Source organism: Monodon monoceros, unplaced genomic scaffold (genome assembly GCF_005190385.1).
Source record: "Monodon monoceros isolate NGI ecotype Baffin Bay Population unplaced genomic scaffold, NGI_Narwhal_1 Super_Scaffold_6, whole genome shotgun sequence".
Lineage (NCBI taxonomy): Eukaryota > Metazoa > Chordata > Mammalia > Artiodactyla > Monodontidae > Monodon > Monodon monoceros.
The window spans coordinates 96,581,493-96,724,163 of record NW_021703783.1 but is presented as its reverse complement, the minus strand read 5'-3'; the positions used below and the strand labels follow the sequence as shown (position 1 = coordinate 96,724,163).

At 51.5% G+C, this 142,671-nt stretch overlaps 1 protein-coding gene and 1 pseudogene across 3 annotated transcripts; one reads left to right on the top strand and one right to left on the bottom strand.

Moving 5' to 3' along the window:
* Nucleotides 1–30,018: 30,018 nt before the first annotated feature.
* FBLN1 (fibulin 1) lies at nt 30,019–107,143 on the bottom strand. 3 transcript variants are annotated; one of them, XM_029205324.1, is made up of 17 exons: nt 107,024–107,143; nt 93,684–93,786; nt 86,884–87,019; nt 84,588–84,759; nt 79,853–79,912; nt 78,199–78,300; nt 77,441–77,578; nt 76,184–76,321; nt 72,578–72,721; nt 71,606–71,734; nt 70,681–70,806; nt 68,121–68,240; nt 67,138–67,269; nt 65,295–65,418; nt 51,048–51,190; nt 48,901–49,032; nt 30,019–30,380 (listed from the first exon to the last, which is right to left on the bottom strand). In XM_029205324.1, exons 1-17 carry the CDS (start codon nt 107,100–107,102, stop codon nt 30,241–30,243), a joined length of 2,118 nt encoding a protein of 705 aa, XP_029061157.1. In that variant the 5' UTR covers nt 107,103–107,143; the 3' UTR covers nt 30,019–30,240. The 3 variants fall into 3 exon arrangements, 2 of the variants coding, with proteins under 2 accessions (XP_029061157.1, XP_029061158.1); XR_003791097.1 differs by lacking the exon at nt 30,019–30,380 and adding an exon at nt 58,631–58,835 and having other exon boundaries at nt 48,898–49,032; XM_029205325.1 differs by lacking the exons at nt 30,019–30,380; nt 48,901–49,032; nt 51,048–51,190 and adding an exon at nt 58,385–58,835.
* A 1,494-nt stretch (nt 107,144–108,637) lies between these two features.
* LOC114885950 lies at nt 108,638–109,413 on the top strand (annotated as a pseudogene).
* Nucleotides 109,414–142,671: the final 33,258 nt, after the last annotated feature.

Sequence of the window (142,671 nt, the reverse complement as noted above, 5' to 3'; positions counted from 1 at the left end):
TGAAGACAAAGCCCCCTTCCTCTGGGACGCAGGGAATCTTCCCAAAGTCCCCCCTGCCCCGCTGCAGCCCCCAGGACCCACCTCCCCACCGAGATGCACCGCTGGCATGGGACAGACCCCTCCGTAGCCCAAATGCGGCCTCCTGACCAGGGGCTGCCAGGCCTGCGAGTCTGCATCACCCACTGACCCTGGTGGGCGGGCACTGCTGCCCCCAGCTCCTGGGGTTTAAGGAGAGTTAGGGTGGCTTTGCCTTCAGAGACCTTAGGATCTGACAGGAAGCTTACTTCTCGCCTGCCAAATGCCCCCCACCCCCACCCCGACCAAGGACAGCCAGCTCCCTGCACACCGCACCTCCAAGTGGTTGCTCCCTGGCTTCTTGAGCCTCTGCAAGATTTTATTCATTCTTCCAGACCCAGCTCAAAAGTCACCTCCTCCAGGAAGCTTTCCCTGGTCCCACCCTCCCTCTTGTGCCCCATCAGCATGAACTGCCTGCTATTCTGCTCCCCCCGGGGGCTCCAGCTACCTCTGGCTCACACGTGCCGGGGGCTGCGGCTTTCCCGTCTGCCTTCACAACAGCACCTTCCTGCGAGGAGCGTGTTTATTCGATTGATAAACACTCGTGCCGCTCTCCTCCTGGCTGGCGTTTCACTGTCCTCAGCTTGGCTGTGCAGGCTCGGCCCCCAGAGCCCAGGAACTGCACCGTGAGGCTTCCCTCCATCCTGCTGGGCCACATGAGACAGTTTCTCCTCCTTGGCCTAAAGTGAAGGCGTGGACGGGAGGCCCGAGGCACCTCCTCATTTAACGTTCTGCGGAGGCTCTGCAGGCACCCAGGACCTAGAGCAGGGCCAGGAGGTGGATGATTGCCAACCGAGCTAAAATTCTGCGGGCTCCTTCTGCCCTGGCTGTGGTAACGCTAGCAATGCACACAACCCCCCCAGGTGATGCTTTCAACCGCCCTTTGAGGTAAGTGCTATGACCAAGCCTGGTTTACAGAGGAGGAAACCAAGGCACAGAGACGTTAAGCAACTTTCTCAGGTCACACAGCTCCGAAGGCGCAGGAGCCCCCCACACACATGTGTTCTTGGCCGGCACCCCAGGCTTGGCCCTGCCGTAAAGGGCCCGGCCTCAACCTCACACTCCCTGGTGGCAATGATCATGACATTTCAGGCTGGGCATCTGTGCTCCTGAGAGAACGAGGATGCAGTAGTGAAGGAAGGGTTTCTATGAAGGTGGTCTGGATGGATGAGGGGTGAGGAGGGCCGGAGGCAAAGCCCAGCTGGAACGGTTTACCTCTCGCTCACCTCCGCCGTGACCACCAGGCCTGCTGGGCGCCAGGGGAGAAAATGCTGACTCACTCGACCGCAGGAAATAATAGGAAGCCAGGACACTCCTTCGTGTTGTAACCTCAGCCTCACAGGGGTTCTGGCCTTGCCCGGCCGCCAGGCCCCGCATCCCTCCTGGGTTTGCATCAACGCACAGAGACCGTTCCACCCCTGCAGCTGGGGTCCCTCACGGCCTCCTGCTAGCACCCCTCCTCGTGCCACAAAATCTGGCCACGAAAAAGTCACCATGAAAACGGACCTAATCGTGGGTGAAATAGTGTGACTTTGCCGCTACTCACATCTGTTTGTCAAACCAAAAGGTGCTTTGTGTTTAAGTCAAACTATCCTTAATGCATTTTTCCATTCTCTACAAAACCCAGAGCCGCCAATTAAAAAAAGAAAAAAACTACGAAGCACACTTTTCTTGACTGGGTTACCATTCTCTTTGATCCATTAAAACCCGAGAGTGGGTCCTCCTTCGACTCAAGAGTGAGGCCTAGAGGGAATAATGAGCCATAAAGTGGCCATCCGAGTGTTTGTCTTGTGATGAAAGAAAACTTTTGAGAACTTGGAATAAAGAAGGAATATGTCAGTCTCTCCAGATCCCATCAATAATAATATTAATGAATTAATGATTTACTCAAGTGTTACATGTCTATTTGCTTTGCTGTCCATAAGCCTACATCGTTTCCTTAGTAACCTTGACATCAGCCCAAACTTCATCTCTCTGAGAACTAAAGGGCACCTCTCAAGGAAAGGCATACAGCTTCTCTTGCCTTTTTCAATGTTTGCAAAGGGGGAAATGATGAATTGATATATTCTAAAGGAGCCATTTTTCTTCTTTCCTTTCCTTCCCATTACCATTGAAATCTGACATTTGAAACACCTACTGTATCAACATCTAATTCCACCACTTTCCTTCCCAACAAAGCCTTCAGTCTTAACCAAATAACGTTGCTTTCACCAATGTGTGTCATTTATTTAGATACGCGTATGTGCACGCACACATGCACACACATATACATACATATACGCCATCAACTTCTTACTGACAAACAAAAATGTTGAGTTATTTTCTTTGTTGACTTTAAAAGCTTTACTAATCTCATTGCTTGTGTTCAGGACCATCAGGCCTTAATAAGTGTTCACAAAGACTTGGTGGATGAGGGTGGAAGGTTCTGGATTTGCTGAGTAAAAAGCCCAGTTAGCCACAATAGCTCAAAAGGAAGTCAAGATTTCCTTGGTGCAAATACTTGTAAAGGAATTTGGTCAGATGGACGGATACAGACAGCTATAGATACAGAATCTGAATGAATATAGATTCAGATTCACACCCAACACAATAACATTGTTTTTTGATCTGCCACTGCTGCTGAGAATAATCTTATAAGAGGATTTTGTAATTTTCCTTTTGAGGGACAAGTTATACAAGAAACGGAAGAGGGGCTTCCCTGGCGGCGCAGTGGTTGAGAGTCCGCCTGCCGATGCAGGGGACGCGGGTTCATGCCCCGGTCTGGGAAGATCCCACATGCCGTGGAGCGGCTGGGCCCGTGAGCCATGGCCACTGAGCCTGTGCATGCGGAGCCTGTGCTCCGCAACGGGAGAGGCCACAGCAGTGAGGGGCCCGCGTACCGCCAAAAAAAAAAAAAAAGAAAGAAAAAGAAAATAAATGGAAGAGATGGGAAGGGAAATCTCCTTTCTAGGGAAAAACGAAAGGGGGAAGTCAATGTTTTCCAGTGAGCAGAAACCTAGGAGCTCAGGACAGTCTCCCCTCATATCAATGAACGGCTTTGCACTCTTATAGGTGTTCCCTTTTCTGCAGTAGCTGCCTTATCTTGGGCCTGAGAAGCACAGGTCGCAGTCAAGGTGAGCCTTAGCGGTGAGGGTGGCTCAAGCAGGGGGCCGCTTGTCTAGCCTACACCCAAATGAGGGTGTCCTAGGGGATGACCTTGGGAAGTCCTCGGTCTAGTTGGCTGGAACGGGTGCTGTAATAGACAAGGGAGCTCCAAGGGGCAGGGTTGGTTTGGCCTTAAGGGGTTGGAAAAACATTACCTGGACACAGGTTGAGTGAGGCCTTGGCAGGTGCACAGGTCGGGGGAGAAGACATTATTTAATGGCAAATTTCAGATTCCAAAACTATCACTTCCCCTCCCACGTGAGCAAAATCCACCGGGAGCAAACAAGCGGCCAGTGTTAACTCCTTGGCCCCATCAGCCCGTCTGCACCTGATGTTGTAACAGCCAATGAGGTTTCACTTCTTCAATACGCATCCGTCAGCTGGTCCTAACTATCTGGAATGTAAACTTAGGGTGAGTGGCCCCAGTCTTCACGACTCACAGGTTTAATATCGTTGCAGTCACACGGCGGGAGGAAGGAAAGCTAACTTTGAAATGCCCCATTTCGCTGACAACCAAGTGTCCTGTTTTCTCTGAAACAAACGGGACCTCTGAAGTTTTAGGCTGGGAATGTTCGAACCTTCGGAGTGGAATCCGGTTGACCCGCGGCCCAAGACATGAGAAACCACTAAAAATTTCCACTGTTTCTCCCAAACTTGGCCCTTGCTTCTCTACCACCTGACCCTGGTTTCGAGCGAGTGAGGCCAGCTTGCTTGAATGTTAGTAGGGGAACCTGCGACCAACTTGTTCTGTCTCCTGCCAGTTCAGGTTTTCCAGTAAAAGTGAGACCAACACTTTTTATAAACTCTTCCCATGCCAGGGCCGCCTTCCTGCAGTGAGGTGCCTGGCAAGGGAGCAGTGGGTGAGCACTGGCTATCATTCTGCAGAAGCAGGGACAGCTGGAATACCACCATCCACTCTTACCAAACCTTACCCAGACTTCCCCATCGGACCTGCAGCCACGACGCAAAGAAGCGAGGCCTTGGGGGGCTCTGGAAGCTCCTGCAGGCAGCTACTGTCTTGGCTTCTCACTGGACGTTGTGACTCTGCAGAATTTTCCTCCCACCTCTGTGTCACCTCTGAAGTGGCTGGGTTAACTCGATCATACTCCTAAGGGCTTATAAAGGAGAGTCAAGGGCTTCCCTAGTGGCGCAGAGGTTAAGAATCTGCCTGCCAATGCAGAGGACACGGGTTCGAGCCCTGGTCTGGGAAGATCCCACGTGCAGCGGAGCAACTAAGCCCGCACGCCACAACTACTGAGCTCACGTGCTACAACTACTGAAGCCCATGTGCCTAGAGCCTGTGCTCCGCAGCAAGAGAAGCCACCGCAATGAGAAGCCTGTGCACCTCAACGAAGATTAGCTCCCACTCACCGCAACTAGAGAAAGCCCGCACGCAGCAACAAAGGCCCAATGCAGCCAAAAATAAATAAATAAATAATTTTTTTAAAAAAAGGGAGAGTCAAAATCCGCTGCTTAAAATCCCTCAGTAAATGGAATATTCCTTGCCCTGCTGCTGTTCATCTGATTGGGTTAAATTCACGCAGAGAAGGGATCTTCAACATTTCCACCTAACTATAGTGACACTTGCGCGAGCGGGGTCCCTGGTCTTCTTTGCAGCTTACAATTGTCTCTTGCACTGGCCTCAGTGCCACTTGGGACCTAGCTCTAGAGTTTTCTTGAAAGCACAGTGGAAGTCTGGCTTGGAGATCTCCGCCCAGTCCCCTGCCAACCTTTGTGAGTTCCATCGTCTTTTACCGGTGGTTTTCCTTGGGGAGTCTGTCGTTTTTTTTCTTAAAGACCTAATTATGCAAACTTCAACCAGACATTAAAAGAAAGAAAGAGCCAATGCAAACAAAGCAGGTGGGTTGAGAATATACTGTCTTGATTAAACCCCATCTGCAAACATATATTTTTAAAAGTTTTGAGAGGCCCTAGAGCATAGGGCAGGGTCTGGCCCTGGTCCACCCCAGACACATGCTGGTGCTGCTGCTGTGTGACCTCAGGTCCACTACACAACCTCTCTGTGCTTCAGTTTCCCCATCAGCTATCCGTGTTGTAGGATTTCCGCTCTCCACCCGGCTCTCCCCACCTTCACACCAGTGACCTGGGCCAGGTTGGGCCAGGCTGGTCCTACTGTGAGCACTTCTGCAGGATAGCCTGTCGCATTGCAGGTCAGGGGCCTCACTCCTGGGAAGCAGTGACTAGCTGGCTGCTCCTCGGGTCCAAGGCTTTTTTTTTTTTTTTGCGGTACCTGGGCCTCTCACTGTTGTGGCCTCTCCCGTTGCAGAGCACAGGCTCCGGACGCGCAGGCTCAGCGGCCGTGGCTCACGGGCCCAGCCGCTCCGTGGCATGTGGGATCTTCCCGGACTGGGGCACGAACCTGCGTCCCCTGCATCGGCAGGCGGACTCTCAACCACTGCGCCACCAGGGAAGCCCTGGTCCAAGGCTTTTAATCATCCCAGTCCCTCATCGAGTCTTAGTTTCCATGACTAATATTTCCCAGGGTCGACCCTGAGCTACACACGCTAAGGTGGCTTCTTGAGACAGAACAATGGAAGCGCGTTCTTGCTTGGGTGGTTTGAAGTTAGGTCATAATCCCAGGCTATCAGGTAGGAAAATAAACACTGGCGCCCTGGTCCACCCCACCCCTTGCCCCGCTGGAAGGGAAGGCAGGCTACGAACTTGAATACAATGTCCTCCTTTTTCCATCACCTGTTCTGGGGGATAAAGAATCACTTTCCAGGTGGGGGTTAGCCGGAGGAAAATGAGACAACTTGTCCCTTGACCCGTGTGGAAGGGGACAGGTTGGGCACTTTTCGGAGGGTCGGGGAGGTGATGCTGCAGGACTGGGTCAGGTCTGGTCTGAGGCGCCCTTGGCCAGTAGGTGGCTAAGGACCTAGTGGCAGCATGCAGAAACCCTGGCTCACAGTGCCTTCCTCTGCTGGGAACAAACTTCTCCCCGCGCTCCCTTCTCCTCTCCCTCTTCTGCCTCCTTTTTGCTTCATTTCTTGCTCTCTTAATTTCCGGAGACATTCTCCAGTGCTTGGACAGTCCTTTCTCAATGTTTTCTCTTCTAGTTTTACGAACGCAGCATCTTCTCCAATCTCTCTAAGGATCCTAATTAGAGGTTTTTGTGGTGCTTTCTGTTGTTGTGTTTGCTCTTGCCCATCCCCTTAATTCTCTGTTGACTTTGGTCTCCAGTGTCAGAGGCTTTCCTTAAAGTCTGTGTTCCTCATCTGAGGCAGAAAATGAGTGGATCAGAGCCCTGGACAGGGAGGCAGGCCGTGCTGGTGGGTTTCAGTTTGGAGTGACCAGGTGGGTAGTAGCTCCCTAAATGTCCGAATATAGGAGGTTGGTCTTTAGAGAAGGATTTTGGTGGGGGAGGATATGGCCTAACCCCCAGGGTTTTCAGGAATAGGTGGCTGACTGTTCTAGAAACCCACTTTTGAATTTATCTCGGGGAGACCTAGCGTCCCAATCTGCTACCACCTCGGATAGCTAGGGTAAGGCGCTCTGTCTTTCTGAGCCTCTTTTTTTGTCATCTGGGAGAAGGAGAGAATTCTAGTTGCTGAGTTGCTGACCCCGCCCCTCTGGTCTATGGAGCATCACAGGGTCCCACAACGTGATGTGCACTGTTCATCCGACTGCCGCAAAGTTAAGGGGAGTTACAGCAGGGCACCCCAGGCCTGGTGTGTGGCTCTTACACAAGGCCGAGTTCTTACTTTCTCTGTCTTGTTCTTTGTCTGCAGCACAAATCCCTCCCAGACATCCCCGCCCTCGCCCCAGTACTTCCTCAAGGACAGACCTTACATGGTTCCTCCTCGCGGCAATTTACCTCATTTGCATGCGACGTTTTCATAATAATTCCCTGAGCCTAAACCCCTGTGTTGCCAGGACAACTGAGAGCCAGCTGGTTTCACGCTCTCACTCATGGGCTGTCAGGGAGACCCTGGCATTTCTTGGTCCAACTCCAGCTGGGCTCTCGGCCCCCTGAGAAGGCATCTGCAGATTCCTCCTGTTTCCCCCCCAGGGTCTTGGCGACCTTTACCCCTGCCCCAGTCTCCCTCGATCCCTCCTGTTGACCTTGGAGATGTGCATCCCTCCCCCCACCAGCGGTGCTGGCCTCTGGGTCCTGGTGATGCCAAATGAGATGATGAATAGCAAGCCCCGAGCAAGCGTAACCCCCAGGACCAGGTACACCAGTCACCTGTCTTTATGCTCTGGGGGCCCTGTTCCACACCAGACCCTCAGCACACATCTGCTGAATCACGAGCCCTGTGGTCTCCACCTCCTGTGTGGGTCTCAGGCAGGTGCTTCTCAGATTGGCTCTCCATCCCGCTCTCACCAGCCTCCTGTGCGTCTCACGCCATCCCTCTCCTTCCTCTCTTTAAAACATCTTTTAAAGGGGAAACTCCGGTGAATCTCATTGAGCCGTGGCTCAGTCACAGCCCTTGGCTTGTGACATGACATGCACGGTTGAATGAATCCACCATGCTCAGCCCCCTGCCATCTATGCCGGAGATGTGAATTTTTCAGCTATTTCACATCTTAATTGGGAAAACCAGTGATGAAGGGCAGGCAAGGACAAAACGCGGTTAACAAGCCCACAAATGAACCTCTGTCCCCTTTGAGCCAAGAGTGTCACACTTTTCCCTGTAGTTATTAAGTAGCCCAAATGGCTTAACTTTCCCCGGAGACCCTCGGAGAAAGGGTGAGAATGTTATGAAACTAACGGAGTGTGGACAGAGGAGATCACTCTATGGGGTAGTAATGTGGGATTAAGGGTATAAACTCAAACGCACCCTCACCCGGCCAGACGCCTTTGACGTGACCTGCCTGGCCACAGAGTGTGGACACGTGGACATCTCCAGAATTTCTGCATCATCCTGACCCCTGACAGAGGAGAAGTGAGGGGAGGGGAGAATGGGGAGACAAGCCCTTACAATAATTTTTCATTTGACAATTTGAGTAGAAAAGGTCGCATTTCAAAAAGCTGAACTCGGGACTTCCCTGGTGGTCCAGTGGTTATAGGACTCTGGCACTTTCATTGCTGGGGGCCCAAGTTCAATCCCTGGTTGGGAAAATAAGATCCTGTAAGCCACGTGGCTAAAAAAACCCAAGAGGCTGAACTCATTGACACTTTGGGGAGGGGGTGGGATGGGATTTACACAACAAAAAAAGAAGGAAAAAAGAATGTCTACCTTTAATTCCAGCTCAGCTTCTTACTAGCTTTGTGACCTCAGTCAAGTCATTTGACTTCCCTATAATGTCATGTTCTCGCACCTTGCCCAGAATCTATAGGTTCTCTGTAAAAATTACAATCAGACCCACATCCATAGTTCAAACAGGGAGAGTATATACTAAAGTGTAACAACAGCTGTGTTTGCACATAAAGACAGCCAGCTCACATTTAAGAAGCCCCGACTCGGTGCCAGGCTAGGTACTGTCCACAATGTAAGGCGCGCTCCTACCCCGTTATTATTCCCACTTCCTCGACCAGGAAATGGACTCAGGGAGTTGAAATGACTTATCCAGACCCACAGGGCCATCAAGTCAGTGGCCACTTCCCTCTGGTAGGTTACGTGCTTGGACTCATTTTAAATGACAGATGCTCTATCTCCCTAAAGAGAGGTTGTGAATTTTTTCTCACGTGCCTCTAATAGCTATACTAGCATCTCTAAAAAAAAAAAAAAAGAAAGGAATCTTTTAAGGATGCACAAAGAAGTCCCCATCAGGGTGCACTGATGAATGATGCTGTTACTTCAGCAGTTAACGCCGCCACAAATTCTGTTTTTCTCGTTCTTTTTTCGCTTAGGCTATTACTCCTGCCGTAAAGGATGATTACCAAATTGAAGCGGCCACAACATAATTGCCACAAATCTGTTTTTTTTTTTTTTTGCGGTACGCGGGCCTCTCACTGTTGTGGCGTCTCCCGCTGCGGAGCACAGGCTCCAGACGCGCAGGCTCAGCGGCCATGGCTCACGGGCCCAGCCGCTCCGCGGCACGTGGTATCTTCCCGGACCGGGGCACGAACCCGTGTCCCCTGCATCGGCAGGCGGACTCTCAACCACTGCGCCACCAGGGAAGCCCACACAAATCTGTTTTGCTGACGTGAGTTCATTCACCTTTGCATCTTTCTCGCGTGTCTTCCGAGTGACCGTGAGGCTGGTTCTAGCGAGGAGACAGATCCTTAGCGCCCCCGCCACGCAGCACACCAGTCATTCGGATCAGGCACTGCCTGGGTTTCTGGAAATATTTTACAGACGCAAACATCCCTGACTGCAGTATCTTCATTGATTTGTTATATCCCATTTCATTTGAGGTTTGGGGGTTTGTTTTGTTTTACCCAGTCCCTGGAAAGGAATTCAAGGGTGAGACCCACCTGGGTAAGCAAAGCCTGGATGCCCCTCCCTCCCCACGAAACCAGGGCCGGTGACGCACCTGCAGATAAGCAAGGGTGGCCTGACTGCTGGGCTGGGCAGCCCGCACAGTGGTAAAACACAGCGCCAACTCGGCTGCGCTCATTCGACCAGCAAGCCTGGGGTTTTGCAAGGAAGAGTACAGAGTTTAAAAATTTTACATTTCAATATCTTCAGTAATTGTTTTCAATGCCATTAGAGGTTTCTGGGGTTTCTTTATTTTACTTTGTTTTTTCCCTATTTATACCTCTACCCGAAGTCAAGAGGCCAGGTCAGCATCTGGAATCCTTTTCTTACTAAACGTGTGAAGGCAGCAAGGCCTGGGCCTCAGTTTTCTCATTTATCAAAGAGAAATAAAGAAATCAGGACTTTGCCGTGGGGATGAGAGATCATGTACGTGATATTGGCAACGCCTGGCTCAAAGCAGCTGCCATTGCTCCTACGGTCGCCCTCACTGGAAGCGCTCAGGGTGTGCTAAAGGCCTGTCTGCTGGGCGCTTGCTGGCCCGGCACTGGGCTGGGGGTTTGTGGGGGACAAAAGAAAAAGGTAACAGAATCCTTGCTCTGAGGGAGCCGAATCCAGTTGTGACGACATGGCTTCATACAAATAAAACAGGGCCAAAGGTGGCTAAGGTATTCTAACCTGAACGGGGTTTTTGCCCCAGCTTCTTGAAAATGAAACCTATTCCTTATTTGGCGCATAAATTCCTCATCCCTAGTAACCTCACGACTTCTTTGCCTGGCGACCACGCCCGCCCTTGTCTAAAGAGGGGTGGGCGTCCCACAGAAAAGGCGTTCCTCACACACATGTTCCATCCTGGAGCCGGCAACCTTTGCCAACGATGACTCAGGTAAACATGCCAACAAGCCGCCCGCCGCCCTGCTGTGCTCCAGCCAGTACAGTCACGCCAGGGATCACCTCCGCTCACCTGTGCGGCTCCCAGAAAACTCACTGGCTTGTCTCCACTAGAAACAGGACCAAGAGAAGGAGGGAAACAAGTGGCAGCAGAAAGAGGAAAGTTGTGAAGAGGACAGAGGAGGAGAAGGATGGAGACAAATACCCGTGCCTAGTGCTGGGCTGCAGTCTGGGAGGATGGCCAGCAATCTAGGAGATGGGCCCCTGCCTTCGAGGAGCTTCCAGTCTAAAGGAGGCAACATCTGTCAATGGCAAAATTATGTATATGACAAGACTCATACGATTACAAACTGTGGCAAGTTCTAGAAAGAAAAAACTGAAAGGAAGTGATAAAAGGTTAAAAGGGGACCTGATTTAAATCGGGGGAGGGGTTAAAATTGACAACTTTTTTTTTGTTTCTTTTTCTTTTTTTGGCCACCTGCACGGCATGCGGGATCCTAGTTCCCCGACCAGGGATGGAACCTGGGCCCTAGCAGTGAAAGCACTGAGTCCTAACCACTGGAAAGCCAGGGAATTCCCCAAACAGACAACTTTAAAAGGAACATTTAAATGAAGACCCGTAGGAGTGGGACTTAGCCAGGTGAAGGGGGCCGGGACAAGCATATTAACCAAGGGAACAGCATGCAGGACTCCAAGGTGTGAAAGAGTTTGGAGTGTTTGGGGAACTGAAAAGGCCAATGTAGCCAGAGTATTGTGAACAAGGGAGAGGGTGGCTTGATGCCATTATTTCATACACAGAAGTGTATAACATATTCCACTCTGTTTAATAAATCTGCCATGTGAGGCACTATGCTGGAAACTGAGACCCCATCCCACTTTTAAAGCCTTATTCAGTTGTGACTAGCAAGGATTTGAATCCTGCTTACAAGACTGGTGGGAAGTTTGCTTAATTCTTAGAACTTTGGTCTCCTGTCTATTTGGTGGAATTATTAGCACTTGCTTCAGAGGATGGGCCTCTGAGTGGGCTGAGAAAATGTGTGGGGTGTGTCCATTGTGGTTTTGGGCATATGGTAGCCCTCATACAATGGGAGCTACTGTCCCTGTTCTAAATACCTCCGCCCTCGACTTGGGATCCTGTGTCCAAAATAAAAGGGATATTTAGCTCTGCAACGGCCACTCCTTGTTTTTCTTCTTAGCTTCCTCAGAACCTGAGTGAAGGAAGAGGGTATTATTTATAAGGGTGCTTTTGGACACCCCCCCCCACAAGAAAAGAACACACCCAGAGGGTGTGGGAGACTGCCTGCTTCCTCAGTGAGAGGAGAGAACCAGCAGAGAAGCTGGAAGGAAAGTTTTTTTTTTTAAGGAGAAGTATAAATGTTTGAAAAACTATGTTATGTGCTTATATTGGCAGCGCCTACACTAATTTTAGACTGACTCGTGGAAGATGGCACGGCCCCCAAGGGTGATATGCAGGTTCGTGAAGCATTTCACATTTTTGGAATCCAGGAGACGATGGATTAACATCTTTAAATTGCTGAAAGAAAAAGAACCCCAAAACCTGCCAACCTCTTTGAAGAAAGATACTCCTCAGAGGTGCAGGCCAAACAAAAATACCTTCAAACAACAGCTAAGAGAAGTATTTAGCAGCAAATCGGCACTACAAGAACCTCCACAGGAAGTTCTTCAGGCTGAAGGAAAGGGACCCCAGAATGGAGCACCGAACTTCAGGAAGGAATAAGGAACACTAGAAACGGTAAAGATACAAAAACATTAACTATTTAAAGTAATAATCGATTATTAAATGTTAAAAGACATAATATTAATGGCACTGGGGTGGGGAAGGAATAAATGCAGCCATGGAACATTTACCAAAATAGACCATATGCTGGGCCCTAGAGCAAGTCTTAACAGATTTCAAAGAGCTGAAATCACACACAGAGTGTGTTCTGTGACCACAGTGCAATTAAACAAGAAATTAATAACAGAAAGATAATTGGAGAATTCCCAAGTGTTTGGAAGTTAAACAACACATTTCTGAATAACTCATGGGTCAGGAAAGAAATCACAATGGAAATTAGAAAATACTTTTAACTTTTAACCGAATGATAATGAAAACAAACACATTGAAACTTGTGGGAAGCAGCTAAAGAAACACCCGAGTGGAAATTTTTAGTTTTAAATGCATCAATTAGAAAATAAGAAGGTTGAAAAAGAATGATCTAAGCTTCTGTCTCATGAAACTAGAAAAAAAAATTAGTAAGTTAAATACAAGGAAAGTGGAAGGAAGACAGTAAACAAGATAAGAGTAGGAATCAATTAACTAGAGAACAAAAATGCAATAGAAAAAATTAACAAAGCCAAGTTAGGTGTTTGAAAAGATGTATACAATTTGACAATTCCATCAAGGCAGATCAGGAAAAAATAGGAAAAAAATAACACCCCCTTTTTTTTAATCCCAGTAATAGAAATTAGAAGGGGCTATCACTGCAGATCCCAATGACATGTTAAATGTAATAACAAGATATTATGCCAATAAAAGTGACAACCTGGATGAAAAGGACACATTCTTTAAAAATCACGATTTAGCAAAACTAATACAAGAAAAAATAGAAAATCCAAGGAATCCTATACTGTTAAAAACAATAAAGTCTATAATTTAAAACCTCTCCCAAAGAAAACTTTAGACTCAGGTGGTTTCACTATTAATTTTCCAAACATTTAAGGAAGAAATAATACTAATCTTACACAAAATCTTATAGTGAACAGAAAAAGGGAACACCTCCCAACTCATTTTATGAGGCCAGCAAAACCCTGATATTAAAACTTGACAAGGATATTACAATAAAAGAAATGTACAGGCTTATATCTCTCATGAACACAGATGAAAAATCCTAAACAACACATTAGTAAAGCAAATTCAGAGATCTATTAAAAGGTTAATACTTCATGACAAGTAGAGTTTATTCCGGAGATGTAAGGTTGGTTTAACATTTGAAAATCAATCAATGTCATTTGCCATAGTAACAGAATAAGGAGAGAAAACATACAATCATGCCCATTGACACAGAAAAATATTTGATAAAATTCAACACTTATTCATGATAAAAACTGTCCATCAATTAAGAATTTTTAAAAACTTTCTTAATCTAATAAAGGCTGTATATTTAAGACCCTACTGTTAAGGTAAATAAAACTCTTAAGCACTTTCCTCTTGTCCACTATCACCACTTCTGTTGAGTATGGTACTGGAAATCCAAGCCAGTGCAATAAAGCAAGATAAAGAAATAAAGATTGGAAAGGACGAAAGTATAACTGTTTTTATTTCCAGATGACATAATTATGTACATAGAAAATCCAAAAGAATGTACAACTATTAGAATTAATAAATGAATTTAGCAAGATCACTGGATAAAATGTCAGTATATGAAATTAAGTTTATTTCTATATACTAGCAACAAACAACTAGAAAATGAAATTTAAAACAATTTATACTAGCATAAAAACATAAAATAATTAGGAATAAATCTTTTGAAAGATGTGTAAGACCTACACTGAAAACTATGGAACATTTTAAAGAGAGATTAAAGAAGATCTAAATAAATAGAGCAATATTCCATGTTCATGAATTGGAAAGTTCACTATTGTTATAGTGTTAAGTCTTCCAAATAGATTTATAGATTCAATGTAACCTCAATCAAAATTCCAGCAGTGGTTTTGTAATGGATCATGACAATCTGATTTAAATGAAATTTCAAAGAATGTAGAAAGCCAGGAAAATTTTGAAGAGGAAAAACAAAGTTGGGAGACTTACTCTAGTAAATATTGAGACCCGTTATAAAGCAAACATAAGTAAGCAGTGGCAATTAAACAGTGTGATATTGCTATCAGAATAGACATACCAATGGAATAGAAATAGACCCACACATATATGGCCACTTAACTTACAATAAAGCACTTAGCAAGACAATGGAGGAAAAGATGCTCTCATCAATCAATGACGCTGAACTGGATATTCATTTGGAAAAAAGCGAATCTTGACCCCTACCTCACAGCATGCACAAATATCAATTCAAGATGAACTATATTCCTAATGAGAAAGGTAAAACAATAAAGCTTCCAGAAGAAATCAGAAGAATATCTTCACGATTTTCAGATAAGCAAAGATTTCTTAAACAGGACATAAAAGCCATTAACTGTAAAAGAACAGGTTGATAAATTGGACTTTACCAACATTAAGAACTTCTGTTTACCAACAGAAACTAATAAGTGAGTAAAAATATAAGCTCCGGACTGGGAGAAGATGTTTACATTATCTATATCCAATAAAGGACTCACTCGTATCCAGAATATATAAGGAAACGTTACAAATCAATTAAAAAAGACAAGTAACTGCATTAAAAATGAACAAAAGACTTGAAGAGGCAGCTCACAAAAGAGAATATCCAAATTACCAGGAAGTATTAAAGAAAAAAATTCAAGTTAAAACCACAATGAGATGCAACTCACTGAAGTTAAGAAACTACTCAAAATGATATAGCCAACTAGAGTGACTAAAACGAAAATGACCACAATAGCAGTGTTTGTAAGGATGTAGAATAAATGAACTCTTGCCCAGAACTGAGAACTGGTACAACCATTTTGGCCCACACCATGAACCAACAATCCCCCTCCTAAATTTATTCCCAACAGAAATGAGTGCATGTGTCCACCCAAAGACATGGACAGGGAAGCACATAGCTGCTAGATGATCAAGAAATTGTAGTTTATTCATACAATGGAATACTACACAGCAACAAAAAAGATGAATCCATGATATACCGGTAATATGGATGAATCTCACAGAAATAATATTGAATAAAAGAAGCCAGACACAGGACAGGAATAAAAATGCAGACGCAGAGAATGGACTTGAGGACGGGGGAGGGGGAAGGGTAAGCTGGGACGAAGTGAGAGAGTGGCATGGACATATATACACTACTGAATGTAAAACAGATAGCTAGCGGGAAGCAGTCGCATAGCACAGGGAGATCAGCTCGGTGCTTTGTGACCATCTAGAAGGGTGGGATAGGGAGGGTGGGAGGGAGACGCAAGAGGGAGGAGATATGTGGATGTATGTATATGTATAGCTGATTCACTTTGTTGTAAAGCAGAAACTAACACACCATTGTAAAGCAATTATACTCCGATAAAGATGTTAAAAAATACTTTGTAATAACCTATATGGGAAATAGAATATCCAAAAAGAATAGATATATGTGCATGTATAACTAAGTCACTTTGCTGTACACCTGAAACTAACACAACATTGTAAATCAACTATACTCCAATATAAAATTTTTCTGAATTTTTTATGGCAAAATAAAATAAAAATGTTATTCTATAGTAAAAAAAAATTAAAAAGCACATGTCCTATATTCATTTTTTAAAATAAACAAAACCTTTTCTGCTTTCCATTTTCATAGTGCTAATGTTTTTTATTGTAGTGTAGTTGCTTTACAGTGTTGTGTTAGCTTCTGCTGTACGATGCCGTGGATCAGCTATATGTATACATATATCCTCTCCCTCTTGGACTTCCCTTCCCCCCATCCCACCCACCTAGGTCATCGCGGAGCACCGAGCTGAGCTCCCTGTGCTATACAGCAGGTGCCCACTAGCTATCTATTTTACACATGGTAGTGTATTTACGTCTAATTTTAAAATCCTTTGTCCTGCTTGACTCTCACCAATAAGACTCCAGAGCTTGGATTCCACAATTCTATTCCCTCTGTTACAACAGGTAGTAAAAATAAACCCAGAAGAATTAAAAAGTAGAAAGTGATCTGTATTACACCACTGCTACTGTTGCAAAAAGGCAGGCGATGTTTATCATAATTACACTTATTTTGAGGAAATGACAGATGGTGACTTTCATAAAAATATCAGTCTTATTCTCCATTTTAATGTGAACATATGTAATCTGCTGTTTTCTATTTTTTATAATTGTTGTTATAGTGTTCTCCAGGACTTGGATTTTCATCTTATTAATGATCCCTTTCAATGACCAAAAGTCTAATGTGTTAATTATTCCTTTTCTATTGTTGTTCATCTTTTTTGTATTCCATCAAAGGAACTTATGCCCACCCCAAGTTTACCAAGATTTTCTCCTAGGTATTTTAGAGTTTCAGCCATTACATGTAGACATTTTATCAAGATTTAGTTAATTTCTGTGCATAGCTTCTGTTAAGGATGAAGGTATTTCTCTCTATTAAAAACTATAGTTGGGCTTCCCTGGTGGCGCAGCGGTTGAGAGTCCGCCTGCCGATGCAGGGGACACGGGTTCGTGCCCCGGTCCGGGAAGATCCCACATGCTGTGGAGCGGCTGGGCCCATGAGACATGGCCACTGAGCCTGCGGGTCCGGAGCCTGTGCTCCGCAACGGGAGAGGCCACAACAGTAAGAGGCCCGCGTACCGAAAAAAAAAAACAAAAAACAAAAACAAAAACTATAGCTGTTTCAGAGCCATTTGTTGAAAAGACTTTTATTCCCCACTGCATTACATCAGTAACTTTGTCAAAGTCAATCTATCATATATGCATGATTTGATTTTGAACTCTTATTATTTCATTGATTTTTATATGTTCTTGAAGTAAGCCGTGAAATCTTACATCTTTTTCTTCTTTATCAATGTTGTTTCAGCTATTATAGGTTACTTACATTTTCATAAATATTTTTTGAGTCAGTTATCTATTTCTACATGTCCCTGGTGGAATTTGATTGGGAATATGTTGAGTCAACAGATCAAGTGTAAAAAATTGGTATCTTAGTCATATTGAGTTTTCTGTTCTTTGAAAATTACGTATCTCTATTTATTTGGATCCTCTGTAATTTCAACCTGAATGTTGTCGTTTTAGTGTTCAGCTCTTAAACATATCTTGTTCAATTTATTCTTAAATTTAAACATTATTATTTTTAGAACTTCATATTCCAAGCATCTATGGCTTATTTATAGATTTAATTAATTTTGGTAAATTGGCCTTGTATCCTGTGATGATGCCAATTTAAAATATTAGTTGATGGAGTTTTCTTGAAGTCTTTCTGGATCTTTCCTTTACCCATAATTATATGACCTGTGAATTAAAACATATTCTTCTTTCCAATCTATATACACTTTATTTGTGTTTTTGTCTTATTGCAATGGCAAGGAATTCCACAAAATGTTGAATAGAAGTGAAGGGAGTGGAAATGCATAGCTTAATCACTATCTTAGAGGGAACGTCTTAGTAACTTTTTTAAGCATGATAGAAAGAATAGGCATATTCAATAATTTTATTTATTGGGATGAGGAAGATTTTTTTTTCTAATTGTAGTATGCTTTTGGCATCATATCTAAGAACTTTTTGCATAATTCAAGTTTAAGAAGATTTTCTTCTACGTTTTCTTCCAAAAGTTCCATAGTTATACCTTTTCCACTTAGGTCTATAATAAATCTTAAATGAATTTTTATGTATGTATGTTTTTGTATGTATGTATACAATCATTAAATGTATTTGTTTAAAATATTAAAAAAAAAACAAAAGCCAGACACAGAAGAGTATGTAAAACATAGTTCCATTTATATGAAGCTCAAGGGTAAGCAAAATTATGACAGGGGGTCAAAATAGTGGTTATCTCTGGTGGGCTGAGCACTGACAGGGAAGGGTCATGCGGGAGTTTTCTGGGTACTGGAAATATTCTATATCTGGGTGGTGATTACGTGGGTGTATACAAATATAAATGTTCTTTAAGCTGTAAACTTAAGATCTATGCACTTCATTGTATATATGGTAAACCTCACTTTAAAAAAAACAACAAACTGAGGTCCAACAAACTGTAGACCCACCTTTTTAAGAAATTATTGTGGTTGAAAAAAGGTCTTCTATGAGCCCAATCAAGTACTTTATTAGCGATATTTTGCTTATATTCTTGTAGGGAAACAGCTATGTTCTGGCCCCTGTGTGTACCCAACAGAGGTCTCACGGGCAAGGCTTGAAACACAGCTGGTCTGAGTCTGTCTTATGGTCCGCCTGGGTCATGGGATCGTGGGAGGCTTGTGAGGAGCTGCTACAAGACCACTTCTCATTCTCTTCCGTGACCGCCAAGGAGGCTGTCGTGAGACAGCTTGTGAAACAATTGGATATTCAGTTTCCCACCACCTCCTGGGTTCTGACGAGCTCTGAGACTTTCTGTCTCTCCCCCTCAGGATATAGCTGCAAACTATCCAAGTCAAGTCCTTACAATTAGCAGTTCTGACTCTGCAGGACACCAGCCAGAGCAGTTCTGAGAAGGGGGCGGTGATCACCGTGCCTTAGAGGCTGCCCTCTCCACGGACAGCAGGAAGTGCGGGGACAGCCTGAGCACAGAGGATGCGGGTGGTGTCTGGGGTCTTGTTACCAAAACCAACAGGACCGTATTTCTCACCGTGTGTGTGATGGGGCGGAGGGTGGGGGAAGGGGACCGGGTGTCAGGGACCGCTCTAGGAGCTTTCACGGGTAGCATCATGGTCCCCATATCAGCCTCAGAGAGGTTTAGCAACTTGCCCACATCACACTGCTTGTCAGTGGCAGAGCCGGGACTCACAGCCAGGCCATCCAGCTCCACAGCCTGAGCTCTTCTCCACTGCAGTTTGGCTATTGTTAGAGTCGGTTGCCAAGGAAACCGTGTCCCTGCCGCGCCTCCTCCTGGCCTAGGTCACCTTTGGCTCAGAAGGCAGCAAGACCTGGGACTTCCCTGGCCGTCCAGTGGTTAAGACTCTGAGCTCCCACAGCAGGGGTCGCAGGTTTGTTCCCTGGTCGGGGAACTAAGATCCCACATGCCACGCAGTGTGGCCAAAAATAAAAAATAAAATAAGTAAATAAAATGAAAAAAAAAAAAAAAAAAGATGGCAGAAAGACCCAAGTCAGGCACGAGCACCGCCAGGCCTCCAACGGCACCAGCCAACAAGGTGGCCTAGCCTCTGTCCACCTCTGGTAGAACTGGCCTCGAGGGCTCCCGAAGACGACAGCCTTTCCCTGGGCCCCCATCTGTCACCAGCCACCGTTGAAGCACCAGGCATACGGTCACCCCCGCCTGGCTTCCTCTTTTCCCAGAGAGAGACAGCTTCTTTCTCTTTGCTCAGTGCTCCCGTGTTATAATGGTATACCTCCCTCCCCCAGCTGGTTGACAAGCAAAATTCTGGATGATGATATAATAGGACTAATAACCGGGAAGCAGTGTGAATCCCCGGAGGCCAGAGATAAAATAAAACGGTTTTGACAGTCGCGGCTGCTGCTGAAAGGCCACATTTACCGTGTTCCTTCCTGACGAGGCCTGTGGGCTGGCCGGCGGGGGACCGGGATTGGGGGGAGGGGGAGGCAGCGTCGCTCTGTTGCTCTAGGCATGGCCTGTGTCCCGCTGCCTAACAGACCGCCACCTGCTCTGGGGACAGGGGGTTGCATCAAATTACAGCCGGACTGTATTAGCTGCGCTGGTGGCAAGTCAGCATTTGTACCACGGATACCTCCTTGGAGAGGCCTAGAACAAATCAGCTTTGGTAGGAGGATAGATATACATCTATGTGGAAGCTACTGTATTATCCTTCTCCCAAGAAAAAACTAGCAGAAATTGGTCTAGGACATTTTCTATAGGACAAAATTTTATAGTGTTCATTTTCAGGTGGTTTCTTATTTTTAAGCTGTTTTTTTTTTTTTTGGTGGTAAAATACACATAATATAAAATTTACCATTTTAATCCTTCTTAAGTGTACCATTCAGTGGCATTAAGTACATTCACATTGTTGTACAATCTTCACCACTGTCCATCTCCAGAACTTGTTCACCTTGCGAAACTGAAACTCTGTCCTCATCAAACACCAACTCTGCATCTCCCCTCCCCCGGCCCCCGGCACCCACCATCCTACCTTCTGTCTCTATGAATTTGACTCTTCCATGTCCTTCAGAAAAGTGGAATCACACAGTATTTGTCTTTTTGTGACTGACGTATTTCACTCAACAGAATGTCCTCAAAGTTCATTTGTGGAGTAGCACAAGTCAGAATTTCCTTCCTTTTTTAAGGCTGAATAATATTCCATTGTATGCATAGACCACATTTTGTTTACCCATTTATCTACCGATGGACACTTGGGTTGTTTCCACATTTTGGTTATTGTGTCAGGTGAGTTCTGTTATAACACTCTCTTCATTTTTTATAAAATTATTTATAATTTATGCCTCATTAAAAAAAAAGAATATGAGATGACTTCCTGTAAAAACCATGCTTTATCACAGAATGGAGTAAGAAAATGGAGATCAGAAACAAAGTGGAAGGTAAAATTAAATTTTAAATGTCAGATAGGGTATTATTCAATTGGATATCACATTTAGATTTGAGCTTCCCAGTAGCCAAAGTAAAAAGGGATATGTTGGTTCTTAGGATTCTAAAAGCATATGGTACTTTTATTAGCAAAGTTAGTTAAGTTAAATTATGACTAATTCATTGCCTCTTTCTTTGAGACTTTATTTCTCTAAATATTTTTGAAAATGAAATGAGTTTGTCTTAAACATCTTGCTGCATAGAGAGAAAACTAATAAAATAAAAGTGCTGAGATATGGGGATATATGTATATGTATAGCTGATTCACTTTGTTATAAAGCAGAAACTAACACACCACTGTAAAGCAATTATACTCCAATACAGATGTTAAAAAAAAAAAGTGCTGCAAACAAAACTTAGTCCAGCACGTTTGCAAGAGACAATTAAAGACACCGACTTCTTCCGGACCTAAAAGACCACGCCCCTGCGCACCATTCTCCACATTCTCCGCGGGCCACTGTGTCTTGTTCACTATATCTCTGGGCCTTGCTTCATACCTGTGATACAGAAGATGTGCAGTAAAAATTTGCTTAAAAAAAAAAAAAAAAAAAAGGATGAAGAGTGAAGTGATGTTTACCAAGAGCCCATGAAAGCAAGTCCCCAGGAACAGGTATTTTCTGAGCTTCTCCTCCAGGCCAGGCTCTGCGCCCTGTGTTTTACATCCACAATCTTGCTTTCTTCTACCAAAAGCCCTGCCAGGTAGTAATTAGTAGGCCCATTTTTCAGATGAGAAAACTGATACAGTTGAAGAAAACCCTTAGAGGGATCTTGAAATGAGTTGGAGAAAAGCACTGGACATTGGGTTTAGTCCTACAGAGAGAAGTGAGGAAAGGACTCCTTTTCCAGTGATTTAATGCCAGACCTGCCCCCTTTGGATTCCCTGGAGCAGCCTCACCAGCTAAGCTGATTCAGGGTACATGTGCCACGGAGGAGCTTGTCCTGGACCCTGTGTCCATGCCTGCTGGCTTGGTTATGACTGTGCTGTTGTTTTAATTTCAGGCGTATTTGGATACAAGGATTTGCACATAATAAACAATCGATATTCATCAAATTGAAAGGAATGTTGTTTACAGGGAGGACAGATTGGCTCCAAAGTTTATCAAGATGGAAGGTAGCCTCTCCTTTCTATGGGAAGAGCGTCGGAGGGCCCCAGGGGAAGAAGCAGCTTGATCGAGTGCTAGTCTGGGTGAGTCCCTCAATTTCTGAGGCTCAGTTTTGTCCTCCGCAAAATGGTAATCATGATAAAGACCTCCCGGTGTTGTGTGGAGGTGACATATGCCGAGCTAGTGATATTTCTCTACAGAAAGTCATCCTGGTCTGGCCGGGGATGTCTTTGACTTTGCTTTTCCAACCTCTATTAGAAACAGACTGAACACTAGATGGCTTCCATCTCTGAGCTCCGCCTGCCTGTCTCCCGTCACACCCAACCCGCCTCTCCCTAGACACTCTGGTAGCACTGAGGACCCAGGGTGCTCACCCACCAAGCCGGCCTTACCTCCAGCTGCATCCGCCTCCTGTCGTATAATAAACAGAAAGGTTGGCAGAAAAGCCACAGACCGACCAAATAAGCTTTCTCATGTTACCCTAGGTTAGTATGTTCTGCCAAATTTTTGTGGCACAGAAAGAAAAAAATATAGCCCTTTTTTCCCCCATGGAGCCTAAGAAGTCTGGAATGTGGAAAATGCTCCTAAATCCCGATTGGATTAATTTTGCTGGAATGGATTTCAAAAACACGAATGTTACCAGCAGTAAGTCACCAGCAGCGCAGGACAGAGGGCGTTCTCCTGTGACCTCAGTGCCACTAGCCGGCAGTCCAGGGATAACAAAAGCTTTCTCTGCTGCGACCTGGGTTTGGGGGGCAGATGTGCTCACGTTTCCAGGGCAATGCTGCTGGAAGGGTTCTGTTAGTTCCTAACAGTAAAGGCTCGGGAGAAGTGATTTTAACCAGGAAATGTGCTCATCTAGGGAGACAATGTGGAAATAGCTCTTTTGTGCAAACCCACACTCTTCATGCTGGAGCAGGCAGGCTCTGCGGTCTAGAGCAAGCAGTGAGCATCTGTTGTGTGCCCAGCAGCATCCGGGTCAGAGAGGAAAGGATGCCGGGGAGAGTGCTTTCTTGGCAATCTGAAGATGATTCCTGGGATCTACCTCATGTTGACCGCAAGAAATGCAGAATAAAAATCGATTCTGCTTTCTGTTTCTACGAATTTGCCTGTTACAGGTATCTCGTACGGAATCATACAGTATTTGGTCTTTTTTGTCTGCCTTATTTCACTTAGCCTAATGTTTAAGTTTCATCCATGTGGTAGCATGGATTAGCAGGAATAATGTTCCATTGTACGGATACACCGCATTTTGTTTGTCTATTCGCTCATCAATGGACATTTGGGTTGTTTCTACCTTTTGGCTACTGTGAACAGTGCTATGAACATTTGGTGTACAAATATTGGAGTCTCTGCTTTTAACTTTTTCTGGCTGCATTTTGTTTTTATACTAGAGCTTAGCACAATGCTTAGTTCAATAATTACTAAGTAAATGAACGAATGATTGATTGAAAAAAAAAAAGAAATGTGGAATAGGCTTTCGCCTCTTAGGAATGATCCCGTATCACTGGCCACTCCACAGACCGACTGGAATAATTTACCCTAAAATGCGCAGAAAGTAGGGCAAGGTGCTGCAAGTGAGGGTCTCATGCAGTAATACGATGTCAAGGTCAAAGCTGTTGCTTGATGTTGCCAAGCATGGCAACTGGTTGGCTCCAGTAACTACTTAGGTTTCCCACTGAGGATGTTGGAACTTGGCCACTTCCCCAAGAGGTCTGCAAGCAGGGGTGTTAGATGGCCACCTCTGCTCTGTGACATTTCAACAGCTTTTGGGTCCTACCCTCCAGGTGACCCCCCTGCCCCTTTCTCAGTTCCACAAGGGGCACCCACCTCTCTCCCTACCTCCCACCCCTGACTGTCCCTCTCCTTAATAGTCTTGCCCAAAGCTAGGGTTCCAGGTCCATGGAGGGGCCTGTGTGGAGGGAGAGGTGCTGGAAGGGGTCTTCAGGCTTCCCTACATCTTGGGCTTCTGCACTGCACGCTATGGTTACCCCAGACTCATGGGCAAATGGTCACAGCTGACCATATACAGAGACCATGTGCTTTGTCCCCAGGTATTCTGCAGAGGGAGAGAGAAAGTAAGAGGGAGGGAGAATGGAGGTCTGCAGGGCAATGACGTGATGTAGTTATTCCGCCGGCCCCTTGACAACGACTCCAGGCCGACCCCCTTTAGCCCTGCACCACCCCTGCCTCTCCAGCACTGGCAGCTGTGTCTGCCCAGGCCATGGAACAGCAGAGTGGGGAGAGGCCTTTGGAAACGTGTGAGTGGCAGGTGAGGCAGCAGAAGCCAAGACTGGTGGGGATGGGGGCTAATTTAAAGAATCGAGTCTGTCTGGGGACCATTTCCCTGACCCCAGCACCCAAAGCACTTGGTCCAGCGGTGCCAGAGCACACTCGCCAGGTGACAGCCCTCTGAGCGATGGTCGGGCTCCCCGAAGGCTGAGAGCCCGCAGGGTGGGGCTGCAGTGGTTCCCCAGCATCATGACTTGGCTGGGACTCAGGGAGCCAGTCTGGGCGTGGAGGCATGAGACCCCCGGGTGAATGCATGGCTATGTGGATCATGGTGTGGGCGTGGTGTAGGGGGAAGAAAGTGGAGGTTGGCTTTCCAGAGCCTCTCAGAAAACTCCCAGGGGCAATGGACAAAGCCCCTAGGGAAACCCCTGACTCTTCCCAACCTCAAGGAGGGGAGGCTGCTTCACCTCAACCACCCTGGCCGGGCCTCGGTTCCAGAAACGGCCTCTAACTTGACCCGACCGAGCCAACACACAGCGGCTGTTCTGGGGGCCAAGCTGCTCCTTGGATCAGACGGAGCACAGCAGCCCCGCACACGGGCAGGCGCTCCCCCACCCAGGACCTGGTGCGGAGGCGAGCCTGGCCACTTTCCATGGGAGTGGGCGTCGGGCTCCTGGCTCCTAATAACCACCTTCTCTGGGTGAGTTACCTGCCTGCAATTAATTATGCAATTATCTAGGCTGGGCTGAGAAGAGCAACCATCAAGTTGTCAAGCTAGGCCGTGGGGTAAGAGTGTTTCCCTCTGCAGAGCGGAGAACATTCCTTTCTGATTTCTGAGTCCCACAAGGCCAGCTGCACTTAAAGCAATGCCCAGCACTTTGGGGTTAGCCCAGCTTACACATGTACTTATCATTTTTAAAACCTAAGCTGTAGCTACGGAGGTTATCGGTCATGCAAGCACTGCTATGCTACCAGCCCCCAGAGCTGGCAGTATTAACACGATATGGCCGCGTGGAATTTGAAGGGGACGTGGTGGTCCTTGGGTCAGGTTGGAGTTCGGAGATCAGGAAGCGGGGCAGGTGGAGGAAGCTGACATGGTTCCTGGTCTTTTCCAACCCTGCCTGCTGAACAGACTTGACCTGGAGAGGACAACGGTTAAGGGCACAAGGATCCTGGGGAGGGGAGACCAGTGCTTCAGGCCTGGTTCGGGGCAGATTTGAGGTTGAGTCTTGGGCCTTTTCAATGGACTCTTTTCTGGAAAGGCTAAAGTTCTATTTGGGGAGAGAAGAGGAGGGTGAGGAGGGGTGGCTTTAGATTAGATCTCAGAAAGAACTTCTCACGCCATGACACCCTATTATACCTGAATTCTGGAGAAATGGAGAAGCCCCCTAGAACACTTTGCCCTTCTTCAGCTCCCTTCACTGCCACCTGCTCACACAGGCTCCACACTGATATTACCGGTCATCAAGTGGCTTGATGGTCCTGTGTCAGTGAGCATTACGTCCGTTCCTGTCCGTTTGCCACACTCGTCAGCTTGGGCCACTGTCACAAAATACCAAAGACTCGGGGGCTTAAATAACAGACATCTATTTCTCACAGTTCTGGAGTCTGGGCAGCCCAAGATCAAGGTGCAGGAAAATTCAGGTCGTGGCGGGGGGGCCCTCTTCCTGGCTTGTGAACAGCTACCTTCTTGCTGTGTCCTCACATGTTGGAGAGAGACAAAGCTCTGGGGTCTCTTCCTATTCCTTCAAGGACGCTGACCCTATTGGATCAGGGCCCCACCCTTATGACCTCCTTTAACCTTAATTACTTCCGTAAAGGACCCGTCTCCAAATACAGTCACATTGGAGGTTAAGGCTTCAACATATGAATCTGGGGGGGATACAATTCAGTCCAGAACACAGTGTTTTTATATTTTCCACCTAATAAACATTTCCTGAGAGCCTATTCTGTGACCTGCCCTCCAGGTGCTCCACATCTGGCAGGGGACAGACACATAAATGGACACCCCTTCCCATTTAAAGTACAGTTCAGGGACTTCCCTGGAGGTCCAGTGGTTAGGACTCTGCACTTCCACTGCAGGGGGGCACGAGTTTCATCCCTGGTCAGGGAACTAAGATCCCGCAAGCTGCGTGGTGCAGCCAAAAAATTAAAAATAAAAAAATAAATAAAGTACAGTTCAGCCAGCAAGTACCATAGAAAGATTCTGAAAGTACAGCAGAGAAGGGAAGAACTGATCATAGCTGGGAAATTAAAGGAGATGTCTCAGAGCAATTGGCATTTCTTTTTTAGAGTTAAAAAAATTATGGTAAAATATTCATAGCATAATATTTATCGTTTTAACCATTGGTAAGTGTACCATTCAGTGACACTAAACATACTCACAGAGTGTTGTATCTATACTATCTTTACCCCAAATTTTTCATCCTCTCCAGCAAAAACCCTGGGCCCATTAAACACTGACTCGCCTCCCCCAGTCCCTGGAAACCTCTATTTTACTTTCTGTCTCTGTGAATTTGCCTATTCTAGGTACATCTTATAAGTAGAATCATATCATATGTGTCCCATGTCTGGCTTATTTCATTAAGCATACTGTTTATGAGGTCCATCCATGTTGTAGCATATATCAAAATTTCATTCTTTGTCACGGATAAATAATATTCCACTGTATGGACAGAACACATTTTGTTTACCCATTCAGCTGTTAATGGACACTTGGGTTGTTTCCACCTTTTGGCGACTGTGAGCAATGCTGCTCTGAACATGTGTGTACAAGTATCTGTTTGTGTCCCTGCTTTCGATTCTTCTGGATACGTACCTAGGGCAGCTGGCATCTTATGCTGGGTCGTGTAGGGTCAGGAGAAATTCACCAGGCAGAGAAGGTGGAAGCGGTATCGTTCCGGGTGGATGGATCCCTGTGTGCAAAGGCTCAGAGGCCTGCGTGCCCGAGGCTAATGAGTTCTGCGTGTCTGAGCCCTGTGTAGAGTGGATGGTGGAAGTGATGGGCAGTAAGGTTCTGGCCCAAACGTGGAGGGTCCTGTAGCCACACCATCGGGTTGGTGTGGAGGCCCTGAAGGATCTGAAACCAGGAGGAGCTCCATCCAATCTGTGTTTTGGAAAGATGACTTGGCAGCTGTGGGGAGGCTTGAATATAGAGGAGAGTAGACTCAGGTGAAATAATTCACCAGTGGGACAGGGTGAAAGGAGGTAATCCTTTCCTGCCACAATGCTACGGTGCTGCTCTGAACATTAAAGTAGGTTCCCTTCATTCAAAGCAGACATGGCTTTCTGGTAGGATGTTACAGCACAAGACCTTCTGGAACCTAATGCAGCTGACACTGAGCAGTGACAGTAATTACTTTGCAAGAATAATGGAATATATACTGTCCATCAGGTGCCCAACCCGGAGTGTGATGTGACATATGAAAAATTAGGCTCGTGTGTAATATACACGACTGTCTGTCCCGGATCCCTCACAGATTATTAAGAAAAGGAAATGCAGAATTAAAAAGATGTCTGGCTTCCGGAGGACATTCGTGTGGCTTGACAGCGGCAACCGTTATCATCGTCACCATTGTTACCTTTAACAATGAATAATGATAAGATCTCACCCAAGTACGCAGCACTTTACAGTTGCAAAGCCCTTTTGCTCTCATCACCTCCAATGCTGCTCACTGCCATCGGGAAGCAAGGCATTTGAGCAGGGATTCCTGGCTCCATTTTGCAGATGCAGAAACTGAGGCTTGGCGGATGGCAGTGACTCATGTGGCTAGCTCCTGCCAAGGTGGGGTTCGGACCCGGCCCCTCTGGCTCTCTGAATCAGGCAGGAACAGGCCTCCGTTCCCTTTTCCTCTCTGCTTTTCTACCCCGCAGCTCCCTGACCTCACCACCTCTCCTCTGCCCTTTCCCATGCCCTGCCACCCTTCGTCAGGAAGGTCTGATTGGCCAGCTTGGGTCATGTGCTCATCTGTGAGCCAATCAATGGCGGGAGGCTTGGCCCTGTCCACCAATGGCACCTCTCACCTTAACTCTTGTTAAGAGTGTGGGAAAGGCCGTTTCCCAGGAGGAGCCAGCGCCTATGTCTTCCCACCCGATTCCACCCAGGCCTCAGGAAGGAAGAGACTCCCAGAAACCTTCCTCTCCAAGGGCCTGTGCTCAGAACTGCCTGGCTTCTGCAGACTTGCCCCACAGGCTGCAGGTGGAAAACCAGAACCCTTTGTGGCCTCCGCACTTCCTGCCCCTATGGTGAGGCTTCAATTCCTGTGATCAGACCCCAGGCACCCTCCCCTTCCCGGCCAAGACCCCAATTCACTGGCACTGAGAGCTGCTCAGATGTCCCCTGCACTCGCCTCATCCCTGGACCTGACTCCCAGGACAGTCCAGCCCCACATTGACTCTCCCCCTCCCCACCAGCTCCCGATGTGACAGGCTGGCCCAGGTCTGGCTTTGATGGACAAGTACCCCAAATGAGTGACCTCAGAAATGCTGGGAGTTCCCAAAGGTTCTACAGAGTTGGAGCAGGACAGGCTTGAATGACCAGAACACCGGCCAGGCTGAAATCCCACGTGTGGGGCTGAGAGCTCAGCTAGTGCCAGGGACCAGGCTGCTGAGATGAGCTGGGCACGAATGAGATGCCTAAAAATATGGGATAAACCCGGGCAGGACTCGGAGAACACACGTGCGTGAAAACGAAGGGCGTGGACGCTGAATTCCTGCGGGTCCCAGCGGGCCTCTGGGCATAGGCTGCTCCTGGCTCCACCATCCATGCTGAAGGTGGTGTCAGGATACCCCGTAAATCCAGTCTGTTCACATCTCTTCTGACCCAGGGTTTTACAGAGGAATGGAGTTTGGAGTCTGATAGACTGAATTTGAATCCCTTCTTTATCTCTAAAAAGTTGTGTGACTTTGGGCAGTTGAGTTCCTCTCTCTGAGCCCAGTTTGCGTGTCTCTAAATCGGGCAAGACCACACCCCCCCGGCTGGGTTCCCAGGAGGAATAAATGAAGCACCAGTTTTAGAGTGCACGGGGCGTCAGTGCATCTGGTGGTCTCTCCTTCCCACTGAGGAGAATCCTTATTTCTCCCCAGCAACTTCTAGAGGGGATCAGAATGCCCATGACAGACCCCATCAGCAGAGGTCCGTGACGTGCCCGCTGGGCTGAGCGTGGGGCGTGGGGCGTGGGGGGTGCTTGAGCCCCACTTCCTAGGGGGCGGGCAAGCCGTCAGAAATGATGTGAGTTGGAAGCTTTTCCAACACACGTGCTGGACCCCACCCCAGAACCTTGGGAGGCAGGAGGGTTTTGAGAAGGCCTTGGGGAGTATTCGCAGGCTCTTTGCTAGTCGGGATCCCCCCTCTTGAAAGACTCCCCTGCAAAGGCCATCAGGAGGATCACAAAGCTGTTTATTTTCCCACCTATGATGGATGCAGGGTGCGGAAAACCCAGAGATTCCTTTGGTGAACATACTGGAGCCACACACAAACCTAACTGGCTCTGTCTTTACTGAGGGATTTTTCTGTTTCCACAGAACTGTAATTTACCTTAGAAGTGCTCCCCAAGGCATTGTGGCACGCTGCTTCTGGGCAGTATTTATCATACCTGCTATTCTTTGGCAGCTGCGTCCTTAGAATTGGACATACAAAATCTGATTGCCAAAAAAAGCACCAAATGTCAAATTTCATAAAATCAGGGCAAGAACTGGTCTTCTCTTAGCATTCGGACTAGCTGCCCCCTGAAAAATGTCTTGTTTTCCCTTGGTCCTTAGCAACGCCCAGCCCAGAGGCAGAAAAAGGGAGCAAAATTTAACTTTCCCATTAAAAAATAAGCAAGGTTTTCAACCAAACAGTTAGGTAATTGGACTCATTATTTAAACACCAAATTACAACAGATGGACTTATTCATCTGGCCCAGCTTAATACATGTCGGCCTAACACTACAAACAAATACATAAAATCAAGATATGTCTGGGTGGTACAAACAGGGACAGGGCATTGTCATCGTCAGCAATGACTTGGCCTGGAGGCACAGGCTTGGCTGCGCTGTGAGCAGGCCCTCAGAACCAGTACTCAGAGACGAAGATGTGGACGTTGACGACATTTCGGTGGGACACCACGCCCCCGACCACGTAGTTCATCTCTAGCTTCAGGACAGCGTGAAATGGGCCCACAATGGGCCGCACCTGGCGCACAACACCTGGGGAGAGAGCAGAAGGTGTTCTGGGAGTTAGCAGGGACGGAAGGAACACGGAGATCTGGGAAATGATTTCCCTCCAGGAATTTCACAGCTAGAGGAGGCCTTAGGCCTCATCAAGTCCCACCTGAACCAGGTGCTTAGCATCTCCCTCCAAGTGGTCACTCCCGGGCTCTGCTGCCACCTCTAGGGACGAGTGACAGTGAGCTCACCACAACCTTTCCACTGTGTGCGGCTCAGAGTGTGAGGGAATCTGTGCGTGTGGGCTTTGGAGTCAGATGCCTTAGGGTCAACAGCAGCTCCTGTTCTCTCTGAGCCCAGGTTCCCTCCTCTACCACCATCTACGTGACCGAGGATTTAAGAGTCTAGATAAAGGGCCTGGCATGGAGTAGATGCCCAGTAGACACCTGTCCCACTCCCTTCTACCCACTGTGCCCAGTTGTGACCCTTGGGAAGAAATAAAGCAGGTATGATCCTCTTCTCTCAATCCCTCCCATTGAAGATTGCAGTGGGGTCCCAGAAACGCTTTATCTGAGCAGAGAAGTCCCGATTCCCCATGGGACATACTCCTGGATCCCTCGCTCTCCACACTTCTTTTCTGGAGGGTGACACCTAAGTTCATTGTTCCGTGTTCATGGTAACAGGTAAGCAAGAGGCGGCTCAGGTCCAGCCCGAGCAGGGCAAGCAGAAATGGGACAGGTGGCAGAGTGGAGACAGGTGTCCATTCTGGGGAAGCAGAAATCTGTGTGAAGCTGCTGGGGGTGGCGAGGAGTTCTGCCTGGACCAGATAGGGACCAGGCAAAGGTCACGAGGCCTCCCCTGCCAAGGCTCAGAGTACAGGGCAGACAAGCTCAGCTCAGTCACAGTGCAAGAAGGAACAACCCCAGGTGTTCTGCAGACTTGCAGGGGAGCGGGGTTGGGTGGTACGAGTGGATTCCGTAAGTCTCCCCAGACCTGTGCCTGGAAGCTCCACGTCTCCAGGCCGGACCCTGCTGCCACTGCCTGGCCATGCAGTGCAACCCTAAGGCTCACGGAGAGAATGCTTCTGCACTCTGGGACCAGACAGATGGGGCTAAGGTGAGTGCTATCCACCTGCATGGACTTGGAGAGACCACCGTTCTCTCTGGGCCTCAGAGTCCTCAGTGAGCATATGATGCCACCTGACCCCGTGCTTCTGCACTGTGTGCTCCAGACACCCCAGCACCGCGTCTGCCAAGGTGTGAGCTCCAGGTGTGCAGGGCTACCTCCCCACCAGACCAGCGGGCTCAGTGCTTCATTTCCACTTGAGTTCATGCATTTCCTCAACTGGTACCAGACACTGTTCCCAGTGACACCGAGAAAATGAAAAGAATCCTGGCTTCAAAGCTGGTGGCAGATCTAGATGAGTGCCGTGCTCTGACAGAAGTCTGCATGTTGTCCAGCAGGGGCAAGGATTGAGGTGAGCATGGCTAGGGGATCAGGAAAGGCTTCCTGGAGGAGGTGGCCCTCCCTGCAGATCTTCAGTGCCTGGCACAGAGCAGGTGCCACCCATAGCTGTTGACATTTAGGAAAGGTCACTCCTCCGTCATACCCGCTCTGATATTAGGACTTCCCCAAAGTCATGCGGCGCAGGGGTGCTAGAGCGGCCGGCTCTCTACTTGTGCCACATGACAATCTCCATGGCCGATCTCAAGCTACCAACATGACTTCACACAAGGCAGGGTGGGAAAGAGCGCTCAGTGCCCGCACACCACTGCAGGGATGCCCGCAAAGAACACCCTGGAGCCTGCAGCTCCTCAACCACGTGCTGAGAAAGAGCCACTGATTGTTTGCTGCATCCAACTGCTGATTCCAAGCTGGTCTCTACAAACAGCCCTGCCACAGACCTGGGAAATGTGCACATGGGGCAGAGCAGTCAGGCCCCTGACACCCGTCCCGCGAGGAGCGAAGGCTCCAGGGAGACCGAAGTGTCCCTAAGGCCTTCTGCACCAGCGGTCAGTTCCCAGTCAGGACCACCAAGTTCATGCTCAGAAGGGGAATTTGGGCACGCCATCCCCCCTTTCACTCCCTGAACTTGAGTTTCAAAAGTGAAATGCCCAGCAGCAGGGCGGAATTCCAAGCTATTCTAAGCAAACAAGGGCTTTAGCTCTGATGGAGAGATAAGCACAGGCTTCTGCGGGCTGTCAGCACCCTTTCTCTGCCCCTACTTGGTGATGACATGGCAGCTCTGTCCTGTTTGAACGCCCATGAACATCTTCAGCTCCCGGCTAAAGATGCGGGCTTGTCACCACCCTCAGTATGACCGGGCCACTCCCACTTGCCCTTCCCTGGGCACTGGCCGGGCCCGGGTCAGCGTGGCCCCTGTGGGGGGCGCAGCCCCAAGCTCTCCTGCCTCCTCAGTACCCCCATCAGTGTCACCCTCTTCTCTCCCCAGGCCCGAGACCACCACGGGCGCCCACCAGCCTCAGTGGCCTGGGTTACCTGCCGACGGCACCCATCCCAGGGGCGGTGCTCAGAGGGGCTCGGGGGGCTTGAAGGAGAGGGGTGAGAGGCTACGCGAGCCTGACAACTATTTTAGGACAGAGAGCAGCGGAGGTGGAGGGAACGCTTCTGCAAGCTATGATCCGATATATATTTATTTCTATATATTATTATTATATTAAATATCATATATGATATAGAAATATATAGTTTGATTATTATAAATACAAAATATATATTATAACCATATATAAAAATATAATGAGCTTATTTAAAATAAATCAAAATCTAATTTATATATAAATACTATTACAATGTATAGTATTTATCTTATATTTATATAACCTTTTGCATATATCCATATATTTTATATAGATGTTTATATAATTTATATTACTATTATATAAAATACAATTTATATATTAATATATAAATATGTATTATTATAAATGTATATATAAAATGTAAATATTACAAAATAATTATATCACACACATGCACATTTAAATGAAGATTCCTGGCTGCATGTGGGAGCTTTGGTAGCATCCACAGTTCAGACCCACAGAAGTTTCTGGGCCCACCTGTGTGTGTCGGGCACCGGGCTAAGGAGCTAGTGTAGAGAAAATGAGGGGCTGTCCTTGGTGGGCTCAGCCTGGGGACAGAGAGGAAAGAGAAGGTGCTAATGCAGGGAGCTGGGCTCGAGGACAGGGTCATTCTAGCTGGATTATGAGACTGCAGTTCTTCAGGACAAAGGGTTGGAGTCCAACCGACCTCGGTCAGTAGCATGACCCCAGGTTAGTTATCCAACCTTTCTGAGTCCTCATTTCCTCTCCTGTGAAACAAGGATTAAACACAGCAACCTTCAGGGACTTCCCCGGCAGTCCAGTGGTTAGGACTCCGGCTTCCATTGCCAAGGGCGCGGGTTTGATCCCTGGTTGGGGAACTAAGATCCCATGTGCCACACGGCGTGGCCAAAAAACGAAAAACAATAGCAAACTTCAGAATCAGAAACAAAACCATCCCAAGGCCATCCTGCCGCTTCTCCCTCAGAAGTGACTGCTGGATGTCACAAAGCTTCCCAACGTTCAAATGTGATCTGATTTTCAGTTAAAATAGAGCTGAATTCTTACATGATTGAACAATACGGCAAGAGTTGAATATTTTTATTGGATTGACTTAAAAATTTATGAGAAAGGAAAGCTCTGAATGTGTAGAAAATGTACCTAAAAATGTACCCTAACACGTTAGGGCTTCACGAGGTTTAGTTTCTACGATGGCCAAAGACCAGAACTGTAAACGGCTAAGAGACAAATGAAACACTGAAGGAAGCAAAGGGCTGCTTTAATGAAAAGGCTGTTGAGAAGGGGCTGAATTTCAGATACAGGGCACATTCAGGGCCTGGATTTTCTCAGGATCTTTGCATTTAACAAAAAAAATGATTAAGGTGGAAGAAACAGGTGTGCCGCAAGGGTTAAAGAAATCGTCGTAGGACTGCACACAGCGGGTGCTGAGGAATATGCCTCCCTTCCCACCCCTCCAGAAACAGCTTCTCTGTCCCTCTCCTCTGACCTGAGGTCCACACTGAATCTCCAACTCTATCTATAACCCTAGTCAGCCCTAGTTTCCCAGGCTACCCACGCCCACTCAGTAGACCTGACCACTTCTTCTTCAGCCTAGCCACACTTCCTGGGGGCTCTGATTGGGTGAACACGCTCCCTTCATTCCCAGGTTACTTCAAGCCTGAGTTCCACCTCCTTGTCTTCATCTTCACTGAACCTAGACTTTCTCTTGATATCACTTCTTTCTTCACAGCTTTCCTACCCATCCATCCACCCACCCATCCATCCATCCATCCACCCATCCACCCATCCATCCATCCATCCATCCATCCATCTGTCCATCCATCATCCATCCACCCACCCATCCATCCATCCACCCACCCATCCATCCATCCATCCACCCATCCATCCATCCACCCACCCATGCATCCATCCATCCATCCACCCATCCATCCATCCATCCACCCATCTATCCATCCATCCATCCATCCACCCACCCATCCATCCATCCATCATCCATCCACCCATCCATCCATCCATCCATCCATCCATCCACCCATCCACACATCCATTCAATAGGGGCCATCCTTCTGGGGAGGTTTAAGGAAGATTCTACAGAGGAGGTGACTTCAAATCAGATTTTGAAGAGTAAGTAGGAGCTAAGGAGGCAAGTATGACATGTGCAAAGGCCAAAAGTATGAAGGTTCGGGTCAGCTCTGGGAACAGTGTTAATCTTGGGGAAGATAGATGGATGAGGCTGAGAAGGTGGTAAAGGGCTTCTCCAGGGACCTCACACCTCGTCAGGCTCACAGAACCCAGAACCCAGGTCAGCAGTTTCCTGGCTTCCTCCCCAACGCCAATTCGAGACCAGTGTTCTTTCAGAACTACCAACAACGTTCCCGGTGCAGGGAAACAAGAGAGGGAAGAAGAGAAACCCTTGCTGCCCATAGGTGGCATCACAAACATTAGAAACTGGACCTCCACCAGGGGTCCGATTCCATCGTCCACTTGATTCTACAGAGGTATAGTTGGCATCTACTATGTGCCAGGCACCGGGGAACAGCTAGACTGCCTGTGTCCTCTTTCATGCAGCCTCCGCAGCCCCACTCTGTGTCTCCCTCGGCTGTAGCCCTGCATCTGCCCAGTGCAGGGAATATTCACAGTTGGCTCCCTCTTCCCAGGCAGGGTCTGCATCATGCTCTTCTCTGTCTCACTGTCCCCAGCCCAGGGCCTGGGGCAGGACACGGCAGGGGCACCATTAGGGTTACTGAGTGAAGTGAAGGCAGAGGAAGAAAGAAGGAGAGAGAAAAGAGAAGGAGGGAGGAAAGAAGGGACACCAGTCCTTGAGGGCCCCTCAAAACTGTCCTGAAGGAAAGGGGGCCACTGAAGGCTCCGAGAGAGAGCAGCTTTATGTGCAATGACCATTCCAGCAGCAAAATGCAGGACAAAGGGAGAGGTGCCTTTCCATCACGCCTGCCTTGTCCATCTTACCTGCTGCAGTATTTACCTCCCTACCTTTCAAGAGCCCCAGGAAAAAAAAAGCCATGATGCTGAGTTCAGCTGTGTTAATCTTCCAAATCCTCGTCCTTGGCATTTCTGCTTCGGGTCTCAGACGCTGCTGGTATTCCTCGGCGTGTCTGTGCCTCTTAAAGATATAATTAAGCCTTTTTTTCCCTTTGAAAAATGTAGGTCCCCTCAGGCACTTCACCTTCATGTCTCGTCTCTGCTTTGTAAATTGCAGCTGGTGTGCCGGGGATGCAGAAGCCTGAGCACGGAGAACAAGAGTCCAGTGGGAGACCTCCGTCACCTCTTGGGGACTGTGGTCTGGACTCCAGGCCCCTGAAGCCATCTCCAAGCTTCTGCTGCTCGACTGAGGTTGCAACTGATTGTCTCCCCGTTGTTTATAAGGAGGAAGACCAGCCACGGAGTGTCTCACCAGCATGAGACACTGATCTATAAAGAGACCTGGAGTCACAGCTTAGGTTCCTATGCTGGTTCCTTAGCGACCAGCCGTGTGACCTTGTACGAGTCACCGTCTTTCTGAAGTTCAGCCTCCAACTCACAAGTCCTGTGATTCCAACCGACCAAGTGAAATGGCGTGAACAGAGTTGTCAAAGAGTATCTTGACAAAAAAGATGATCAATCTAGAGACAGCATGATATCTCATGCCAGTGGAAACTGTGCTTTTCAAAAGACAGAGATTCAAGTTAGAAAAGGAAGAGGTAAGAAAGCCACATGTCGGGACTTCCCTGGTGGCGCAGTGGTTAAGAATCCACCTGCCAGCGCAGGGGACACGGGTTGGAGCCCTGGTCCGGGAAGATCCCACATGCCGCGGAGCAACTAAGCCCGTGCGCCACAACTACTGAACCTGCGCTCTAGAGCCCACGAGCCACAACTACTGGAGCCCGCGTGCCACGACTACTGAAGCCCCCGCGCCTAGAGCCCGTGCTCCGCAACAAGAGAAGCCACCACAATGAGAAGCCCGCACACTGCAACAAAGAGTAGCTCCTGTTTGCCGCAACAACTAGCCCGCGTGCAGCAACGAAGACCCAAAGCAGCCAATAAATAAATAAATAAATTTATTAAAAAAAAAAAAGAAAGCCACATGTCCACATCATAAAAGAATAAGACGTGATCACTACCTGAAATCAGGTTATAGAGTCATTTGTCTTCTTGGTTATCACAGTCTCCCCACTGCAATGTGAGGCCAGAGGCCAATGGCACTGTCTTTCCTGGTCACTCTTGTATCTCTCGTTCTTGAACATAGTAGGTCCTTGGTTCTACTATGGACTGGACACACAGGAGGCACTCGGTACATGAACTGCTAAATGAATGAATGAACTAAAGATCAAAGTGCTAAGCACAATTTATAAAGTCGAAAGTTACCACCCAGAAATGAAAGTGTCGGGAAGGAATGAACAACGGTCAAAAGTCACTGGCTTTTCAGGCGTTGACTGCGTGGCAGGAGGAAGGCGACACGTGACAGCCAGGTCTCACTGTCTGGCCCTGGTGGCCACCACACAGAGCCACGAGCAGGGGGAAGGTGACGAGTGGGCCTGTGTGGACAAGGTGCTGGAACCCAGGAGCTCAGGAGGCCCAGGTGGTCTCGCCAAACACTAACACGATGGGCGACCGGAAAGGAGCAAACCATCACCCAGATCTTGGGAAATCTGCCTTGATAGGAATAACGATCTCTGCAGGCTAGCATTAACAGCACAGACCAAAGGCAAAGAGGAAGAATCAGGAACACGAGGAAATGCGGTCCGTGCTTCTGAAGCAAACAGTCTAGAGTACTGATGGGCTTGGAAAGAGGTCCACAGCAGGGGTGGGAAATAGAAGCGGAGGGGCCCCACGAGTCCACTGCTCCATCCTGTTCTCCCCACACTGCTAGTGGGGAAGAATCATCGCCTTCCTTCCACTGGGGACGAGAATGAGGTTCTGGGGGCTGTATGTCCCGGATCACACAGCCCTCAGGGCACGGCGTCCATCCAGCCAGGACTGACCCTGAGCCCAGCTCTCTCCGCCCCACGGCATCTGCTCTCTCCTCACGGCGTGACGTGGTATGGAGGAAACTTTACCGCCCTTGGCTGAGTCATCGCTACAGGGCAAAAATGGCAGAAAGGAACTAGAGGGTAATCACAGCACTGGCAGGGAAGGAATGGAGTTCCTGACACCCTGTCTTCTCTTCTTGCCCTGCAAAACGCTCAGGTAGGAGCTTAGAAGGAGGGGGACAGGTGTCTGGGCCACATATTCAAATACCAAATGGCACCCAACGTGCCTCAGCAGAACTTATCCTCCCGATTTCTTGATTATTACAAATGCGCTTTCTCCACGGGTCTCCTGTGAGCTAAACCGGACAGTTTGGACAGCTGTAAGCAACTAAGAGTCAACCCCCAGGGTCCACCTTTCCCTAGGGGAGAAATAGAAGAAATGTCAGCTCCGCCCTAAACTTTTCAGACTCCTTCCGGGACGCGGGTCCAAACATTTCCAGGGCGCGTGGTTGGTATGGTCCCCACCCCCATCCACTATCTCCTCTCCCTCATCTCAGCTACACTTGCTGGGCCCTCGTGGTCTGAGGTTCCAGGAAGAGCAAAGGAGGTTCCGGTGGTGAAGTGAGTTCTGAACCTCAGGGTACCAGCAACAGCAAAACAGGTCCCGAACCCAGATCCCTGCCTGCTGCCCTTTCCATCAGGCCACGTGCCCTCGCCAGAGGAAGAGAAGGCCTGGGCAGTTTTCCAGAAGGAATTTACCGTCTGATGCACCTGCTTTTACCAACTTGGCCAAAACTGTGACTGTGATGGGAAGGGTGAGAAACCCTTTCCTCTTCCTCTGTGTGTCCTCCCGCCTGGATCAGCCCCTACCCACGTGCCCGCTGGGGTCCCTCCCTGGCCCAGTCCCAAGCTCATCAGCTCACTCACATCTCTCCAGATGCCCCCAGATGGGCAACTGGAACTCTCCCCCTTCCCCCAAACCCGATGCCCTTCCCCCAGGCCCCTGGGCCCGGCACTTGGAGTCCACAGGCCTCTTGCCCCAAGGCCAGACTCTTCTCGACCCGCAGCCCAGCCCCTGGCCCACAGCAGGTGAGGCGCCCCTGGCCCACAGCAGGTGAGGCGCCCCTTGATTAGGCCCCGCCTCCCTGTCCAGCCTGGTTTCTCAGCACTGGCCGTACCACGGCCACGCCAGACCCCTCGCAGACCCCCAAGATAAGCAAAAGCCACGAGAGGGCAGGAAGAGTAGGGGTCTGGCCAGCTCGGCCTGACTTAGACTCAAAGACGGGAAACTGCAGAGAGACGGGTCCTCCCTCTGCTTTGCAGGCATTGAGGCTGTGCTACCTCCTTCTCCAGAGGCGATTAGGCCCCGAGGGATTAAGAGGCCCGCCTGGCTGGTGAGCGCAGCCTGGGGGCCCCGAGCCCCCCCTGCTACTGAGCTGCGCGGGTGCTGGGGTTACAGACGGTGAGAGCAGCGCAGGTCTGCGTCCTCACGGAGCTCTCTGGGCCCCCAGGGAGGCAGACACAGATGATGGGGCGTAGAGGCCGGTAAAGGTCAGCAAAGGTGCTTTGGCAGCGCTAAAGGGAAGCGCTCCGCTGGGACCCGCTACGGCGCCTGTGCGCGCATCACCAAGGACTTGACCTGGAGCTCGATTCTGACGGACAGAAACAGGCCTCGGGGAGGGGCTCAGGTGGAGGATTTCTGCTCTCAGTTTCCCAAGTGGGTGAGAATTAGCGGGGAGGGGAGAGCAAGGAGGCCAGCAGGTGGGCAGTGGCTTGGTGGCCCCGAGGAGCTGAGACCCTTTCCTGGAGTGATGGGGTCACTGCCAGATCTCAGAAGGGGGGGACATGCTGAGGTTTGGTGAGAACCATCCCTTTTTCTCCTTTCCTTCCCAAGAGGCACTAAGAATGAGCCCATTCAGGACACAGAGGGCTTCCTGCTGGCAGGGCGGCAGCCCGAAACACCCAAGCCTTCAGTTCCCTTTATCCCTGGCCAAGGCTCCACAGAGGCTCTTCCGGCACTGGATCCTCAGAAAGAGAATCATTTGACCAGCCAGTGACTGAACACTTGTTATGCAGTGACTCTATGTACTGTGTTCACGGCTACCAGGGATGCAGAGAAATTTCAGGACTGGGGTAGACCTCAAAGAGGAGGACTCTGCCTGCTGGTTCAAGGTCACAGAGGATGGTCATGGCAGCAGGAACCCCACACCGAGTCCCAACATGCTGTGTGCATGCCTCAGTCACGCCCCCTGAGCCTCGAACTCCCTCTGTGCCTCAGTTTCCTCACCTGGAGAATGGGGCCATCACCCACAGGCTTAAGTGACACAATACGTGTGTACAACATGCTGGAAGAGTGCCTGGCACATGGCAGGGGCCCAGGAGGGCTTGCTGTTAAGACAAAACTGTGATAATCGGGACCCAATACTTGGGGTCCTCAAGCCACAGGCACGGATTGGACGTTCCATCTGGAAACACCCAATTCCGAGGCCACAGGAAGCATTCTCCATGATAGTGGTTGACGGTGGGTGTCTGGGTCCTCTGTGTATATACGGTTGTCAGGTAAGGCCGTCGGAAGATTCGTATCAGCGTCAGACTCTTTTTTTCTAATTTTGCACAACATGCCTCTACTGCTGTTTGGCTGAAAACACTTCATTTTCTTAAAAAAAAGAATAATTTATGAATGTGCCGGTGATATCAAAGGCTTTTCAAAAGGTGCATAACAGCAGCAGTAAGAGGGTCACAGATCATTCTGGACGCAGCCGACCCCCAGGAGAACCTCGGGAAATGCTAAGAGGCTGCTCTGGACTCACTTTAACCCCTTGGTTACTCTGGAAGTGAGCAGGCGAGTGTGACCCTGCAGCCTGCTGGGTGCCGGGCCCGGGTTACCTCCTAGTGGGTGTGTTGTGTGTGTGCATGCGTGCGTGTGCAAGAAAGAAAGACAAACAGGGTGACGGGGGCATGGCATAAATGATCCCCTCGTAGGCTCTTGCCTCTAGGAATTCACAATCGGTGGAAGAGAAGAGTCAAGCAGAAACTCACAATGTCATGCCCACCACACCCTTCCCGCTGGCACCAGCGTTTCTCTGCTCCCACGCACGGCAGATCTTCTAGAAGGAGTCCCTGGAGCCACCTCCAGCACTCCCACTCCGGTGTGTCTCCCCTTGACCCCGCTGCACTGAGACAGCCTTGTCAAGGTCACCGTCAGCTGGGGCGATACTGAATCCGATGGTGAATACTTGGTCCTCATCTGACCAGACTCACCATCGTTGACACGGCTCACTGCGCCTCCTCCTGGAAAGGCCTCCTCCTCCAGGCTGGCCTCCTCTCCTGATCTCCCCGACCTCTGAGCACAGGAGGCTGCAGCGCCTGGTCTCTGGCCTCCTCTCTCCTCTGTCTACACTCAATTCCTTGGCAAGCTTGTCTGGCCTTGGGGCTCCAACTACCATCCACGTGCTAACACCTCCCAGACTCACTTATTCTACCCCGCATGGCCACGGGTGTGCAACAAGCCCCTCAATCTTAATGTCGAAGGGAACTTCTGACCTCCACAAAGCTGCCATATCACAGCTCCCCTGGCTCACCTGATGACAACCCTAGTCTCCCTGTTCTTTAGGTGAAATCCAAGGGGTCATCCCTGCCTCAGCACCTAATTTGTCCGCAAAGCCTGGCACCACCTCCCAGCACATCTGGTATCTGTCTACTGTTCGCCCCTCCTGCCGGGGCCACAGGGTCAAAACTACTGTCATCTCCAGCCTGGATCACTGAGCTAGCCACAGTGTCTTCCTGAGCCCAGCTTCACCCCGGAGCCGCGAGGGAGCCTTTATAATATTAGGTCATCTCCCTCCTCATCCCGAAAACCTCACGTGGCTCCCACCTCTCTCAGCAGAAAAGCCAGAGCCGTTCCGACAGCCTCAAGACCGTGCCTCTGCTCTAGCTGCAGCCTCCTTGCCGTGATTCAAACACGCCAGGCTCACGGCTGCCTCAGGGACTTTGCACCTGCTGTTCCTGCTGCCTGGAGCTCTTCCTCCAGATCTCCGCATGGTTCATTTTCTCAGCTCCTCGGGTCTTAGGCGAATGTCTCCACCACCAGATGTACAGTTGCTGCTCCCCACACGCTGCCCCCCTCCTCTCTTGCCTTTGCATAACACTCGCCACCGCCTGACAGTGTGGATACTATACTTGTTTCTTGTCTGCTGCTACCCTCTGGAATAAAACATGTATGAGGTAAGGATTCATGTCTGTCTGTCTTGGTCGTTGCTACATCCCCTGGAGCAGGGTCTGCACCCATTGGACACACACGTTATTTGCTAGAAGAATGAGTATGACAGGAGTCCTATAAGAAGCTCATCCAGGGTGCCCTGTGAGCACAAAGGAAGGAGCTGCACACTCTGCCTGTGGGGGGCATGGAGGGCATGTGAGAGGAGGTGATGGCTGACTTGGGCTTTGAAGGATGAATAGGAGCTTACCAAGAGGAGAAGCAGGTGGATGCTATGGCTAAAGTTCAGGAGAAGAGAGAGGCCATAAAATGTCTGGGGTCTGGGGCACGGGCTGGGGTGGCTGGAGCAGAGTGGAGGGGAAAGGAAGGGATGAGAGCACTGGATGCTGGGGAGGAGAAAAGCAGGCTGAGGCTGAGGACGTCTCTCCAGCCAGGCAGCAGGTTTGGACGTGAAAGCTGGGGTTTAAAACCTGAAGGAACCAGCAGCTACTGGCTGTGGGGGGGGACGGGGGGGAGGAGGACAGCAGGGGGTCCCTGGCTTCCAGCTTCAGGAACCGAGTAGCTGCAGCACATTTCCCCGTGACATGGAAGTGCTCTGCTAAGAGAGGAAGATGCTCTGGCCAGGCTCGCGGGACCTCACAGCCAGGTGAAGACATCGGAGGCAGGTGTGAGAAGCAGCCCATGTGACGCATGGGTCCAGGGGCAGGAGCGGGCAGGTGTCCAGTGAGGATCCCTGTGGCCCCTGTGTGCCCCCCGCGGGGTGGGGGGCTCAAAAGCAGGGCTGTGCCCCAGTGGACCCCTCTGAGCCCTGAGAGTCCTGCCCGAGCCAGGGGGCTGCCTGGGGTGTGGCCTCTGAGAGCTTCTGCACCTGTGAAACTGGGTGTCAGAAGCCCTCCTCACAGGGCTTTGCAGGGGGAATAGCTGCATTTCTACGAGTCAGGACGGCGCTGGGCCTGACGCCTACGAACCCATCTCTGCTCCGCAGGGTCCCAGCGCAGGAAGCACAAAAAGTGTCAAAGTTTGTCCCCCTCTCGTGCCCCATCTCACCCCTCTGAGAGACCCCCGCCTGCCCTCCCCGCACGGCCAGCCTCCAGGTGAAGTCGGGCCGAGGCCCGTCCCTGCGCTGTCACCCGGGAAACAACTTGGCTGTTGGCCAGGGTGTGGCCCCCCACCCCCCACCCCCTGGTGACGGGGCTGTGCCTCCCGGAGAAGAGAAAGCGCCTAATCCCTGGGATTTGCCGTGAAAGCCGGGACAGGGCGGATCACTCATCACTGGCAGGGATGGCTGCGCTGTTGTTTTTAGGTGGAATTTCTGAATCTCATTCGTAATGTGTACTGATCCCGGGCCAAGCTTTCCGAATCAGGCTGCCGGATGGGGTCAGCAGCGCGTGTTTAACCCCTTAAGAGGTAATGATTTTGCAGAGGCGATCTGGGCCCTGGTAGCTGGGACCACTGAAGGTAACTTGAAGCCAGATGGCCGGGCGAACAAGCTCTTTGCTTTGCATGAGGCCTCGCCTGGCCAGGGGCAGAGGCACAGCTAGGTTGGTATCTTTTTTTTTTTTTTTTTTTGCGGTACGCGGGCCTTTCACCACTGGGGCCCCTCCCGCCACGGAGCACAGGCTTCAGATGCGCAGGCCCAGCAGCCATGGCTCACGGGCCCAGCCGCTCCGCGGCATGTGGGATCCTCCCGGACCGGGGCACGAACCCGTGTCCCCTGCATTGGCAGGCGGACTCCCAACCACTGCGCCACCAGGAAAGCCCTAGGTTGGTACCTTCACTCACAAGCTCTTGTACTGGGGCTGCTATGTACAGCTGACTAGGTTGTGCACTGCACATAGAAGCAGCTGTGAATGGTCCCCTCTAGGGTTTCTCAGTGCACAACATATTCAACTGTACATGGCAGCCCTGACACACACCACTTGTCTCTCCCACTGAGATATTAACAGGCACAGAGCCTACTGCTGAAAAACGAGCACTTTCTGCTATAGGAATTCCGATGGCAGGATGCTAGGGAAGCCAGGAGGCAGCTTCTTGAAAGCAGGACCTGTGGCTTGGGTGTAAATTTGTTCCTCAGCAGCCAGCCCAGGGCTCGGCGTGGAGTAGAAACCCAGGATGCTCTTGTCGAATGAGTGAGATAATTCAAGGATGACAGAACTTGGGAGGCACAGCCTCCATCATTCTGCTTCAGGGTGGGCCCGACTGGTCAGCCAAGGCCACGAGATGTGCCTATTACATAGCTCCCAGGTAGCTGGAGCCACTTTGGGGCGAACAGTCCTGGCACCGTCCCACGTGCCTCCCTCTGGCCTGCTGTCTTGTCCTCTCAGGGAGCTCCGAGCTCTCACCAGCTCTCCCACTCCAAACGGCTTCCTCTCAGTGGCTCATTTATCACCCTAACAACCTACCCAGTTATGTTAAAATACACACAACTCCTTCCAATCCTCATAACCCGGCAAGGCAAGTATTATTATGGCAAGCTTGCTGAGAAGAAAACTGAGGCTCAGAGAGGTTATGAGACCTGCCTGAGGTCACACAGCTCGAAACAGAGAAGCAAGCAAGAATTATGCCCAGAACATCTGAGCCCAAGTTCCGTGCTCCCTCTGTGGCAGCAGCGACTCCACTGTGTTTTACCCGAAAAGGGCCACCCCAGCCACTGATATTTTCAAACTTAACTTGAAATAGGGTAATAATCCTTATATGCTCACAGATGAAACTTAGAATGCTATTTCAAAATGCAAAAGGTTTTGGTTCCCTTTAGGAGGGGGAGTGAGGATATTGTTACGAGGGTGGTACAGACCGGGCAAACTTAGAGGCCCCGCATCTTGCTTCAGTACAGATAGCATCGCCATTGGGAAAAGGTTTGGGTTCCATTAAGATTGAGTTCCTGCACACCTACTGTGTGCCAGGCGCTGCTAGGACCTGTCACGTAATCATTTCATCTAACGACAACAATGGTGTCTGTGATTAGGGAATATCACTCCTCAACCTAATACAGGTAAGCAATCTCTGAGGTGAGCCAGCCAATCTCCATTCATTCAGACTTTACTGGGAGCAGGACTGGCTGCCATGGTGCCTCGCCAGGAGCTGAGGACAGGAGCGCTTCTGTTTCTCAGGGGACCCAGCGGAGGAAGCGGAACAGACTCAACATACAGCATACCCGCTTGTCAGCTACAGCCCGTGGGACCCCGGGCCAGCACGTCAGCCTTTTCTTATAGAAACAGTGACGCCAGCCAAGGATCGGGAAGGCTGTTCACAAAATCAACCAGGGGGTCTAAAAAGCAGCTCCTTGCTGAGCACTGTCTAGTTCCTATTGGCTTTGGGGAGGTTTTAGCAGAAATTGTGGCCAAGCTGACCCTCAATATAGACAGACTTTTGCTTCCCCTCCTTAGAAAAATAGTTAAAAAGAAGTAGTGAGCAGGGAGGGGTTGGGGAAGGCTGAGGCTCAGACACCAGCTGCCACCCAGCGGCCTGGGGAGTCCAGGGGTGGCCCCCAGTTGCTGGCGGCTGAAGCTACACTGCCTGTGCCCATCTCGCCAGGGTCCCCATGAGTCATCTCTCAGGAGCTATTACCTGAAAGACCCCTTCTGGAGCAGCCCCCGATTACAGCCAGTACTCTGCTGAGCGAAGAATGAAACCGGGGCTGGATAAGGAAGGCTTTGTAGTGGCCCGAGAATACCTCAGGCATTAATAGAGCATTTTCGCACAGGTCGAAAATGCATTCTTCATTTTTCATTGACAGCTGGTGAAAGAGGAATGCAACAGGGAGGCTGCAAGGGGCTTTACAGAGACAGCAGCTCAGCTCTGCTTCAGAGCCGCCTTTATCCCTGCGAAGAACTGGTTTTTAAAGGATACATTAGGGGAAAGTCTGGCCTTTTTCGGTTCTTAATCGACTTGGGGTACTTTCTTCTTCTTCTGTTATTTGGGGGGGGAATGAACTCAACGGTGGCTCGTACGCTGGGTAATTTTCTGGGACACGAACTCTCGGTAACTTTGCCCAAGTCAACACCAGCTGTCCGCAGGCTCCAACTGTGGGTGTCTGGGGAAGACTGGGTTCTAGGCCTGCTCTGCCCCCCAGCACCAGGGGGCCTAGGACAAGCCTCCTGCACTTTCTGGCCATCGCTCCTTCATCCGTTAACAAGTCTGCAAACAACCCGGGCCCTGTGGTTTTTCCATTGCTCAGTCTCAGGTGGTCATTTACTCTGCTCCCTCCTTTGCCCAAGGGAGGTGATCACATCCCCTGAGGCATCTGTAAGGACCAAGCAGGGATGCGGGGGTGAGCGTGCCCAGCGGTGGTTCCCAGGGCTGCTCAGACTGGTCTCAAGTCCATTGCAGGTGGACAGGCCTGTGTCCAGGGCCAGCGTGTGCCAGGGTGTCTACCCCCAGAGCCCAGAAGCTCCTGGAGGGCACAGAAGCTATTTGGTGCATTAGAGGAGCAGGAAGGAGGTGGGGATAGGGAAGCCCAGGGAAGAGACCCCAAGCAGACAAACAAGGCAGCGACCGGAGGGTATAGAGACCAGAGCCCAGCACAGCCTGGGTCCCACCTCAGCGAGACCCTGCCCCCTCTGGCCTTGGTCCTCCACCTGGGAGAGGGCATTGGTAAACTCCAGGGGCCCAACCGGACGGGACGTCCAGCAAATGTCCTGAGAAGTTGAAGAGGCCAGGCCTACCCAGGAGGCCGGATCACAGGCAGGATGAATTCCCAAGGGCCAGCCTGGGCCCTCCCCCAGCACCAGAATCCAAAGACCGGGGCCCATGTGACGAAGCACAGTGAGGAGAGAGGCTGCTCTGTCTCTGTGGCCTGGGCGTCGCCTCTCACACCAGGGGTCTGTCCTGTTCCCCACCTTACCCCGAGTCACCCTGGGAAGATCGGCCAGCCCCCTTGCTGCCCCCTCTGCCAAAGAAGTTGGAAGAGGTGGCCTCCAGGAGCCTCCAGGCTCTGAGATGCCAGGATTTTCTGCCCCAGGGGATGGGAAGCCAAGAAATCGAGACTCCCAGGTTGGTTCTGTTTGGAGTACAGATGCGGCTAGAAAAATGCGCCGCTGAGCACCGGCTCCGGGCCTGGCCGCTGCCCAGCCCCTGGCGTGGGTCACTTCAGGAAGGCTTTAGCTGGGAAGTGAAGGCACAGACACTGTACAGAGCCCGCCCCCAGAGAGTCCTCGGCTGGAGACGCTTGTCACTGTCTCTCCACCACCGCAGTTTTGATGATCTGTTTACGCGCCGCACACCCCCTCCCACCCCGGTGGAATGCAAAGCCCTTAGGGGCAGGGGCTGCGTGGTATTGACCCATCTCTGTACCCACAAGGCCGGGCCCAGGGCCTGGTACAGGGCGGGCTTGGGAAGAATGCAGAAATGCAAAGAATGAATGAGTGCGTGGGAAGGTTCTGATTCCAACTCCTGTGGTTCCAAGAGCTGTGAACTGCCCCAGGGTGGGCTGTGTTGCAGCCACACCTGCAGGCCCAGCGTCAAGCACAGGGCTGGCTCAAGGTGGGCTTCTGTGGGCGAGTTGACCCTACTTCCTCCTGTCTGCCCTCATCCCCAGGCACCCGAAGGTCCCTTAAGCGTCTCTTCACCTAACAATGGGCGAAACTGAGGCCCAGGGTGGGCAGTGACTGAAGCGCAAGCGGCAAGTTTTAAGCCTGCTGACAACCAACCTGCACGCCCTCCCCTCAGAATCCCAGTGCGAGCTAATGTACCATTAATTGTAATTAACTAATTATTCCTGCTGCCAACTAGCGGAGGAGTAGCCGGGGGTGGGGGCCCCCCAGATGACTCAGTCATGTTTACAACATGCAAACCCATTTAAGAGCTTGTAAAGTCGCTATAGATGGCTCTTTGGCAACAGGGGAATAACCATTCCCTATCTTCAGCTGCACCTCGACAACGGTCGTGGCTGGGGGCCTGGGGGACCGGGGTTCTGAGGTCCAACAGCGCCACCTACAGACCATGTTCCAAAATGCTCGGCTCCGGGACCAGCCGAGCGGGCGCTCAAGACCTCACAAAATCCAGGGGGCCTAAGAGACCACGAGGCCCACTCCTGCCCACCCTATTCACGACGAGGAAACGGAGGCCTAGGCGAGGACAGGCCTGGCCCTCAGTTGCTCAGCTGCTTTGAAAACGCGAGTCTACATTTAAGTCCAAAGTGGCAGATGTGATGGTTTTCATTCTCCAGGAATTTGAAGTCTTTAAAGAGTGACAGTTCAGGAGAGGCACCGTGAACAGCTTCCCAGACGCACCCGCTTCTGCTTCTCCCCCTCCCGGCCAGCCCTCCTTCGGCGCTGAATCTCGGGGTGTGAGTGTGTGAGGGGGGCTGTACATGCGCCTTGACGTGACTTCGGTCCTCCTACCCAATGACACGCGGGAGGGGACAAGACCGGACACCCTGCAAGGCGAGCCAGGCCCTGACGTCCGTTAGCTATTCCTCCGTTGCACCATAAGAATAAAGATCGTATCAGCTCCCACGATGGGGCAGCTGCGCCGAGCCCCCGGACCAGCGCTTTACCTGTGTGACCTTGTCTGAAATCCATGTTTGAAATCCATGAGATGCAGAGACCTAGTTAATCCACCCTTTGTAGGTCGGGAGACTGAGCCCACAGGGGTCTGCCCGAGAGCTGGCGGCTCCACCACCCTGATGCTCCTCACACTGTGATTGGCTGGTGTGGGGGGGAGGCCGTTCCAGCTGAGCCCTGAAGGACCAGGGGATTCAGATGGGAGCCGGGCTGGTTCCCAACAGGCCTCGGCTAAGCCACTGGCTGGGAGGACGAGGGGGAGTCTAGGGGGACCTGCCGTCTCCGGCCACTCACCCACGGTCATGCCGTCCATGTAGCGCTTGACGATATCGAAGGAGTCGCGGAGGTTCCCGTCTGTTATGTCGAAGATGATGTCAGCGTGGTTGGCAGGATACGCGGGCGTGATGGCCCGGAGGAAGATGATCTCTGCAGAGAGAAGCACGGCATGGAGAGCGTGCAGCGCTGGGCCCCGTGACCCCGGAAATGCCCCCCCAGGCAATGAGGACCCAACATGAGGGACCCCCTGCATGGAGAAGAAGCAGGGGCCCTAGATCATAGCCTGTCCCCCCTTCTCATCAACGGGGAAGCCGAGGCCTGGAGAGCCTGCGAGTCTTCCCTAAAGTCATGGAGCTGATCAGAAGCAGGGCCGGTGCTAAAGGAACTGGTGATGATTCGGGAGTCTCCCTGACGCTGGGGAGATGGGGAAGGGAGGTGGATGACGGGATATGGGCAAGAGGTCAGAAAGGGCAAGGGAGCAGGCTGGTCCCCTGCCCCACAGTGATGTGGGTCAGAAGCCACTTCTCAGGCCGGGCCGGGCAGTTTGGTGGCTGAATCCGTCTCCCGGGCCACCTGACATGAAGCTGGCAGCCTGCCCTGGGCGGGGAGCGCGAGGCCCCGATTTACCCCTGCTCTGTGTTGTCTCGGGTCGGGGGGGGAATGTCCTCTCTCTGGGCCTCAGCTTCCTCATCTGTAAAGTGAGCGAGGCAGCCGCCAGGGCCCATCAAGGGTCCTCTCAACGCTAATGGTCAAGGTCTGGACTGCCTGGGCCCAAGACGCTGACAGGTATCTCTAACCACACCCAGCTCCCGCTAGAACAAAATTATGGATCGGCACTGGCCAGGAGGCCACAAAACCGGCCATTAGGGATTTGGGAAGGATTTGTGGTTTGGTGGAACCCGTCATTCTGCACAAGGCGAACAGCAGTCAGTGATTTTCTCTGACCCAAGTCCGCGTATCCTGTGAAGATTCTGTGCCTCCCCTTTTCTAGAGGAACGAGTGGGCAGGTGGGGCAAGGGCCACCGGCTCCCGCAGGCAAGCACATCCCCGGGGTGCCTGTGGTGCCCTCCCACCCCCGTGGCCAGGCTCTACGCTCCGGCATGTGTACCTGCATTACCCCCCAGGACCCCGTTGCCGCGTGTAAACACAGGGCAAACTGTCCGTCCTCCCTGAGATGGTCAGAGGGCTCTTTCTTATCACTGTGTCCCAGAGCCTGGCCCGAGCCTGACACGTCAGAGGCTCAGTCGACGTTTACAGAGTGAATCCTCATGGCGAGCTCCTCTGAAGGCCTCCACAGAGGGAGGCGGTGTCTGGAGACCACACCAGCCCTGGCACGTGGGCTGCACACCCCGAAGCAAGGCATACGGAGAAGCACCCCGTCCACAGCCCTCTGCCGGGCGCCGGAGGCCCGCTGCCTTGGGCCTACTTGTGTGAAAAGGGGGCTGTGATGGCAGGTCTACACTGCAGGCCAGGAGCTGCCTGGGGGCAGGGCACACTGACTGCTTTACTGCTGGGCTCCCTGGAGCTGGTCTGGCCGCACCAGCCCATCTGCCCCTCGGTCTCCAGGATGATGCTTCTGTATGCAAATAGCATCTGTCCCAACCCTCTACTGGCTCCCGAGGCCTAGGAGTTGAAGCCCCAACTCCAAGTGCAGCCTCCCGCTCTCACCCTTTCAGGCCCTCTCTTGCCAAGCCGTCCACCACTCCAGCCAGAAAAACTTGGCTTTGTTCCTCAAAGGTCTACACTGCGCACTCACCCCCAGATGTCTCCATTCTCCCCACTTTCACTAAGTTGCCTCCTACTGACCCCTCAGGACCCAGAGTGGAGTCGCTGTCTCCTGGAGGCCCCCATAGCCCCGCGCTTGGCACAGAATCAACACTTGATAGCTATTTGTTGAACTGTAACCCCTAAGAAGAGACCCCCGAACTGAGAGCTGGGAATGGGCTGGAACGGTACCGCCATGTAGTCTGGGGACACGGAGGAGATGCAGAGGCAGGGAGGGGTCTGCATTCCAAACCCCAAACCCACATCCCAACCAAGGAGTGGCTCCTGCAGGCCAAGCTCTCAACTCCAGCAAGGGGGCTGCCTGGCAAGGAAGCTCCTCCAGACGATGGCCTCCCCCGGGACCCCTATGCCGGTTCCAAGCCGTGGGAGCGGCCACTCACCTTCGGGGCGGGTGAACTCGCGGAAGGTGGGCAGCGACACGACAGTGTGGGAGATGGTGTGCACTGGGTCCAGCACGCAGGTGACATCATTGGGGCGGCAGGACTTGATGCAGCGGACGGTGTCTGTCTTCTCTTGGCGGAGCCTGAGGGGAACCACAGCACAAGAAGCGATGGGAAAGGTGGAACCAGCACTCCCACAGAGACCGGGGTCCGGGGAGAAGCAGGTGGCCGGGCGGGACCAGAGATGGCTCCGTCGGAGACCCACACTGGCCTCCGCAGCCCGGCTGCTCCGAGGGGATGCTTCTCTGCCCTTGCTGCAAACTGGACCAGAACCCAAACCCCCGAGACATGCCCCGGTTTCTGTCTGTCCCGGCTGGGATAAGCAAAGCTTTGCTATTTGCCAACTATACGAACTGAGCTTCAGTTTCTACAACTGCAAATCACATTCATTCATTCACTTGCTCAACAAGTGTGTTTTGAGCATCTGCTGGGTGTCAGGCACCAGGGACACCAAAGCAAACAAGGGAGACAGGGTCCGGCTTTCCTGGGGCCCCGGGTCGGGGGGCTGCAGGGGTAATAAATGAGGGAGCGTATGTAAAGCACCCAGCTTGGCGCCCAGCACAAAGCGGTCAAATCTCCAGTGTCACACGATGGACGGGGAGGAAGGAAAAGGGGCCCAAGTTGGTTACAGGTCTAGCGATATTTTCAAAACCTCTTTATCATAAAATAAAACACAAATGCAAGAGCTACACAAAACAAAGGTACCACTGAATGAGTATTATAAGGCAAACCACTTTATAATCAGCACCCAGGTCAGGAAAGAGAGCTTCATCTGCCACCTGAGGGCCCTTCGTGGGCCCCAGACCCGTCTCAACCCCCTCGTGCACCCCCAAAGTAACTCCTGTCCTGACTGCCCTAGCAATCACTTACCTGGGTTCCTTTACATCTGTGTCACGTAAGTGTGCATCTCGACACACTATCATTTAAACTTGTCCATTAAAACATTTTTGTTATATCTTTCTCTTTTTATTTATTTGGCTGCGCCGGGTCTTAGTTGCAGCACGTGGGATCTTTGTTGCGGCATGCGGGCTCTTAGCTGCAGCATGCGGGCTCTTAGTTGTGGCATGAGGGACCTAGTTCCCTGACCAGGGATCGAACCCGGGCCCCCTGCATTGGGAGCGTGGAGCCTTACCCACTGGACCACCAGGGAAGTCCCTGTTATATCTTTCTAAAGTCCTTCTCAACCTTCAGGTTTCCTCTCCATTCCTTCATTTTCCATACAGTTTACCTGTTAGGGAAGCAAAGCATCTGAGCTATGGAGCTTCCGGAGCTTCTGGACTTGCTGACTGCTTCCTGGCGGCGCAGCCCAGCGTGTTCCCCTGTCCTCTGCATTCCCTGCCCATTGGCAGCCGGATCCAGACGCCTGATCAGATGCAGACCCAGGTCCTTCAGCGAAATGACAGGTGCTGGTGTGTCTTCCATCGGAGGCACGCGGTGTCTGGTCACCTCCTTTCTGTGACGGTAGCAGCCGCTAATGCTCAGGGTCCAGGTCCACTGATTCCCCGGGGATGGCACAATGCTGTGGTCCGAGTCGATCATTTCTTTTTCACTTGTTAGTCTGAATACTTCTCTAAAGAGGTGCTTCCCCTCATACACTATCTGGTTACCAGGGGGTATAGTTCATAGAGGAAAAGCAAGATTAATGCTTGATTCTTTCTTTGTGTTGACCTGTTTTCAGGATAAGGAACTAGCGATCATCATCCAGAGGTTATCAGTTGACTTTTTAAAAATATCAGTATGAACTCATAGATTTAAACTCTTTGCTGGATTTCAACCTATTGCAATTATTATCCTTTACTGGAGCTCAAGTTTTCCCATCTTTGGCCACAGGGTAAATCGGGTTGGCTCCCAAGTCCTTTGGACCTGGCCCTAGGAATCTCTGATGGTTTTCTTGCTGTCTGGCTTGACAAGGCAATCCAGCCTCATCTTACACTTTTACTGCCCCAGCTATTTCTCCAAGAAGTGTTGGGTTTGTTTTGTTTTTTAGTAGAAAATGGTATTTCAAGACCACAGTCTGGATACCAGGAATGCTCAGTCCTACTGAGCTGGTCATTGTTTCTAGGCTTCTTCAGTGGACATTTTTAAAGATAAACTACATCATGAGTTCATACTGATATTGACAATTCAAAACAAGAACCACATAGTTTTTTACTTAATCTCTTCTATGTACCAAAGGAATCTCCTTTTTTCCATATCAAAATCCTCGTTCTTAAGAACACAGGAGATGATAGAATATTCCATACTTATTTATTTAGTATATTTCATATTTAACCCAGTACTCTCAGAATAACAATACTAAAATTACTACCACTAACGTAATTAATTAGAATAATTTTTTTGGGATATGTTCTCCCTATTCTACCTACAATTTTTAAATAGATGTGCTATTTCTACATTGTCTGAGCCATTTCTTTCCTTTTTTTTTTTTTCTTTTTTTGCCACACTGTGTGGCATGCAGGATCTTAGTTCCCTGACCAAGGATCGAAGCCGCGCCACCTGCGGTGGAAGCACGGAGTCTTAACTAGACCGCCAGGGAAGTCCCCATACTTCCCTTTTTTCTTACTGCACTCATTTAGTTGTAGTTCTATGAGTAACTATGTTTAGTGCTTGCATGTTGACAATTTCGCATGTTGATAATAGTTTGTGCCCTTTGTACAGGAAAGTCTGTTTTGTTGGGTATAAAATCCTTGGCTTACATTTTCCTGAATATCCTAAGTATTCATTTCCTTCTGGCGTAAGTGTTGCTGTGAAGAAGTCTGATGATAATATAATTTTTTCCCATATAAGTCACTTGCTGTTTTTGCCCAAAAGCACAGGGATTTTTTTGTTTTCTCTTTGTCTTGGTGTTGGTTGCTCTGAGTCAATATCTTCAGGTATGTTGGGTGTTCTTTCAATATGGAATTTCAAATCTTTTTCTTAAAATTTCTGTAAAGTTTCTTGAGTAATCATTTTTAGTATTTATTGCTCCCTTCCCTTGTTTTGGGTTAGTTCTTTGGCGATTTCTATTATCTGTAGGTTGGATCTTCTTTGCCTATCTTTAACATCTGTCACTTTCTCTTCAAGCCTTTTCATCTCTTTCGTTATTCATTTTTCAATTTATAAAATTTTTCTTCTTTTCAATTTCTCCTTAAGTATTTATTTCTGAAATTGCTTTCTGCTTTAATTTTAAATTATTTCTTGAGTTCCATTTCTTGGTTTTTCCTAATTCTGGCTTACATTTTTCCTTCATTTTTGGTAATTTTCTCAATCCTTTTTGTTTTGATATAGGCTACAGTTTTGATCGAGTCTGTGAGCATATCTTCCTGGTGTACTTTCATTACCCAGAAGGATATCATTCTGTTCTTTATTCTCTTTTTCCCTAAAATATCTTTTATGAGATTTAACCTGGATACTTTTGAGTTGATCATTTTTATGTGAAATTAGTTTTCCTGAAATTTGAGAAAGAGGCGTGGTTCACAGTGGTTTTTCAGACCTCATTGATGTCTCTGCTGGACAGCTGCACACATCACTTCATTTAACCTTCACAGCTTTTTCCTCTACACCACACTGCCTCCTTCCTTAGCTAATAAAATGCTTTGTTTTTCACTTGGGAATTTTAGAATGGGGCTGGTATGCAGGGCTTTCTGAGAAGAGGCTAGAGTAGCAAGCTGAGGAGCACTGACTCATCCCGGTATCCTGCCCCCTTCACAGCATGGGACTGCCCGTCTGAGAGCAGACTCCAGAGCCAGGCTGCCTGTGTTTGAACCCCGGGCCCACCTTACATCAGCATTGGGACTTTGGGCAAGTTACTTAACTTCTCTCTCCCCAATGTCTTCATTGTGAAATGAGGATCATAACAGCACTTTCCTCACTAGGCTCCATGAGGGTTAGTTAAATGCTTGGCACAGTGCCTGGCTCACAGACAGCAGTGTCCAGGTGTTAGCTGTCATAGTTGTTATTATTTTCATCAGTATAATAATGATAATCATAATTATTATCCTCTACCCTTGGGAGCTTGATTTAGTACAGTGACAGTCAGAAGGGCACACACATGGGAATTCCCTGGCTGTCCAGTGGTTAGGAATCTGCACTTTCACTGCCAAGGGTACAGGTTCAATCCCTGGTTGGGGAACTAAGATCCCACAAGCCACAAAGCACACTGTGCTTTTTGGCACAGCCCCCCCAAAAAAAGCGCACATGCAGGTCCAGGAGTCGGAAGTGATGGCAGCTCTACAAACCCTCTGAACTCCTATTCCCCATTTAAATCAAGATCCAAATGAACACTCAAGTACCTTCCAATGAGGGGAGAAACCAACACTTATTAACTGCCTACCACATGCCAGACACTGCCTCGTGTGTAAGTAACTTCACATAATGTTCAAAATAATCCAGGAAGTGGGCCTTGAAGCTCTGAAAGGCAAATGACTTATCCGAGGTCACAGAACTAATAAATGGCAAGGAGGACATTAAAACTCTTGTGTTTTTGTTTGTTTGGTTGGTTGGTTTCTTCTGCACTGTGTGATCTCAGCAGGATGATCCAGGAATACTGCTAAGTAGCCTCAAGGAACTGCAGGGAGGTGAGCAGGCAGGTAATTCAGATATCATCCCCACATGTGCTCTCAGGTACACACAGAGAAACATCAGAGGTGTCCTGAAATGGAACAGGCCACCTTAAGAGGCAGGGAGTTCCACAAACAAGGGCAAGTGCAAACAAAGCTGGTGGGAATGTTGTAGAGGGGATTCTGGCTTCTAAAGCCCCTGAGAATTCCTCACCCCACCCCCATCTTAACACTCCTATGGGAAAAGTGCTTCTGTGGCCTGAATAATCTGGACCATGATAAAAGAATAACTGAATACATGATGAATCCCTGCTGTGTCTTGCTGATTTCACAGAAGAGGTGATATTTGAACTAAACCTTGAAAATACTATCCATCCACCCATCATCCATCCATCCATCATCCATCCATCCACCCATCATCCATCCATCCATCCATCCATCCACCCATCATCCATCCATCCATCCATCATCCATCCATCCATCATCCATCCACCCATCATCCATCCATCCACCCATCATCCACCCATCATCCATCCATCCATCATCCATCCACCCATCATCCATCCATCCACCCATTATCCACCCATCATCCACCCATCATCCACCATCCATATGTTTATTCGGATGTTTACTGAGCTCCTTCCACAGGCCAGACATTCTGAAAGTGTAGAGAACACAGATACAATCCCTGCCTTCAAACAGGCCCAGAGAAGTGGGGACGATAAAAAGTAACGACAGGGTAACTGCTCTGATGGAGTACGCCCGGCGCTAGAAGAGCTCAGCTTCAGGAGAGGTTTCGCTGAGGACGTGACTTCAGGGAGAACGGCAGTTTGCAGGAGGATGGCACGGCACATGCTAAAGCCCAGAGAAAGTGCATGCAGAGAAGGACAAGAGTCCTGCGTGGCTGGAACACAAGCAAGGGGGTGAGCTAGAGTGGGGAGCGGGAGGGAGATGTAGCTGAAAAGACGGGCAGAGGCTGGAGTAGGCAGGGCCTCGAATGCCATTCCAAGGGAGTTGGGCTTCATCTGCTAGTGGAAGAATCATAGAAGTTTCTAAAGAGGGGAGGGACATAACCAGACTGGTCCTTCAGAGAGGTCCTCTGGCTTCAGCTTGGAAGATAGGAGACTGGAAGCCAGTCCAGACCAGAGATGCTCAGAGAGGGGTCTGGGAGACAGTTGGGGGCTTGGAGATGAATGGCTAGGAGTATGTGTGTGCTCCCATGGCGAGTTAACCGCTGCCTCTGTCATAGGGCACTGGGCATAGTGTTAACTGTATACCCGTCCTCTCCACTAGACAGCAAGGTGGGCCCCTTCCCCATTTTCCTTCCATGTACTTGTAGGAAGGACCTTAGGATCCTCCAGTAACCTTTACTTGATTCCTCTTGACATTCTGTCTTCCCTTCACATTTCTGCTTGGAAACAGTGCCAGCAGCCACAGAAATGCCAGACATGCAAAGCAATGTTGGCAGGAAGTCATCCATTCTCCCAACAGACAGGGGTAGAGCACCTACCGTGCGCTAGGCCCTGCCGGGAGCTAGCGACACGGCACTGAATGAGACACACTTGGTCCCTGCCTTCATGGAGCCTTCTGGATGGTGGGGAAGACAAAAGCAAAACAGATAAATAGGAACTGCAAACTGTGATGAGCATCACAAAGGCAGTGTTATGAGAAAGACTGACAGAAAAACATAACCAACGGATGTCAAGGGAAGCCCAGCTGAGACAGGAACATACAGGCTGAGGTTTAACCAACATTCAGGCCAAGGGTGCAAAAGCACGTGCAAAGGGCCTGAGGCAGCAAAGAGCTGGGCAGTGTGGCTCCAGGGAGGTGAGCGAAGGGAGAACAATTTGAGGTCAGGCTGGAGATGGACATTAGCACTAAATGATGCAGGGCCTTGAGAGGCACGTTGGGGACTTGGCTGGGATCATGGTGGAAGAGTCAAAGCTGTGTAGTCGGCAAACCGAGGTTCCAATACCCACTGTGTGATCTTGGGCAAAGCGCTCGCCCCCTCTGAGTCTCTCTTGGGATGAAACACCCGCCCCACAGGATGGGAAGCAACGCATATGAAGGACCTGACGCTGGCTTAGGGGTTCCCACGAGCGGCACATTCATCGCGCTGTCCTTTGCCTCTTCCTGGTTCGAAGCTGGGAACCTTAGTGGAGGGACCGACCTCGCTTAGGCAAGGGCTGCATGCAAGATGCTGCGATTGCGTTCAGTGTTTTTCCACAAGTTCGGGGCTCTCATCAAGACAAACAGAAAGGGAGGTTTGAGTCTCACGATGGAGCTTTTTTGCCTCGGTTAAAGGCTCAGCTCCTGGTGACACAGTAAGGAAACAAAGCTGGGGCCAGTAGACCTGGCTCTACCACAAATGGCCCACGTCACCTTGGCCAAGTCCCTCCCCTTCTCTGGGCCTCAGTTTCCACATCTGTGAAGTGAGAGGGAACGGAGGTCAATCAACCCTGGGGGCCTTGGTCACCTCATCCTCTGGGCTAAACACAAGCGGAGGAGAGAGAATCACGTCAAATGAAACACCCGAGCCTCGTTCTCTCCGGGCCTGGGCTCCCTGGCGGCGTGGGCTGTGAGTCCCACCAACGGAGGCTCCTGGGCGCACACCCCTCACGGAAAACACTCCGTGGTCACCCTTGGCGGCGCCAGGCATTGCTCGGCTGCCCCCTCCCCACCAGGGACAAGCACAGAGACACCCGACCACGCCAAATAAAACCAAGGCACGCCAGCCATGCTGTGTGGGATCGTCCGCTGAACCTTTATTCGGATCCCGGAGGGGAGGGTGAGGAAAGCAACAAGAGGGGGCCCCCCACGGCCGAAAGCGCGTGCTCAGAGCTCTGCAGACACAAAGATGTAAAGCTTGGCCACAAAGGAGCTGACGGTGCCGTGGCGAGAGAGCTCCATCCTGACGGTCAGGAGCAAGTCCCTGGGCTCGGGGACGGGCTTGGTGAGGGCCACCACCCCACTGTGGTGGCTCACCTTCTGGGTGGTGAAAAAGCCCTCCTCGTTGCCGCCGGTGATGGCCAGCTGCATGCTGTCCCCGGGGACGGCACTGGAGGGGCCCATGCGGAAAACCACGGCGGGCACTTGGATGTTGGTGGGGAAAGAGAGGTGGTAGTAGGTTATTCTCAGAGGCAGCTTGGGGCACTCCTGATTCTCATGGCAAGGCAAGCGCTCGCAGCGGCTGCAAGAAAAGTGGACAGAGAGAAAGAGGGTTAGGGCCCATTCAGCAAGCGGAGAAACAACAGAGCATGGGGGCGGGGAAGCGGGGGCTCGCTGGGCGGGGCCTCCCGCCGCCCCTCTGGCCAATCAGCCAACGAGAAGAGCACCCCTCACTCACCTGTGGGAGGTGCCGGGGACCTCCGGGCCGCGGGCTCAGGCACTAGCCTCTTCCAACACCCTCAGGGGGCGCTGGGTGGCTGGGGTCAAGGGTCGTGCCTGGAGCGAGGTGTGTCCCCTTCTCACTGGCAGAGCCCCACCCCGGGCTGTCCTCACCAGGCACACCCTGCCCTCTGAGTGTCGTCCAGGCTCCTGGCTCCTCACCCAGACAGTGGTCAGGGCGACACAGGGCTCCCGAGCGGGTCTCGGAGACGACCCCCGAAGTGAGTGTCTGCACGCCGGCAAGCATGGCTGCTGCCGCTTACGGAGCGCACGGCTACTCGTCATCACGCCTCCGCTAGTGTGATCACACCCCTTGGGGATGGGGGGCTGAGGGCCATTTTTCAGATGAGGAAACTGAGGCTGAAAGAGTCAGTGGCCTTCCTGAGGTCACAGGGTGTGGGGAAGCTAGATTTGTGCTCAGGCAGTGAGGTCTGTTCCCCGTCTTCCCTCACTAAGCCCTGTGCTCTAGGCCCAGTTCCCTGTCTGTGTCCACAGGGCCAACCAGGGCTTGAGACGGAGATGGAGAGATGTTCTAACTTCCAGTGACAGGATGGGGACAGGTTCTAACGTCCTGTGACAGGACGAGGACAGGTCCTAACGTCCTGTGACAGGACGGGGACAGGTTCTAACGTCCTGTGACAGCATGGGGACAGGTTCTAACGTCCTGTGACAGGATGGGGACAGGTTCTAACGTCCTGTGACAGGATGGGGACAGGTTCTAACGTCCTGTGACAGGATGGGGACAGGTTCTAACGTCCTGTACAAGGATGGAGTCAGGTTCTAACGTCCTGTGACAGGACGGGGACAGGTTCTAACGTCCTGTACAAGGATGGAGACAGGTTCTAACGTCCTGTGACAGGACGGGGACAGGTTCTAACGTCCTGTGACGGGACGAGGACAGGTCCTAACGTCCTGTGACAGGACGGGGACAGGTTCTAACGTCCTGTGACAGCATGGGGACAGGTTCTAACTTCCTGTGACAGCATGGGGACAGGTTCTAACTTCCTGTACAAGGATGGAGACAGGTTCTAACCACTGTCACAGGACGGGGACAGGTTCTAACGTCCTATGACAGGACAGGGACAGGTTCTAACATCCTGTGAGATGATAAGAACCGGGCCTATCTTCTGCCTCCTGAACTCCAGGCCCATCACACTCCGAAGGCAACTGCCTTAGGAGCAGAGCCAAGGTGCGGAGCCCTGCGGGACTTGACAGAGCACGTGTCCCAGGAAGTTCTGCCATCTTGACTGTCTGGATTCTCCAACCACAAGCATCTACTGTCCTAGTCTTCCATCATGCCTCCATTTCAACTTTTTTAGTTTCCATGCCTCTTGTCAGGTGACTAGGACTTATTTACACTTGGCATTTATTGTGAGCGCTGTCTCTTTTTACATCCTATGCCCAGGACGTAAAATCCTTTCTTTTAGTTGGCCATTTACCATTCTGAGCTCTTAGAAAGGGCAGCCCTGGGAATGAGCTCCACGCTAGTAAAGGGGTGTGGAGATCAGGAACACTGAAGAGGAGGGTCCTGCACGGGAGGGGGCTCAGAGGCAGGGGGAGAGGGAGGAAAGAAGGCAGGCGTGGGTGCTGCTGAGGGGCAGCCCCCTCCCCCAGAGACACCCAGGTCCAGACCAGCTGGGAGTGCCCCAGGTGACTGTGGAGAAACTGAGGGACGGGGCCTGGCCTCGTGCTGGGTTCATCGGGGTTTCTCCTTCCCCAAGCTCACCTCACTGTCCCACCCGGTTCTCCTTATCCTACTGACAGTGAGGATACACACACACACACACACACACACACACACACACACACACACACGCGCGCGCGCGCGCGCCAGCTGCTTCAGGAAGGGCCTGGTGGATCTGGCCAGCAGGTGGCGCCAGGGTCTCCTGCATGTGTGTTAAAGTTTTCCCACGTTTCCCGTATCCAAGGCCAGGATTTTGATTCGCCAGAGGATTAAGCCGGCATGGGCGGAAGGCAGGGAACATGAGGTGTGCATGAAGGTCTAGTATCACACACCAGAGAGCTGGATACTCCTTCCTCCTCGATGGTCTCCAGCCACCCCCAACCCCACAGGGTCACCAAGCAGAGCCAGTCCTTCCTCACTCCGGGCCCTTCTGGGCCTGGCTCCTTTCAGATGGCTTGCTTCCCAAGGGCGGGGCTGTGGCTCTCTGGCTTCATCTCCAGGACCAGCTCAACACCTACGTGCTTTCTACCTGCACACGAGTAAATACGGGCCTGATTTTCCTGGTCAGTTCCAACATCAATTATCCTATCCTGCTCTCCCCCATATTTGTTGAAACATCTCAGAAATCATAACTGCCTCTGGCAAACTGCCTGTCAGCCTGGGGATGGCCGCGGAGTCTTTGTCAGCCGGTATGTCTAGACAGAGGAGGGGCCGTCGCCCCTGCATCTATTACGGAGCAGAGGAGGCCCGGACCCCTGGGACCATGCACCTTGGTTTCCATCTCGACCTGCATGAGAGAACAACGTGCCCCGATTTTTCAGTTCAACGAATTTGATCGGGACACCCCAAGTTCCATGAAAATGCAATCATTGAAGGCCACCACACGCCAGAGCAAAGAGGTCCTCAAGGCCAGGCCCTTCTCTCGGGAGGCGTGGCCATTCTGGTCGCCCCCCGGGCCATCTGATGCCCGCAGCCGTCCCTGCTGGCGGTTCCCTGACTTTCAGGCTCCTGTCATTCTGGACACAAGCCCCAGGAACCGGCCGGGGCAGGGCTTTACCCGCTCTGTACACCCGCATTACCGCCTGGGGCCGAACAGCTGTGCCAGCCAAGGCTGCCCAGCCTCGCTCTGGCTTCCGAGACCCCAGGTCTCAGGGGGCTGCCCCGCCGAGGGGGCAAAGAGGATGTTTTCGGTCCCACCCTAGGCTCTGGGACACTGAACATTCCTCCTGTGGGGAGGAGGGAATTGTGTGTTCGGGATCTTAACAGCCTGGTCAGTCCGTGAGGCCCAGCCCTGTGGTTTGCGGCCCAGCCTGCTGGGTCATGTTCCAGTTACCACTGGCCAGAAGGAGGCTGTGTGGAGAGAGGGAAGGCTGAGGCCCAGAGACAGAAAGACAAAGAGACACAGAGAGAGAGAGAGAGACTCAAATCTTGCCTGTAAAGGCTCCCTTAATGTTAACCACAGAAGTGCCAGTTACTGGGTCCTTCCTAATGCAGCCTTTTAAAATTTTACAAATTGCTTTCTGAAGGTCAGATAGTAAATTCTTTAAGAGGATTTTTGTGGAGAAGGAAAAGGGCTGTAAAGTAGAAAACTCCAGTCTGAGGGGTCTGCAGTGCTGAGAGAGGGGCGGCCGGTGCTCCTGTGGTCCCAGAGTAACCCCCCCAACTGGGACGAGGCAACCAGGATGAGACCCCCTATGGCCCCTCAACCTGGGATTCCAGGCCCGGCCCTCACTTCCTGTGCCTGACGCTGGGCTCCTGCCTGGTCCGTGATACCTCAACAGGGTTAACAAAGGAGAAACTGTAACTAGACAGATTCCCATGTGCAGCAGGCACGGCCCCAGGACCACACAGCCCTTCAGGAACCCATGTCTCATCTTCCCATCTAAGGGCTGAGCGACCCTAGACCTTCCAGTCACACAGTCAGCCCACAGGCACACAGTCAGCAGCAGAGCAAGGGCTGCAGAGTTGCTCTGAGGAACCTCTGGATTCTGAGGACGAGAGAACAGGGTGGCCAGCTGCCATCCTTCTCACCACCACTGTTGTCTGGGTACCAATGCTGGCCATGGGCTGGGCACGTGGGGCGTTACTGCCAATCCTCCAGGCACTGACAAGCAGGTATTGTCAGCGCTGTGTTACAGAGGCAAAAAGGGCCCTTGGGTGACCAAGACCCAAGGTCACGGCACCGAGGAACCGGAGAGCCAGGTCCGGAAGCCAGGATGGGACCCAGCCCTGGTTCCTTCTTCCTCTGGGCGGCCTCCCAGGCCATGCCCCAACCTGGACACCAGGGCCCACCTTCCCTCCATCCATAAATACTGGCAGTAAAACACGCCTTGGGGCGCCTATCCATACCCCCCAGGGCTGAACTCAGAGCAAGCGGTACGGAGGTGGCTCAGCCCCACAATCGCAGGTCACCCTACAGGAACGCAGGAGGGCGATATCACCGCCCCCTTTACAGCAAGAAGCTCACGGGACCTGGTCATGGTCAAGGTCAGGGGGCCTGGAACGGACTGAGCTTAGGAGGCAAACCTAAGCGAGCCGGACACCAAAGCCAGATCGTTCATCTCAGTGCCAGACAGCATCTCCATGAGACCCGAGAACAGCCACAGGGGCTCAGTCAGGACCCTCAGGGCGGGGACCACACCTTTTCCCAGCTCCACTCGCCTCCCAGCCTCTGCTCCGGCCGCTGGGTGGCGCTGGTGAGCGGCATGTTGGTCAATGGGGCCACAGTCTTCCCTGGAGGGGCTGCTTGGAGCCTCATCCTTCCCCTCTCACCTTGACTGTGGGTAGGGGCTCACTTCCTGCCCTTTTCATACAGAGAATGACGGAGCCCCCTCTTTATCATCCCCTGGGGGTCAGGCTGAGGAACCCGTGGGATGGACACAGACCAGGCCCTGGAGCATCAATCCCTCGGTCAGTAGAACGTGGTTCCTCGCTGAATAGCCCATATTCACGGCCAGGACTCCAGGCTCCCCTGGCTACCGTGCTCCCCGCCGGAGCCGGGGGGCCCTCCTTGGTCTCAGTACCCCTGCACCCTGCCCACTGCCATTCTGCATGTGCTCCTCCGGGGCTCAGAGCAGGGGATGGGGGCCCTCTGTGGGTCCACTGTCTGCCCAGGTGCCTGCACACAGTAGGCTCACGGCGAACATTCCCCAAACAATAGATGACTTTCGCTGGCACCGCGGGTCGGCGAAGGATTCCACAACGAGCATCAACACGGTGGGGCGGAGGGGGCAACTTCAGCCACAACCTCAGGACACGACGCTAGCCTGCCGGCCTGCCCACCCCCCGCTTAGGAGGCGTGAAGTCCCTGCACAGGGCAGCCTCCTCCCCTTTTGCTTTCGTGATTGTGTGTGAGTTATACATGGAGAGCAGTCAGCCAGTCTTCCAGAATCCCCAGACCCAGACCCAGACCCAGACAAGGGTCCTGGGAGCAGCGCAGCCTCAAAGTAAGGACACGGATCTTTCTTCACGGCTCAGGGGAGCACCAAGACTGCCCCCTTAGCTGTTGCATAACCCACAGGCTCTTTGGAATGCTGGCAAACCCAGTTCTGGAGTGGCTTCTCCCTACCTGGCAAGCACGCCTGCTGGGGAAACTGAGAGGACCTGCGGGGGCGGGGGCAGGAGCCGCAAGGCCGGGGGATGAACACCGCGGATGCTGGGAAGAACACTGGGGCCGTCTGAGCATCTCCTGCTCTGGCATTCGGCCAGCAGGAGGCGGGACCAGAACAACAAGTGGACGCTGGGGCCTGGGACCCCGTCCAAGATGGCGCTGACCAGGGCCAAGGCCAAGAGGCCGAGTCTCCCAGGCAGCCTGGCTGTGTGCTGACTTTGAGCACTTCCCGAGGCTGGAGGGAAGGGGTCACGCATCCACGCCCCTGAGATTGGCTCTCACCGTGGAGCTTTTCCTGAAACAACCGCCGGGGGCACGAAAGGAGGCCCATCTGATAAAATAAGGGATGGGGTCGTGTGGGGCGAGACCAGAGGGTCCTCACTGCTCCCTGAGGAACAGGGCTCCTGGACACCCCAGGAGGATATATCCCGGTGGCCTGAGACTGAGTGAGCTTGCAGTGACATATGGACACACAGCTTCAAGCTGAGGACACAGAACCTTTCGTGCTGTTCCCACGCCGTCACTGGGTTGAAAAGAATCTTTCAGGTGAGGTCATCTAACAATGACACCCTAACAAGTCACGTCGGCTCACACAGAGTCATTGCTACCTTTATCCGAGTCAGAGCAGGTTCTGCCATCTGCATGTCACAGATGAGGAAACTGAGGCCCAGAGAGCTGTCCCTTGCCCAAGGCTTCACCCCGGGGAGAGAGACGGCCGGGGTTTCTGCCTGGCTCCATGCACAGGCGGGTCTGGGAGCAGGCCTGCCCACCTTGAGCCCATATGAGGTCACCACCTTCACTTCCTGCAACCAGTCTCATTGGCATTTAGGCGCCTGAGAACCAGGGATCCTTGAGTTTCCCAAGACCCGCGTGGGAGGGCACGGCTCATTAACCACCCGCCCAGGCCGGGAGCCGGGCCCCCAGGAAGGCCAACACAGACAGACGATCGCGGGGACCGAGGGACTTACGTGTCTGCGGAGCGGCGGTAGTTCTCGGGACACTCGAAGGCCAGGCAGCGGAAGCCGCCCTGGATGTTGAAGCAGGTCTCGTTGATGGAGCAGTTGTGGATGCCGGTCACACACTCATCAATGTCTGCAGGAGATCCCAAGGCAGCACGGTGAAGGCCAAGGCCCCCCAGCCATCCCCATCCACAGACAGGGGTGCCCAGGCCTCCCATCAACCAGGGTCGGGGGGATCAGGCCATCCTTGCCCTCCACTGGCTGCTCTCTGGAGCAGAGCCCTGTGCCAGCGTTTTTACTTATAGGAGGTTATATTTAATATACCTATTATTCACAATCCCAGGAGTAAGCATAAGGATAACGGCAAACACTGTACGATAGCCCTTAAAGTGTTTTGCAGGAAACACCTGCTTCTCATTATAATTAAATGAGGCAAGTACTGTTATTATCCCCATTTTAGGGACGAGTCATAGGGGTTAAGTGACTGGCCTAAGGTCACACATTCTGTAAGTGGCAGAGTCGAGCTTTGAACCCAGGCAGCCAGTGCCTCTCTGAGGCTCCCGAGTTGCATCAGCCTTACCTCACGTGCCACTTGTAACATCCTAGGAGGGAATGAGCAGAAGCCACTAGCCCCATATTACAGACGAGGAAACTGAGGCTTAAAGGGATTCTATGTTGGGCCCAGTGTCCAAAGTCAGTGACTATCTGGGCTAGACTGGAACCCGGCCTGGGGCATGTCACGAGGTCACCCTGGACATGGGGAGCCGTCCCCTTCCCTCAACTTTCCGGAGCAGCCAAATGGTGGGCCCAGGGGATGTCACTGTGCCAGAGGCATCTGCTAAGAGATGCCAAATCCTGACCATTGGTGGCAAAAACAGCACTCCCCAATCTCAAAGGCCGAGGCTCAGGAATGTGTTTTCACTGTGTCTGGCAGGACCCCAGGCTGCGGTGAGGGCGCCTGGCCAGGTCATCTGCTTCGTCAGAAATGTGAAAATAGAGCAACTTCCATCCGGAGCTCTGGACGAGCTGAGCGGGTCCCTCCCAGGAAACGCCACAGCTCCTGCCCGCCTTTGATCAAAGTCTTCAAACCTTCTTCATGACCAGAAAGGACATCTGCAGGACCCGGGCCCTCCAGAGCCTCTGGGCCACCAGCCCCACGTGAGGACTCATCAGGAGGGGCTGAACAGAGCCAACTTCTGACTCAGCTTCTGTGGCCATTCCCGGAGGTGAGGCCCACGCGCCCATTCCAGGGTCGCCCCTTCACAAATATCTACTTAGCACCCCCCCCCACCAGTAGCCAAATGGACGGTTATAGGACGCTGATGACCCCTGGAGTGTCCTTAGAAATGGGAGCCTAGTACAACAGGATGGATGTCGCTCGCCCCTCGTTTAGCCGACCCCCGGGCCCCCGCGGCATCCTCCAGCCATAGTGTCCCTAAATACAGAGACCTCTGGGTTGTCACACACCCTGACCAGGCCCATCCCCTCACCAAGTGGGGATCATCACCCTGGGACAGAGGACTGCGCCGTCTGCTCACTGCTTTGCCCTTAACACCCAGCAGGGCCTGGGTTTGTCGAGTGACTGAACGAAAGACTAAACAGCAGTGCTATGCTATGGGGTCTTCCGGGCACTGACGTCCTGTTTCCTCCACGGTGGGCATCTTCCCAAAGGCTGTCAGCCCCGCTTCGGGCCCTCTTGGGGCTGGCCCAGGGCAGGGTGGAAGGCTCAGAACCCGCGGAGGACAAGTGTGCCCGGGTATGGGAGACCAGGGTGCCCGTGCAGCCCAGGACACGCCCAGGATGCAGAGTCCCGAGCTGGCCTGAGACGCCCCGGGAGTCCCACCCCGCTCACCTTGGCAGTTGCGGCCGTTGGGAGCCAGCCTGTATCCGGTCGAGGGGCAGCTGCACTGGAAGCTTCCGGGGATGTTGAGACAGCGGTAGGAGCAGATGTGGCCCCCAGTGGGCAGGGCACACTCGTCGATGTCTGTGACGGCAAAGCCCACCCTCAGCATCTGTGTGGACCCCGGCTGGGCTACGCCCCCCGTGGTGGGCTGAGCTGCGGCCTGGAGCGCAGCCACACAGTACAAGCCGGACACGGCGCGGGGGGCCTCAAAGTGCTGTGGCTGGGGCGGCCTCAGAGACCATCACGCCAGAAGGGGAAACTGAAGCCCAGAGAGGGTAAGAGCCTAGCCTAGGGCCACACAGCAAGTTCATGGTGTGAAGCGTGCACGTGGAAGGGGAGGAGGGAGCCTGGGGAACCGGAGGCAGGAGGCAGTGCCCAGGGCTTCAGAATGACACACATAGAGGTGCCCTGGCTGGCTACGTCCTAATGCTGATTATTATAAATGTGCTAATAACAGACACACCTTATATAGAAACAGTAATAATCTTAACAAGAGTCATCCTTTGAGCACCTACATCGTGCCAGGCACATATGAAGTGCTTTTGAGTCACCATTTGGATTCATCCTTTGACAACCTGGTGTGTGTGGGTTTAACCTCCATGTTACAGAGAGGATGGTCCAGGCCCAGGGAGGGGCTTTTAAAAGGCCAGAGGCAGAGCTGCGAGTCAGAGACGTGGGCGGCCCCTGAGGCCCCTCCTCACCCACCACTGCCCTGCTCGAGGTCCCGGCACACATGGCGATCCCCACTGTCACGTGTCATTTTACTAAAGAAAAATCTGTGAGTGGCTTTGCCCCTTTACACACTTCACTCTCAACGATGGGCAACGTGCATCCGAATAAATAAATAAACAAACCACCCAGCAGCCAGGAGGTGGCGGATGGGGACCAGGGGAGGGGGTGCTTTCGCCCCCAGCCGAGCGGGGAGCCCTCACCTTCGCAGGTGACCCCGTCCACGTCACTGAGCTGGTAGCCTCGCCGGCAGTAACACTGGTAGGAACCGTAGACGTTGGCGCACTCCTGGCTGCAGGGGCTACTGCTACACTCATTCACGTCTGAAAGAGAGGGTCCCGGGGTCACCGCTCAGTGCTGGCGGGGCTGTGACCCCCCTCAAGTTAACACACACACGCACAGAGGCAGAGGTTACCACGTGTAGGGCCAGAGATCTGCCTGGAGTTGCCCCAAGGGAGAGAGGCCCCACTCCGGCCCCTCACGGCCGGAGGACCTGGCATCTCCCCACACCCACTGCCTGCTTCAAGCCAGACCGACTCTGGGCTCTTGCTTCTGGCCCACCACCTGTGTTTGCAAATAAAGTTTTATCGGTACGTGGCCCCGCTTATTCATTTACTATGGTCCATGGCTGCTTGTGCGTAACAAGGGCAGAGTTGAATAGTCGCAGAAGAGATGTAGCTGGCAAAGCCTGAAATATTTACTACGTGGCTTTTAGAAAAAAAGTTTGCCAACCTCTGACTTGGAAGTCCCTCTTCATTTTCGTTTACTGCTAATTCTCATCAGGGCAGGAGGGGTGAGCAGCTGAGAATGTCCGTCGGCCTCTCACCCCAAGTCTCATCCCTGCAGCCCCGCATGCCTGGCCTGGCTGCCACCTGTTCACTTGCTCACCTCTGCTCAGTGTGGTTTCTTACATCCTAGAGACCCTCCCTGAAGGCAGGAACCACGTTATTGCTACACGTCTGGGGCGGTGGGTGCTTGATAAGCGCTTAGTGGACTCATACTGCAAGGCTGGCCAGGCCCTGGCCTTGTGTCCACAATATCGTCCACTAACATAGATATGAATACCTACCATTCAGCCGTTGAGGAGTGACCAGGGACAGCACTAGCCACGAGTGACAATAGCAGTGATCCAAGCAGTCTCCAGATCACAAGTGTGTCGTCTCACACTGGGCACCGTGACAAACCCCTGACAGGCTGCATCTTGATTCACCCTCACGACCCCTACAAGGTGGGTCCTACTCTCCCCATTTTACGGATGAGCACACTGAGGCCCAGAAATGCTGAGTTACTCCTTCAAGGCCGTAAATGTGACAGAGCTGGGATGTGAACCCAGGCCCGAGGGACCACCATGCATGAATCTTGCCCCTTGCCATTACATGTGTGTGTTGGGTCTGGTTTTTGGGGACAACTCCCAGAATCTCAGGAGAAGCCTCGGACCCAGGAGTCCATCACACTGTCCATGCTCCAGGTTGAGAATTACACACTGGGGTGCATCCTGGCATATCTGACTTTTGTGATCATCCTTCTTAATCCAGAAATTTAAGACCTGCCATGTCTTGAGTGTGGCTCTACAGGTTGCCCCTGGGCACTGCGCTGCAAAGAAGGGAGCTCGATGGGCAATGTGAGGGATTGCCGAGGGGGGTCAGAAGCTCTCAATTTCTGCTGACCTCATCACCTAATTCCCGTAGAAGATGTGACATCCACTGAGCACCTACTATGTGCCAGGCCCTCCCCTCATTTCAGTCCATCCCATCAGATGGGGTCAGTGTTATCTGACAACCCCAAGACTCTTGACACTAATGACTCGGTCCAACCCGCCCCCCAACCCAGAGACCTGACCAAACTTTAGCATCAGCCCAAGACCATGACCCTTGAAATGCCTGCCTGGGAAAGCTTGATGCTGCCAAAGAATTTCCTGTGTATTCCAGCCAACACCGGAATACAGGCCCTGACCTCCCTTTTCCTTAGAAGCATTTACTTTAGAAAACCTGCAGATGTAAATCCTTTCTGTCCCTTTGAGATGTATCTTCTGCAACCCAGGTCCTTTTAAGGTGGGAACCAGGCCTTTGAAATGCGGTCATCAGGGGGAGGTCCCACCCCCACCCCCACCGCATCTCCCAGACTCTGCAGGAGGGTCAGAGCCAGTGAGAAGACACAGCTGGCCTAATTCCACTGACCAGTGCCTTTAACATCCTTCAGAACTATTCCTTAGCAGGCCCCAGCATTTAAAAAGCCCGCACCTGTTTTTTTGGTGGAGTTGAGACCAATTTATGCTGAAGTCTCTTTCCCCTACTGCGTAGTCTAAATAAAATCTGTCTTCCCACTTTTAACAAGTGTCCAGCTTTTGTTTCTCTTTGGCATAAACAACCCCATTTCCCCTGTGAGGACAATTAGGCAGGTGACGTCAGCCACTCCCCAGGGTCATGTGAGTAAGCAGTGGGCCAGACGCCCCCGAACCCCACACCCTCAGCCACCTCCCACCCAGCTTCTGCAGCCAACTTGTCCATCCCTACGTGTGCACAGGTGTTATCACCCCCTGCAGGGCCCAGGAGAAACTGGGGAGGGCAGTCATCTCCGACAAGCAAGCTTTTAGAGGTCCTTCCCCTGCTGATGTGTTGTTTGATATGCTCTAGGGCACAAATGTGAGTCGGTCCCACGCGGAGCTGCAGGGAGAGTGGTGGTTTCCCCAGGAGGTGGGCAGCCTGGGGGAAGGGGCACGGATGCAGTCACAGAGCTCCTGACCCTGCCCCGCCCTGCCCTCACCTTCACAGGACCGGCCATCAGAGGAGAGCCGGAAGCCCATGGTGCAGCTGCAGTAGTAGGAGCCAGGCGTGTTCTCGCACTTGTGGCCACACAGGCGCCCGGGGTAGCGCCGGCACTCGTTGATGTCTGAAACAGAGCAGGAGGTGGCTCAGGCAGCGTCCTCCCTGGGCAGTGCTGCCCGTGGTGGCAGCTCACGACCTTTGTCCCCCACTTCCCCTGGCCTCCTCTCCAAGAGAAAGGCCAGTGACTTGTCCCAAACACACGGCAAGTCAGAAGGGGAGCTGGGACGGCCCCGGCCTGTCTGCCCGCTGGGCGAGCCTCGTGCTCCTTCCACGACGGCACGCCTGGGCACGTTCCCACCCGCCAGTTCTCCACCCCAGAGCCCGAGAGAGTGCCCTCCAGGATCCAACAAAGGTGCATGTGGGGCTGGGCGGGGCAGGTGCCAGGCTCCCCTGAGCACCCTGGTTTGGGGATGGCTGGCGTCCACCAGCAGGATCTGTCCTAGCCCCCGGTGTTCGGGCCACCATGCCGTCTTGGGTTCTCACTGCCCTGGGCGAGCACACAGCTCTGGGCCCTGCAGCCCTGCAGGTCGGCAGGAACCTCTGGGAAATCACTAAGACTCTGGGGCATTTGCAGAGCTGGCTGGAGCCTCATAAACACTCAGAGGTCCTGGGGCAAGCAGAGCACCTGTTCTACAGGTAAGGACCCTGGCTCACGCCCAGGAGGGCCTCCCCAGGAGCCACATGATTGGCAGCAGCAGAGTCGGAACCAGAACGGGGGTCTCCCGATCGGGGTCCCTTCTCTGGGACTGTCTGCACTTGGGATTTTCAGAGGTGAGGAGTAGACCACGGTCATTCCAGGGTGCCCCAGGCTGGGTTCTCCTTGATGTCATCTGGCCGGGCCCTCTGCAGGGACACCCACGTACCCACACACGTTCTGCTGATGCCGTCGAAGTAGTAGCCGGCCTTGCACTCGCAGCGGAAACTTCCAGGGGAGTTCACACAGAGATGCCCCGGCCCACAGGGCTCAGAGGGCGGCAAGCACTCATCCACATCTTGCAAAAGAGAAAGACACGGTGAAGAACCTTTAGTGTGCCGGGGGCTTTTTGCCCTAAGATGATCAGAAAGGAAGGAGCCAACTAAAACGTAATGGACAAAGCGGCATCATTTAATTCTTAACCCGATTTCATAGAGCACCTACTACGTGCCAAGTCCATGCTGGCGAGATGGCTGACGCAGACGCAGCCTCTACCCTCGGGGGCCTCCTGCTGCTCTGGGCCAGCAGTGACCCTAGTTAAGGCAGGAAGTGCCCAGTGACTGGGGAGAGGCTGAGGAAGTGCCCTGGGCGTTACAGGGAGGAGACTCCTCGGTGTGGCAGGGATCTGGGCAGGCTGGGCGCACGATGCCCTTGCCCGAATCCAAAGGAATGTAGGTGAAGAGGGAAGCATGTAAGAGTAAAAACCACACAGAGAGGAAAGGGCAGGGCTTGCTGCGGGAGCAGCAAGACCTATTTCACCTGGATCATAAAGTCTGTGAGGTTGGGGCCAACTCAGGAGGACTGACTTGTAAGCAGAGGGCATCTGTCCTCTGTCTGCCGCCAATGGGGAGCCATCGCCGACGGGGGCTGTGAGCAGGGAGGCGCGAGAGAGCTTTCAGCTCAGGATGAACCGGACAGACTGAAGGGGCAAAGCTGGCGGCAGTGGGTGGGTTGGCATTCTACTGCAACCGTCCGGGCTATAGCCAGTAAAGGCCTGTGCTTGGAGATCAGCAATGGGATGGACGGACAGGTGCAAACAGCTTCCTTTGGGGACCTGCTCTCTCCTTCCAGGGAAGGGAGGGCTGTGCTGGGAGCAGACCAAAAGTCCATTTCAAACAGGTTTTCTTTTTTTAATACCAACCAACACAGCGGGTCCCCTCCTCATTGAGATGGTAGCCACGGCCACAGTTGGGCACGTTCTTCTGGCATGTGTAGGAGCCCTCCGTGTTGATGCATGTCTGCCCCACAGGGCATGGGGCACTGATACTCAAACACTCATTGATATCTACAGGGGGAAAGACGGAGACAACGGGGTTAAACCCGGAGGGCTTCCCAAAACCCAACCCCTGGATCTCCAAAGAAATCCCATTTCCCGCCTCTTTATAAAACCACGAATGCAGTTCCGACGATGCCCTCGCCCTGGACCACACAGCAGCCTCCCAACTGGCTCGCAGGTGTCAGCAGCATATACCACACCGTGACGACCCCTCCCCGGTCCATCCTCCTGCCCCTAAACCCGCAACACTTCCATCTTCCACTGCACCGAATCCGAAGCTGCCCGCCTGTGAGTCCCACGCGGTGAACTTAGCAATTCACGTGCCGTCCTGTGTTCACATACTCCACACGGTTAATGAGGGTCCTCCCTGAGCTGAGCAGCGGCTGAGGGGCAGAGGTGGCCGCCCCCTCGGTGCCGGCACTCGTGCTCTGCGACCCTCCAGTGACTGGCTGGCCCCCGCGCCCCACTCCCCAGCCTCACTCGGGTCCATCTCTCCTGCAGCCCAGGCTCCAGCCCTAGCCTCCAGCGGCCACTCAGATCCCGCCTCTGTGCCTTCATTTACAGTTCCTCCCCGGGAAGCCAGCGCCCCTGTCTGCCTGGTGAACGTGCCTTTCTTACAGCTTGGGCACGACCTTCTCCCACATCCCCACCCCCATTCCTGGCTCCACGGGGCCTGTGTGCACTCGCGCCCCCGGGGAAGGGCTGCTCTAAGCTCTCCGCACGGTGGCTCCCTCCCCGACTGGACACGCCTCTGATGGGGGACCGTGGGGCGTGCATTCCCCTTTGATGAACACACGCCCGGCGGGTGTGAACCAGTAAACCAAGAAGGAGAACTGGGTTACACATGTGTTCACTGATCACGCTCAGATTCAATGCCAAACCGCCCAGGTTGAACTTCCTCCTCCCAGAAGGACCTAAGGTTTCAAGAATCACTTATAAACATCTAGGGGGGCCAAGAGAAGGGGGTGATGGCAGAGGACCGGCTGTACTTCTCCCCTCGCAGCCAAGGCCCACCCTCCTCGGACAAATGGGCAGCCCGACTCCCTCCCCATCCTGGTGTCGGCCTTTGTGCCGCCGGTCTTGCCGTGCAGCACTTTACAGTTTACAAAAGCTTTCACCTCCAGTACTGCCCTGCAGGTTAGGCAGGACGGGATTATCTGCATTTTATAAACAGGAAACTCCCCGAGCCCAAGGCTGGGACCCACTCAGGTCTAGAATCAGGGTCTCCCGCCTCCCGGCCAGGACGAGGGCCCCTAAACCTGGCGTGGGCGAACCACAACCCGCCGGCCAAATCCCACCCACTGCCTGTTTTTGTAAGTTCTGTTCTACTGGAGCACAGCCAGGCCCATTCCTTTATGTAGCGTCCACGGCTGCTTCCACGTGGCTGTGACAGAGACCCTGCGGTCGACGAGGTTGATATTTACTCTCTAGCCCTTCTCAGAAAAAGCTTGGCCCTGTGTCAAGAATGAATGCAGTCTTTAGAACTTTTCCCGCTGCCAAGCAGGGTAGAAGCTTTCCCTTTCTGCACTCGGCTTTTGCTTTCTTTTTTTGCAAATAAAGATGGACATAACTTTTGAAATAAAAAAGATAATTTTTAAAAAGAAAGACTCCTGAACTTGGTTGTGGCACTTGACTGTGAACTAGGCTGTGAACTTGATTGTGGGCACACAGAAAGCTGGACTGCCCCACCCTCCCAGGGTGCTGAGACGAGGGGCGCCTCTAGGACCTCTGAAGACCCAAATTCGGGGGTGGGTGCTGGGCTGCGGCCAGTCCTGGGCCCCCGGGCTCCTGCTCTGGAGCCTCCCCCTGTAGAGCTGCACCCCTGCAATCGGGGGTGGGGGGCGGGTGGGAACCGAGGCTAAGTCGAGACTTGCAACGGTCCCTTCTTTGTGGAAATCGGGCTGATTTTGCCATGAGTCAGGGTTTCCATCCCCGGCAGATGCCATCCTCCGCGGAGCCCCCTGCAAGTGCGCTGCAAGTCTAGGCAGGCCCCTCCTCCCTCCTAGCCCTGGGAGAGCTGTCAGCCTCCGGCTCACCGGCCTCCTTCTGGGAGCGAGGACAGCCCCCCTGCTGGGAGGAGGCTGGCGAGGGGCCAATGCAGCCAAGCTGAGGCCCCCGCGGCTCAGAAGCCTCGCCTCCCCTTGAAAGGGGAGCTTTAGGAACAAAGACCGGGGTTGGCTTCAGACGAGGCCCCTGTCCTAAGGGGTTGATGTTCTATTTGTCTTTAGATATCCTGGGATGGTAATAAAAGCGGGGAAGGACTTTCAGTCCAAACTGCCATTTCAAATCAAAGATCAATACAGATTTATCTGCAAGAGGGTGAGACAGAAGAAATTCTCGGCCCCTTGCTCGTGGTGTACCAGCCTTTCCAGGGGGGTGACGGGGCAGCTCCAGGAAGGGTGAGTTCTGACTAGTGGCGCCTGCAGCGCAGAACGAGGGAGACGACTCTCCGACCCCAAAGGGAGGACCCGGAAGCTTCTGCTGAGCAGAGGGCAAGGGCAGCCCGGGCAGATCTGGACCTAAACGCCAACAGCATACAGAGATCTGGCCAGATGGCTGGTCTCGGGCGACTGCAGGAGAAAGCGGGGACCACCTCCTGTCTGAAGAACAGGTCACTCTGGCCACTACTCCCGCGCTCGCCCCTGCCCCACGCTGCCTCTGCGACCTAAGCAGTCTCACCCAGACCTCCTCTGTTTACTAAATTCCATGGGATTTGCTTTCATTTCACATTGACCTTCCTCCGATATCAACACAGTATTTTGCCATTTTAACCACTTTTAAGCGTACAGGTGAGTGGCATCAAGCACATTCAGTGTTGTGCAACCAGCAGCACTGTCCAGCCACAGACCTCGTTCACCATCCCAAGCAGAACTCCACCTGTTAAGCCCTAACTCCCCACCCCTGTCTCCCAGCCCCTGGCGACCACCATTCTACTCTCTGTCTCTATGAACTTGACTCCTAACACAGAGTATCTTCTAAAACCATTCTTTAATACACAGGGCACTTCACAACCACCTTGTTTCATCCTTGCCTCAAGCCTACAAGCCAGATATGATGATTATTCCCATTTTACAGAGGAGGAAGTTGAGGCTCCGAGGAAGTAAATGACCTTAGGCCACTTGGTTCAACACCAGGTGTCTCTGACCTCAAAACACAAGGGCTTTCATCTAAGCCAGAGATCGCTAAACTATAGCCGGGGGCCCCAACCCAGCTGCCGCCTGTGTTTGTAAATAAAGTTTTATTGGGACACAGACCCACCCACTTGTTCAACACAGCCATGGCTGCTTTCCAGCTCCAACTGCAGAGCTAAGTAGTTGCAGCGGAGGCCACACAGCCCACAATGACTAACTTATTATCCAGTCCTTTATAGAAAAAGCTTGCCGACCTCCATTCTAATACACTACGCAGTGCCCCGTCGCTGGACGGTTCCCCCACCTGGCGGACCCGTTAGCCCTGGCGGCAGCATCTTACCAATACAGTTGCCTAGAGCATCTTGTATAAAGCCGCTCTTGCACTGTAGCTTGGGTCTGCAGCGGAAGGATCCCAGAGTATTCTGACAGATAAAATCGGGGAGGCAGTTATGAATACCACTCTCACACTCGTCAATATCTGGTACATCATAAAAAAAGGAAATTGTTAGCAAGAGTCCTGCCAGAAGCATCTTTCAACACTTTAAAATCACAAGAATTTTTTTTTTTTTTTTAATGCTCATTACTCAGACTATAACCCCAAACGTTCCAATAGAGAGGTCACATTCCAAAAGGGCCTTAGCCAAATGGTGCTCGGGTTTCTAAAGATTCAAAACTGACTTTTCCCCCAGGGTTCTTAGGATGCTAATTTTCTGTTATGTGATAAATAACCCAGGCATTTTCCTGGCAATATGTGGTTTGGTTTGATTTGGTTTTCATTTCAGGCATGTTTAGTTTAGATTATAAAGCGATGATGATCTTAAGTGGCAATAAACACTGTCCCTATAAACGTATTCACTCTGCAGTCCTCGCAATATTCCAGATATTAACCATGGTGATTGTCGTGACTGGACGTGTTGGCTGCCCTTCCCTTGAAGTTCATGGCGTCAAATGTTCAAAAGTGTATACTCAGCTGGCTGGGCCCCTGGGTTCTCGAGGTCCACACCGCCCAGGGAGTCTGCAGGGGTGGGGAGGACTGAGCTCATCCAAAGGCCCTCATAATTCAAACGACGTTTTTACACAAGTGGTCTTGTCGTTCTGAAGGGCTGGAAACCCTCAGCAGAAAACTATGTTCTAACAGATCCTCATCAAAGGTTTATCTGCCAAATAACATCCATGGTTTGGCGGGGGAAAGCCAGCAGCCAGAAATGTCATGTTTTTTTATGCAGCGGAAGGGAATATGCTTTGAACTTCAAGGAAACCTGGAATCAGATGGAAGGCAGCTGTTGTGCAAAAAAACAGCTCGGGGGTGGGGGGACTGGAAAGCACATGTGAGCACCTGAAATTCATCTCTGGTCTTGTTTTTAAATGAGCGTGCTCTAAGCCTTTTCAGAAATCCAAGCTCTCCACTGTCATTAACTCAGCATTACGGTAAAGGAGGTAAATCTTCACTAATAACAGGGTTGGCCAGTGCCCCAGGCAGCCAAAGGCGGGACACGGCACCACGGAGCCCAGACCCCAGGGAGCCCAGTGCCACTTCCCCCATCGCATCATACGCACTTCCGGGGGATGAGGTTTTGAGACTCGGAGCTTATCCTACCTTTGCAGTCATTGCCCTCTGTGAGCTCATAGCCAGTCCCACAGCTGCTGTCGCGCTGGCAGCGGAAAGAGCCCACTGTATTGATGCAGGATTCTCCAAGACGGCAGCTTTGGGCGCCCATGATACATTCATTGATATCTAGGAGAGACACAGGTGACGCAGGAGTAACCAGCAAGAACGACCGATCCTCACGCTTTATCAGAAGGAATGTACCAGAGGGCACGATGGGATCGACCTCCCGCATCCACCAAGCTCCCCGGGCACGTGTATATTTAGGCCGTGCACCGGAATGGAGCCCTGGGCGCTCGCCATCAGCGCAAAAGCAACGGCTCCTCTGCCCTGCTGAGCTATTTCAGACGTACTGCTCCTCCTGAGCACCTGCTAAGCGAGCACCAGGCCCTGAACTGGACTCATGTGATCCTAGAGAACCCCCTATTCGGGGCTACCACCTCCCTCCATCTCCCCCATCTCACAGATGAGAGGCCAAGAGAGGCTGAGGGACGTGCCCAGGGCCACTAAGCAGATCCTGGATTCAGAGCCCGGTCACACCCCAAACCCAACCCCTTTTCACAGCACGGTGTTTACATCCTGCTGGAGGACAGCCGTGGCCAGAAGCCAGGCGCTGCACACTCCAGGAGACGCTGGGAAGCCGGTCCTGGACTGTTCTTCACCTACGAATGGGGCCCCAAGTTGTGCAAAGCGGGCCCTGCTTGGCTGTCAGGCAGAGGCAGAGGCTCCCAGGGCAGGACGACATTTACCTTCACAGGAGACGCCGTCCGGGAGCAGCTGGTAGCCCACAAAGCAGGAGCAGACGACCTCCTCCCCCGTGTCTCGGCACTGCTGTTTGCAGGGCCCACCGCCTGGAGTCAGAGCAAACGTGAGCGGAGGCCAGGTGCACCCCGGAGACCTCCTGGTTTTTTCCAGGTGTTTGGATGGGGTCAGAGAAAGCGCCCTCAGGGTAGGCTGACACAGAAGGGCAGGCTCCCCAGGCTGGAGCCCACTGCAGCCTTCACAGCGCCCTCCCTTCCCATGGGAGACCCCCCGGGGCTGCGGCTTCAGGTCCCAGCCCTGATCTGACAGATCGGGGGGGTGTGCGGGGCCCCGATACCCCATTTCCACCGCCACTGCCTCAGCTCCGGCCGCCCGCTCCCCTGGCTCTCTGAGCATCCCTTGGTACCACCCTCCAACCAGGCTTCCTGCAGGGCAGCCAGCATGATGCCCAAAGAGCAAATCCCACGGGGACAAAACCTCTACCGGGCAAAGATTCCAGGGAATAAAATTCTGACTGCTGCCCGGGGCCTGCAGGTCCTGCCCACTTCTCCAGCCTCTTCCTTTCTCCCCGCACCCCACCCCATGGCCCACCAGTGCCCAGCTGCTGCGGGTCTGCAAGTCCCCGCTCCCATTGCCACAAACCCCCTGCCAATGTCATCTCCCTGGCTAACCCATCGTCAGCCATTGCAAGCCAGCTATCCCCTCCCCCAGGGAGAGCCTCGCACGCCCCCCAGAGAGGATTACGAGCCTTTCTGGGGTTCTCTGCCCCCCCTTCCGCCTACCCCTAGCCCTCTGTGCCGAGTGTCACTGTGCACCAACCACATCATTTTGTGATTAAACTGGCTCCCTAATGAAAGCCCAACCACAAGGCAAGCCACTGAATGTGCTCGGGGAGCAGACTTGCCAGTCCAGACATGCGGGAATGTTCCATAAAGAGAAATAAAGTCTTAGCATATGGAAAACAAAGGTGCAAGGCCCTAGTGACTTTTTTTTTGATGTGGACCACTTTTAAAGTCTTTTTAAAATATATGTACATATGTGTATATATATATATATTTATTTATTTGGTTGTGCCAGGTCTTAGTTGTGGCAGATGGACTCCTTAGTTGCGGCATGAGAACTTTTAGTTGCGGCATGCATATGGGATCTAGTTCCCTGACCAGGGATTGAACCCGGGCCCCCTGCCTCACTGGGAGCACGGAGTCTTAACCACTGCGCCACCAGGGAAGCCCCAAGGCCCTACTGACTAAATCTGCAAACGCCTCTCTTATGAGACAAATGACTATCACAGATGGTACAGCTGGAGCTCCAGCCACAAAATGAAGTATCACTCACCCCCGTCCCCTAAGGGGCTCCCAGCCTTGGGGGGTCACCATTCACAGAGTCTGTGGGCTGTGGTGGGAGAGCTCTGCACACCAGCTCCTCAAGCGGCCCCTTCTCTACAAGCCCACCCTCTCCCTCGCTCGCCCATCAGGCCCCAGCTAGGAGGAGAGGAAGGGAAGGAGCCCGGGAGTGCAGACGACAGGGTCTTACAGCTGACTCCCAGCCAAAGGGCTGCGGTCAAGCTCCCAGCGAGATTAGTACTGACTTCCTCTCGGGCTTCATTAACCACCAGCTAGCCCTGGGGAGGGCCAGTCTCACCTCGGCAGCGGTCATTCAGGTAGGGGTCTTCTTGTCCCTCCTCGATCTCAGAGACCTTAGCTGAGGGGGAAGAGGCAAACACAGGTTTGTCCACACACAGTGCCCACGTTAACACAGAGGCAACGCCGAGCATCTTCTCTTCTTGCAAATATCACGCAGTAACGCCTGCTGGTACATCTTATAAAAAGCTCAGTGTTCATTTTATCCTTTTTAAAAACAGAGTCACACTTATAAATGTAGCTAAATCTCTAAAAGATCTATTATAACAGAAACAGCACTGGCACAAGGGTCTGTCTGTAGTCATCAACTTAATGCTGAGTGTGGTTACGTTGTCCACATTACTCAAATATTTCTGCAAATGCAGTCACGGCCCTACTATAAACTAAGTCGTGTCTTCCAAACCGAAAACAATGCACCTGGTAAAAGCTTACGGCTACAGGTTGAATTGTGTCCCACCCCGCCCAAACCCCAGAAGATGTTTCAGTCCTAACCCCCAGTACCTGGAAATGTGACCTTAGTTTGGAGAAGGGTCATTGCAGACAATCAAGTTAAGATGAGGTCATTAGCGTGGGCCCTAATCCAATGATGAGTGTCCTTACAAAAAGGGGAAATTGGGACTCAGTGACAGATACGCAGAGGAAAAGCGGTGTGAAGAAACAGGGAGAAGACAGCCATCTACAAGCCAAGGCATACCTGATGCTCCCGGAAGCTGGGAGAGAAGCCTGGAGCAGATGCTCCCAGAGGCCTCAGAAGCAGCCGGCCCTGCCGACACCTCAGTCTCGGACTTCTGGCCTCCAGACTGTGAGACAACACATTTCTGTGGTTTAAGCTCCCCAGTCTGTGGTGCTTTATTACAGCAGCCCCAGGAAATGAATTCACTTATTTTACACACTTTGTCCGGCTCAATGTAGTGCCGGACATCAACAGTCACTCACTCAATTCATTCAACAAAGGTATCTGAGTATCTGCTCTGAGGGTCAAGCACTCGGCACAGACAAGGCCCCTCCTCTCAATAATTACAATAGGACAGAGAGGGACCCAGTGGGAGACCTGGGCCCTCATTTTAAAGGGTTGTATTCCATTGGCAATTCTGGTACGGAAGAAATGGATTAGTCCTTTTAACCTGGGTGGGTAGACCCAAGAATTCCTAGAATACTTGAAAAACCAAGTGCTCTGCTGATAAGACCTTCCGCAAGATGGAATGACAGTGATCACAATTCAATCACAATCCAACAGCCATTACATTACAACGCTGGGGGGGAAGCATAAAGCAAAGGTGTCCCCAGCACAGCCACACCTACACAAGAGAAGCCAAGAGAGACAGAAAGAAGACTGGAAGGAAACGTGACCTAATGGAAACCGTATTTATCTCCATGTTGACTTCCTCTTCCTTCTACCTTCCCGTGTCTTCTAAAATGCCTACAGTGAGCACGTGATACACACACACTGGAAAAGCAGACATCAGTAGAAAGAACACATATTAGTAATTCTGCTGTAAGTTTCAGCGTAACATAATTTATAGACACTACCTATGCATAAGGCGTTATTTTTTAGGGGTTATTAAGATATGGTAAGGGTTCCTAAATAATCCAAAGAATTTTTCAGCTAGGGAGGAACTAAGCCAGAGTCACTTAAGGTGTGAGTCATCTCTAGGTTAGGAGGCCGGGAGCACCTTTGCTCAGAATGTTTAATGTCGGTGCAACTAGAGATGATCATACTAAGTGAAGCGGGTCAGAAAGAGAAAGACAAACGCCCTATGATGTCACTTCCATGTGGAACCTAAAATATGACGCAAATGGACCTATCTACGAAACAGACACAGACTCTCGGACATAGAGAACAGACTTGTGGCTGCCAAGGGGGAGGGGGGTGGGGGGGGATGGAGTGGGAGGTTGGGGTTAGCAGATGTAAGCTATTATATAGAGAATGAAGAAACAACAAGGTCCTACTGTAGAGCACAGGGAACTATATTCAATATCCTGGGATAAACCACAATGGAAAAGAATATGAAAAAGAATGTGTGTGTGTGTGTGTGTGTGTGTGTGTGTGTGTGTGTGTGTGTATAACTGAATTACTTTTCTGTGCAGCAGAAATTAACACAACACTGTAAATCAACTATACTTCAATTTTTAAAAAAGAGAGGAAAAAAAAAGAATGTTTAACTTGGGGACTCTTCATTCACTTGGTGCATTCCATCCCAGCAAAGCCCAAGTCCCTGCCATGTGCCAGGCACAGGCCAGGGTGTCCAGACCTCATCCTCCAAAGGACTCATGGTAAGAAGGCCAGGAGGACTCATGAGAAACTATTTATCACTCAGGTGATGAGGTCATCAAGATTTCCACAGCATTTTTCAGGAGCCAGCAAGCCTGGCAAAGAATGCCAGAAAAGGAATCTTGAACTGAGGCTTCCACAGCCTCAGTCTCCCAATCTGTAGAATGGACATAACCAAGATACGCCCTAGCACAGTTCATCCCCAAGGAACAGGGTTCTTTCCCCCATCTTAGACCAATACTTTGATCACTTATAATATAGATTATTAGAAAAACTAAGATAAGAAAACAGACATGTAAGTCCCAATTTTATATTTAAACAGACATGTTACTCTATCAAATGCTTATAGAAGTTTCTGAAAGCTTACTCCCAACTTCTGTACTTGTTTTGTTGCAGGCCAGCACTGGTCTGTGGGCCCGCTACGGTAGCACACAGTAGGCCCACAATAAATGTCAGTGGAAGAGAGGAAAGCAGGTCTGTGTCTGGGTGAGGAGGAAACACAGGGAAGTCCTCATAGAGACACTGAGGAAAGTCTGAGGCAAGAAATGAAGCAGATAAAAGACAAGGGAGAAATAAGACATCTGGAGCGACAGAAAAGCTCAGAGATCATTAATGAAACAAGACATAAATCAACAAAAGTCCTCCCTGGAGACACAGGAGAAATTCTCCATCAGTATGAAGAATTTGGGTTTGTTTAAAGTGAAAATGTCATCCATGATTTCAAAAGTCAAGGAAGGAGCCAGAATGTGGTTCCAATCCCCCTTTATGACTAAAATATCTGAAATCAGCCCCACGGCGGCCATGGGGCCCTGGACTTGAGAAATCAAAACAAAGAATGAAAGACTGGTCGTTTGACCGAGGACCCCAAAGCCACATGAATGGATGGCCTGACTTAGGGACCACTGGTCTGTGAGCTCGCCCTTCCGAGCCCCTTCCTGCCCCTTTCCCATTTTTAACAGAGGGCAGACGGAGCTCAGAGTGAGAAGGCAAAGGTCCCAGTCACGCAGCGAGCTTGGGGCAGAGCAGATGCTTGAAAGTTTCCAGGGCTCTTTCCATTATGGCACAGGAAACCATTGCACAAGTGGAAGAGATGATTAGACAACCAAGAAGTTTCCTGAGCCATGTAACTGAATCATGAAGCCCCAAGGTTTCAGGATTTATGTGGCTTCAGACAGATGGAGGGTGGAGACTGAACTGGTGGACACACAGCTGGGAGCCCTCCTGAAGCTGCTCTTGGGGTCATTTGCCCCTTTGCTGAATAAATATCTAGTGTTTGAATGCTCACAGCCTGCTGTTAATGAGTGTTGCCCCTGCTATTAACGAGTGGTGCCCCCTGCCTCAGCTCCAGATGGAGAGATAGCGCTGGCCAGGCATCGGAAGGCCAGCGCTCTCCCTCCTCTGTATGTCAGCCATGTGATCGTTTTTCTTTTTAACAATTGTGATTTTTTTTTAAGATTTTCTTTTTTGATGTGGACCATTTTTAAAGTCTCCATCGAATTTTTTACACTATTGCTTCTGTTTTATGTTTTGGTTTTTTGGCCCCGAGGCACGTGGGATCTTAGCTCCCTGACCAGGGATCGAACAGGCACCCCCTGCATTGGAAGGCAAAGTCTTAACCATTGGACCACCAGGGAAGTCCCCTGGCCACGTGATCCTGAGTGCCAGGTCCTCGTGTGTGAAACAAGAGCACGGCCAGCCACCCACGCTGCCCAAGGCGGTTGGAGGGATGGGACGAAATGTGATGGCAAACAGTTTATAACCCTTCTCCCATTTAATCCCAGCAACCTGAGCAAGTAGGACTCTAATTATCCCCTTTTCACAGATGAGGGAACTGAGGCCTGGATACACCAGTTTGCCCCCCAAATACATGTCAGGACAGGGACCCGAACACAGATTTGTCAGATCCCAGATCCCAAGTTCTCAGTTTCACTCCAGGACAGTGACAAACGTGAAACTGCTCTGACAACTAGAACCAGTCTCTTCTGAGTTAAGGCAATGGTAAATGTGCGTGCCCACACTGCCTGTGATGGTCAATTTTATGTGTCAACTTGGTTGGGCCACGGTGCCCAGATATTTGGTCCAGCACTAGTCTGGATATGGCTGTGACGGTATTTTTTAGATGAGTTTGACATTGAAATCAGCAGACTTTGAGTAAAGCAGATTGCCCTCCATCATGTGGGTGGGCCTCGTCCAATCAGGTTAAGGCCTTAAGAGAAAGACTGACCTCTCCCAAGTAAGAAGGAACCCTGCTAGCAGACGGCCTTTGGACTCGAGCTGCGACATCAGCTCTCCCCTGGGTCCCTGGCCAGTGGGCCCACCCTGCAGATTTCAGACCTGGCAGCCCTCACAACTGTGTGAACCCATTTCTTAAAATGTCTCTCTGTCTCCAAGTCCTATTGGTTCTGTTTCTCTGGATGACCTTAACTAATTGCACTGCCCAAGAGGGAAGAAAGGGGGGAATTACCTGCTTCTTGAAGGTCCCCAACGTCCCCCGGGGCAAACTCTGCTGTCTCCTGGCCCTTGACACAGCATGCCCGGAAGACCAGCCCACACTGGTAGCCAACCATGAGGCTGTACTCGCAGCTCTGACCCTGGGCCTGGGCCGCCCTTCCCAGCAGGCAGCAATGGCAGCACCTCTGCAAACACAGGAGGAGACTCCCGTTGGGGAAGCCAGACACAGGACACAGCGGATCCCCACGGACCTCTCAGCCCCGCCGTGTTAATGCTCCCTGGACGGTGATGACATGTGCCTGACCTGGGCTGCATCTTCTACATGTTGGCAGGAAACAGCAAAGCAATCCAGGCCCGAAGCCTGCTGCCCCCAAATCCCGCAGGTTCTGATTTTGAAAGGAACCTTAAAGGGCCTTATCCCAGCACACGCTCCATGATACCTGACTGCCCCCCAATATCCCTGCCGGCCCAGCTTCCACCTCCAGGAAGAGGGGGTTAGGAGAGGGCCTTCTGGGGCTCACACAAGAGCTCCCTAGGGGTCCATGACTTCTGCGTGGTCTGAGATTTCTCTACCACGCCTGGAAGGATGAATATGTATCTCGTCTCTTCCCGCGCTGAGTGAGGGTGGGTCAAGCATCAGGAAGGGAACCTCAAGCCTGGTCATCAAATGAGGAACAGAGCTACTGCCTGTCACCTGGACCCCAGTGTTTCCAAAAGTCACAGCTGAATCCCAGGGACAACATTCACCCTGGCACATGAAAAGCCCCATTTCAGTCCCTATCATTCTAAGAAAAGCGTAAGAGCTTTCCAGAAGGTCCATAGCAGGAGCAGAGGAGGGGTGGCTTTGCTTGAGTTTCGTAGAGGTTGACGGGTCTCCAATTCGCTCATTCTACAGCCTCTGCTGCTGGAAAGAGTGGGAGCCTCAGTTACCTCCCCCACCTTTTAGGCCATGAGGCCCCCTTCCCGGAAACACAGACCACGCATCTGCCAAAGCCATCCGTTTCCACTCCCCTTAGAAAGTTCCATGCCTTTCTCTCAAGTCGGGGGACACTGGCGGAAGTGTCTGCGGGGCAGACAGCGTCTGCAGAGCCCCAACCCTTCCTGGGAGGCAGTCACTGAACACATAAGGTCCTGGCTCCTAGGCCCCCTTGACCAGACCACCCCCCCTCGCCCCCGCCGCCAGCTCTCTCACACCAGAAGCCTCCTCCCATGAAAGCCCACAAAGGCTGAGGGGCGGGCAGAGGGGCTCTGGACCCACAGCTCCTCTACGTGGAATCTCCCTACACATTCCGACCTGCGTGGAAAGAGAATCCCCGGAAAGGAACCCACACACCCCGTCTCGGGATCCAGACTTCATTCCAATGCTTGCTCCTTGAAATTACTGCAAGGCCTTCCTAACTGGGAAGGGGGCATCTTTCTTCCAGGGAATTCATCTTTGTCACCTGGCACCTCCAACAGAAACCCAGATGTCCAGGTTAATTAACTTTCCAAACCTGAGTGCCTTCTGGTCGGGCTGTTTTTCTCCCTCAGTAGGTGGCAAGAGAGGGACAGCCTAGTTTATTTGCAGTCTTCAGACCTGGGAGCGCTCTTAGTAACCTTTCCACATCCGTGCAAAGATGCAGGCCTTCCACAGTGACAGAGGTCCTGAGTGACCTGGCCTGGACTTGGAGTCCCAGGATGGATTACGGCCTTCATTCATAGCTGACCTTTGGGCAGGGTTCCCTCTGGGCCAGATGGACCACACTCCCAGCTCTGCCTCACCAGATCCCTCCCTTGCTGGTCCTGAAGGGACCCCTGCTGAGAGGCCACTTTGGAGTGTGGGCCTCTCTGAACCTCAGTTTTCTCTTCCAGGGCGGTTATGGAGGTCACGTGTCATCAGAGGCGTTGGTGGGGGCCCATCCTGAACTCTGACTAGTTCAGGAGAGCAGAGAAGCTGGAGGGCCTCCGGAGTGGGGTGGGGAATGCCTATCTGAATTGAGAAGAGGTTTCAGAAGGCCCTGAGCCCAGATAACCCCTGCTCTGACCTCCACATTCCTGTTTGAAGCCCCGGGACTGGCAGTCTTCAGGGCAAGGCTGGGTCACTCCATCCCTGTTTCCCCGGTGTCGGACAGGGCCCGGGGTGTTGTCCAGGGTTTACTGAATAAACTGGAGGAGGTGGGGAGACTTGAGTGTCCCTCGTCCCGCCCTGAGTTGAGCACTATGCACTGCTCATAGGAAAGGCATCTGAGGTCGGGGGTGCAGGGAGGAGAGCGCCCCAGGCCTCCTGCTGAAGCAGTGGCAGCTGAGCTGGGAGGGGCCCAGGTCCTCACCTTCACGAACATGGCCTCGAGGCTGGTGTTGTCCCCATGCGGCACGGTGCAGCCGTCCTGCTCGTTGGCCAGGTTGATGCCCGTGGCACAGTGCAGCTCCTCTAGCTGGCTATGGCAGCACTGCTCCTGGACCATCCTGTGGGCAGAGGGGGCAGGCTGGCCCAAGGGCTCTGTGGGGCGGGGGGCCCACCAGCTGGTACTCAGGGCCTGGAAGCAGTATCCCCTCGGGGATGGGAGCTCTGTCATCTTTGGGTGTCCCCCCTTCCCCATCCCCTCCACTCATCCACAGACACACACACAACGCCTGCATACAGAAGGTGCCCAACAGTGTTTAATTAGAAAGACTGGATGCAGGGTGGTATCTGGGAGTGGAGTCGAGAGCCCCAGTTGTGTGGCCAGAGCTCCAGTTCACCTCTCTGACCTCTGAGCCTCAGCCACAGAAAGTTCCCACCTATTTTAAAAAACAAAAACAGCTGATGGCTGACTCTGGGCCAGACCTTCTGATCCTTTATCAAGTTGAATCCTTCCCAACACTCATCTCCAGTTTCCGGAATCAGAGGAAACAGCTCCAGAGAGGTGGAGTAGCCTGCCCAAGGCCACGGAGTGAGGGATGGTGGCAACGGTGACACCGGGCCGTGGCATCCATGTCTCCCAGCCCCGTTGGGGGCTCCGGGAGGAAGGTCCTCGGAAACCCGAGGACACACGTGCACAAAAGCTTACGTCGCCAGAAGGACCGTCACCTCCCAGGCTTGGTCCCTCAGACACAGCTCCAGGTGGTGAGGGCAGGCAGGTGATGGAGCGCAAGGTGTGTGATCACAGGTGTGGCTCCCACCAGACCCCAAATAACCCTGGCTTTGGCCAGAGCCACCAAGGGCAGGAGAAGCCGTCAGACCTGCACTGGGCCGGAGAGGGAGGGGCCCCGCTGGGCTCCGTTTGCTGCCAGCCAGGCTGCCTCGGCCCCCAGCCTCCACCCTATGGGGCCAGAGCTCTGCACCCGGCTTCCCGTGCACTTCTAGAACTGCCCTCGGGCTCCGGGATGGATTTGTCTGCAGAGAGACCTCCGAGATACTGCAGGTTTGGTTCTAGGCAACCACAATAAAGTTAGTCACATGAATTTTTTGGTTTCTTGGTGCATATAAAAATTATGTTCACACTGTACTGTAGTCCAGTAAGTGTACAATAGCATTATGTCTAAAAAAGCAATACATACCTTAATAAAAAAAAAACCTTCCTTGCTAAAACATGCTAACCATCATCTGACAATGCGGAGCTGCCACAAACCTTCAATTTGTAAAAAAAAAAAAAACACGCAACCTTCAAAGCAATAAAATGAGATCTGCCTGTACTCTGCTACCACACATCCACTCGTGCTCTCAGTGGATTTGCAAATGACAGGCATGTCACTGCATTATCAGGGAGAGCGAGCAGAGATGCATCCATTGATCCATTCACTCAAAGATACTTATTGGCTGAACAGAAAACAAGTGGTGTGGAAAAATGGGAGCCCTCATGCACTGTGGGTGGGAAGGTAAAATGGTGCAGTATGGCAGGTCCTCCAAAAATTTTAAATAGAATGACCACAGGGGGCTTCCCTGGTGGCGCAGTGGTTGAGAGTCCGCCTGCCGATGCAGGGGATGTGGGTTCGTGCCCCGGTCCGGGAAGATCCCACATGCCACGGAGCGGCTGGGCCCGTGAGCCATGGCCGCTGAGCCTGCGCGTCCGGAGCCTGTGCTCCGCAACGGGAGAGGCCACAGCAGTGAGAGGCCCGCGTACCGCAGAAAAATAAATAAATAGAATGACCATAGGATCCTACTTCTGCGCATAAACCCAAAAGAATCGAAAGCAGTGACTCAAACAGATATCTGCACACCCACATTCCCAGCAGCGTGATTCATAATCGCCAGAAGACAGGAGCAACCCAAGTGTCCATCAAGGAATAGATGAGCTAAATGTGGTCTGTACATATGATGGACTTGGATTCAGCCTTAACAAGGAAGGAAACCTTGACACATGTTACAACATGGATAAACCTTGAGGACAGTAAGCTAAGTGAAATAAGCCAGACACAAAAGGATGGCTACTGTGATTCCCCTTATATGAGGGACCCAGCGGAGTCAAATTCATACAGACGGAAGATAGAAGGGGTGGGCTGGGGGAGGGGGGGCAAGCAGGAGGTTTTGTTTCATGGGTACGGGTTTCACTAGGAAGATGAAAAAGTTCTGGAGATGGATGGTGGTGATGGCGATAGAGTGACGTGAATATACTGAACTATACACCTAAACATGGTTACGCTGGTACAATTTGTGTTATGTATATTTTAATGCAATTTTTTAAAAAATGTGGCTGTGGCCCTACTGTGTGCCAGACCTGTACAGAGGCTTCAGGGACGGGGAGAGGGATGGCCTGGTGGGGAACCTCAGCCTCCCACACCAGGGGGCTTCTGGGGGAGCAGTTACTAAGTTCTACCCTGGTGGGGCTGGGCGTCCAGAGAGCTGCTTTCCCCTTGCTGCCGTTCAACTTGGACAAGCATTCACCTGGCTGCCTGGCTCACCTCCTTCAGGTGCTGGCTCAGACGTCTGTTCTCAGCGAGGCGTCCCCAGACAGCTCTATTTAAAATTGTAAATCTGCCCTGATCAGGAGACCCTGCCTCCTGTCCCTGGGTTTTCCGTTCCCATGACACCTTGTGCCTTCTTACAAACGATACTTTCCCATGCCGTCACCTGTATCCTCCGTAGAAGAGATTTTGCCTATTTTGTTCACTGATTAATCTCCATCTTGTCCAGAATGCCCTCAATACGGTTTGTGAAATAAATAAACAAAGGGGTTCAGAGAGTGACTGGTAGACTGAAAAACATCATCTGAGGATCCGCTTTAGGTTTTGGCTCCGTGTGTATCCAAATTCCTCCGAGAGACTCGCGGGCTTAATTCAACCCAAGGTTTGAGGCAAATTTATATTTGGGTCCTAAGGCATATGGGCCCTTGGTTCAGGCCAGAATGCATGGCGATGCATGAGTTGAGGAAACGATCGCCCCCGAACGTGCCATGTGTTAGAGGCTCAGGCAGAGGCCGAACATGCCCAGCTGGAGTCCATGTGTGCAGAGAGGGGCTGGCCCCTCTGCGGTCCTTGCCAATCCCCTCGTCTGCCGGTGGCACCAACCCCAGGCCTCTTGGGCCCCACAGAACCCTCAGTGCCTTCCTTCCTCAACTCTACCCTGGAGGCTCGGCCTGGGGCTCGCCCACCCGTGTGATCCCATTCTCCTCGTGCTGACCTTAGAACAGCACTGAGATCAATAAAGATTTGCCGAATGAATGAGAACTTAAAACTGGAGATCCCGGCAGAATTCCACTTCAAAAGAAGGAAAATGATACCAGAACTACTGAGGCTGCTGGTCTCTGTTTCTTGTATCTTTTTTTTTTTTTGGCGGTACGCGGGCTTCTCACTGCTGTGGCCTCTCCAGCTGCGGAGCACAGGCTCCGGACGCGCAGGCTCAGCATCCATGACTCACGGGCCCAGCCGCTCTGCGGGATGTGGGATCCTCCCGGGCCAGGGCACGAACCCGTGTCCCCTGCATCGGCAGGCGGACTCCCAACCACTGCGCCACCAGGGAAGCCCTGTTTCTTGTATCTTTTACCTATTACTAGTAAGAGGACCCTCTTAAAACAGACTGGATTTCTGACCTGCTCTCTCCCTTCTCTGCCTTCATTAAAAACGATAACCCTGAACTTGTTAGAAAATCCCTGCTATCAGCATCGCTGCGCTGCTTGTCACTCCCCACTGCACACGGCCCCGCTCATCCTAGCACCACGGCTCTGACTTGGGGCTCAGAGTCATCTGTCGTGTGCCGTCCCCATCCACTGGGCGAGGAAAGCATGGAGGGCTGGGGCGGGGCGGGGGGCGGTTCTTGTTCTCCTGAGCATCCCCTACGGTGGCACCCAGTGCTGCCCCTGGAATTAAAACCCAGTTGTGTTCTTAGATGAGCTGCATCTTACTTTGAGCCCAAGACCACAAGCTTGGCCTCTGACCTCTGCAGATGGTATGGGGTTCAGACCCCGACATTAACTGACAAAGAGGAAAGGGTGCAGGGCAGGCTGGAGGGGCAGCAGGCAGCACCTAGGGAAACAGGACCGGGGTGCGGTCAGAGCCCAGCAGCCCAGCAGCTAACTCACTAAGAGGCCTTGGACACAGACGCAGCCCCTGCCCGTGAGTTCAGGGACAAGTCCACCGGCCTCCCTGGGCCTCGGGGAAACAAAAGGCCAATCGCTGGCAGTCAGCGTCCTGGGAGTTGAATAACACGTCTTGAGGACCCTGTCATATGGAAACTCGCACTACCCAGCCAGAGTTCCCTTGGGTCCCACGTGATGAAGTGAGTGGGCCCCACTGGCAACATGTCGGGGGTCAGGGGGAACCTGGACTTGCACCCATATCTGCCCCCAAGAGAGAAGACCTTCCCTCTCGGCCATTCACGTGATATGACTTACATTTCAGGAAATCTCTGAATGCGTGTTTGAAGTTTACAACCCTGCCCAAAATGTAAATCATGGACCGTAATCTTGATGTTCCAACTACCTGGTCTTTTGTTGCAAAAACTCCTATATATCCTGGCTCCCCCCTTGCCTCTTTGGAACAGTTTTCTCAGCATTATCTGAGATACTGTGTCCCAGGCTTGAAGTCCTCAGAAAGTCCACCAATTAAAACATAACTCTCAAAAAAAAAAAAAAATGTAGATCATGACACGAATGCCTGCTGTATAGCCAAAAAGGTAGCTTCTCTAGAGTCTGGAGCCCACTGGGGATTCAAGATATCTCCAAAGCTCAGTCAAGGCATTGGTGAGTAGAAGTCAGTAACAAATTCAGTCATGACTAAAATCCAAATTCACAAGTGGGGCCCAGAGGCCACTGAGTCGCTGACCTCAGTTCCTCCTTCTGTCCGTTGAGGGGTCAGCTGGCTGACGCCTCACTCTGTAAGCCTTTGATTTACAAACAGGGCTCCCCGTTTTGGGTTGAATTGTATCCCTGCCTCCCACAATTCTATGTTGAAGTTCTAACCCCAGGACTTCTGAATGTGACTTATTTGGAGATTAAATGGTCATTAAAGAGGTAATTAAGGTTAGGGTGGCCCTAGTGCAATCTGCCTGGCATCCTTATAGGATAAGAGATTAGGACACAGACACACAGAGAGGGGAGACCACATGAGGACATAGGGAGAAGGTGGCATCCCCAGGCCAGGAGAGACGCCCCAGGAGGAACCAGCCCTGTTGAGACCTTGATCTCAGGCTTCTGTCGGCCAGGCTGTGAGACAGTAAATGTCTGTGGTTTAAGCCGTCCGGGCAGAGGTATCTGTGCCGGCGGCTCGAGCAGACACATACAGCGCCACAGCCTGGCCTGGTGGTGCCGGCTGCTTCCCTCGCCTCGGTCATTATCACAACCCCGAAAGGAAGCTATCGCTGTCCTCCTTTTACATTTGGGGAAACTTAGGTTCCAAGTTGGCTCAAGTCACACAGCCTGAAAGCTGGCCCAGGAGGGTCCCCGGGGCCCGGCTGCCTCTCAGAGCCCAGTCTGCAAACAGAACGCTTGGCGCTCACCACCCAGCTTCGCTCCGCAACTGCCAGCCACCCTCTGACGTTTCCAGCTCGAAGCCACGCTCGGGAGCCAAGATCCCCGCTCTCACTCATCAGACGTGCCATAAATCCTAACGGCGTGGTCTCCCAGTCAATTCAAACAATCCGAGTGCCCTGTCTTCCCTTCCTTTGTTTGGTCTATAATGCTTTTGACTTTTCAAGAATTTCCTAAATCAAGATTTACATCCTCCGTCACTGCTGGCAGGCAGCAGCCTCTGCTCGATGCCAACACAAATGCAAAACTCCAGGGTGAGGCAGACAAGCCTCCCCTGCACATTCCTTCCATGGCAGCTCTCCACCTAGCATCCCACAGCTCCAAGCGTCAAAGCAGCTTAGACTCGGATTAGAGGCAGAGAAAATGAACGGATGTCAAGTGATGGAATGCGTTCATACCCTCGCCTCCCCCTCAACCTCTGCTCCCCAGGCAAGCAGATCTGGGTTCAAGTCCTAAGGCCATCACCTACCAGCTGTGCGTACTGGGGAAAGCTCAGTTTCCTCATCTGTAAAATGGGATCAGTAACAGGGTGAAATGAGACGATGGGCAGCAAACGCCCAGCACAAAGTCGGTGCTTCTTAAAGCCTCGCTATTATTTTTACGGTGATGATCAACATTACATACCTTTATCATTTATTCTAAGCTTACATTCTCCCAAAACTTTGAGGGAGCTTGAGCCAACTGAAGAAGAGAGGAATAAAACTAGTTGATCCAGAGGCTGGCTACTGTATAAAGTAGACAACGGTCTGGCAGAACTTTTGCTCTGGGACTCGCTCGTCTGCGTTTTCGGGGTCTGAAGGTGGCCCATGCTTTTATCTGCAAAGCACTGGCAGTCACACGATCTCATCCGCCGCCCCCAACAACCACCCCCTTGCTGGGTGACTTGGCCACACTGCCCAGGTGCGGCAGCGAGGGCTACAAACCCACATCCCCTTGCTTGCAGCCTGGTGAAATGACGGGATGCCCCGGCAATGCCAGGGTGGCACGGGAAGGGTAAGCGGAGTCCCGTACAAGGCCCGTGGGAGCACAGAGGAGGGACGCGGGGGTCACCAGCCCCCCACACCTCCCGCAGCCTGGCCCTGGGGGCCCAGCCTCTCCCGGGGGGCCTGGCACCCACTGTCCCTTCCTCCCCTGCTGTTGTCTAGAAGAACACTATTCTGGTAGCACAGCGGCACTGGCAAACATACCTGCATTCCTTAGATTCCGAGGCGTACGGCAGTGAGCAGTCCCTGTGCTGAGTGGCCATTCGATGTCCGTCTGCACAGCAAGCCTCCATGGGGACGTCTGCGCCTGCCGTGCAGGGAAGAGAACGGGGTGACTGACGACAGGTGACTCACCTCGGACCCTGCCCAAGGTCCCCTTAGACGGGCAGCCCCCTCAGGTGGCCGAGAGCGCCCCCTCCCGGCCGCACCATCTGGACACCCCTTCCTTAGGTCTCTTCTACAGCATCAGGACGGGGCCCGAAAGGGCCGCGGCACATCCGGTCCCTCAGTCACTCGGCAAACGTGTACTGAAAACTCCGCTGAGTCGCAGGCTGGGAGCACACACTCCACTCCTCCTAGAAAGGCCTGAAACCTTAACTACTACCTTCCAAATCCAATTCTGACGGGGCTGCAGCTCAGCACCGGGATCCCTGCTCCAGCCAGATGCCGGAAACTGGGATGGGGACCTGCCCAGACGGGGTCTCTGCCTTCGCAGTCCAGAAGAAAGAAAGACAGGTGTTACTGACCAAGGCACAGCCGAGCTGCCATCCAGCCCAGCGGGTGGGTATCCAGGATGCTGCCGACCCCACTCCTATGGGGTCACAGATGGTTTGTATCACTAAAAATGAACAGTGCAAAACTGGGGAGGCCTAGAGGTGTCCCCCAAACTGGGACAACCAAGGAAGGAATCTCTCGACAGTGGGGAGCAACACCAAGGAAGAGGTACAGCATGAACAGAGGACAGAGAGGGAACCGTGATGCGGGGCCTCGAATGCAACCAGCCGGCTCTGCGGAGAAGCAGAGAGCCAGCGTTTCCGGGACCCACTCTGTGTTCTCACTTCATCGTCGGAGCCACTTTCTAGGAGAGCATCAGTCCTCACTGTACAGATCGGGAAACTGAGGCCGGTGATGGTCTCTGCCCTTGCTTTGTCACAAGGTTGCCTCTTTGCTCACAAAAAGGAAAGATGGAAGGCTCAGGTGGGTCCAGCAGCTGGGGCACCCACGCCCTCCAGCGCCCAGCCCGGCACTCAGCCCCACCCAGGCTGCTGCCCCGCTGGGCCCCTCGGCTCACAGGAAGGAGGGGACCCCACCGTTCCCCAAGGGAGGAGCAAGCGAGTACCGAGGCGCCCCCCAGCGTCAGTTCCACCCGCAGCCGGAAGGGGGCTGTTGTTAGTGACAACAGCCTCTGCTCCCAGGCAGAAGGTCACCTCTCAGCAGGACATTTCAAAATTGGGCGCTAAGAAATGACACGGGGGGCTTCCCTGGTGGCGCAGTGGTTGAGAGTCCGCCTGCCCATGCAGGGGACACGGGTTCGTGCCCCAGTCCGGGAAGATCCCACATGCCGCGGAGCGGCTGGGCCCGTGAGCCATGGCCGCTGAGCCTGAGCGTCGGGAGCCTGTGCTCTGCAACGGGAGAGGCCACAACAGTGAGAAGCCCGCGTACCGCAAAAAAATAAAAAAAACAAAACGCCACGGTTCCTCACCGCTGGCCTTCCCGTGCCCCACGGGGTAAATCCCGCCGGACTTGGCAGCGTTTCCTGGCACCAAGGGCCTTGGGTGTTCGTTTGAGCTCATTATTCTTCCAAGGCCCGGCCCTTGGGGTGGCCCCAAAAGAGAGGGTCACCCCAGGGCTCAGCACGAGGCCAATGCGTCCAGAAACACCGGCTGTGACGGCTTGCCCGCAGCCACCTCGAGCACCTCTGCCGACAAACTGCACCTGGAACACGGTGCCCTTGAGCTCTGGGCTCACCTCCAGGGAGACCCCCCAATGGGCGTGGTCCGAGGCTGTGCTGGGCATTTCTTTTTTTTCTTTCTTTTTTTTTTTTTTAAGCAGAGGTCTTCTTAGAAGCCCATATGATTTAAATTTATTTATTTATTTTTGGCTGTGTTGGGTCTTTGTTTCTGCGCGAGGGCTTTCTCTAGTTGTGGCAAGCGGGGGCCACTCTTCATCGCGGTGCGCGGGCCTCTCACTATCACGGCCTCTCTTGTTGCAGAGCACAGGCCCCAGACGCGCAGGCTCAGTAGTTGTGGCTCAAGGGCCTAGTTGCTCCGCGGCATGTGGGATCCTCCCAGACCAGGGCTCACGCCGTGTCCCCTGCATTGGCAGGCAGATTCTCAACCACTGCGCCACCAGGGAAGCCCCGGGTATTTCTTGCACCAGGAGGAGGAAGGGCCTTGCCAGGTCCCCCAACGATGACAACCTCAGCCCCACCCGCAGCCGGGGGAGCTCGGAGTGGAAGATGCACTGCTGCATCCTCGCTCTCTCGGGTTCCCCCAGGCTGGCAATAAGGGTGACAGTCCATCCCAGAGCAAAGTCTGCCCGTCCACTGCCTACCGGCCGCTCGGCCCATCCCAACCTCAGCTGTCCCCCTCCACACTTCCCGACGAGGCCATCTGGTGAACGTGGGGGGCACCGTGGGCTGGGGGTCAGATATAATTGGCATCACTGGCTTCCCAGCCCCAAACAGCAAGGTCCCTCATCAGGGAGAGCCTCTCGGTTACCGGGGTGACCTCCAGGGGCCCCACTCATTCATTCGTTCCTTCCTTCATTCTTGCTCCAGTTGATTCTAAGGGAAGCATTCACGAAACGCAGGACCTGACCTGTCACAGATAAAACATGGCCTGTGGTTTACCCCCAAGACGACTGTGACCCAGCCACGTGGCCTGGCAGAGGCCAATGTCCCCTGTGCTGTACCCCTTCACCCCAATCCCAGCAGGGCCCGCCTAGCTCTCCCGCCCACAGTCTCACCCCTTGTGGCTCTCTCAGCCCCTCTGGCCCCGGCCCAACCCCCATCCAGTCTCTCCCCCACCCCCGCAGCCCGCCTGCCCACCAGCCCGGCCTGGAGCAAACTCACAATTGACAACATCTGTCTGCCTCGCCCGCCCTCCCTCCCTCCCTCCCTCCCTCCCTCCCACCCGTGCAGAGCTAGGCCTCCCTCTCGGGCTCAGCCCTCAGCCCACAGCCAGCCCTCAGCAGCTACAGGGGTGAGTAGGAATGCCAGCTTCGGAGCCGAACAGGCATGGGCCCCAATCCCAGTTCCAGCGCCTTCTTGCTGTGTGACCCTAGGCAGGACACTTCACCTCTCTAAGCCACAGCTTCCTGGACGGCAAAACGGGGCTCACAGTACCTTCTGAAGGTGGCTGAGGAGATGGATAAAGCTTATAAAGTTCCGAGCACACAGGGAGTCCCAGTAAACAGTGGCTGGATTACACGTGGAAGGAACAAAGGGAATTTGCTTGCCGTTGTCCGTGAAGAATGCGGGAACCAAGGCCCCGCCTCGGGGTGCAGAATGGCCCAGGGATGAGTGGCGGCCCCTCGGCCTCCCTCAACTCTGAGAAAGGCAAGCACAGGTGAAGCTCAGACTCCTGGAGCTGGCTCAGTGGCACGAGAACTTTGTGCCCAAGCTGTAGAAACGTTTGGAAATGATTCCCACTGGGGAGCCTGGAGCACTCTGAGCCTTATTCTCAGAAGGACAATGAAATGTGACATCTTTCGCTCAATCCAGAAACGTGGAACATCCCCGGAATGCCCCAAGCAGCCATAAGGCTGGAACTCCCAGTGGCCGGGGTCAGCACACCCTCCTTGGGCAGGATGCGCCCCCTCTCCAGCCAGGGGGAAGTTCCTGCACTCCCAATCCGAGGGGCCACGGGGCACCCACGGCCAGGCTGGATGGTGACGCAGCAGAGAGGTCAGAGCAGACAGGACAACGCTGTCCTCATCGTAACAGCCGGGCACATGAGGATCCCCGCAGAGACAGCCCGTCCATTCACCACCTCTCACCCCCTTAAATTCCTTTTTTATGCCACTGTGCCAGGCACAAGGCGTCACACTGTTGTATAGAAGTAGCATCGTCTCCAACCCACTCCCCCGCCCCCCCGGGCATCTACGTTACTTCCGTATTTCACTATGGGAACAAACAGCTCTGGGTTGAGCATCTTCATCTGTCAACCTTGTCTTCAGATTCTAACGATCCCAACTTGGCTCTTCTATTGAAACCACGTTGAGTATGACGGTCTGGTTCTACGGGCCATTATTTATCTTTCCTTATGTCCTGTAGAACAACGGTTATATATGCAGCCTCGGGTTAAAATTACTTTGGGGAACTAACTTCCCCATGATTGTTGTTTTTGGAAGCTGAATGCCCAACATTGAAAGGAATCCTTCTTTTAATTTTTTTATTGTTGATGACATTATACTGAGTGAAACCAGTCACAAAAGGGCTGTATGATGCCACTTATACGAGGTCCTGAGAACAGTCAGATCCATGGAGACAGAAAGTAGAATGGTGGGTGCCAGGGGCTGGGGGAGGGGGAGGGGGAGTTAGTGTTTAATGCGGACGGAGTTTCCGTTGGGGGAGATGAAAAGTTCTGGAGACGGATGGTGGTGACGGTTGCACGGCAATGTGAATGTGCTTAATGCCACTGAGCTGCACACTTAAAAAAGAGCTGAAATGGTCAACTGTATGTTATGCGTAGTTTTAAATTTTTTAATTGAAGTGGAGTTGATTTACGATGTTGTGTTAATTTCTGCTGTACAGCAACGTGATTCAGTTATACATATACATAGAGTCTTTTTTTAATATTCTTTTCCATTATGGTTTATCATAAGATATTGAATATAGTTCTCTGTGCTGTACAGGAGGACCTTGCTGTGTATCCATTCTATATATAATTGCTCACACAGTTATGCGTGTTTTTAAAATGCATTTTAAAAACTGAGCTTTCGTGTACCATTTTGTAGCACCCTTCATTAGGAAAGGAATTGTACGTTCTGCCGATTAAGTCACTTGCCATTTTCAATCGATGTTGTCTTTATGCACTAATCTGAATACCGGCAAAGAGGATTAATTTGGGAAACTGTATTTTACAACATCTTTGTATAGCAGTTTGGTAGAGAATGCAATGTTTTCCGAGGCAAGCTATGAGACCTCAAATGGGAAGGGTGAACATATTAATTAAAAAGTAAATTGTGGGACTTTCCTGGTGGCGCAGCGGTTAAGAATCCGCCTGGGCTTCCCTGATGGCACCGTGGTTAAGAATCTGCCTGCCAGTGCAGGTGACACGGGTTCGAGCCCTGGCCCAGGAAGATCCCACGTGCCGCGGAACAACTAAGCCCGTGCACCACAACTACTGAGCCTGAGCTCTAGAGCCCACAAGCCACAACTACTGAGCCTGCGTGCCACAATTACTGAAGCTTGCACGCCTAGAGCCCGTGCTCCACAACAAGAGAAGCCGGGACAATGAGAAGCCCGCGCGACGCAACGAAGAGTGGCCCCCGCTCACTGCAACTAGAGAAAGCCCGCGCACAGCAAAGAAGACCCAACGCAACCAATAAATAAATATATATATATTTTTAAAAAGTAAATTGTAACTTTGCAACCAAAATAAAGATGATTTAAAAGTTTAAAAACAAAACAAAAATCCCCAGGGATCGTCTCTCCCCCATGCATCTGGGGCAGTGGCCAGCAGAGGGTGAGACAGGTGGAGGAGAGGCAGAAAGACCTAAAGTTCAGACTTGCCCTGGCTTTGACCTCCTGCATCACTGCGGACACCGTGGCTTGTTCATTGTACCTGGGAGGTCAGGTTGCCTCTCAGTTCTGCCCCATCACCAAACCGGGGGTGACCTGAAGCCCAAAGAGGCGCCTCTCTCCTGTCCCCACTTGTGGACATGTCCATCGACGCCCACCCTCAGCCTGTGCATCCTGTCACACCCCAATGCGGCACCTTCTCAGCGCCGGTCCGCCACCCCCAGACTAGTGGGGGGAGCGGCTGGGTCAAGTGATCGTCACCTGGGAGTGTGCCAAGTCCTTTGGCAGATGGGGCCACGGAGCAGAGGAGGCCGCTCACTGCCCGAGCCCAGGGGAGATGGGAGGGAAGGCTTTCTGGAGGTGATGGGGAGGCCCCTCCTCCAGCATCACTTCCCCCAACCACTCACAGCAGGAACTCTGTGACATCAGTGGAAGGGGAAAGAGGGATGGGGGTTCCAGGCTGTGGCCCCAATCTCTGACACAGGGCACATGGCTGGGCTGGGCACGGGGGACAAGAAGACGACCAAGGTGTCACCCCACCTGATGCCACACCTCACTGGTACCAAGGGTTTCACAGCAGCTGACAGCATCAGACCAACCAGGCTCACCAGCAGATCCCCTGGCAGCACCTCCCAAAGGGCGTAAAATTGAGGAAACCTCAGGCACAGACCCTGCCATGTCTGAGTGGCCCTCCTAAATCATGTCACAAAAGCAACCTGGAGCGACAAGGCCATCACTGTTTCCTCTGTCCCCAACCCCGGGGAGCGCTGTCACCTACCCACACCCACCACGCGCTTACTGTTCACTCAACGCCCGTCCTTAAGAGCCCGCAGGTGCTCTTAAGAGAGAAGTGGGGCTTCGGGCGAGTCTGGAATCTTCTCCCTCAGATCCTTTCCCTCTCTGAGAAGGAACTTCAGCAGGGCACAGTTTTCATCTCTGGTCCCTGTTAATCTGACTAGATGAGATCCACAGAGACAAAATTCCTTGTCCTTCCAAAACCTGGGGCATGGAAAATGGGGATAACGACACGCGTGGCGCGATGGGTTTCAGGGAGCCGTCTTACGTCGAAACGAGTGGCGCACGTAGGTAACAAAACTTCCAGTACATTTCACTCCAGCAGGCAACACAACCCAAAAGGAAAAATACGTTCAAGAAAAATACTGGCTCAAAAAAAAAGAAAGAAAGAAAGAAAAATACTAGCTCAGCCCATTAGCATAAAAACACTGATAGCTAGCATCTAAAAACCCATCCTGGCCGTGTCCCAGCTACCACCCATGGCTCTGGGGACCCCTGAGGGGGTGGCTCTGGGGACCCCCCTGAGGGGATGCCACTTAGCCGCTCTTCTTCCTCAAACTGCCTGGGAGGGCTCAGTGCCGTGGCCCCTTGTCCTCTCCCCCCACTGCGCCCACCTCCCTGGGTGGCCTCATCCAGCCTCCCCTATCGGCCGAGACTCCCACACTTCTGTCTGCAGCCTGGTCTCGCCCATGAGCCCAGGCTCCACCCGGACGTCTAATAGGAAACTTAAGGTTTCCACACAGGACTCTGATCCCCTCCCCTGTCCAGCTTCTCCGCCTCAGTCATTAGCAGTCACCACGCATCCAGAGGCTGGAGCCAAAATAACTGGGCCAGCATGAATTATTCCATCTCCCTCCCCCTCCACATCCAAGCCCTCAGTGAGTCCCATCCACTCTACCTCCCAAACGCCCTAGATCTGTCCACTTCCCTCTGGCCCGCAGATCCCGCCCCCCCCCGCCCCCCCCGCCCAGGGATCTTTGGCCCTGGACCCTGCAGGAGCCTCCCCCCAGCTTATTCCACCTCCATTCTGGTCTCCCTATAATGCATTCACCAGGCAGCACAGAGGGACTTCTAGAAGTGTGAGTCAAGGAATGTCACCCCCCTGCTGAGGATCCTCCAGCGCCTTCCCCAAGCATCTAGGATAAAATCCAGTCCACACCCTGATTTCTAAGGCCCTGCACGACTGCCTTGCCCCTCCCGCCTTGGCCACCCTCTCGGGCACCCCCCCTTCCCCTCCCTTCACACCAGCTCTCCGGTCCCTCTGGTACACCTGGTCCCACCTGGGGGCCTTTGTGCCGGCTGTCCCCTTCGCCCAGACGCTCTTCCCCAGGTCTTTTCAGAGTCGGCTTCTCGCCACTCACATCTGAGCTCAGGTAACACTTGCTCTCACTCGCTCCCTCCCTCCCCCGACACCCACTTGAGAGCCACCCGTGTCCCACTGTCACAGTGTGTTACAGTCACTATGGCACGGGTGCCCCCGATACTTTTTGTTAGTGCATCTGTTTCTGTGTTTACTCTTAGTGTGTGTAGTGGGTTCAACGGGGGCCCCCAGAAAGATATGTCCATGTCCTGACCCCTGGAACCTGTAAATGTGACCTTATTTGGAATAAGAATCCTTGTAGATGGAATGAAGTATCTCAAGATGAGATCATCCTGGATTATCCAGGTGAGCCCGAAGTCCCATGAAAGTGTCCTTAGAGATGCACAGAGGAGATGCAGGAGGAAGCCACGTGAAGACGGAGGCAGAGACTGGAGGGATGCAGCCTCAAGCCAAGGAGTTCTGGGCGCCCCAGAGCCATGGAGGAAGGGAAGCCCTCAGACACCTCAAACCCTTCACTGGGGGAAAAGAGGCTCTGGGCCTCTGGCCTCAGGAAGGAATAACCGGGCACCCTTGCCCATTGGATCCCCCAGGAAGCCGGGGACAGAGCTGGGCGGGAACCTGGTTTCCAGACTCCTGGCCCTGGCCGTGTCGGCCCAGCGCTCTGACAAGTTTCCTTGGCAAGGCCGGCGGCGGTGTCCCCATGGATTAAGCAGAAACAGGACTTAAACAACTTCCAGGGCTGCTCTCTTCAGAGGCCAGGCCTGCCCTGCTGTGTCTAGGACCCAAGACCAGCCAAGAGTACTCTCCTTTACAGAGATGCCAGCAAAGGGGCGCCTGAGGACGGTTCTGGACCGCTCCCAGCATCCTGAGGCCACAGAAAGCCAAGCCCTGCAGCAGGGTGAGCACTACAGGCTCTGGTTCTTTGGGGGGCTCCTAGGCGCCACCCCAGATGGCAGGGAGGAGGCCCTGACTCAGGCCACACCTGAGGGAGAGGTGCGACCAAGCCAGACCCTGGGCTGGATGGCCCAGCCAGCACAGGACAGGCTCATCCACAGATCTGAGCCAAGACGGGTGCTGTCGTCTGGGGGGCCACCTCCTGTCAAGCCAGCTGCGAGCCCCTCAAGGGCCCAGGCTGTGGGTCCCACTTCTGTGGTCTCCCCCCACCGTCCATTACCCCTCATGGAAAATGCCTGTTCTTTCAAAGGAGCCCCTCGCACACACAGCACTCGTTTCTGGCACTGAAGTGCCTGTCCAGCCGAGTGGTTAGGAGCACGAGATCTGGAGTCCTCTATTTACTACCACATCGTCCTGAGCAAGGGCTGGTTGCCAGGACTGGATTTTTTTTTTTTTTTTTTTTTTTTTTGCGGTACGCGGGCCTCTCACTGTTGTGGCCTCTCCCGTTGCGGAGCGCAGGCTCCGGACGCACAGGCTCAGCGGCCATGGCTCACAGGCCCAGCCGCTCCGCGGCATGTGGGATCCTCCCGGACTGGGGCACGAATCCGTGTCCCCTGCATCGGCAGGCGGACTCTCAACCACTGCGCCACCAGGGAGGCCCCAGGACTGGATTTTAAACGCCCAAGATCACAGTGTTTTTACGCTAATGGGCTGAGCCAGTATTTTTCTTGAACCTATTCTTCCTTTTGGAGCCTGTCGTCCGCTAGAGTATACGCTCTGGGTCTTAGTTTACATGCCTGTAAAGTGGAAGTAACCGTAGTACCTACTTCATGGAGCTGTGGAGAAGGACTAAGTTAGTGAGTAAGTGTAAAAGACTTCCAATTATCATAATTTCCTAGGGCAGAGAGTTTTCATTCTGTTTTTAAGGAAACAGAGCAGACAGCGTGTGGGAGTCCGTCAAGCTCTCTCCAATCACTTTCAGGGCTGGGACCAGTCTCCTAACCCTGGTCAAGTGCTGACCCCCAGCAATGGGTGGGTCGGTGTAGGACCCTCCTGTCCCAGCCTCTTGTTATGACCAGCCTGGGGCTTAAAAGCAGTGACCAGTGGAAAGAGTGCTGGCCGCAAAGCACAGCCTCTGGTCCAGCCATGCCTGCTATGAGCTGGATGACTTGGGACAGATGACTTGGCCTCAGCGCCACACCCTCTCAACAATGAGCTCCCCTCCAGGCTGAAGGGTCTCTGACCCCAGGAAAGTTGACAGAATGGGTGCGCCGCCCCCCCTCCCCCCGCCCGTTTCGTTATCTGGCCACATTTGAGACCATTACAGGGAAACTGGAACCATATGAAGCCTGCAAAAGCATTACTAATGAAATTGTTATAATTTGATGTTTTGCAAAAGAAAAACCTCTTATTATGTAAAACATACCGGCAAAATACTCCCTATTAGAACAGTTTTCCTGCAAAGCTGCTCCACCCGCTGTGCCCACTGCTCAGAGCTCCACCTTCAGAGGAAAGGGCGGGGGTGTGTGTGCAGGCCGTTGGGGAAGGGGCTGCTGGGGAAGGGGCTGCTGGAAAGGTGCTAGGCACGGTGGTCTTCCCCAAGCATGAGGAGGGGGCAGAACTCCTAGAAGTCCCACGTTCTCTCTCACCTTCCGGACCTTTGTCCATGCTTTTCTCTCTGCCTGGGACACCCTCCCCACCCTCCTCCCAGCCCTCTTTCTGTTCCTTTACATTCCCAGTTTGCATGCTGCTTCCTCCGGGAAGTCTTCCCTGACTCACTCCCAGTTGGAGTTGGTTTGTAATTGTTCGCTTTTCTGGATCTCCTGGGAGATGTGCCCCATGGGCAGAAGGGCCAGGTCTCTCTTCCTCCTTGTCATATCCCCAAGACCTAGAACAGTGTCTGGCACGGAGCTGGCCCTCAGCAGATATTTCGCGTACAGATGACTGAACGCCTACGGAGGCCAGCTGAGGCCACTTTGCATGACCTTTACCAACACGGCTTTTGCATTCGACAGCTGCCGCAGGTTGTTGGGCCTCCTTCCCAGCTCCTGGCTGGGGAAATGCAGTTTTAGTAGTGCAATCTTGGGGAAAAGGATACTGTCCTATCCTACTCTAGGAAGGAGACATCACAAATAACAGATAATAATAATACAGCTACCATCACAGGCGTCATCCTATGTTCTCTCCCTCAATCCTCCAGCCAAACTAAAAAGTTGGTCTCTGTTATCTCCATCTTACAAATGAGAAAACCACCAGATAAGCCCGTGGTTCTTTTCTGAGGGATGACAGACAAAGATGTTTGCAGTCCCACAAACGCTCCTGGCAGCCTGCTGGGTCCCAACGGTGAGTCACGCTCCCCCGCCACCATCAGAGGCGGCAAATGAGCCAAGTTGGGAGTGGCCTTGGGCAGTGCCAGGAGGGGTCGTGACCCAGAGCTGTGGCTCCGCAGGAGACGCCCTGGCCCTGCACCCTCAGGGCACACTGTCTCACGCTCCAGCAGCCCCATCCGCATGTCCCGCCACTGCCACCCAACTGGGAAACTTCTAGGAGCGGCGGCGGTGCCGCCACATGTTTCCAAGCCAAGTCCTCTCTCCCCTTTGTCCTCCTCCCAGCGATGTTCTCTGTAATCAGTCAGGAAGGCTGCCCGGCTGGAGCCAGAGGCCAAGAAGTCTTGGAGAAAACACAACCGTCTTTCCCAACACCGTTCTTCTCTCTACTCCCGCCCGCCCTGGCTCTCAGGAAAACCCAACTGGACAGATGGATACAGGACAGACCCGTGGTTCCAACTCTGCCCCCTGGCACGAAAGTCCAGCCCCCTTCTGCGTTTCCGTGGCCAGGTCACCAAATGGGTTTCAGCAGATTAGCTAAAGGGCTCACCATCGAGGCCTTTTCCATGATCACTTTTAAACTGCATGTTTCCTCTTGGACCCCGCAGCTCTACGGAGGGTGGGGACAGTGTCACCCTCGGCCTTACAAGGCTTCAGGGAACCTTACAGCTTCTGAGTTTGCAGGCACAGAAAGGAACCAGGCAATTTTCTAACCCTCTCTCCCCAAACCACACTAAACTTGTTGAAACTCCAAAGAGGGACCTCCCAAAAGAGACAAAGGACCACAGCATTCTCATCAGTGTGCAATTAAGGTTTCCTTTATACACTTCAAGTTAGGACCTTCTCTGTGAAGAAGATGGTTGTAAACCGTCAGTCAGGCTTCAGCCTAGCAAGTCTCGGTGCTCCTTCAAAGCTGGTCACTGCCAGGCTGCAGGGGACCCTTCTCAAACAGCAGGCAGAAAAGAACAGCGATGGAGTATCTGGGGACTCGGGCTCAGGAAAGTTCAACTAAGCTTTCTCTCTGCGCCTCAGTTTCCTTGGGCGTAAAATACAGGAGGTTCCGGGGCCCCTTCCATTTCCAACAGGAGTCTTGTGTGGCCCCCAGTCTAAGGCCCCTCTGGGCTTTCACTCCAGCCAGGGGTCACCAGAATTCCCTTCTTTCCCTGCCTGCCTGACCAGCTCCTGCCCAAACGCCATCTCCTCCAGGAAGCCTCCCGTAAGCCCCAGGGCCTGGGATGGCTCTTGCTGCCAATGCTGAGCCCTGCACCTCCCCCCACCCCATGAGATGTCCCCCACCAGACATGCCCAGGATGGAGCCGATGCCTGGAACAGCCAGAGCTCCGTGAAGGTCTGCTGCAGGGAGCCACTGAGCCAAGAAACCTCTGCACAGCTCTTCCCCCCGCCCCCCGGCAGCCTCTCCGGGAATCCCTGAATCCTGGCAAAGCATTAGCTGAGACCAGTGACCTTTGACCAGTGACCTTTGACGGAGGAGGAGGGTGGTCCCCAGAGAGTTTAAAAGAAACTCAACTGAGCCAGAGATAAAGAATGTGGGATGCCAAGGGTGGTCGGGGCTCTTATCTGGGCCTGGCCCCAGGAAGGCTGGCCTGGCTAATGACTGATGAGCCACGGGTCAGCAGAGAGGTCAGAGGTCATGGCTGGGAGCTCTGGGCCACGGGTCTGCTGGTGGAGACCCCCTGGCAGCCCTCTGCCACCAGGTGGCTGGGTTTGGAGGTGTCCTGTCCCCAGCCACAGCTGAGTCTGGAGCCTGGCAGAACCCCGTGTCTTGGGGTCCTCGGTGTCTCAGGTGGGCAGGCAGGGGTCTCTGCACACACAGCCATGGCCCTGAACACCTTCAGCCCACTCCCTTCCTCTCTGCTTTCTTCACGTCCACCTCCTACCCCATGACTGCTTTTGTCTCTTGGGCAAATTACTGTCCCCACTGCCCAGCAAGCTGGGTACCACAGCGCCTGTGCAGGGGTGGAGGTGGGGGCAGTGTGAACAGGTACGCCAAGGGCGCTCCAGGTGCAAGGAGCAGGCACTGGGTGGTGCAAGGTAGGGGGGTCCTTGGCAACCACCAGCCAGCCTTCCTCTCCCCCAGTCCGCACCCTGGCCCCAGGGGGTGGGTGGGCGCTAGGGTGGATGCGAGAGGGCCGGCAGGAGGATGTGTCTGCAGGGATCCGTCTTTAAAACAAATCCCCACGTCAGCGAGGTGATTAGGACCGAAGCCAGGAGACGGGTCGGGGTGGGGGCGGGAAGCGTCGCCGGGGCCTAGCGGCAGCGCAGCACACACACCCTGAAGACCGCGGAGGGGCGCAGCGCCGGTCGACGCTCCCGGGCGCCGGCAGCGCCAAAAGTCGCACGGGGCGTGGGTCCGGGCGGTCGGGGTGTCGGGGAGTCACTAACGCGGGGGCCGTGGGCTCGGGGAGCTCCCTCCCCGCCCGGCGCGCCCCCGCGCCCCTACCTTGGGCCGCCAGCAGCGAGAGGCCGCCGAGCAGCAGCAGCGGCAGCGGGACCCGGCGCGACGGGACGGCGCGCTCCATGGGCGGCGGGCGGCGGGCGGACAAAGGCGCGGGTCGCGGGGCGCGGCTCTCGGCTCCGGGCGCGGCACGCGGGCAGCGCAGGCTCCAAGCTCCAGCAGCGCCTCCACAGCCAACGCAGGGCCCCGGCCGCGCGGTTCAATTATCCCGCCCCGGAGGAGGGCGCGGCGGAGGCGGGGCCGCGGGGCGCCCGCTCCCCTCCCCCCTCGACCGCTCCCCGCCCGGGACCTCCTGGGCCCTCCCTCCTGGCACCCCAGGCCCGAGGGGCGCGCAGGCCCACGGCCGGGCTGGGAGCAGGGACCCCAGACTTCTCCCTGGTGGGGGCCGAGGAAGGGGGGCGCAGTCGGGCGGGAGGCACCCCCCTCACCCCTCACCCCCCCTGCGCCAGTGAAACCCGATCCCCTCCCCACCCATCGGCCGGAGGGGCGGGCTGGGTAGCAAAGGTTAGCTCCGCCCGACTCCGCCAAAAAGGAAGTCAGGCGGCGAGGGGTTCCCAGGGTCGGAGGCGCCTTCTGAGGGTGGTGACCGTTCGGGGGGCTCCCTGTGGGGCCCGATCCCCAAGTAATGCCCCGAACCCGCGGTCTGCGGGTTTCGCGCCTTCGCCATCCCTGCGCGCGGGTCGCTCGGGGCTCTGCAGGTCGGTGGCTAACTCCAGGTGTGTCCCGGGCTTCGACCTGGCTCTGCCCTCAGGGGACCGCCAGTGGGGCGGGCAGCGGACAGACTCCACCAACATCCCAGCATCCGTGGAGGGTGATGAACCCGGGACACCCAGCCGCGGGGAGAAAGAGATTCTTTTTGCCGGAGAGGAAGCAGCCTTTGCGCTGGGCCTGTGTAGGAATTCATGGCTGCAACCAGTCGGTGGTTACTGAGGATGAATTAGTCCGTTGGGACCATAAATAGATTTATTTAAAAGAAGAAGAAAAACAAAAACAAAACGTGTACGGGTGAAGATGAGGGGCAACGGGATGAGACCCACAGGAACACCATTAGCCAAGTGTAGGGGTCCCCTGACCCAGCAGTCCCACTCTGGGTTTACACCCAGCAGAAAGGCATATACGTGTTGTGAAGTGTGCACCAAGAGACAGAAAATCCTGTACCAGAGTGTTCACTGTAGCGTAGTTCATAATGGCTTCCAACAAGGAAGGCCCCAACCTCACCAGCAGCATAATGAAAGCACTGGGCAGTCAGGTTGGAGCACTACACAGCCCTGAAAAGTGAGAGCTCTACAACCCAGGCAGCTACAGGGAGGCTCTCAGACACGTCAGGAGAGTGATGACCCTGGTGATGGGTTAGGGACTGGAGGGGGCATGAGGCAGCTTTCTCCGGGGCCAGTTAGGATGTTTTTTAAAATCTGTGTATTGGTTTCAAGGTTGGGTTCAGTGTGTGAAATTTTATGAAGCTGCTCACCTACATGAGCCCTTTTCTGAATGAATGATAGGTTTAAAAATCAAAAACAACCCCACCCGGGCTGCCAGAGCGGAAGCGCCGCGCTCTAACCCGACCCTCCTCACCGGGGTTGAAACCTGGGCGCCTCCAGGATGCCGGCTTACCACTCTCCCCTCATGGACCCTGACACAAAACTCATTGGAAACATGGCACTGTTGCCTATCAGAAGTCAGTTCAAAGGACCCGCCCCTAGAGAGACAAAAGATAGATATTGTGGCTGAAACTATCTATTACTTCAAGGCCAATGTCTTCTTCAAAAACTATGAAATTAAGAATGAAGCTGATAGGACCTTGATATATATAACTCTCTACATTTCTGAGTGTCTAAAGAAACTCCAAAAGTGCAATTCTAAAAGCCAAGGCGAGAAAGAAATGTATACACTGGGAATCACTAATTTTCCCATTCCCGGAGAGCCTGGTTTTCCACTTAATGCAATTTACGCCAAACCTGCGAACAAACAGGAAGATGAAGTGATGAGGACCTACTTACAACAGCTGAGGCAAGAGACTGGGCTGAGACTTTGGGAGAAAGTTTTAACCCTCAGAATGATAAACCCAGCAAGTGGTGGACTTGCTTTGTGAAGAGACAATTCATGAACAAGAGTCTTTCAGGACCTGGACAGTAAAGGGAGCCTTGGGCAGACACTGTCTCCACAGCTGTGGGCAGCATTTACAGCAAGATGTACACAGTTCTTTGCCTTTATTTCGTAAAGTTTTATACAGAGGAGAGAAGAGAGTGTGTCTTTACTTGAAGAGCTCTTTATCAAGAATTTGGGGCTGTGGGGTGGGGAAGAATGAGTTGTTGATGGGTGATTTGAAATTTCTGCAGTATTAAGCTGGTGCTTAATGAGTAATAATAAAGAAATTTTCTAACAACAAAAAAAATCAAAAACAGAAAGACAGGGCTTCCCTGGTAGCGCAGTGGTTAAGAATCCACCTGCCAGTGCAGGGGACACGGGTTCGAGCCCTGGTCCGGGAAGATCCCACATGCCGCGGAGCAGCTAAGCCCGTGCACCACAGCTACTGAGCCCGCGAGCCACAACTACTGAGACTGCGCTCTAGAGCCCGTGAGCCACAACTACTGAGCCCGTGTGCCTAGAGCCTGTGAGCCACAACTACTGAGCCTGCGAGCCACCACTACTGGAGCCTGCGTGCCTAGAGCCTGTGCTCCGCAACAAGACAAGCCACCGCGATGAGAAGCCCGCGCACCACAGCAAAGAGCAGCCCCTGCTCCACAACCAGAGAAAGCCTGCGCGCAGTGGCCAAGACCCAACACAGCCAAAAAAAAACCCCAACAACAACAGGAGGACACAACACTCATCTCCCCACAGGTTACCTCCTAAGTTTGAGGTTTGCAAAGAGCCCAGAAAAGCTCGTGAAAGGGGCTCGCTTGCTAATGGCCTCCCGGGTTAAGGAGGCTTCCCAGAAACGGGACATGGGACCGGCCCTTGAAAGACGAGCAGTAGAGGGAGAAGGGTTTCCTGGGCAGAGGGAGTAGCATCTGCAAAGTGTGGAGGCATCAGAGACCCTGAGCAGCTCAGGAAGATTATCCGGTCCATTTTGACTGGACGATGTGGGTCCCTGAACCCCACAGATGTGCTATGGTAAAGTCCTGAAGGCAGTTGGATAAAGGGTGAGTGGGGAGCTCTGAGCTGGAAGCAGATTGGAGACTCACTAGTACTTTAATATTAATTTGATGTTCTTAAGCCACGGGAGAATCAGGGTGCCGTGGAAGGAGGTTAGAGAACCAGGGAAAGGGTAGTGTGTGTAGTAGATTATATGCTCTTATGTTATTTCATTAATACCGCAGCCCCAGGAGGCTTTGGACCCCTCTTCTGCCGATGAGGGAACCAAGGCTCAGAAAGGTGAGGTCATTGGTCAAATTCTCATGACCAGTGATTGGCAGCTCTGGGATCTGAATCCAGGCCATCTGACTCCCAATCCCGGGCTCATCTGTATCCAGGGTCCTGTTCTTCACCGAACACTATAGCATAAACATTCCCCCTCTTATTAGAAATCTACATTATACATCCAGTGAGTGAATAGTATAAAAGTTGTACACACGTTTAATTAACCACTCTCCTATTATTGGACATTTAGATCATTTCAACGTTGGGGGTTATAAATCATGCTGCAGTGAAACCTGTGTGCCCTGGGCTCAGCTCCCCGCATGGATGCACTAGAAGAGCAGATGCTACACCCAGGAATGGACTAATTCACATGCCCAGAGAGAGACAGGAGCTGAGCCGTGGGTGTCTCCATCTCCTCTCCAGCACGAGTATCTTTGTTTAATCTGGGCTATTTCCACAGTCAAAAGGACGGGTGTCTCGATGTTTCAATATATGTCTTTAATCGTCACAGAGGTTGAACATTTTTCATATCTGTATTTCTCTTTCATAACTTTTTTCATTTATTTTTATAATAGCAGAATTGTTTATTGCAGTGAAAAGCTAGAAAAATGCAATGTCCGACAATAGCTTATTTATGGTATGTACAATTGAATTCACCAATGTCAATAGTCAGTGATTCAACAGAATATTGTACCATGGTCGAAAGGGCTAAATACAATGCTTGAGTAGAAATGTGATCTTTGCGAACTAATATTATGTAAAAAGAAAAAGGAAAACAAGATTGAGTGTGAATGTTTAGATTCACACTGCAGTTATGACTCTGTAAAAGCTATAGTCATGCAGCTAAAGATCAAAAGGGAGCTAAATGAAAGTGGATGTTGTGTTTGACTAGTGAAAATGTTGTTATTTTAATTTTTATTTTTTAGGATACAATTGAGACAGGGAGGAAACCTGGAGTGATATAACTCCTGCACATAAACTTGACTCTGAGTTTCTTGGCGACCAAAGCAAAAATCAAATTATGATCACTTATGCAGTCCCTGTTTTCTGACCAAAGGAAATGTATCATTTTATCTGGAGAGACAAGTTTCTTTCTGGCACTAAATTCTAATCATTTTCTTTCTGGGTCTTGAGGTAAGAGTCAGGAAACTTGAAGAGCTGCACATTTGCTTGTAGTTTGTGGAAGATGGAATGGTCTTCAGAGAGGTTCCATGGGGGGAATTAGGGACCAAAGGAGCCCCCCGCCACCTGGACCCCAGTCCAGGACAAGATGACACACACCCCTCGGATTCTGCTCCAAGCAGGAAGTCATTCGTTATGTCCCGTTGTGACAGTCCAGCTTTCTCCCATCTCTGAGGAGCAGAACAAATGCTTGCCCTCCTCCACATAACAAATAATTCTCCATTTTGTTTGAAAGGTCATTGTTGGCACACGTGGACTGTTTTTCCCCAAGTCAGAAAGCAAATGTCTTTGACGCTGCCCAGCCTCTGGAGGACAGGACCGCTATGTTTTCTCGCATGAGGTGCTGCTACCCACCCGGCTAGTTTTCTCAGGGCAGTGGCTGCCCTGGCCCCTGCCCACCGTTCCAGGCTTATCTTGGCCCTGCACCCCTCACGCCCTGGCGGCAGCCCCCTGGCCTTTGCACGGCTCCTAGAACACCCAAGCTCCTCCCCTCCCTTCCTGCCTCTCCGCTTGGCCAGCCGCCCCTTCTCAGGCGAGATGCCACCCCCTTCATGACACTTCTCCCTTTCATACTCCTTTCTTTCTTTGTTAAAGTGTTGGTTTTCTCTCCACCCACTAACCCACTAGCTCCCTGAGGGCAAGGACTGTGTCTGCACACCTTGGGTGCTCAATAAATCCTGTCAAGGGACTTCCCTGGCGGTCCGGTGGTTAAGACCCCGCGCTTCCACTGCAGGGGGTGAGGGAGGGTTCGATCCCTGGCTGGGGAACTAAGATCCTGCATGCCGCAGGGCACAGCCAAAAAACAAATCCTGTCTCGTGTGTGAATGCAGAAGCGGCCTTTCCAGCAGCTGGCAGTGTAGCATGGAGAGCAAGTGCGGCTCCGAGTCAGGGCCACGCCCAGCATCAAAACCTCCACTGAGATGGGCATCCTCCCCCCCACGTGACGGCTGGGGAGACTGTGGCCCAGGGGCATGGCAGAGCTGGCGCCCAGTGTGGCCCCAGACACTGCCCTCTGCCAGCATGGGAACTGGCCCAGGGCTGCCATCCAAGCACCTCCGCTCCTGAGCCCGTTCACCGCCCCCTCTGGGTTCCTTCTCCACTCCACTGGCGTCTTTCCTCATGCGGAAGGTATTCCTCAGAGGCGCAATCGTGTGACTAGGGGGACGAGTGCAAAAAGTCCCAACCCTTCAAGTGGGCTCCCAAAATGAGAGCTTCCAAATTGTGCCAAGTACACAAGCTGTGGAGAAGCCCTGGGCTCTCCCGGGCCTCCCACAGACGCCTCTCTCTCCTGACTCTTACGCCTTGAACCTGTGCCCCCCACACGGCACGGCAGCCCCCATCGTCAGGACCGCCGGTGACCGGGAAGTGACCAGAAGTCCCTGCCTGGGCCCGTCTCATTCGTCCACCTCCCCGCTGACGGCGAAGGATGTTGCTCCCATCTGTCCCGCACCTTTGCACGTCTCCGCCTTTGATCCCGTTTCACTCTGCGTGACCCCTCTTTCACAGCAGGGGGGGCAGAACCATAGAGGAGACTGCCAGCCTCACGTGCACCAGCAGCGGGGCCAGGGTGCACCCTGGCATGTCTGGGTCCTGAGCCCACGCATTCGTCACCAGCCCGCAGTGCCCACCCAGCCGGTGACAGGTGGTTGGTGAGTGAGTGTCCTGGGCTGAATTGAGTCCCCCGCAAAAGTCACAAGTCCTAACCCCCAGTCCTTCAGAATGTGACTGTATTTGGAGACCAGGCCATTGAAGAGGGGATCACATTAAATGGGGTCATTACAGTGGTCCCCCAGCCAGTAGGACTGGGGTCCTTAGAAGAAAAGGAGGTGAGGACACAGACACACACGGAGGAAAGACCATGTGAGGACACGGGGTGAGGAGAGCCGTCTACACGCCAAAGAGAGAAACCTCAGAAGGGACCAGCTCTACCAACACCTGGATCTCGAACTTCTGGCTTCCAGAACTGTGAGGAAATACCTTTCTATTGTCTACGTCCCCCGGTCTGTGGTACTTTGTTATGCAGCACGGCAGGCTGATACAGTTAGAGAGGGGTTCGGAAGAGGTATTCCGTGTCTGTGGTCAGGGACTCTGTAAATAGGCGTTGGGACCAGGGAAGGAAGCAGGTCGGGGAGCAACAAGGTCCGAGGGACTCTTATGACGTCAGCTGTCCTGGAACTCTCCGCGGATCAGAAGAAGGATTATCAGGGCAAATTCAAATAAAAACCGCCATCGTTGAATTTTCTGTGAAAAGATAGCTCTCGAGGAGTTGTACTCTGCTTTGGAGACTATGCATAAAGCTGCTGCCTCGCACAAACGAAAGCCCAGGAAACAGAAAAGCCCGCGATGCGAGCCTGACGTTGCGGGTAGGGGCACGGTACGCGGCTGTCCTAAGAGCAGGGAAGTGGAAATGGGAAAGGTGATAGTTATAAAGATTAAAAACATTGGAGCTCCTGTGGTCAAAGAAGAAAAGAAGGGAGGAGGAGAAGCCATTCCACGGCTGAAGCACATGTAATTTTGTTTTGACAAAATGAAACTCTAACTGCTGAGGTTCTGGAAAAACTCTCTCCGGGTGCCCTGGGGGCAGCAGTGGAGGCTGGGAAGACTTGAGCTTGGGTTTTTGCATGTTTCGGGGCAGATTTGCATTTCTTTTGTAGTTGGCCGCAAACAAAAGAATGACGATCTTGAAATTTCCTGCTAGTCCAGGAAAGTGAATGGGATTATAATAGGCATCTATCCATTTTCCACCTTTGTTTGAGAAATTCCCCACTTTAGAGCCTCACGGGGAGGCCCTGCTTTCTTCCCACTGCAGAAACTAAACCCTCACGTCCCCACACCAGCCTCCCTTAAAGCTAGGGTGCTGGCCTGTGACCAAGGCGAGCCAATCTCATGGAACTGCCCCAGATTTTGTACAGGCAGCTGGTGACGGAAGGAAGCAAGGTTGATGGTGAATCCATTTTGTTAGCAGTTAAAAGCAGCAGCAGCAAGAACATGGAATTTCTGGGGTCAGTGCTGGAAGCAGAGCAAGCCGTGGCGTCCGGTGCTGAGTGGCACGGTGGTAGCTGGCAGCGACATCACCTGACTGGTTTTGTGCCCTGAATTTGGCTGTAGCCCTGGCTTTACTCCAAGTGTCCCTGGTCTAGCCCAGGTTTAGGCTTGGTCTGCAGTATTTCTGATAATTCTACAAGCTACCCGATACCATTTCGATAAATTTCTTTCTATTTACTTCAACCAGAGTTGGTTTCCACAGCTTGCAACTAACAGTCCTGATTGCTACAGGGATTGTTACAGAATTAGTGGAGGACAGTCCCCTAAGGATGGTGGGTGCTGAACAGGGGCCTTAATTTGATTGCATCTGGATGTAACATCTGGACATGATGTTGGTTGCCTCTGGGTGGGGGAAAGTTAATAACTTTGTAGTGGAATGTGAGACAGTTGGGTTGAGTTAAGCAAAAACAAGTTTGTATGTAGAGAGCAAGGGGGTATGGGTGTATTGAGTAACCAAGGGGTAGAATGTGGTAGGCATCTTTGAGAAATGAAGCCCAGCCCATGACTCCCTCTTCTTTGAGAGCTGCAACTTTTTTTTTAATATAGACTTTACTATTTTAACCTTTTTTTTTTTTTACTTTTTTTTGGCCACGCTGCACAACTTGTGGTATCTCAGATTGAACCCAGGCCGCAGCAGTGAAAGCACTGAATCCTAACCACTAGACCACCAAGGAACTCCCTGAGAGCTGCAGCTTTTATTAAAATTTTGCAGTTTTGTTTTTTTTTTAAAGTGCAGGTCTTACATCTTAACTCTTTAGTTCTGCACACTTTATATTTTTTATTGTCATCCTGAATGGAATATTTTTCCCGTCACGTTTTCTGATTTGTTACTGCTGATGAAAAGGAAAGCTGTAAGTTTTTACATATTCATTATGGACAACCGTGTGTGCATTATGTACAATTATATTTATTGCCATGAGATTTATAATAGAAACATAAACACAACTGGAAACATAATAACTAGCATGTAATATAGAGGAACAGTTAAGTAAACACATGACAGATCCCCCCTATGGAAGATCGTGTAATTGTTTGTTTTTTTTAAATTTTTATTGGAGTGTAGTTGATTTATCAGGGAACTATTAAATTTAAACTATGAAGACTGTTGCAACAGAGGTGCTTGTTTTTTAAATAAAATAAAAAAGCAGAACTTAAAATTGGATATACACCAGGCTTTGTTTTTCTGTTTTTTTAAAATTAATTATTTATTTATTTATTTTTGGCCGCATTAGGTCTTCGCTGCTGCCCGCGGGCTTTCTCTAGTTGTGGCAAGCAGGGGCTCCTCTTCGTTGTGGTGCGCGGGCTTCTCATTGCAGTGGCTTCTCTTGTTGCGGAGCACTGGCTCTAGGTGCGCAGGCTTCAGGAGTTGTGGCACGTGGGCTCAGTAGTTGTGGCGCACGGGCTTAGTTGCTCCGCGGCATGTGGGATCTTCCTGGTCAGGGCTCAAACCCGTGTCCCCTGCATTGGGAGGTGAATTCTTAACCACTGCGCCACCAGGGAAGCCCCAGGCTTTGTTAAATTGTATATAAATGTGAAGACTACTGGAAGAAAAAGGCAGTGTCATTAGGACAGTGGCGTTTGCTGGTCTTTCTGCCCTGCATATTCGTTCCTCTGTACATGTATTACTTTTACATTAAAGAAAAAAATCTAAGACAGGCCACAGGAGTGGTTCTGTAGAATTTGTTTTTACAAAGTTGGAAGTTCTACCTCCACCCTAAGAAAACCAGGCATTGTTTCTTTGTTTTGAGTTTTTTAGGTTTATAATATACTTTTAACTGTAACCACATTGCAGAAGATTGGGAAGACGGAGAAAAAAATTTACCCATAATCTCATTCTCTTGACACAGGTAGAATGGTGGTACATTTAGTTCCAGTGTTTTATATGCGTAGTTTACGCAGCTCGACTCGGAACATACAGTTTGCAACCTGATTTCCTTAATTAACCTCTTCTCATAACCGTGCTCCGCGTTGCTGCAGAGCCTCCACAGCCATCCTCGCCAGTGGGGGATAGAATGCCATCAAGTTGGGGAAACACCATCAGCTCATCCCTTGTTGGATAGTCAGGTTGATTCCAGTTTCTTTGCTGTTATAAGAAATACTGCAAGGACTGTTTATTTGTTCGTGAGCCTTTCCATATTTGGGATTATTTCTTTAGGACAGATTCCCAGAAGTCAGATGAACAGGTCAAAAGGCACATGCTGCTCTAATGAGCATCTCTTTCTAAGTTGGCCCAGACACCTGCTGTTTGCTGGAAGGACAAATGGTTCTAATTAAATAAAGTCCTGAACTTTCTTCATAGGTTCCAGCTGTGTGTACCGGGGAGTCGCTGGGGTTTTTGTGACCAGAGCAAGCTTGTTAAACTAAATGGTGGGGGCAGGGTGTCTCTGTAGGTAGTGTTTTTCTAAAGGAACACAACAATCTTTTGATTGCATGGATTCATATTTTAGGACAATCTGTATAGCTGTGAGCCTCACCAAGTGTCTGCTTTGCTTAACAAGGAGCAGATCCACCAGGCCTTCCCTGAGGCCACCGTCATCCCTCCTTACAACTCAAAGTTTATGAAGCGCTTCCATCTCTCTTTGCCACAAATTGCCCCCATTTTATGGATGAGAAAACTGAGGCTGAAATAGGTGAAGGGACTTGCTGGGAGCACACAGCAATTAAGTAGCAAAACCAAAGCTCAATCTCGTCCCTCCAGCTCCAGGGCCACTTCAGAATCAATCCATGTGGGACTGGATTTGTTCATTCACAAAGACTGAGCACAGATCTGTGCCAGGCCTGGAGGGGTCCGGCCCGGCTCCCAGGAGCTCACGGTCTGGGGGAGGCCACAGGTGCCCTGAGAAGACGCAGGATTCAGGGAGCAGGGGGGCTCGCAGGCACGCGCAGCAGAAGTTTGCCAGGTGGGCAAGTAAAGAAGGAGGAGAGTGGGTGGTGCATTTGGGCAAGTGGGCCCTGGGCCTGGCTTTCAAGATACTCAGCTCCAGGTCTCCCGGATGGAGACAGTGTGTGAAGCAAACCCTAAAGTAGATCGTCAGGATTCCCCTGTACACATAGAGCGCCAAGGGACAAGGTTAGAGGACACCACAGCCCCGTCTAGCCCCGTCTCACTCCTGGCAGCGTCTCCTGATAGCTAAGAGCAAGCTTTGACCTCACAGACCTCTGTTAAAACACTGCCTCCACCCTTCACTGGCTGGATGCCCTTAGGCAAGTCACTTACCTGCCCTGAGCTACAGAGGCTTCTTTATAAAAAAAGGATATTGGGGGCTTCCCTGGTGGCGCAGTGGTTGAGAGTCCGCCTGCCGATGCAGGGGACACGGGTTCGTGCCCCAGTCCGGGAAGATCCCACGTGCCGTGGAGCGGCTGGGCCCGTGAGCCATGGCTGCTGAGCCTGCGCGTCCGGAGCCTGCGCGTCCAGAGCCTGTGCTCCGCAACGGGAGAGGCCACAACAGTGAGAGGTCCACGTACCGCAAAAAAAAAAGGATATTGACATCACCCTCATACCGGTGCTGGGAGGATTAACTTGGATACCATTGTGAAGCTTCTAGACCTGTGCTTTGCACATGGAACCATCTGATATGTGTTAGCTCTGATGCAGGAGGAGACGAAGGGGGTGGGGGAGGAGGATGTAGCAGGGAGAGCTGGTCTTGGAAGACTTCATGGAAACTTGAGCTGGGGAGAGGATGAAGAATTCCATGGACAGAGGTGGGAGGGGAGAGACACCCAAGGCAGAAAGAACAGCAAAGGTTTGGAGAGAGGCCTTGGCCTCTGCAGGTGGGCCTGGCGTCTCTGTATGTCTACATCCTGGTATGTCTTTATGGAGCCCTGACCGAGGGCCAGGTCCTGTGCCACGTGTCAGCACATCATCAGCTGAGGTCCCCCCAGAAGCTGGTGCGCTGGGGAGCTGCCGCTTTACAGAGGGAGGCCCTGGGGGTTGGATGACCGCCGGCATCCAGGTGCACACGGTGCTCAGGGCACAAGGTGGCCTCCTCTGATGTCTCTACCTCAGCTGCTGGGCCTGGCCCCTCACCTTCCTTCAGGCAGCCTGGCTTTGCTCAGGATGGCTTCCCGCTTCCTCTTGCCGTGTGGTCATGTGGTAGGGGTGGCCGGGAGAAGCCTTGCATGTACCACAAGCTTTACAGCAAGAAACCAGGCCAGGCCCCTGGGCTGTCCTGGAGGGCTGCGATGTTTGCGGTTGTGACCATGACACTGCCCAGGGTCCAGTCAGCCCCACGCCCGTTGCTCCCTCCCACAGTGTCGGGACAGTGGGCGATAGCAAAGAGATCTTGCTGCAACTCTGCTACCTCCTCTCTGTCTGCAGGACCACGTGCAGAACCTCAGACTCTGCCACATGAGGCCCCTGGACAAACTGCCCAGTTTCCTTCAGCTTCCTCTCCAGCCTCTTCTCTCTGCACACCCAGCTCACTCATCCATTCACTCGCCAAGTATTTTACTGAGCACCTACTACGTGCCAGGCACTGTCCTAGATGCAGACATGAACCAAACAGGCAAAATCCTGCCTTCGTGGAGCGGCTGCTATGGGGGAGGGAGTTTCCATTCAGACATGAAACATCCCTCCTTTGCCTGAGCTGCCATTCCCTCCCCTGCAGGCCGTCCTCTTCCTGGCAAGCCCATTCTCACGCTTCAAAAGCTACCCCAGGTGTCCCGACTGTCTCAGGAACGGTGTAATGAGGGGGTGGGCCGCCTCTGCACCACCGCTCCTGGCCCCCCCCACCCTGGCCACAGACAGAAGCTTCGGGATCTGAGAGACACATCTGACAAGGCACCAAGTGACCGCTGCAGGGGGCTCCGACTTTATCTTCGGTTTTAGTTTCCGTCTTAACACGAAAAGTGCAGTGTTTACCCCAACATGGGAAAAAGTCAGCCTGTGTCTTGGATTTCACAATTTACGAGGCTGACTTCATGTATGAACACACTTTACATGCTCTCGTGTTTCAGACCACCAAACACCTTTCACTCCCTCTGGGATTTGGGGGTTTGACATTGGTCGAGGTTGGGTGGTCTGTGGGCCTGGTGGGATGCAGGCCTCCTCTCCCCCGGCCCTCCTCGGGATGTCCCTGGGTCCTCTGCCCTGGCTCTCTCACTGGCCAGCCTGTCCTGGCACCGACCCTTTGCGCACCTCTCTCACCACTGGGCAGGGCTCCCCTCTGCTCCTCCCAGGGACCCCAGCTCAGGAGAAAGTGCACGTTTGTCCTGCGATCACCCATATGTAGTGTCCCGTGCAAGCGTGAGGCATGAACAGACGGGCCTGACTTGTGAATGTATCTGATCAGATCAGCCCAGCACGGCCCGGACCACCTATGCGTCCCTCCACCAGCGGCCTGAGCCTCCACAGCTGCCATCTGCTCACATCTGTGGATCCCAGGGCTCGAATGCAGACTCAGCCAACCTCTGGCCAGCCGCACACAGCGTGGCCCTGAGTCCTCACTGACACTGTGAGATAGGGATACCATGCGCACTTTACAGATGGAGAAACTGGGGCTCAGGAAGGCCAGGGGCTCGCCAGGTGTTGTGCAGCCCCTGAGAGCCGGGCCTCGTGCTCCCCTCTCCCCAGCTCTCCTGGCTCCAAGCCTAGAGCTCCGTCTACTAAAGCACCAGGGAATGGGCAGGGGACCCACTGGGTCAACGAGGTGACTTCTCCCCAACTTCTTTAAGAGTCTCAGAGAGGAGGAAGAAGGGGCCAGACAGGTGTCCGAAAGAGCAGGGAACGGATGGGAAGTGAGGGAAGGGGCCCATTTCCAAGAACCTGGGACACCATCTTGGAAGCAGACCTCAGGCGGAGCTACACAGCCAAGCGTGGATTTCCAAAATAATATTTTTGAAAATTCTATAAACCACGTTTTAATCATATTAACAGAAATCAGAAGGCCAAGAAAGACGGACAACCCCACTGCCCCATCCCATTAGACTCATTTTTCCACGTTCCTCTCTAGCTCTTGTTCACTTGCACAAAGGAGTTTTATAGCTGTAATCACAGTGTCGATACAATTGCGTCTTTAGTGTTTTCACTTAAGCATGACTTGTATTTTTTTTTTTTTTTTTTTTTGCGGTACGCGGGCCTCTCACTGTTGTGGCCTCTTCCGTTGCAGAGCACAGGCTCCAGACGCACAGGCTCAGCGGCCATGGCTCACGGGCCCAGCCGCTCCGCGGCATGTGGGATCTTCCCGGATCAGGGCACGAACCCATGTCCCCTGCATCGGCAGGCGGACTCTCAACCACTGCGCCACCAGGGAAGCCCATGACTTGTATTTTTAAAAAAAGCAAGTATGTGGATAAACTATGTAGGAGACATTCTTTTTCTACTTTTTAAACTGGAGTAACAGGCCAATGTTCCCATCACCGCAATTCGAAAAGCTGGGTAAATTGCAAAAATCATATTTTTAAAGGCACCAAAGATTCATGGAAGCAATGAGGCTTAGATTAGATTAAATTCTAGCGCCGGGAGACCCTGAGAGAAGCTGACAATCTCTAACCATTGTTCTTTCTGAGGACTGAGGATGGGGCTACTCTTGGCTGGGAGGCTTGGCCAGAGGAAGGGGAATCCCGTTAGTATCCGGTGGTCACACGGGAAGGCGGGGCAAGGAAACTTGAGGGGGTTTGGATGCACAGCCCATTTTTCCTGGGGGGCGCATTTGCTGAGTTCTGGAGCTGTGCAGGGGTCCAGGGAACCAGAAGGAAATTGGAAAGGCAGAGTGAGGCTTAGGACACAAAAGCCCAGCCTGGGAGGAGACCTACGTCCAAAATGCAGCCAGCCTCCATGTACCATGTAGTAGTGGATGTTGAAGCTACTTGGGCAGGATGTAGGAGAGCTGACTGTCCTGTAGTCTCTCGGGGCTGGGAGACAAAGCCCAGCAGGTGTCCAGTTCAAAGTTCAGGAGGGCATGATCTGGGAACAGGGACGCCCCGGAGACAAACTGAGGATGACTCAAACTGAAACTCAGCCCCTTCCCTGCTCAGTTTCTGGTTAGACTGAGGTGAAAAGGCTCTCATACCATTTATCCAATAGGGAGAGTTCTTTTGTTTTTTCTTTTCTTAATAAATTTATTTATTTATTTATTTATGGCTGCGTTGGGTCTTCATTGCTGCGCGCGGGCTTTCTTTTAGTCGTGTCAAGCGGGGGCTACTCTTCGTTGCGGTGCGCGGGCTTTTCATTGTGGTGGCTTCTCTTGTTGCAGAACGCAGGCTCTAGGCACGCGGGCTCAGTAGTTGTGGCGCACCGGCTTAGTTGCTCTGAGGCGTGTGGGATCTTCCCGGACCAGGGCTCGAACCCGTGCCCCCTGCAATGGCAGGCAGATTCTTAAGCACTGCGCCACCATGGAAGCCCAGGGACAGTTTTGTGTTTAGCTTTTTTTCACATAAGCAGGAATATTTTTAAGAGGTGAGGAGAAACCATCCCTAGAGGAGAATAAAGTCACCTGGAGCCTCCTTGCTTTCCCTACACAATGTTCAGCTTTCAATTAAAATTACTATACCTGAAAAGAGTGAAGAAAATATGACAAGGAATGAACAGAAAAGACAAGCAAAGGATACATAACCACTGTTGATCCAGATATGGAAGTTAGCTGACAAGAACTTTAAAATAATAATTATGCATATGTCAAGGAAACTAAAGGAAAACATAGGCAAAATAATGAAAGGTAGATTTTCAATAGGAAATTGGACACTTTAGAGAAAAAAGAACCAAATAACCAAACTGACATTCTAGAACTGGAAAATTAAGAACTCAAGGGAGAGACTTCCCTGGTGGCACAGTGGTTAAGAATCTGCCTGTCAATGCAGGGCACACGGGTTCAATCCCTGGTCTGGGGCGATCCCACATGCCAAGGAGCAGCTAAGTCCATGCACCACAACTGCTGAAGCCTGCGTGCCTAGAGCCCGTGCTCCGCTACAAGAGAAACCACCGCAATGAGAAGCCAGTGCACCTCAACAAAGAGTAGCTCCCGCTCGCTGCAACTAGAGAAAAGCCTGTGCGCAGCAACGAAGACCCAACACAGCCAAAGAAAAAAAGAAAGAACTCAAGGGAAAGGTTCAACAACAGATTAGACATAGTATAACACAAGAAAAATGAAATCAAAGATAAATCAATAAAAATATGTAAATTGAAACGTACAAAAAAATAGAAGAATGGATTTTTTTTTTTTTTTTTTTTTTTTTTTTTTTTGCGGTACGCGGCCCTCTCACTCTTGTGGCCTCTCCCGTTGCGGAGCACAGGCTCCAGACGCGCAGGCTCAGCGGCCATGGCTCACAGGTCCAGCCGCTCCACGGCATGTGGGATCTTCCCGGACTGGAGCACAAACCCGCGTCCCCTGCATCGGCAGGCAGACTCTCAACCACTGCGCCACCAGGGAAGTCCAGAAGAATGGATTTTAAAAGAGGATAGAAGACCTATGGGACATAGTCAAAAGGCCCAACATACATGTAATTATAGCCCCAGAAAAACAGGGGTGGGTGTGGGCAGCAAAAGCAATACTCAGATTATGGTCAAGAATTTCCCCAAAGCAATGAAAGATGCCAACCCACAGATTAAGGAAGCTCAATTTACCCAAAACAGGGTAAACACAAAGAAAACCACATTCTAAATACCGAATAGTCAAACTGTTGAAAAACAAACACAAAGAAAAATATTTAAAGCAGCTGGGGGTATGAGTGGGGATGGGGAAAATACATTATCTTCAATAGAACCTTGATTAATTGGGGTGGGCAGAGGGAGGGGTAGTGGGGACCCAGGAACACCCTGTTCTGATCACAGAGACACAGTGATGCCTGGAGACATGGTCCCTCCCAAAGGAGCTCACAGGCTATGAATGCAACAGGATTGCAGTATCATGTGATTTGTTTATGGTAGATGGACACGTGGGGAACCAGGAGACCCAAAGGAGAGGAGACAGGTAACCCAGGCTGGGCGGCAGGGTAGTCTTCCCAGAGAGGGAACATCTGACTGGAGTCCTGAAGAACAGGTGAGAACCACCTGGGGAAGAGAGAAGACTGTTCTAGACGGAAGCCACCAGTAAGTCCTCTCTGCACCAACCTCCAGGCAGTAACCTCCACCCCACCGCGAAGGGCCTCCAAGAGGGTAAGGTCCCTCCACCTCAGGATTCCCCAGAACTTCTCTTGGGATTCCACTGCCCCCAGCGCATTCCGAGGGAGGAACAGGGAGTAGCGCCCAGGCCCCACCCAGGACCTCAGCAGCACAGACTGCCTTCTGGCTCTTGCGGAGTGCCTTCCTCCGGGCAAGGCAGCTTCTTGGATTTCAAGGCACTACCTCTGCTCAGAGTTCCAAAAGTCCACCTTAGAAGTGAAAGACAGCGCAGCATCCTTTGCCCTGGGCTATGGATCCTACTCTTGGGGACCCATCCTTTTAACACGCCTCTTACTGTCACATGCTTTCAAATAATCCATTCAGCTGATATCTACTGAGCATCTAACGTTGTCTGACACTGAGCTATAGGGGCTGTAAATTAAGAAATGAATGAGTCCTATAGTCCTGCCCTTGGGGAAGGTATTTAATGAGAAACATTTGGAGGCCAGTCATTGGGCAGATTGCTCTCAAGCCAATGTGCAGTAATGCTATTTTTTTTTTTTCTTTTCCCCTTAATGAGGTTAAGCTTTAGAAGTATGTTTGGCAAGTACTTTTAACAACCTACACTGCTCCCAGCCCATGTTCATTACTGGTGTTAAAGAACACTGGAACTGGGCTTGCCTGGTGGCGCGGTGGTTGAGAGTCCGCCTGCCGACACAAGGGATGCGGGTTCGTGCCCCGGTCCAGGAGGATCCCGCATGCCACGGAGCGGCTGGGCCCGTGAGCCATGGCCACTGGGCTTGCGCGTCTGGAACCTGTGCTCCGCGACGTGAGAGGCCCACGTACCGCAAAAAAAATAAAAGAACACTGGAACTGAGAATATCCAAAATGCATGAAAAGTTTTGGAGGTATATGATCTCATAATTTATGCCTAATCTCAAATACCAGTTTTCCATGTTTAAGTTTTGGCAATTTAGAATCACAGTGGGGACATAGGCCAAACACACAAAAAAGAAGCCCCCCCCCAAAAAAAAGTGTATAAATTAAAGGCTATCATTATCTATGCAAGAGTGAACCCTGAAATCAAATCTGAGACATCCCCCAGAGTATGTGTGTACTTTTTACGGCAGGTTTTATACATGTCTAATCTTTTTCTGCACACAAAAATCACTGTAATAAAACTCCTCCGCACATTCACGTTCTAGAAAGAGAGCATCTGTTGGCAATTCTGAGGTCTTATGACTTCATTCTGAAGCCAGGGAAAATTCAAAATATATTTTTTAAACTGCGATGGAGAAATGAAACAACCCATAAAGATAAGAGATGTACTTTAGAGAGACAGGTAAGGATTTGTTCAGAGTTATACAGAATTAGTAAGACTTTAGATCTGATCTGCCCCACCAAAAAAAAATTTTTGTTTGAAACACTGAAGTCATCACCAAGACTTAAAACTAGAGGCCTTGGTGCCCTATGACCCTCCGTGCTCTAGTAGGACAACATTTTAACTCCCTTTAAAAACACCACGCAGTAACCACTCATTGATCAAGTGTGTTTGGAACAAAGCCAGTCCCACATGAGCTATTTTTCCCCAGTTTTGAAGCTTATCCCTTCCAGCAACAACCCTTTGCTTCTTTATTTTGACGGTGTTGAACGGAAAGATTTCCAAAATGTAGAACACATTTCCTTGCCTTTAGAAACAGGGCATGAGTTTATTTCATCATGTTTTCCTTTGATGGTTTCTAATCTCTATGCTGACGATGCCTAGTCCTGAGTCGTCCTGGGCAGGGCTGTGTCTGGCTCCATTCTGAGCACCCAGCATACTGCCCCGCCTGGGACAGACATGCAGCCAAAGTTTGTGGATTGATCCTTTCTATGAGTGAGACTCAGAAGATGAAGAGACAGGGGAGAGTGGCTCCAGCAGCCTAGGAATGAATGACTACAAGTACTGTGACCTCTTCTCAATGAATCTGCCCCCCAAACCCTGGGGGGTGTGAGCAAAGGCACCAAGAGAGAGAATTCCAGTTCATGCGCAGCTGTGGCTGGCTAGCCAGGAAACGCTGCCCTAACACTTCACACTGCCAGCAAGAATCCTAGCTGGGCCTGGATTGATAAGAACATCACCAGGCATTTCTTATCTCTCTATCCCTTAGATAAGTCCCTAACACTTTGCTGGGCAATGGCTGCATGGTATCATAACTCTCCCCTCCCCCACTTTCTTTCTAAACAGGCTCACGCTTTATTGGAAGCCTGCAATCCCAGGGAAGTAAGAGTGAGAGAGAAGAGAAATGAGGCAAGGTAGGAGGGTAAATAAATGTGAGGAGAGCACCAAACAGAGCCACATCTATACATTTTAAATTTCTCAGTATGATTCAGCTCATACTCTGTCCTCTACCGTCGCCTCCATGTCTTAAGAAAATATGGAATTAGAAGTGTTTATAGGGGTTGCAAACCAAAGGTCTACAGGCAAGATCCACAGACAAGTTTTTTGGTTATTTTTTTTGCAGTACGTGGGGCTCTCACTGTTGTGGCCTCTCCCGTTGCAGAGCACAGGCTCCGGACGCGCAGGCTCAGCGGCCATGGCTCACGGGCCCAGCCGCTCCGCGGCATGTGGGATCTTCCCGGACTGGGGCACGAACCCGTGTCCCCTGCATCGGCAGGCCGACTCTCAACCACTGTGCCACCAGGGAAGCCCCACAGATAAGTTTTTTAAAGTTTGAATTTGTTTTCTAAAAAATTTATATTTTTGAAGTAGAGTTGATTTACAATGTTGTGTTCATTTCTGCTGTACAGCAGTGATTGTTATACATATATATATTCTTTTTCATGATGGTTTATCCCAGGATATTGAATAGAGTTCCCTGTGCTATACAGTAGGACCTTGTTGTTTATCCATCCTATATATAATAGTTTGCATCTGCTAATCCAAAACTCCCAGTCTGTCCCTCTCCCAACCCCCTCCCCCTTGGCAACCACAAATTTGCTCTCTATGTCTGTGAGTCTCTTTCTGTTTCGTAGATAAGTTCATTTGTGTCATATTTTAGATTCCACATATAAGTGATATCATATGATACTTATCTTTGTCTAACTTCACTTAGTATGATAATCTCTAGGTCCATCCATGTTACTGCAAATGGCATTATTCCATCCTTTTTATGGCTAATTAGCATTCCATTGTATATATGCACTATAGCTTCTTTATCATTCATCTGTCGATGCACATTGAGGTTGTTTCCATGTCCTGGCTATTGGAAATAGTGCTGCAATGAACACTGGGGTGCATGTATCTTTTCTAATTATGGTTTTCTCCAGATATATGCCCAGGAGTGGGATTGCAGGATCATATGGCAACTTTATCTTTAGTTTTTTGAGGAACCTCCATACTGTTTTCCATAGTGGCTGCACCAATTTACATTCCCACCAACAGTATAGGAGGCTTCCCTTTTCTCCACACGCTTTTCCAGCATTTGTTATTTGTGGATAAAGTTTGAATTTGAATGCTTTGCTTTTTAGCCACAGACCCCACCACTCCCTATAGTACTCAGCTGTTTCACCTATTTCTGTTACTGACCTAGTCTTGAAGCCATCTGAACTTGCAACCCTTGGTCTAGAAGCACAAATTTATTCATTCCACATGTACTAAGTACCTACCATGTTGACAGAGGGATTGAGGGTTAGAGGGAAGATTCAAAGATTAATAAGTGAATCATATCAAACATTTAAGGAAATAATAATATCAATTTTATACAAACTCTTTCAGGAAATAGAAAAGAAATGAATACTTTTCAACCCATTTGATAAGGCCAGCATTACTCTCTTACCAAACCAGACAAGGATACTACAAGAAAAGGAAATTGCAGCTCAATATCCCTCATGTATATAGACACAAAAATTCTTAACAATGTACTATCAGATCAAATCCAGTAATATATAAAAAGTATAATGCATCATGACCAAGTTGGAATTATCACAGAAATACAAGATACGTTTAACATTTTAAAAATTAATCAATATAGGGCTTCCCTGGTGGCGCAGTGGTTGAGAGTCCGCCTGCCGATGCAGGGGACACGGGTTCGTGCCCCGGTCCGGGAAGATCCCACATGCCGCTGAGCCTGTGCGTCCGGAGCCTGTGCTCCGCAACGGGAGAGGCCACAACAGTGAGAGGCCCGCGTACCACAAAAAAAAAAAAAAAAAAAAAAAAAATTAATCAGTATAATTCACTACATTGACATAAGCCATATAATCATTTATATATATATGTATATATATATACACATATATATATAAAAGCATTTGACAAATTCAACATCCACTTATGATAAAAATCTCAGCAATCTAAATAGGAAGGAAAAGGAACTTCACAACCTGATAAAGGTCATCCACATAGACTGACAGTGAACATGCTCAGCGAAGGTTGAAGAACATCTGGGCTGTTTCTGGGTTCTGGCCATTAAGAATAAGGGTGTTTTAAACATTGGTGTACAGGTTTTTCTGTGAACAGAAATCTTCATTTCTCTGGAATAAATATCCAGGAAGACAACTGTTGGGGCATATGGTATTTGAATACTTAATTTTTTAGAAAGCTGCCAAATTGTTTTCCAGGGTGGCTGCACCATTTTACATTCCCATTAGCAATATGTGAGAGATCCAGTTTCTCCTCATCCTCACCAACATTTGGTGTTGTCGCTCTTTTTTATTTTAGCCATTTTTATAGGTATGTAGTCAACCATCCCACTATGGGTTTTTTATTTATTTATTTATTTTTAATTTATTTTATTTTTTATTTTTGGCTGCTTTGGGTCTTTGTTGCTGTGCACGGGCTTCCTCTGGTTGTGGCGAGCAGGGGCTACTCTTCATTGTGGTGTGCGGGCTTCTCACTGTGGTGGCTTCTCTTGTTGCGGAGCACGGGCTCTAGGTGTGCGGGCTTCAGTAGTTGCAGCACGTGGGCTCAGTAGTTGTGGCTCACGGGCTCTAGAGTGCAGGCTCAGTAGCTGTGGCGCACGGCCTTAGTAGCTCCGTGGCATGTGGGATCTTCCTGGACCAGGGCTCGAACCTGTGTCCACTGCATTGGCAGGTGGATTCTTAACCACTGTGCCGCCAGGGAGGCCCCCCACTATGGTTTTAATTTGCATTTTCCTAGTGGCTAATGATGCTGAACATCTTTTCATGTGCTTATTTGTCTTCTGTATATTTTCTTGTGAAATGTCTCTTCATGTTGTTTTTCCATTTTTTAAAATAAATTTACTTATTTTATTTTTGGCTGTGCAGGGGCTTTCTCTAGTTGTGGCGAGCGGGGGCTACTCTTCATTGCGCTGCACGGGCTTCTCATTGGCAGTGGCTTCGCTCGTTGCAGAGCATGGGCTCTAGGTGAACAGGCTTCAGTAGTTGCAGCACACGGGCTCAGTAGTTGTGGCTCACGGGCTGTAGAGCGCAGGCTCAGTAGTTGTGGCGCACGGGCTTAGTTGCTCCGCAGCATGTGGGATCTTCCCGGACCAGGGCTCGAACCTGTGTCCCCTGCGCTGGCAGGTGGATTCTTAACCACTGCACCACTAGGGAAGTCCCTGTTATTCATTTTGAGTTAATTTTTAATAGGTGTGAGACTCAGGATATGGGGTATAATTCTTTTTATATGTTGTTAAACTCTACTTACTAGTATTTTGTTAAGGATTTTTGCATGAGGGATTTTGGTCTGTAGTTTCTTTTTCATTTTTTTATTGTACTGTTTTTATCTTGTTTTGATATCAAGATAATATTAACTTCATAAAATGAATTAGGAAGTGTTCCTCCTTCTATTTTCTGGACGAGATAGTGTAGAATTAATATTAATTCTTCTTTAAATATTTGGTAGAATTTTTCAGTAAAACCATCTGGGCCTGGAGGCTTCTTTTTTGTTTTTGTTTTTGTTTGTTTGTTTGTTTGTTTTTGCGGTACGAGGGCCTCTCACTGTTGTGGCCTCTCCCGTTGTGGCGCACAGGCTCCGGACGTGCAGGCTCAGTGGCCATGGCTCACGGGCCCAGCCACTCCGCGGCATGTGGGATCTTCCCGGACTGGGGCACGAACCCGTGTCCCCTGCATCGGCAGGCGGACTCTCAACCACTGCGCCACCAGGGAAGCCCTGGAGGCTTCTTTTTTAAGGAGTTTTAAACTCATGAATTCAATTTCCTAAATAGTTATAGGGCTCTTCAAATTATCTATTTCATATTGGGGGAGTTGTGATAGCATGAGTTTTTTGAGAAGATGACCCATTTCATCAAATGTGTCAAGTTTATGTGTGTAGAGTTGCTCCTAGAATTCCCTTATTATCCTTTAGATGTCTGCAGAGTCTGTAGTGATATTCCCTATTTCATTCCAGGTCTTGGTAACTTGTGTAGGCTCTCTTTTTTTAATTTGTCAGTCTTGCTAGTTTTGTCAGTTTTATCTTTTCAAACAACCAGCTCTGTTTCGTAGAGTTTCTCTATTTTCTTCTATTTTCAATTTCATTGATCTTTGCTCTTTATTATTTCCTTCATTCTACTTGTTTTGGGTTTTTTGTTTTTTTTTTTTGCTCTTCCTCTTATAGAATCTTCAGGTGGACTCTTAGATTATTGATTTAACACTTTCCCTCTTTTTTCTTTCTTTCATTTATTTTATTTATTTATTTTTGGCTGCTTAGGGTCTTCGTTGCTGTGCGTGGCTTTCTCTAGTTGCAGTGAGCCGGGGCTCCTCTTCGTTGTGGTGCGTGGGCTTCTCATCATGGTGGCTTCTCTTGTTGCGGAGCATGGGCTGTAGGTGCGTGGGCTTCAGTAGTTGCGGCACGTGGGCTCAGTAGTTGTGGCTCATGGGCTCTAGAGCACAGGCTCAGTAGTTGTGGCACACGGGCTTAGTTGCTCTGCGGCATGTGGGATCTTCCCGGACCAGGGCTCGAACCCGTGTCCCCTGCACTGGCAGGCAGATTCTTAACCACTGCGCCACCAAGGAAGTCCCCCCTCATTTCTAATGTATGAATTTAGTGCTATAAACTTTCCTCTCAGCGCTGCTTTAGCTGTTCTCACAAATTTTGATACATTGTATTTTCATTTTAATTCAGCTCAATATAATTTTTTAACTTCCCTTGAGACTTCCTCTTGACCCATGGGTTATCTAGAAGTGTGTTGTTTAGTCTTCAAGTGTTTGGAGATTTTTCTGTTATCTTTTTGTTATGAATTTCTGGTTGGCTTCCATTGTGATTAGAGAACACACTGTATAATTTCAGTTCTTTTAATTTTTTTTGAGGTTTGTGTTATGGCCCAGGATATGGTCTATCTTGGTATATGTTCTCTGACAGTTAAAAAAATGTGTGTTATGCTATTGCTGGCTGGGGTGTTCTCTAAATGTTGTTTAGATCGTTTTAGTTGATGGTATTGTTGAGTTCTTCTATATCTTTGTTGACATTCTGTCTAGTTGTCCTATCAATTGTTGAGAGAGGAACATTGAAGTCTCCAGATGTAACTGTAGAGTTATCTATTTTTCCTCTCAATTCTATCAGTTTTTCTTTCACATATTTTGCAACTCTGTTCTTTGATGCATACACATTTAGGATTGGTATGTCTGTCTTGTTAGCAGATTGGCCGTTTTATCATTACATAATCTCTATCTCTAGCAATTTGCTTTGCTCTGAAGTCTACTTCATCTGATATTCATATAACCATGTGATTTTTTTTTTTTTTTTTTTTTTGCGGTACGCGGGCCTCTCACTGCTGTGGCCTCTCCCGTTGCGGAGCACAGGCTCCAGACGCGCAGGCTCAGCGGCCATGGCTCACGGGCCCAGCCGCTCCGTGGCATGTGGGATCTTCCCGGACCGGGGCACGAACCCGCGTCCCCTGCATCGGCAGGCGGACTCTCAACCACTGCGCCACCAGGGAAGCCCCCATGTGATTTTTCAAATTGATATTTGCATGATATTATCTTTCCTACCCTTTTGCTTTTAAGCTGCCTGTACTATTGTACACGGGTTTCTTGTAGATGGCACATAGTTGGGTCATCTTTAAAATTCACTCTATTTTCCTTTTTTAATTGCCAATTTCTGTCTTTTAGTTGTCCTTAAATGGTAAATGACCATTTACATTTAATGTAATTATCGATACGTTAGGGCTTAAGTCTGCCAATTTGTTTTTTGTTTTATGTTTGTTCTATTTTTTGTTTGTTTTCTTTTTCCTGTCATTTTGTGGGTTCACTGAACTTTTTCAGAATTCCATTTTTACTTATGTACAGTGTTTCTTTATATAGCTATTTTAGTAGTTGTTCTAGGTATTGCATTATGTATACATAACTTATCTGTCTATTGGCGTTATTCTACCAGTTAGAGTGAAGTATAGCAATCTCATCTCCCTTTAGGTTCCTTTACTCTTTCTGTTTACGGTTGGCTTAAATATTTCCGCTTCATATATTTAGAACCACATCAGACAGTGTTATAATTTTTCTTCAGTGTCAAACATAATTTAGAAAACTAGACAGGAGAATGAAAACCTATTGTATTTTCCTATACTTTTGCTCGCTTTCCTGATGTTCCAAGATTCCTCATCTTATTGTTTCCTTTCTGTTTACAAAAATTTCTTCAGATAGGTCTACTGACAAAAAGTTCTCTTAGTTTTCCTTCAACTGACAATGTCTTGGTTTTCCTTTAATTTCTAAAGAATATTTTCTCTGAGTGTAGAATTCTGAAATTTTTTCTTCTAGCCCTTGTTAAAGTCGTGCTACTTCCTAATGACCTCCATAATTTCTGATGAGAAATCTGCTGTAATTTGAATTGTTTCTCCTATTGGTAAAGTGTCATTTCTCTCTTGTTGCTTTTCAAGATGTTTTTCTTTGTCTTTAGTTTTCGGAGTTTTGACTATGATGCATCTTGGTGTGGATTTCTTTGGGTTTTTATCATATTTGGAATTTGCTCAGCTTCCTGAATGTATAAGTTTCCATCTCTTGCCAAATGAAGGAAGATTTCAGTTATTATTTCAGCTCCAACCTCTTTCTCTTCTCTTCCCAGGACTTGATGTAACGAATATTAGATCTTTTGTTATAGTCCCACGGGTCCCCAAGGCTCTGTTCAATTTTTTCCCGTCTCTTGTCTCTCAGTTATTCATACTGAGTACTTTTGATTGTCGTCTTCCAGCTCACAGATGCTTTCCTTTTATCTTCTATTTCTTTGCTGAGACTTTCTATTTTTTCATTTGTTTTCAGCATATTCATAATTGCTTGTTGAAGCATTTTTATCATGGGTGCTTTGAAATCTTTGTCGGATAATCTAACATCTCTGTCATCTCAGGGTTGGTCTCTATTTATTATCTCTTTTCATTCAGTTTTAGATCTCTCTGGTTCTTGGTATGCTGAGTGATTTTCATTTGAAACCTGGACATTCTCATACTGCACATGAGATTCTGGATCTTATTTAAACCTTCTGTTTCAGCTGGTTTCCTCTCACTCTGCTCTGGAAGGGGTGGCGTGGGCTGAGCCTCATTCTTGCCAGGGGGAGATAGAAGTCCTGGTTTCCCAGTTGGCCTTCACTGGCACCCATGGTGGAGGTGCTCCTCTTACCGCTGCATGGAAGTGGGAGTTCTGGCTCTCCGCTAAGCCTGCCCTGAAAACTCCCTGGCTGGGAGGGACAGAAGGGCTGTTTCTTCTCCTCACCTGTAGACATGGGGTTGGGGGAGGGGTCACCTTGTTATCGGGCCAAGGTGAAAGACCTGACTCTCTACCGGTCCTCCTCTGACAAAACCCTGTGGGGAGTAGGAGAGATGCCTTGTTACCGCCAGGCTGGGGTAGAGTTCTGGACTCCCCACGTGTCTCTACAGGCACCACGGGAGAGGGGCCTCGTTTCCAGCTGGCAGGGATGAAAGTCCTGGCTTCCCACTCAGCCTCCTCTGACACCAGTGGGGATGTTGGGACACCTCATTACAGTGCAGTGTGGGTGTGGGCAGGGCCGTGTTTGCTTCTGTGTGTTTAGCTAAAGTAGAGCAGTTATTGTCTACAAGTTTTCTGACTTGCTCGGCTTCCCTTTCCTGGTCTTTTGGCCAGAGAGAGAAGGCTTTTGTTTGTCTGTGCCTGTTGACATTTTTAAATGCCAGCTTCTCCTCCTCCAAGTCTAGGATGTACGAGGCAAAAGAAAACCCAGGGAACTTGCCACTGTGGAATTCCTTAGGTCCTGAGGTCCCTAGTCAGCCCACCTGTTTCTCTCCACCTTTCAGAATCTTCTTCTATTTGTTTTATATAAAACATTCAGAGTTTTTACTTGTACTTAGTGGGAGGAATAGGGAAAAGTACATCTGCTCCAGAAGCAGAAATGTCTCTCTGTGTTACTTTTGCAACTTCCTGTGAATCTATATTTAGTTTGAAATTAAAAGTTTAAAAGAAATTCTAACATAGGCGTCTCACCAGCTTGTTCGAGTATTAGAATCCGAGACAAATAGTTACTCTAGGAGAAGAAGCCTGTTCATCGATTCACGTTAAAGTGTGATAAACTCCAAAGGACAGCAGCTCAGAGGCAGGGGCAGGCGCGGGGCTGACATCACCGGGAGTGGGTTATCCAGGCAGCCGTGCCCAGAGCGCTGGGGCTGGGCAGGCAGCTCGGGGCGGACATGTGGAGTGGCGTCTCAGAAGATCACGAAGCCCTTTGCAAATAAAGGGCCTCATTACCGCTCACCCTGCGGGGGTCCTCGAATGCCTGACTTTGATTCTGAGGCAGTTGCCGGGCTAGAAGGCACACAACTGTTGCCTGTTAGAGCTGGAAGGGTCCTTGGGGACCATCTGCCCAGGACCCCCCCCCCCGCCCCGCTCCCCGCAGCAGGAAGCGAGGCCACAGCCCCACAGCTCTAGCCAGGCGGGTGGAAGCCGGGCCTGAGGAAGGCTGTCTGGCTGCACGGGAGGCTGGGCTGAAGGAGAGGCCCACAGCGGGGCCCAGCTGGCCAGCCGGACTCCTGGCTGGGGGAAACTGGAGCATCTGGAAAGCATCATTCACTTTGACCAATCAATGTTTAAAGGCCAAACAAAGCCACAGCGAGCACAGCCAGGTTTTTCCCCCCCCCCCCTTCCAAGTCTGACAGCACATCTGGGTGTTTCATTTTAGCTCACTGTCATTTGCTGCCACGAGATTGCCTTAGTGGGGGGGGACACGAGCCTCTTGCCACTAGAGGACACGTTTATCCACCTTTAACTCCCAGGAGTAGACTGATTTCACGAAAACAGAAACTCACACCTGCCTAAGAAAAACTGGAAATGAATATTTCCATACTTCAAGTTTTATTCTATTCCTGAACCAGGCTCTGGGGTGAGTCGAGGGTGGGACTGGGCTTGGATAAAAGCAAAACTAAGCCCCTGCCCCAAGCTGTCTGCCATCTTGTGGGAGACACGAAACAGAATGAGTGTCAGATAGAAAAAAGGGCAATTGCTGTTCAAAACGATGACCACACCCTCTTCCTTGAAGCAATCCCTTCCTTGGGGTCCCTTCTGTGACTCCACTCTCCCCTGGATCTTCTCCAGTCCCACCGGCCACAGCTTCACCCGCCCTTCCCATGTTGGGTTCCTGGATGGCTGGTCTTGAATCTCCTCTCATCTCCCTCTACTCTCTCTCCTGGACCGATTCCTCCTCTCCTGTGGCCCCAATTACCATCTCCTTGCCACCCACCCCCAAATTCACAGCTCCAGCCAAGCCCTTCCCTCTCAACCCAGAAGGACACATCCAACATGGCTTGGGTGTCTGCGTGGTTCTCAGGACTCAACCTGTTTAAAACTATATGCATGCTGTTATGGGCTGAATTGTATCTTCCCAAGATTCATCTGTTGAAGTTCTAATCCTCGGTACCTCAGAATGTGACCGCAGGGACTTCCCTGGTGGCACAGTGGTTAAGAATCCACCTGCCAATTCAGGGACACAGGTTCAATCCTTGGTCCGGGAAGATCCCACATGCCACAGAGCAACTAAGCCCGTGCGCCACAACTACTGAGCCCGTGATCTAGAGCCCACGAGCCACAACTACTGAGCCCGTGTGCCACAACTACTGAAGCCTGAGCGCCTAGAGCCCGTGCTCCGCAACAAGAGAAGGTATTGCAATGAGAAGCCCGCACGCTGCAAAAGAGAGTAGCCCGTGCTCGCAGCAACTAGAGAAAGCCTGTACGCAGCAACGAAGACCCAGTGCAGCCAAAAATAAATAAAAAATTTTTAAAAAGAAAAAAAATGCATTTACCTTTAAAAAAATGTGACTGCACTTGGAGAGGTGATTCAGTTAAAAGAAGGTCATTAGGGTGGACCCTAACCCAATATGACAGGCATCCTTATAAGAAGAGTAGATTAGGACACAGACACAGAGGGTTGACCGTGTGAGGACACAAGAAGAAGATGCCCATCTGTAAGGCAAGGAGAGAGGCCTCAGAAGGAACCAACCCTGCTGCTACCTTGACTTTGGACTTCCAGCTTCCAGAATCGTAAGACAACAAATGTCTGTTGTTTAAGCCCCCCAGCCTGTAGACCTTTGTGGTGACAGCCCTAGCAGACCGATACGCACACTTTCACCCTAACCTGGCTTGCCTCCTGGGCTCCCTCCTCTGTGAAAAACACATCCACCAGGCAACTGCCCAAGCCAGGAAGAAGCTGAAGGTTCCTCCAAATCCTTCTTCTCTGTGTCTTCCACAGTGGTCCATGGCCACACCTGGGCACTTGGACTCCTTAATAGCTCTTAAATCCATTAACTTCCTTCCATCTCTTCAGCCCCGCCCCCTCCCTGCTCCCACCCAAGGCTGACTGACCACGAAATAGGCAGAACTGCCAAGTTCAGTGTTTCTCAGGAGCTGTAGCCCCAATGAGCACGATCACACGTGGCCACCGCTGGGTGAGCACTTGGTGGCTACAGCGTCCTGCGTGTGGGTGCCACCCAGACGTTGCTTCCCAGGATGCCACACTCCTGTGGTATTCAGAAATCACACCAGGGACTTGGGCATTGCACCAGTTCACACGTTTTGCAGCCACAGAAGGCAATCATGCTGTAATTTCAGAGTGAGGTGCTTCGGAGTGTAAGAGGTCCCTACTTTGGGCTCCTCTCAACTCAGAAATCCCCCCACCCTGGACTCAGACTGCTGTCACCATTAACCAGAAAACATCTCCTAGGAGGATGTGGGAGGCTGAGGCCCCGTGCTCACCAAGCATCCCCCCCACAGGCCTTCCCTGGGTGCTTTGCCAAGAACGTGGCCTCTGGGTTCACTGAAATGAATGGAACGTCCGCAAGATTTATGTGTCTGCATGCTTTCTCCCCAGGCCTCGGCAGGCTCATTTCACACACACCCAGGACACAAGCACCAGGGGCACCAAACAAGTATGAAAAGAGACAGGCTAGAATCTTGCAACCATCAGATGTAGAAAGATGCTATTGACACAAATATTAGGTTCGTGGTTTGAATCACCGATGGGAGCCTAACCTGGAATGCTGGTCAGGGGCGGAGAAGAGAGGGACAGGGCCCTTCCCTAACACTCACAGCCAGACCCTGCTCACAGCAGCCACACCTGTCTCCTAGGACCCACGTTCGACTGCAGGAGGTGGACCGTGACGGAGGTATGCAGTGAGAGCGGCAGGACCCAGAGGAAGGAAGGAGGGAGCTGCTCTTGAAAAGAGACCAAAACCACCGATGCTCAAGTACGTTTTGAAAGATGAACAAGAGGTATTTGCCAGGCAGACCGGGTGGGACCGATAGCCTAGGCAAAGGTCTTGTACGGGGTGGGAGGTTACGGTACCTCTGGAGCAGAGTACGTAGGGGTGCCCAAGAGCAGACGTGGCTGCAGTGACAGGCAGGAGGCTGACCATGGAGGGCTTTGGAGCCATACCCACCTGCTCTGAGGTTATACGGATGGTTGCCCAGAGGATTGAGTGGAGTGATCGGGTCAGATTTGTGTATTTATTTACCTATTTATTCATTCATTCTTTGTTTTTGGCCGCACCATGCAGCTTGCGGGGTCTTAGCTCCCCGACCAGGGATCCAATCTGTGCCCTTGGCAGTGAAAGTGCAGAGTCCTGACCACTAGACCACTAGGGAATTCCCAGATTTTGTTTTTGTAAAGAAGCTTGACCCCATGGTCCCTGTATTTTCAAATGACAACCTCAGTTTCCCCATCTCTCAAATGGGGACAATAATAGAACGTACCTCATGGGGCTGTGGTGCAGATTAAACGAGTTAATACAACCAGACGTGCTTAGCCTCGAGCCCGGCACATGCATCATAGCTACAGATCAGCATGACCTATTTTCTTGTCGTGTCACTGTCGTCATCATTCGTCAGGCCCGGGATGGCAGGCTCAGGAGCACATGGCCTGTGCGCTTGTGTTGATGGCCTCCTTGCTAAGGAAAGTCAACGCTGTGCAGTGTGAAGCTGTTTACTGCACACGGACGCCAGGCCAAGGGGTGAATGGTGGCTTGGGCACCGCCCCCTGCAAGCTGGCCAAGCCGTGTGCCTGGACACGGGACCACACCCATCCAGAGAGCCAGCCGAAGCCCTTTTCCAATTTGCCAAGCCCTGCATTGGGAGAAGGGGCTGGGGGCCTTTCCTAATTCGTGCCTGATGTCCTGGGGTCCCCCTGGAGAGGTGCTGCCATTTGGGGTGAGGGCTGGAAGCTAAGAGGCATCTCAGAGTGGTGTTGGGGGCAGGGGCAAACTGGGAGGGAGGTCTGCCCCCTTGATTCCCCCAGGTCAAGGCCCCTTCCATGGAGGGGTCAGTTAGAGGCCGACCAGGGTCAGTTAGAGGCTCATGGAATTCCACATTAAAGTAGAACCCACAGAACTTCAGAAGTGAATGTTCCCAGCGTGTGTCTCCTCCAGCCCCAACCTGTGAGTCATGTTCAACACAGAACTTAGAGTCAAATAAACCTGTATTCAGATCTCAGTTTCCCCAAGCCCCTGTGGCTGTGGCTTGACCCCCTAGGGCTCGGCTTTGTCATCTAGAACATAGTGTGATGCTAACAGCTCCCCTGCACAGGGTAGACAAGAGCCTGACATGAACAAACACGCAGATGGCAACTAGCATGGTGCCTGGCACAGAGCAGACACCCCAGAAATACCAGCAACGTGCCGTCCATCCAAGGTGGGGGAAACATGCACGAATACTTTCCACCGATACCTAAAATATGAAGGTCGAAATTTGGACAGAGGTTTATTTTAATTAGCTAGCAGTGGGAAAGTTTGCTTCAGGAATGTGAGTGCTTGATGATTTCCCCAGGTGGTAGGGAAAAATATGAAATGACAAAAACAAACCGAGAAACATTCTTGAGGGAAAAAGAGACAGAGAGTCCTGTTAATAGCACCACCTAAATATAGCAAAGTGTATTTTTGTAGATGGCAAAAATGGTGCCCAAACTGGGGAAGAAAATGCTGGTTCTTCCCAAATTTCCCAGCTAGCTCTTTCTTGAATCCAGGTGGCCAGGCACATCTGGAAGCTCCAGTTGACGGAGTGTCAGTCTGTCCACCTGACTTCTGGGCACCGTCCAATGCAGAGGGACAAAGCTTAACAATTTTCCAACCCTTCCCATAAAATCCAGTATAGCGGCCCGACTGGGAGACCTGGTTCTTTCTCACCTGGTTGCGGAAGTGAGATCTCACAAGCCACCTGGTGTGGCCAAAAAAAAACTTAAAAAGGAAACGATGAACACGGCTCCACAAAGGGCCTTCCCCTTTGACCAATTTTGAGGCAGAATTTGGTCAAATCGCTTCACAAACAAATGGGAGGCCTGGAGCCCCCCAAGCCCCTAATTGGGAACAGGTTAGCGGAGACATCCGCCGGGAGTCGCCATGTGGTCCCCAACAGCGGCCTTCCCCACCGAATTCTTTTGCTCTGATTCCCACATAAGCCATAACAACACCATGCAGAACCAATTACGCCCGGCTCCGAAGAGGAGGCCGCAACTCTGGTCGGGGTGGCTGGAAGGGGACCCCCTGGGACAGCCTCCTCTGCGGGGGTCCACCCTGCTGTCAGTCCTGTGACCCGTCCGTGCCCGGAGCCCGCGCCTGCCCTCCCAGAGGAAAACCCCACAGCATTTATCATGAACTCGCTGAAAAGCCGGAGTGTTCCGTGGGTGACCAAGAAATTGATGACCCCAGAGCTGACCGCCGGTCGGGAGCCGCTGTGGCATCAGCCATTTGGGAAGGGTGGGTGGTGGGTCCATTTATATTAAATGAGTGGAGAGTGGGGACTTCCCCTTCCAGATATCAATTTGCAGGACCTTCAGTGCTGAATCCAAACGAGGTGTGGCACGGGGAGGGCGGGGTTTGGATGGGTGGGAGCTGCTGGGTGGTGGGAGCTGGCTGGCATCCGATTAAATAATGCATCCGAGTGCTCTATCAGCAAACATCTGCGGGTGCCAACGTCAGGTTCAAAGCCTGGCTCCACCGTTGCCCGGCTGTGCGATCTTGGGCCAGCGACTTAGCTGAGTAGGGCCTCGATTTCTCACCCGCAAATAGGTGTAATCGAAGCGTGTAGCCCACAAGCCGTTGTCAGGATGACGTGAAATAACCCAAGCAAAATGCTTAGGATAGGGCACGGATGCAGCAAGCGTTAGCTACTATGAAGATTCTACTAGAGCTTCCCTGGTGGCGCACTGGTTGAGAGTCCGCCTGCAGATGCAGGGGACACGGGTTCGTGCCCCGGTCCGGGAAGATCCCACATGCCGCGGAGCGGCTGGGCCCGTGAGCCATGGCCACTGAGCCTGCGTGTCCGGAGCCTGTGCTCCGCAATGGGAGAGGCCACAACAGTGAGAGGCCCGCGTACCGCAAAAAAAAAAAAAAAACAAAAAAACACTACACTGAGCTCGTTAGCTTTGTCCTTTGGGTGTCATGGGCAGACTGGTAGAAGCCGGTTAGGGAAATGGGGATACGCACTCCCCCAGAAAATATTTAGTTCCTAGCTGCCTTCTAAGAACAAAGCAAAGAAGCAAACGCATACAAGTTTGTTATTCATCAGAGCCCCCTGAGGCTGCAACAGGTGGGCCTCCCAGCACTCGGAGACACTGGTCCAGTCCCAAGGTGCCAGTTCTAGGTGAGGGGGGTGTTGGGCCAGGGTCATCCGTGCCCCGCACCGTGAGTTCCAAACGCAAAGCCCAGGTGAAAGGCTGTTAAGAATTGGAAAGGGTGCGGGAGATCTTGCAGCATGCCTCATCTGTCCGATGCCCAGCACTGCCCGTCTGCTGTCCTGCTAAGGCACTGGCAGCTTCTCCAGACCACAGGCATTGGTCCATCCTTTCAGCCTTTTCAAGGCTCAAGATTTTCTCAAGCTGGCCCTGCCCCTCTCTGCTCCCTCCTTCTGGAAACTTTCCTTTCAGTCATTCCTAACTACCCATCCTGGAGCCCCACCTGGCAGGGACTGCATCTGGGTCATCTCCATGTGCCAGAATCCTGCCACCAGACCATCAGTTCCATTATCCAGGACGTGGTGGACCGGAAGAAGGGGTACAGTCTCCCCCAGGGTGTCCTAGTCTCAGGGCAGTTCCTGGAAGGTCCCCTCTTGTGTTAAATCCTAGGTATGGGTTGATATTGTTGTTATTTACATTTTTCTTGGAAGGTGGAGTTCAAGTGGAGAAACTGATGGATTTGCACTCCAGTTCAGTTCTCAAAAAAGCCATGGCCAAATGGAATCTATGTGAGTTTCTCCAAAGATCACTTTGGCTGGAGGGGTAGGGAGTGGCTGTCAGAGGTGGGCAAGAAGAGGCTGCTGCAATGCTCCAGACTCTGGAGGAGGACCCCAAACCAGGACAGGGACCAGGGGGCTGGGGCAGAGGGGACCAAATCAGAGAGCAAAGGGCCAGCACTTGATTGATGTGAGAGCAGCATGGGCGGTGGACGGGGGAGACGGGGAATGATTCCCAGCTTTCCTGCCTAGGACGAGGTGGTGCCTTTCATCAGTGTGGAATCTGAATATAGCAGAGCAGTTCTGGAGAGAATGACGAGTTCAGTTTGGACGTGTTGAGTTTGAGATGCATGTGGACATCCAGGTGGCGAGCTCTAGCGGCAGACGAGAAAAGCTGGAGGTGGGTGCTGGAGGCGTGATCTGGGCTGTGGGGTATTTACTACCAACTGGTGATGCCTTCCCCCCATCCACTTCATCCCAGTCTTCCTGATGCCTGGATAGAAGAGTGTTGCAACATCCCGAGGTGATTTATAGGGAAAACGTCTTGTGTGTTTGTTTCTCGGCACTGCCTTCCAAGTGGGAATCTAAAACCCCACATTCTGATCCTAAGTGTAATTTCCAGTCATTTCCACCGACAACATTTGGTTCTTATTATCAAAAGATACACAGATGTAGCATTAAAAATCTTGGCTTCAATGGATAAAGAAAACAAGATAATCTAAAGTGCTGCAGCAACTCTCGGACATTTATGATTCCAAGAAATGGCTGTTGGATAACTGCTCTAGAATATCCATTTTCCAGTGTGTTTCTGGGTGGAAGAAAGCCAGCCCTTTGGTAAATTTCAGGCCGTTCATCTGAACCTTCAATCAGGAATGTCCTAGGGCCTTAGATGGTGAATTAGGCATGGGCATTTCCCCTTGGTGTCCCCAGACCCGACACACATCCAGGCACACAGACAATGCTCACTAAGGGTTTGTTGACTGAAAAAAGAAACAGCTGAATACCGTAAGTCAGGACATGCTAGGTTTTCTCATTTGACATTTCCTTTCAAAGGTTCCGAGGGCTTAAATTACAGGGAAAGGAAGCTTCTGTAAGTCAGAAATGGAAACATATTTATAGGGAACTGATGTTTTGAACTTTAATGGAGAACTTTATCTTTCCTGTGTCAAATTCTATATTAGTGGTTTGGGGTCCCCTCAAGCATCGGTAATTAGTAGAGGGCTCCTCGTTCGTGAGTCCTGGTTATCCCCAAAGTATATTTTTTACGTAGTAATAGCTAACATTTATGAAGTACTTCTTACGTGCCAAGCACTTTAACAAATGATCTCGTTTAATTCTCACAACAGTTCTGGGACGATGATATGCTTATTATCCTCATCTTGCAGTCATGGTGACTCGGCCTTGGGAAACG

Coding starts and splice junctions, on each gene's coding strand:
- FBLN1 (XM_029205324.1), bottom strand. CDS start 107,102: ATGGAGCGCGCCGTCCCGTCGCGCCGGGTCCCGCTGCCGCTGCTGCTG. Junction 65,419..67,137: donor CAACGGCCGCAACTGCCAAG/GTGAGCGGGGTG, acceptor GATCTCCTGCAG/ACATTGATGAGTGTGTGACC. Junction 49,033..51,047: donor CGAGTTCACCCGCCCCGAAG/GTGAGTGGCCGC, acceptor TTCTCTCTGCAG/AGATCATCTTCCTCCGGGCC.